The sequence below is a fragment of the Pongo abelii genome, chromosome 19, assembly GCF_028885655.2.
Source record: "Pongo abelii isolate AG06213 chromosome 19, NHGRI_mPonAbe1-v2.0_pri, whole genome shotgun sequence".
Taxonomy (NCBI): domain Eukaryota; kingdom Metazoa; phylum Chordata; class Mammalia; order Primates; family Hominidae; genus Pongo; species Pongo abelii.
The window spans coordinates 61,760,844-61,905,022 of NC_072004.2; positions in this window are offsets into that span (position 1 = coordinate 61,760,844).

Genomic DNA, 144,179 nt, shown 5'->3' on the forward strand with positions numbered 1-144,179 from the left:
TTTCTTTCATGTTCATTATACATACTCTATAGCAAAGGCTGGAAAATGGGTGGCTATATTTAGCACAGACTTCTGAACAACACAGTCTAGAAAAATACTATACTAATCAATTTTTAGCTAAAAACTTTAATTTATTATCCACTCAATATTAAAGGTAAAAGGTTGTAACAGAGATTAATTTTAAACAGCTTGGAAAAGAAAAAGAATCTTCATCACTTGATTCCAAATTAGACCTCCTGCGGTTTTAATGCAAGCAGGTTTTAAAAACATATTCATTTTAATATTAACAAAATATTATTATTTACATAAATTACTACTTAAGTATAATTTCTGGGTAAAATTGTTACAGTGAATATCTTTGACGAATGATACAGCAATCTTGAAGCAATAGGTAACTTTCTTTTGAAAACCTGACTAATGTCACTGGAATTTCTTGGCTATCTCTTGTATTTTCACATGTCAATTACATAATAATGTTCACTGAATATTTTTTCTTATTTCATGCTTCCTTTTTTAAAATATATATAATAATGCTCTTTACCATTACCAAGTGTAGTTTGAAAGTTTTTGTGAAACATATCTATTTAGGGCAAAAGGAACTCTAAATTTGATGACTATCTAATTGAATTAATATTAAGTGAATTTATATTTTGTGGAAACATGGCAGCAAAATTCAGCCAGTTATTCCAGCAGGTGGCTCCCTAGCACTGCCTGCTGATTTATGACTTTGTGTTTAAAGGATTGTCAGCATAAGCAATGAAAATTCAAATGTAGAATTTTAAATGTGGATGAGTTCTCCTGCCTTTCAGATTCTAATGAACTGCAGCCCAATGCCAGTTTGCCACATGGTTTCACTGTTGCTACAGTCTCTTCATTTAAGAAGCAAATGACACCAAGAAGTTTGCTAACAAATTCAACAAAATTGTAACTAAATAACTACCTTTGTGATTGTTTAACAGGACTTAATTGACGATATGTGTTGCAAAAATAGGGATAATAAATGGCCTGGGAATTGTATACCTCCTGGTTGTTTATTCGTGAAGCAAAAGATTCTCTCAGCAGTGTGCATTGTTATGAATCATTAAGAGGAAAAGAGAAGTGACGGAACCAAGATTAGAGACTGCATGTTACCACTGATGAATGCTTTTTTGTCTCTGCCCTAATCCCTTAATAAATAAATTTATAGCTGATATAATGCATTTGTACTTTGATAATTTCCTCATTATTTCATTAGCGACAATGTTGCAGAGTAGAAAGAATCAGAAGGGCAAAGATAAGAATTTCATTTCAGGTCTAGCAATTATTAACTATATAACCTGGGGCAACCTACTGAACTTGGTTTTTTATTTGCAAGTGGATTTCTCAAGATGGCAAATATCCATCTAGAGAATTGTTGGAAAAATTAGAGACAAGTTCTGTAAAATTCTTGGAATTCATTAGATTCTCAACACATTATACTTATTATTTTCCTAAGCAATCATATTTAATCCTTACCACAATTCCATTTTTTCTGCAATGTTTTGTTATTTCAACTAACTTTCAAATGTGCAGAGCCAAACATTAATTCCATTTACTGATGATAAAAAAAAAAATCACATGGTTTAAAAGAGTTTGTTCTAATAACACAACTAGTTTTTCTATGGTCCATTATTATGTTACTGTCAAGCAGAGATCAGCAAATCTGGAGATAAATACTGGGTTGACTACTGTGTTTTCAATCTAAGAAATTGTTTCTTTTTTCATCTCAATAGTTTCAAGCAATCACAGGGATATTTAAGAAAATAAATTTTAGCTTTGGGGGGACAAAGAAATTAACACAAACAATTGCTCAGATTGACAAGTTTTTAGAACTACCATTTTTTAAATTTGCTACCATTTTATTGAAGGCGGCAACAGTCATTGTTGAGACAATTCAGGCATGAACTACATAGGAAAGTTCAGCCTCAACATTATAACGGTTTAGGTAAAAGTTTTTATGTTCTGAATTTTCCCTTAAATAGTAACTTTTTGATAAATAAATATAATCAGATGTAAGTCAGCAACTACTTTTAAAAAATTTTTATATTCATGTGTATGAAAAGAATTTTCTTAATCACCTTTCTGGCAACTAAAGTATTTTAATTTCTATTTTTTCCTCTTTAACTTTTTCACTTTAGAAAATTATTTTTTAACTAGAAAGTTTAAAATTAGTAAATGTGGCCACGCATGGTGGCTCATGCCTGTAATGCCAGCACTTTGGGAGGCAGAGGTGGGCGGATCATGAAGTGAAGAGATCGAGACCATCCTGGTAAACATGGTGAAACCCCATCTCTATTAAAAATACACAAATTAGCTGGGCGTGGTGGCGTGCGCCTTTAGTCCCAGCTACTCTGGAGGCTGAGGTGGGAGAATCGCTTGAACCCTGGAGGTGGAGGTTGCAGTGAGCCGAGATTGCACCACTGCACTCCAGCTTGGTGACAAAGTGAGACTCTGTCTCAAAAATAAAATAAAATAAATAAAAATAAAAAGTAAAATTGGAAAATGAAAGAAAATAGACTTTGGGAAATCAAGAGAACATTTATTTTTCTTTTTAAAAACTTATTATGAAAAATTTCAAGCATGCAATACTAGAGAGAAGATAAAAATAAACCTGCATGTACTCTTTATGTCTTCAACACTTATCATTATTTTATTAATCTTCTTTATTGGTTATGGTTTAATTAAGTCTACTGTATATTTCTTATGTGATAGAGTATTTCAATGTGCAAGTCAACATATGATCAATGATTGTAACACAAATAGAAAGCTATCCTGTGTTCTCCGATTATTTGTACTAAATACCTTGAATTCATTGTGAATCTCCTTCATAGTACTTTGCCTCAAAGCTTAAATTCACCTGGAGGAGATAATCAGACACTGTATTTTTCAAAACAATAATCAATCTGTGCCTCATACAATTAATCCTAAGTATGTTTCTCCTTCTAGTATCACATGCTTCTTAGATAAAGTCCTTTTCTAAGTAGAAGGGTTGTATTGTTAATTCAGAATAATATTGTGTGTTTTCAGAAAGCAGTATATTTTTCTAGGAAAAATCTCAGAGCCAATAGTCCATACTAGATAAAAGCTGCTTCTTATTCATGAAGCTAATGGTAAATGTATGTGAATAATTTATCTTTTTGCTGCACTTAATTGCAACAAGTTTCTTTTATAACTGAACGCTATGTATGGAAACTTTTTTGTCCTGCTACTTAGTACATTAAGGAAAACAAAAAGGAGTTGTTATCCCTTTGTATTGCCAGTGGTGACAACAATATTTCTTATTTATGTTGAGGTGAAGTAGTACAATGAGTTACATTTGGGTTTAGTTATGCACGTTTGCATCTAAGCTCTATTACTTATTTACTATTGTGTTTAAGGTCTTCCATCTTCTGTGTCTCATTTTGACTCTCTGCATATAATAACATACTCATTATTGTATGTATATGTAATATACATTTATATACAGATAAATATTTGTATATACTATTTATATATTTTGTTTTTAGGCTAGCTATAAGATACATACAGTAATGGGTATATCATTATATACAGACAGTCAAAGGAGACACAGAAGACACAGAAGAAATATATATACGTGTATATATATATATTTGAAATGTGCAAATATATTCTATAGGCCAAACTAATTAATAGCACACCTATTGTAACACTATTTTCTCAATTTACTATACCATGCAAAGTTATCAATACATTCATCTTATTAATTTTTTATTCATGCAAGAAGTATTTATTTAGCAACTACTATGAGTCAAACACTATTTTAGGGGTTGGAATCAATAACTTCAATGCAGTGTCAGGGACTTGGGTTTGGATATCATACAGCTTAATGGTAAAATTAGTAGATGTGTAACTTGATGCCAGTGACAACTTTTCTGAGTCTGAGTTTCCTCATGCAAAATATTGATATAATAGTATCCCTTTCAATAGATTCTTGTAAGGATTAAATAAAATAATTCATGAAAAATATTATGATCATAAAAAGCACATAGTGAAGACTCAGTGATATTGGTTCCCTTTGCTACTTCCTGGCAGCGTAAGGTCTAACACAGACCACCTGCTTTTGAGATTGTGACATATTTTCCAGTGAAACAGTTATAGCGTTACAGATAATTAGGATACAATGTGAAAAAATACCAATAGAGGAATATATATGCAATGTGCTATGGAGAATATAAAGAGATGGATCTGCTCCTTCTTGGAAGAACCAGAAGAGATATACCAAACAAATATTTCAAGTAGAGGATATGAAAGGTTATCTGTTATTTTGAGTTGCCATTATTACACTTTGTACTTAAGTCTATTGTAGCACTTGCCCATACTATGTGGTGTTTTTCTTAATACACTTATCTCCCTTTTGTCTGTTCAATTCCTTAAGTTACTAAGTATGGCTATTTGTTTTAATATTTCTAGCATCTGGCATAGCACATGGCACATAGCATATACTGTCAAATATTTTGTTATAGGGATAACTATCCCAAAACACAAAGGTCAGAAGATATAGGTTATGTTCAGGAAACAGTGATAGTATTCTTAGCCAAATAGTAAGAGTAGAAGCCAAACTTGGAAAGGTCAGGAATGCCATACTAGGAATTTAAAATCAGTCTTGCAGGTATTGACTAGCCATTGACAATTCTTAACTGGGGAGGGCTAAAGCATTATTAAGCAAAGAAAGTAGAAAATACAATTCTCCATTTTATTAAATTATTACTTTATTAAATTTAAGAATGTATGGGATCAATTTACAAAGCTCTCCTTTTTTTTTCTTTTAACAACTCACTGTTAAAGTGCCTAAATTGTATTTAGTTGTTTTACTTTGCATCAAAATCTAGGGTGGCTGGCTTGGACAAAATTATTGTATACAAATATAATATTGATTTTTTTATACGGGACAAGCATAACTGATGCAGGAGCACAGATTCAAATTGGAATCTAATTAGAAAGCAAGGAGTAAAAACCAAAATGCACATTTGCAATTATATCCAAAGTGTACTTTAATTACAATCTTTGCTCACATCAGACTACAGTCATGATAATTTGGTCCCTGTACCCTAGAGTCATTGGATATTCTCACGGTGCAGGTAACTAATGAAACTAAAAAACACCTGTGAAAGATCTAGCAGTCTTTTGGAGTCCAGATGAGAATTTTAGGAACATGTATTTCTGCTTGTTTCTTAAAGAGCAAAAAGTTGGTAAAATTCCCCTTTTCTAGGAGAAATTGTATTTTTTATTCTATTGTGGCAGATTGAATGCTGATGTATATATAGTGATTGTTCTCATTTTGGTAGTATTAATACTATCTTTGGAACTGTTCAGTATCTCTGATATTTTTAAACATCTATGCATTCACAGTGAATAGGACAGTTTTATAGACATTAGTGTCCATAATGAGAAAAAGTCACATATTAAACTGAATATGGTTGTTTATTTATAACCAGATCAGTTACAGAGAACTTGGCCAGGCGCAATGGCTCATGTCTGTAATCTCAGTACTTTGGGAGGCTGAGGCGGGCAGATCATTTGAGGTCAGGAGTGCGAGGCCAGCCTGACCAACATGGTGAAACCCCGTCTCTACTAAAAAACCAAAAAATTAGCTGGGTGTCGTGGTGCATGCCCGTAATCTCAGCTACTCAGGAGGCTGAGGCAGGAGAATTGCTTGAACCCGGGAGGCGGAGGTTGCAGTGAGGCGAGATAGTGCTGCTACTGCACTCCAGCCTGGGTGACAGAGCAAGACTCCATCACTCACACACACACACACACACACACACACACACAGAGAGAGAGAGAGAGAGAGAGAACAACTTAGTGCCATTCAAAGCACTCAGAGAAAGGGGTTATTAGAAATGCTATAACATTATTTTTCTTCTATGGCTAGTCACTTGCAGGATTTTAAAAGAATGACTCTCAAGAATTAGTATAAGACAAGACTGAGAAATGGAAATTGATGCTTTAATGAGGATTTTTTAAAAATCACTTAAGTAAAATTTAAAGTTCTGAAAGATTGGTTTCTAAAGAGTTGGGCCAGTTTAAGAAAGTTACCATGGTCAAAGTATGCATATTTGTAGTTTTAGAAACACGCACTTACATAATGATAGACTCAGAATCAATACTTGTGACCAAGTTCAAATCCCTAACTAATACAAGCATTGCCTCTAGATTCTTTCTGACTCTACATTTGGACATCCTATCTTTGACAATGATGGAGGAACTCCCTTCCACACTGCATGGAGAAGCTTATTGCATTTTTGGAAAAGTCAAGCTGTGGAGAAAATTATTTTACAGTCTGGAGGACATATATCAAGCACACAACAGTGGTTACCTTTGTCCAAATGTAATATAAGGGTAGAGACTGGGCATAGTATTTAAAAGGGACTTTTGTTTTAACTAAAATGTTTAATCTTTTAGGTACATGTAATGTTTTGATAGAAGCATACAATGTGTAATGATCCAATCAGGGTAATTGGGGTATCCATCACCTCAAGCATTTATTATTTCTTTGTGTTAAGAACATTCAAATTCTACTCTTTTAGTTACTTTAAAATACACAATAAATTATTAACTATAGTTACTCTATTGTGTTACCGAATAGTAGGTAATATTTATTCCAACTGTATTTTTGTACCCATTAACCATTCCCACTTTATCCTTTGTCTCCCTGCTACCCTTCCCAGTCTCTGGTGACCATCGTTCTAATCTCTATCTGAGTCCAATTTTTAAAATGTTTAACTCCCACATGAGTGAGAATATGCAATATGTGTCTTTCTGCATGTTGCTTATTTCACCTAACACAATGTCTTCCAGCTCTGTTCATATTATTGCAAATGACAGGATCTCATTCTTTTTTATAGCTGAATAACACTTCATTGTATATATGTTTGACTTTTTATTTCTTTCTTTCTTTTCTTTCTTTCTTTTTTGAGACAGAGTCTCGCTATGTCGTGACTTTTCTTTATCCTTTCATCCACTGATGGACACTTAGGTTGATTTCATATGTTGGCTATTGTGAATAGTGCCACAGTAAACATGGGAGTCCACATATCTCTTTGCTTTACTCATTTCTTTTCTTGTGAATATATACCCAGCAGTGGGATTGCTAAATTATATGGTAGTTTTATTTTTGTTTTTTTGAGGAACCTCTAATACTATTCTCCACAGTGACTGTACTAATTTATATTCCCACCAACAGTCTACACATGTTCCCCTTTCTCCATATTCTGATCAAGATTTCTTATTGCATGTCTTTGTACAAAAGCCATTTTAACAGGGGTGATATGATATATCTTTCTAATTTTAATTTGCATTTCTCTGATGATTAGTGATGTTGACGATTTTTTCATATGCCTGTTTGCCATTTGTATGTCTTCTTTTGGGTAATGTCCATTTAGATCTTTTGCCCACTTTTAATTGGCTTATTTAATTTTTCCTGTGGAATTGTTTGAGTTTCTTATTAATCCCCAGTGTACGTCAATTTTAAAATGGTAGCTTTCTTTTTTTAATTTTTTTAAATTATACTTTACGTTTTAGGGTACATGTGCACAACGTGCAGGTTAGTTACATATGTATACACATGCCATGTTGATGTGCTGCACCCAGTAACTCGTCATTTAACATTAGGTATATCTCCAAATGCTATCCCTCCCCTCTTCCGCCATCCCACAACAGGCCCTGGTGTGTGATGTTCCCTTTCCTGTGTCCATGTGTTCTCATTGTTCAATTCCCACCTATGAGTGAGAACATGTGTTTGGTTTTTTGTCCTTGTGATAGTTTGCTGAGAATGATGGTTTCCAGCTTCATCCATGTCCCTACAAAGGACATGCACTCATCATTTTTTATGGCTGCATAGTATTCCATGGTGTATATGTGCCACATTTTCTTAATCCAATCTATCATTGTTGGACATTTGGGTTGGTTCCAAGTCTTTGCTATTGTGAATAGTGCCACAATAAACACACATGTGCATGCAGCTTTCTAGCAGCATGATGTATAGTCCTTTGGGTATATACCCAGTAATTGGATGGCTGGGTCAAATGGTATTTCTAGTTCTAGATCCCTGAGGAATCACCACACTGACTTCCACAATGGTTGAACTAGTTTACAGTCCCACCAACAGTGTAAAAGTGTTCCTATTTCTCCACATCCTCTCCAGCACCTGTTGTTTCCTGACTTTTAATGATCGCCATTCTAACTGGTGTGAGATGGTATCTCATTGTGGTTTTGATTTGCATTTCTCTGATGGCCAGTGATGATGAGCGTTTTTTCATGTGTCTTTTGGCTGCAGAAATGTCTTCTTTTGAGAATTGTCTGTTAATATCCTTCACCCACTTTTTGATGGGGTTCTTTTTTTCTTGTAAATTTGTTGGAGTTCATTGTAGATTCTGGATATTAGCCCTTTGTCAGATGAGTAGATTGCAAAAATTTTCTCCCATTCTGTAGGTTGCCTGTTCATTCTGATGGTAATTTCTTTTGCTGTGAAGAAGCTCTTTAGTTTAATTAGATCCCATTTGTCAATTTTGGCTTTTGTTGCCATTGCTTTTGGTATTTTAGACATGAAGTCCTTGCCCATGCCTATGTCCTGAATGGTATTGCCTAGGTTTTCTTCTAGGGTTTTTATGGTTTTCGGTCTAACATTTAAGTCTTTAATCCATCTCGAATTAATTTTTGTATAAGGTGTAAGGAAGGGATCCAGTTTCAGCTTTCTACATATGGCTAGCCAGTTTTCCCAGCACCATTTATTAAATAGGGAATCCTTTCGCCATTGCTTGTTTTTCTCAGGTTTGTCAAAGATCAGATGGTTGTAGCTGTGTGGTATTATTTCCGAGGCCTCTGTACTGTTCTACTGGTCTATATATCTGTTTTGGTACCAGTACCATGCTGTTTTGGTTACTGTAGCCTTGTAGTATAGTTTAAAGTCAGGTAGAGTGATGCCTCCAGCTTTGTTCTTTTGGCTTGGGATTGACTTAGCAATGCGGGCTCTTTTTTGTTCCATATGAACTTTAAAGTAGTTTTTTCCAATTCTGTGAAGAAAGTCATTAGTAGCTTGCTGGGGATGGCATTGAATCTATAAATTACTTTGGGCAGTATGACCATTTTCACGATATTGATTCTTCCTACCCATGAGCATGGAATGTTCTTCCGTTTGTTTGTATCATCTTTTATTTCCTTGAGCAGTGGTTTGTAGTTCTCCTTGAAAAGGTCCTTCACATCCCTTGTATGTTGGATTCCTAGGTATTTTATTCTCTTTGAAGCAATTGTGAATGGGAATTCACTCATGATTTGACTCTCTGTTTGTCTGTTATTGGTGTATAAGAATGCTTGTGATTTTTGCACGTTGATTTTGTATCCTGAGACTTTGCTGAAGTTGCCTATCAGCTTAAGGAGATTTTGGGCTGAGACAATGGAGATTTCTAGATATACAATCATGTCATCGGCAAACAGGGACAATTTGACTTCCTCTTTTCCTATATGAATACCCTTTATTTCCTTCTCCTGCCTGATTGCCTTGGCCAGAACTTCCAACACTATGTTGAATAGGAGTGGTGAGAGAGGGTATCCCTTTCTTGTGCCAGTTTTCAAAGGGAATGCTTCCAGTTTTTGCCCATTCAGTATGATATTGGCTGTGGGTTTGTCACAGATAGCTCTTATTATTTTGAGATACATCCCGTCAATACCTAATTTATTGAGAGTTTTTAGCATGAAGTGTTGTTGAATTTTTTGAAAGGCCTTTTCTGCATCTATTGAGATAATCATATGTTTTTTGTCATTGGTTCTGTTTATATGCTGGATTACGTTTATTGATTTGTGTATGTTGAACCAGCCTTGCATCCCAGGGATGAAGCCCACTTGATCAAGGAGGATAAGCTTTTTGATGTGCTGCTGGATTCGGTTTGCCAGTATTTTATTGAGGATTTTTGCATCGATGTTCATCAGGGATATTGGTCTAAAATTCTCTTTTTTTGTTGTGTCTCTGCCCGGCTTTGGTATCAGGATGATGCTGGCCTCATAAAATGAGTTAGGGAGGATTCCCTCTTTTTCTATTGATTGGAATACTTTCAGAAGGAGTGGTACCATTTCCTCCTTGTACCTCTGGTAGAATTTGGCTGTGAATCCATCTGGTCCTGGACTCTTTTTGGTTGGTAAGCTATTGATTATTGCCACAATTTCAGAGCCTGTTATTGGTCTATTCAGAGATTCAACTTCTTCCTGGTTTAGTCTTGTGTGGGTGTTTGTGTCGAGGAATTTATCCATTTCTTCTAGATTTTCTAGTTTATTTGTGTAGCGGTGTTTGTAGTATTCTCTGATGGTAGTTTGTATTTCTGTGGGATCGGTGGTGATATCCCCTTTATCATTTTTTATTGCGTCTATTTGATTCTTCTCTCTTTTCTTCTTTATTAGTCTTGCTAACAGTCTATCAATTTTGTTGATCTTTTCTAAAAACCAACTCCTGGATTCATTGATTTTTTGAAGGTTTTTTTTTGTGTGTGTGCCTGTCTCTATTTCCTTCAATTCTGCTCTGATCTTAGTTATTTCTTGCCTTCTGCTAGCTTTTGAATGTGTTTGCTCTTGCTTCTCTAGTTCTTTTAATTGTGATGTTAGGGTGTCAATTTTAGATCTTTCCTGCTTTCTCTTGTGGACATTTAGTGCTATAAATTTCTCTCTACACATTGCTTTGTATGTGTCCCAGAGATTCTGGTGTGTTGTGTCTTTGTTCTCATTGGTTTCAAAGAACATCTTTATTTCTGCCTTCATTTCGTTATGTTCCCAGTAGTCATTCAGGAGGAAGTTGTTCAGTTTCCATGTAGTTGAGCAGTTTTGAGTGAGCTTCTTAATCCTGAGTTCTAGTTTGATTGCACTGTGGTCTGAGAGACAGTTTGTTATAATTTCTGTTCTTTTACATTTGCTGAGGAGTGCTTTACTTCCAACTATGTGGTCAATTTTGAAATAAGTGCAGTGTGGTGCTGAGAAGAATGTATGTTCTGTTGATTTGGGGTGGAGAGTTCTGTAGATGTCTATTAGGTCCACTTGGTGCAGAGCTGAGTTCAATTCCTGGATATCCTTGTTAACTTTCTGTCTTGTTGATCTGTCTAATTTTGACAGTGGGGTGTTAAAGTCTCCCATTATTATTGTGTGGGAGTCTAAGTCTCTTTGTAGGTCACTCAGGACTTGCTTTATGAATCTGGGTGCTCCTGTATTGGGTGCATATATATTTAAGATAGTTAGCTCTTCTTGTTGAATTGATCCCTTTACCATTATATAATGGCCTTCTTTGTCTCTTTTGATCTTTGTTCGTTTAAAGTCTGTTTTATCAGAGACTAGGATTGCAACCCCTGCCTTTTTTTGTTTTCCATTTTCTTGGTAGATCTTCCTCCATCCCTTTATTTTGAGCCTATGTGTGTCTCTGCACGTGAGATGGGTTTCCTGAATACAGCACACTGATGGGTTTTGACTCTTTATCCAATTTGCCAGTCTGTGTCTTTTAATTGGAGCATTTAGCCCATTTACATTTAAGGTTAATATTGTTATGTGTGAATTTGATCCTGTCATTATGATGTTAGCTGGTTATTTTGCTTGTTAGTTGATGCAGTTTCTTCCTAGCCTCAATGGTCTTTACAATTTGGCATGTTTTTGCAGTGACTGGTACTGGTTGTTCCTTTCCATACTTAGTGCTTCCTTCAGGAGCTCTTTTAGGGCATGCCTGGTGGTGACAAAATCTCTCAGCATTTGCTTGTTTGTAAAGTATTTTATTTCTCCTTCACTTATGAAGCTTAGTTTGGCTGGATATGAAATTCTGGGTTGAAAATTATTTTCTTTAAGAATGTTGAATATTGGCCCCCACTCTCTTCTGGCTTGTAGAGTTTCTGTGGAGAGATCAGCTGTTAGTCTGATGGGCTTCCCTTTGTGGGTAACCTGACCTTTCTCTCTGGCTGCCCTTAACATTTTTTCCTTCATTTCAACTTTGGTGAATCTGACAATTATGTGTCTTGGAGTTGCTCTTCTCGAGGAGTATCTTTGTGGCGTTCTCTGTATTTCCTGAATTTGAATGTTGGCCTGCCTTGCTAGATTGGGGAAGTTCTCCTGTATAATATCCTGTAGAGTGTTTTCCAACTTGGTTCCATTCTCCCCGTCAATTTCAGGTACACCGATAAGATGTAGATTTGGTCTTTTTACATAGTGCCATATTTCTTGGAGGCTTTGTTCATTTCTTTCTGTTCTTTTTTTTCTAAACTTCCCTTCTCGCTTCATTTCATTCATTTGATCTTCCATCACTGATACCCTTTCTTCCAGTTGATCGAATTGGGCTACTGAGGCTTATGCATTCGTCACGTAGTTCTCGTGCCTTGGTTTTCAGCTCCATCAGGTCCTTTAAGGACTTCTCTGCATTGCTTATTCTAGTTAGCCATTCGTCTAATTTTTTTTCAAGGTTAGCTTTCAAATATATAAAAATAGCTGTAACTTCTTTGCAAATTATTCCAGGAGAAATATTTTCATTTAACTATTCTTTACATTTATCATAACATATATTTGTTAAATAGGAATAAGATATTGTTCTTAAAAAGACATTTTTGTCAAATCAAATGTGCATAAAAACAAAAAGTTAAAATAAATGTCATGGTCAATGACTGCCTGAGGCTGGCACATGAGTGGTAAAAGAATGGACCAAGAGAGGAATGAGTTTAGAAAGGCAGATTCATTAGAGAAAAGGGGGAGATATGTTGCAAGAGAGCAGCGAGTAATACAGCAGATGAAAAGCTGTCTGCAAAGAGGCAGGAGTGGAGGGAAGTTTTATAAGGTTGTGCTGCTTGGTCTGATTGCTTGCGAACAGGATGCTTGGGTGCAGGTGGGCCATGAGCTAAGTGATTATAACTGGATGTTTGGGTGCGAGTGAGCTGTTTTTGGTGGACTCCAGTTCTCGGAACATTTGCTCCCCTTTACCCCTGTTTCTCTTCCTACCAGCTAAGCCCATTTTTAAATTTTCTTCTTAGAGCTCCACAATAAATATTCCAAATTTTTTGCCACAGTAAAACTGTCAAAAGACATAGAGCAAAGACCAAGGCAATCATCTGCGTGGAAAGATCAAAGAAGACTTCACCAAGAAGGTGACATTTACCAAAGTCAATGAACTAGGACAAAAGCAGTGGTGAGAGGGGTGGAACAAATTCATATTAAGATTCTAAGGCACAATTGACAGAATTTTGTGATTGACTAAAGAAAGGTGAATAAAAAAAGAGAGAGAGACGTGAGTGTTGGATGATACCAAGGTCACTATCTCGTATTCAGGAGCTTGGACAGAAAATTTTGGTTAATTATGCTGTGAAGGGGAAAATCATTCACACAGTTCAAATATCAAAATTTTAAAGGGGGCAATTAAAAAATCTTCCTGTCTCCAAGCTCCTTAGATCTCATTTCCATAGGCCAAGGAAGATTTTATATTTGTTTCAAAGATAATTTTATTGAGTTAATTGACATATAATAAACTGCACAGTTTGACAAGTTTTGATATATTCATACACCTATAAGACTGCACTGCTATTAAGGTAACACATATGTAAATTACCCCCAAAAGTTTCCTTGAGCAGCTTTGTGTTTCCTCCCTGCTACCCCTTCCTGCATCCTCCCTGATCTGCTTCCTGTGACAATAGATTAGCATTTATTTTAAATAATTTTATACAAATAAAATTATATACAAACTCTTCTTTTACATCTGGCTTATTTCACTTAAAATAATTTTAAGATTCATTCATATTGTTGTGTGCATTAATACTTTCTACTGTTCTGTTGCTGAGTAATATCACATTATATGAATACACCGTGATTTCTTTACCCAATTACTTGTTGATAGGCATATGGATTGTTTATAAGTTTGGACATTAAAAATATAGATGACATAAACATCCCTGTATGCATTTTTAAATAAATGTTTGCTTTAATTTCTCATGAGTAAACACCTAAGAGTAGAATGGCTGGATTTGATAGGTGTATCTATAATTTTTTAAAAGTGTTACGTTTTTTCAAAGTAGTTGTACAATGTTACAACTCCGTCAGCAGTGGGTGCAGTTTTGGTTGCTTCATGTCTTTGCTAACAAGGGATATGGTCAATTTTTTTTTAATTTTAGACATTTTAATAGATGTTTAGTGGTAGCTCATGGTGGTTTGAGTTTTAATTTTTCTGATGAATAATGTCATTGTGCAACTTTTCATATATTTTTTTGCCAACAGCAAATCTTTGGTAAAGTTGCTATTCATGTCTTGTGACCAGCTCTCTCTTGAGTTTTGCACATTTATTACTGAGTTTTGAGTTTTCTTTCCTCTTTCAAATATATCCTTGATACAAAGCCTTTCTCAGATATGGAATTTTAAATATTTTCTCAAAGTCTGTGGCTTATCTTTTAATTCTCTTAAGTGTCTTTAGAGGAGCAGATGTTCTCAATTTTAATAAAGTACGATTTATTTATTTCAAATAGATCTTGCTTTTTATGTCATAGCTAAGAAATTACTGCCTAAGAACAATTTTGTCCTGTGTTTTCTTTTAGAAATTTGATAATTTTTGTTCTTGAATTTAGGCATATTGTACACTTTAAGTAAATTTTTTAAACCATGAAAGGTATGAATTGAAATTCACTTGTTTTGGAATATGGATTTATAATAGTTACAGTAGTAATTATAGAAAAGACTATTCCTTCTCTGTTGGCTTTCCCTTTGCACTGCCCAGGCAGGAGTGCAGGGGTGAGATCTCAGCTCACTACAACATTTGACACCTGGGTTCAAGCGATTCTCCTGCCTTGGCCTCCCGAGTAACTGGCATTACAGGTGCCTGCTATGACGCCCGGCTAATTTTTGTATTTTTAGTAGAGATGGGGTTTCACTATGCTGGCCAGGCTGGTCTCAAACTACTGACCTCAAGTGATCCACTTGCCTCGGCTACCCAAAGTGCTGGGATTACAGGTGTGAGCCACCGTACCTGGCCCTTTCGCACCTTTGCTGAAAAACAGTTTATCGTATATGTGTGGAATTATTTCCAGACTGCACATTCTGTTTTTTGAATCCTATTATCTCTTTCGATGTCAACACTGCATTGTTTTATCTATTTAAACTTTAAAATAACTCCTGAAGTCAGGCAATATAAGTCTTTCAACTTCTTCTATGTCAAATTTGTTTTGGCTGTTCTAGGTCCTTTGCATTTCTACATGCCTTTTAGAATTGGCTTTTCAATTTTTAACAACAACAACAAAAAAATGCCTGTTGGACTTTTAATTGGGAAGGCATGGATCAATGTGAGAAAAATCTTAAAAACACTGCATTTTCCAAAAGTTGAACAATTATCTCGCTCCGCTCTCTGCTTATTCGTGTGTCTTTTAATTTCTCTCAGTGAATTTTTTTGTTGTTTTCAGCGTGCAGGTCTTGCATATCTTTTGTGATTTGTGCCAAGGTAATCAATATTTCTGATATTTTAATATTATACTCACCACTTTTAGTTATTATTAGTGGAAAGTTGGTATGTATTATCTCACCCTCTATCACCAGAAGAGTCCTACAATTACTTGTTTTTCTTCATCTTGCTTAAGCGCTCAGTAATGTTTCACTTAGCTGAGCATTTTTTTGCTTCTTTGAACAATCTCTTCTCTTGATCCCTGCAGCATCATACTCTTTTGGCTTTATTCACTTATTCCTCCTTCTGAATCTGCTTTGTTTAACCTCAAAATATAGAAATATCACAGGCCTCAGTCCTATGTCCTTCATTTTTCTATTTCCACACTTCCTCATTAAGTTTTCTTAATGGCATTAGATATCATCAATTTGCCAACATCTCCAAAATATGCCCCTAAATTTGACCATTCCAATGGTCAAATCATTTGTGCTGAGTACATTACATGATTTGTCATGATTTGTGCTGAGTACATTAATGTTGAGTGATCTACTTAAAAAATACATTTGAATATCCAGTTGGTATCTTAAACTTAATATTTCCCTCTGTAAACTTCTTTCATTTCAGTAAATTCTACTACAATATACCATGTTCTTCAATTCCTATAACCATGGGTTACCCTTAACTCTTCTCTATACCCCCATGTTTAACTCCTCTTTCACTCTGTTTGATTCACCCCCAGATTCTATTCTAAATAGATATTTCCTGTTTTCTATGGACACCTTTCTAATCTAAGCCACAGTTGTTTTTCACCAGGATTACTCAATAAATTTCTCCAATTCAACCCTTGGGCTCTTACATTCCTTTCTCTGGACGGTAACTAGAATAATCTTTTAAAAATACAAAAGAGATCCCATCTATTCATATTACTTCCCTATTCAAAATGCTCCAAAATCTTCCTGTTGCCCTTGGGATGAAATCAAATTTCTTTATTAATACCTACAAAATCTTTACATTATCTGACTTTAGGAAACCATTGTAATTTCTATTCTTTGACTTGACCAAGCCATCTTTTCCTTTAGGGTTTTTGCAGCTGATATTTTCTCTGCTTTAAAACTTTAACCCCTGACTTTCCTATATCAGATCTGTCTTCTTTTAAATGCAGAGCAAAAATACCACCTCTTCAGTGCCTATTTTCTACCAGTTTAAATTAGTTCCCGTACACTACTCCATCTAATTCACATATTTTGAATCTTATTTCTAATTGAAATTATCTTGTTTATTCATTTACTTATTAATTTTCTGTCTCAAGCTACCAGAACATAAACTGTAGAAGATTCCTTGTCTATTTTACTACTATATTTCTAGTACCCAGAATTCAGGACCTAGTACATGGTATGTTTTTGATAGATATTTATTAAATGAATGAATGAATCAATCAAATTTGTGAATAAATAAAGCCACTAAATCTTTTTTATGTAAAACCTGCTACCAAAACAAGTTTTCTTAAACCTACTATGTAAGAATTCTTGGATTATTTTTATATACCTTTAACAGTTCCTTTGTTGATTCTGGTTGATTCTGTTGATTTTAGTCTTTCTAGAATATCAGTCTAACAAATATTCCCAGGCTTTGATATCAAACTTCATATTAAAAGTTGGTATATGATTTGAAAATTATTTTTCTCATCAAATCAATGATTAAGTGGTACTCAACAGAGGCAGAAAAAAATGCAGTGCTATAGTATAAGCTTTATTCAACAAGATAGGTACCTATTAATCTATGTTTAAGTAATCTTCTTAATGTTACTATTACTCAGTAAATATTTATTACTTTTATTCCAAAAGTATCATATCATACTTTGCTGAAATCAATATATCCCATTGGCTGTATTTTGCTGATAAGTAATGTTAAAAACTTATTAGAGAAAGAACATTATGTCACTTGAATCATTTCCTCCCAAGGAAATGTTGGTTCTCAGTAATCCTCCCTATTAATCCTACATGGTTATTGTCCATTGCATTAATAATCAATTCTCAAATTTATTAAAGATGTACATTTCCAGAATGTTCCATTTTGGAAACTAAAATATGGATCTGTCATTGGTTATAATGTGATTTTTATTTTCAGCATTTCCAGTGATAATGGAAGTGGCCATGAAATTAAACCTTTAAATTCCAACATCATTTTGAAAAGCAATTTGATAAGACTGAAATGTATGAAGTCACTTAAAGCAGGTAGGTGATTTCTCATGACTTCCCAATTTACTTTGAGCTAGAATACTCTCTTTCTGATGTTTACTTTTTTTCTTCCTGTTAAAAAAGCTAGGCTGTAGCGGGTCATAAAACTTCAAAGTGAAGCTACTGACAAGGATGGTGTACAGATCTTATTTAGAACTTTGTTTTAAATTAGATTTCAGATTTCATTGGAGGCAGAGAATTTGAGGAAATGGGACACATTTAAAGACAAACATATTTCATCTGTAAAAAATCTTCAACTTTAAATATCATAAGACAATTATGAAGGATGTTCAGAGCAATGAAACAGGATAAGCTGTTTGTTTTGATAAGTGGTTGTGAAATCAGGAAAGAGGCACTAAGAATGTAGATGTAGAGAATAATGTAAAAGGATTAACATTGATTCATTGATCAAAAAAATACATTGAATAAGTTGGCAAAAAAAATCAAGAATGAATTATCTAAACAGAATTTTTCCAAATTAAAACTTTCCTTTGAACTTTGAGAAATGTTTTTGTAAACAAGAGATTTAAACTATGCATGGGAATTTGTGTTAGCAGAAAAATAAACTACATATGAGCAAATCAGTTAACAGTGAATGTAATCCTGACCCCAAACAAACAAAAGCTCAATGACTGTGGATAATACCAGATTATGATCTGCTAAACACAATGAACAATTAAAAAGTGTTTTCTTTTTTTAAAAAATAACTTTATGCCTTTTATTCATTTTACTATTCTTTACATTAGAAATATCCACTCTGCTAAAATCATTTTCTTTGTTTATTTAGAGACTAACCATCCTGAAAACTCCTTTCTCTGTGATTATGAACAATATTCCTTCAATAAGAATAGAATTCACACTTGTATTCATCTTTGTGTAAATATGAAGCCTGGAAGGGTAGACCCAAACATGGTGAATATGAGAAGGATTTCCTAAAAAAAAATTCTAAGAAACATTTTTGTTAGAATATTATGGACTGTATTTTTTATTTTGTTTTGTATTAATAAACAATAAATTTTTAAGAAAAGTATGTCCCATGCAATATTTGGGATATCTTTTTTTTTAATTATACTTTAAGTTTTGGGATACATGTACAGAACATGCAGGTTTGTTATATAGGTATACACATGCCATGGTGGTTTGCTGCACCCATCAAACCGTCATCTACATTAGGTATATCTCCTAATGCTATCCCTCCCATAGCTCCCCACCCCCTGACAGGCCCCAGTGTGTGATGTTCCCCCTCCCTGTGTCCCTGTGTTCTCAGTGTTCAACTCCCACTTATGAGTGAGAACATGAGGTGTTTGGTTTTCTTTTCCTGCGTAAGTTTGCTGAGAATGATGGTTTCCAGCTTCATCCATGTCCCTGCAAAGGACATGATCTCATCCTTTTTTATGGCTGCATAGAATTCTATGGTGTATATGTGCCACGTTTTCTTTATCCAGTCTATTACTGGTGGGCATTTGGGTTGGTTCCAAGTCTTTGCTATTGTGAACAGTGCTGCAATAAACATACTTGTGCATGTGTCTTTATAGTAGCATGATTTATAATCCTTTGCGTATATACCCAGTAATGGGATTGCTGGGTCAAATGGCATTTCTGGTTCTAGATCCTTGAAGAATCACCACACTGTCTTCCACAATGGTTGAACTAATTTAAGTGCCCACCAACAGTGTAATAGCATTCCTATTTCTCCACATCCTCTCCAGCATCTGTTGTTTCCTGACTTTTTAATGATCATCATTCTAACTGGTTTTAGATGGTATCCATTATGGATTGCATTTTAAGACGTGTTTTTCCCTTACATCTGCTTTTCAGTATCAAGCACAAGAAATTTATGCAAGGTGTAAGAATTATATTTGTTTATACCATATTTCATGCTTATCTCTAAGTGAATCTGGCAAAGCTGAAGATACACATAATAAAACTGCCAAACCAATCTTAGATTATTAAAAATATGTGGAGGGAGGGAAATAAATGTGCTAAATGTGCTAAACTAAACAATAATTGAGGATTCAAATAACTTGCTGGTTTCCTGGGAGTCTTAACCCAAAGTTAGGAGATCTGTCTAACCCAAAGTCAGGTGTCATGCAATGTTAAAATATCAAGATGTTTTAAACATTTGGATATCTGCTGTTGAGACCGGGCTTATGTTGACCAAATAAAATAAATTGGCATTAGTATTTCTTGCAAAAATCCCTAATGTAAAGACAGAGAGGATATTTTGTCTAAATAATCTGCAATGATTATGTATACTGATTGACTTCATGAGATAATTACCTTCCTACTTTTGCCAATGTTGAAAGAGTCTTACTTTTTATAATCTTATTATTAATCCCTCCTGCTGAGAAGGCTCACTCTCTGATCTCTGACTCTTGAGTTGCCACTTAATGGAAAAGTTGACAAGGCTAAATCTCTTAACAAAAAGAGAAGGAGGACTTAATTTCCTGAATTCAATATACAGAATCCCAACCAAAGCTTGAGAGAATAACTTGACAATGTCCTTGAGAAGGATACCCTGTTAACATTTGAAAAAAGCAAAAACAAAAACAAATGCAGTCCTGAATTTTCCAATTCTATTCGTAACAGAGATTCAGAGAATGACATATAAGCTAGAATGAAAGCTTGCACTATGACCATCAGCATTCTAATATTTTTTTGAGCTGCCCTGTAGAGCCTGTCACATTGTGACAGATTTTTATTTTAAAGTGAACAATAAATGCTATCAATAGGGAAAGATAAGAAAAATAAGACACAAAGGATTTGGCTGGTTCTGCATGTTAATAGCTTCCACTTGTATAGAATTTTATTTAAAAAATGCTTCTACATAAAAATTGTCACTGTTGTTCATCTTGCATGGAACCTTATATGTTGCAATTTCTGCACCTAAACCACAACTGGGAACAAGCTGTAAAAATCACTGCTTTAGACAGCCACTTAAACATGATAGCCTTGTTTAAGTAAGATTTTATTTTTCAATTTATACTTTCCAGTCCTTACTTTGAATCATTTTGTCATAAACTAGACTATGGGTCAATGGGAAGACTTTGAGATTTTGGGTAATGGAGCAACAAGATCTGGCTCACAGTGCCCACAAGGTGCCAGATATTGTTCAAGGTGCTGAGGTATAGTAGTCAGATTTCAAAAAGAATCTCCAAGATTCCTTGAATAGTATTTTGTACATGATAAGTGGAATGAATAAATAGATGGATCAATGGATTGATACTCTTGATTTAATATAGTTTTCTTATTTCCATCACATGGTTTTGTGTCTAGATTATCTCTTTCTAGATTACCTTTCTAGATTACCTCTTTCTAGATTACCTCTTTATAGATTACCTCAGTTTCCACTGAAAACTTTTTTTTTTGTGGTCCTCTGCTTATTAGCATAGGATCCTTTGTTTCCAAGTCCAGTTCAGGATTTCCTACATTATCACCCAAAACACACACAGATCCCTTCTTCCACTTTTCTGGGAGGAGTATCTGGTAATCTTTCAATGCAATCAGCTTTGTAAAGAGAAGAATGAATATAGAACCAAGCTGGGGGAATGGCAAAAATGGATGCCTAAGCTGGATACAGTGGCTTACACCTGTAATCCCAGCACTTTCAGAGGCTGAGGCAGGAGGATTGCTTGGGCCCAAGAGTTCAAGGCTGCAGTGAGTTATAATCGCATCATTGCACTCCAGTCTGGGTGACAGAGTAAGACCCTTTCTCAAAATAAGAGAGAGAAAGAAGGAAGGAAGGAAGGAAGGAAGGAAGGAAGGAGGGAGGGAGGGAGGAAAGGAAAGAGAGAGAGGGAAGGAAGGAAAGAGAGAGAGGAAAGGAAGGAGAGATAGAGGAAAGGGAAGGAAGGAAGGCGAGAGAGAGGAAAGGAAAGGAAAAGAAGAAAGAAAGGAAAGAGAGAAAGAAAGAAAGAAAAGAAAAAGAAAAAGAAGAAAGAAAATCTAATGTTTCTCGAGAAGCTGTATAGGAAGATGCAGCTCAAGATGAGAGAACTGAACATGTAAATCATGAAAAATGGGCAATTTGAATAAATCCAGGGATATACAAGGCCACAGACAGAATCATGGAGCATGGGAATGGAGTTGTTAGCAAGAAATAGGTCATAAGTGGAAAAAGTGAGGTTGACATTCAAGTTGGCCAGAAACATGTAGTTACGTACGCAAGAAGAAATGTAGCCAATATACATAGAATCAATATCATTTATCTGAGCATACACTGCCTGCAGACTCTGGTTCTCCAGTTCCTAATTGAAATGTGTATAGCTTGTGTCATCTATGTAGGAAGCACATTCGAAAATTTAACATTTCTATTTCCAGGTGAAATTTAAAGTCTCTTTAAGAGTGAGTTCACCTCAATTTAACCTTGTACAGATCTTATTTTTCTTAGAGGCAATAAGAATAGCACACTCACACCTCCTCTTAGAAGAGCATACTGCAAACGTGTGTTAGATGACCCTGACACCTTTTATCTTAAAGAGTTCTCCTGTTACTTAGAAAAGTTTTAAGTGAAATTAGGTAGAGCTATATATAGGAGATTTTGTAATTCAAATAAAATGAAAACTTTTCTAAGGCAATTTTCTATTTCTTCAAGATCCACTGACTATTCTATCCAGAAACATTACCATAATACTTTAGATAGTTTCCTGCCTCTCCATTTTAGGACAGCTTCTCCAGTGCTCTCGAATGTAATATTAAAAATATTATCTAGAATGCACTTTCTTCTTTTTCTTTGTTCTTCTGTTTTGTGTCAAAACTGCCTTCCTACTGAAAGCATCCTCTGTTTAATCCCATTAAAATTGCATTTTTAATTAATTCGCCTTATTTTAGTGTTTTTGTCATCACTTGGTGCTGTATTAATCTATATGTTACAGAGTGTGCTGTAAATATAAAGTATGTGTAAGTGGTGCTGTAAGTGAAGTTATTTCATATATTTATTCTGTGCTATCTATGGAACTGCTTGCTATAGTGAAAAAAAACTGGTTTTGGATTCAAAATTATCTGGAATTGAGCCTTTGCTGTAACTGACTTAAGGTAAATGATGTATCTTCTCTGAGCCTTTGTACTCTCCTCTGCATGAAGTTTAAGTAGTGCATGGGCTTGTAAGAGCCAAAATGTCTTATTTAAATCTTAGCTCTCACTCTTACTAGCTGTGCCCCTTTGGCAAACTAACTTAATCTTTCTGAGCTACAACTTTCCGTCTGTAAATTGGGGATCACAATAATGCTTTACTCACACCAATTGTTGTGAAGCTTAAATAACATACTGCATGTGAAAGCATATCACATTTATTAAGACTGATATAAAATGTAAAGTAGAGAAATCTTGTAACTACCTTAAAGTGTTTCTAGAGTAAAAAGTATGGTAAGTTGTCTAAACCAAAAAGCTGAAATGCATCGTTAAAACTGATTCTTAATCTGTCTCTCCTAATTCCTAACAGACACATACACACACACATACACATAGTGTTATTGAACTACGATACAACCAAATGGACCCAGCAGTATATTCGTCCTCGGCAGTGGAATTCTACTATGGCAGCACCTTTTCTTTGTTTTCATAATAAAAACATGTCTTGTATTATAAGAAGACATCTGCTGAAATCTATGGCAGAAAGTTGTATTTTCATAATCCTTGCCCATTTTTTCCCTTTTAACCTCAAACCTTCATATAAAATAGTGTTATTCATGGAATGTATCTAATAGTTGCAGTCACACTAGCTTTATGATTCATTTTCATAGACTGGTACAAGTAATTTTTTCATAAGGAACGCTGGAGATAGGTGCAATAAGTGGCCGGCCACTGGGAACTTGTCCCTCAGTAGCAGGGAAGTCCTTGTGTGGTCCCGCATCTGGAGGGTGGAGAAAGACCCATGGTCAGACTTCTCATTGTCTTAGGAGTTGAAAATTTCACTTTTAAAGATATGACCATAACCAACCCTTTCTGATCTGTTGGAGGGGATCATACAATTTTTCCCAGAGGCTAATGGAAGGGGAAGAGTCAGATTCTCTGTTGTGGTCAGATGGGGCTGCCCATTTATCATTATGTTACAGGGGTACCAATAGCATCTATTCAGTTTAAATGCTTACTGTGATACCTTTAGGAGAGTACTCTGAACATTTATAATTTCTGCTGAAACACACTTCAAAATCGAATTGAAAGTGAACATTATTGTTTCTTCCCTAAAACTTTAAAACCAATGAAATCTGCTGTATTGCAGTATTCAAACAATTCCTGGAAATGCAAAATCCAAACTATACTTTTAATACAAAATGTAAAAATAAAATTTGTAAACTTGCTAATTGCCTTTAAAAGCACAGCCTGGGAGACTACTATGTTTCCTCTGAGGGACACGTCAGATGTCATATCAGATCAGGGGGATTTTTAGTATTGCTTAAAGAGCCTACAGTCAAACAATTGATGTGATCCCACAAATTAAATTTTACTGACTTTACTCAGGTCTAGCCTGCATGTTATATACACATGCATATATAATTAGATAGCATGTGTGAAATAATAGACCACAGGGTCTTAGCCATTTACGTACAATTTACTTTTTCTAACTGACACCAGGATTCTAGCTAATAAGCTTGGCTCAGTTGATAATTATAGCAGAAGGTGAGTGCTATTAATTAAACAGTTACCATAGCATGATCATTAATAATTGGCTAATTCTGTGGCTTTTGGAGTCAGACAAATCAGTGACCAAGATCCCCATTAAAAACTATGTTACCTTGTGTAAATTACTCAACCTTTCTGAGCTCTAATTTTTTTCACTTATAAATAATTGTTTTGCATAGGGTTGTTGTAAATTTTAAATAATATTACATGGTAAATGTTTATTCTTTATTTTTGTTCATTATAGTAGAATTTAAAGCCATGCCAATTCTGTTCCACTAAAATTGCAATAAGACACTATTGCATTGTATGCTATTCCTATTAAACTATCAATGATATTCATCATAGAATTAGAAAAAAAATTTAAAAATTCATATGGAAACAAAAAGAGCCAGACTACACAAAGCAATCTTAAGCAAAAAGAACAAAGCTGAAGACATCACCTGACTTCAAACTATTCTACTAGGCTACAGTAACCAAAAGAGCCTGATACTGACACAAAAACAGACAAATAGACCAATGGAACAGAATAGAGCTGAGAAATAAATCTGCATACATACAACCATCTGATCTTCAACAAAGTTGACAAAAACAAGCAATGGGGAAAGGACTCCCTGTTCAATGAATGTTAGTGGGATAACTAGCTATATGCAGAAAATTGAAACTGGATCCCTTTCTTATACCACAAACAAAAAATCAACTTAAGATGGATTAACAACTTAAACATAAAACCTAAAACTATAAACACCCTGGAAGATGACCTGGGAAATAACATTCTAGGAACAGGCCCTGACAAAGATTTCATGATGAAGATGCCCAAAGCAAATGCATCAAAAACAAAAATTGACAAATGGGGCCTATTTAAACTAAAGAGCTTCTGCACAGCAAAAGAAACTCTCAACAGAGTAAAAAAGACAATCTATAGAATGGGAGAAAATATGTGACAACTGTACATCCAACAAAGGTCTAATATCCAGAATCTATCTGGAACTTAAACAAACGAAGAAGCAAAAAACAAACAACCACATTAAAAGGTAGGCAAGAGACATGAACAGACATTTTTCAAAAGAAGGCATACAAGTGGCCAACAAGCATATGAAGAAATGCTCAACATCACAAATCATTAGAGAAATGTAAATCAAAGCCACAATGAGATACCATCTCATACCCATCTGAATGGCTATTATTAAAAAGTAAAAAATAACAGCTACTGGAAAGGTTGCAGAGAAAGAGAATGCTTATACACTACTTGTGGGAATGTAAATTAGTTCAGCCATTGAGGAAAGCAATTTGGTAATTTCTCAAAGAACTGAAAACAGAAATTCAACAGAGATCCTATTATTTAGTATATACTCAAAGGGATATAAATTGTTCTACCATAAAGATATATGCATTTGTATGTTTATTGCAGCAGTATTCACAATAGCCAAGACATGGCATCAACCTAAATGGCCATCAATAGTAGACTTGGTAAAGAATATGTGGTACATATACATCATGGAATACTATGCAGCCATAAAAAGAATGAATCATGTTCTTTGCAGCAACGTGGATGGAGCTGGAGGTCATTATCTTAAGCAAACTAATGCAGGAATAGAAAAGCAAATGCCACATGTTCTGACTTATAAGTCAGAGCTAACCATTGATTACACATGGACACAAAGAAGGGAACAACAGACACTATTGCCTACTTGAGGGTGGAGGGTGGCAGGAGGGCAAGAATAAAAAAAGAACTACCTGTTGGGTACTATGTTTATTACCTGGGTGATAAAATAATCTGTATACCAACCCCCTGTGACATGTAATTTACTTATATAAGAAACCTGCACACATACCCCTGAACCTAAAATAAAAGTTAAAAAAATAAACTATTGCATTGTAGAAAGTTGTTTACAAGAGTAAAATAAGTCTGGAGTTCTCCATTCTTAGGAATATCAAAAATTAGAATTTCTCAGAAGAAAAGGGAAATGTAAATCTGATAAATGAGGTTAAGTTCTGAATCTGATTTGAAAGGATCAGCATGAATATATAACCCTATAACCCTGGTATATTTTAAGATTATGAGGAAAAACAAATTTCTTTACTCTATGTGCTGAAATTATTTAGTAATACTTATCAACTAAGTAGAAACAAGCAACCCTAGTGCACATACTATGGTTTCTAAATATCATTTTCCACTAAAATGAACCAGAGCTCATTGGAGGCCTGGCACAACAAATGTACAAGGTTAGCCTGGATTATTTTGTAAGAGCCAGAATGCACAGGGGCTATCCTAGGCTGCTATTATTGTATTAAAAGGACTTAATGAGCCCTGGGGATACTTCCGCTGGCCAACAATGGGACAAAGTGACCATCAATGAATAAAATAAACCTAAAGGATAAAACACACCTGATGTATGAAACCCCATGAGACTATAAAGATAATAAAAAGAAGGTGAGGTGGAATTCATTAATATTTATTTCACTTATTATTTTAAAATAAGCAAGAAAATGAAACTGTCAAGAATTTTTTCTGGCTTTTTATGTGTATTATTCACTGGAAAACAAAATGGTACATCAGGAGATTTTCTCTTTATAGAAATATTCTAGCTAATAAAGGAAGAAAGAACGATAAAATTAAAATATCATCATTTCACAAAAGCCCTAATGAATGAACGGATCTAGGCATTTATCAACAACTGCGAGTATCACAAAAAGGGAAACAAGCAGGCATGTATAGCTTCTGAAAAAGGGACACAGCACTGCCTATGAAATCTCTTTGCCAAAAATGAATAAATAAGTAAACATGAATATGACCAATCTTCTAGATTTAATTTACAGGGAGTATTAAATACAGAGAATAGACAGTAAAGTTAAACACCAGCAAAGGGATGTAAAAAGAAAAATCCAGAATGTGGAAAACTATAAGAGACAAAACAACTTGGTTTCTTTAACAGATAAATGACAGAGAAGGAGACAGAGAGAAGAAGGGGGACATCTGTAGACTGAAGAGCTATCAACCACTCAAAACGTATGCATTTTACTTGGAATCTGATTACAAAAAACAAATTGTGAAAGAGAATGACAGTGAATAGCCAATGGATGAGGCCAAAAAAAAGTGTTAATATTATTAAATGTGACAATGGTATTGCAGTTATTTTATGAAAAAAGAGTAATTATCTTTTGAAATACACATTGACAAATTTATGGATAAAGTGATAGAAAATACAAGCTTTTTTTATAGAATTGTGTTTGGCATTTGTGTTGTCATTTACTCTTTTCACTTACATTTATATTTAAAATAATAAAATCTATTACTAAGCTTTTAAAAAAATGTGACACTAGCCTTTAGATCACATGGCTAGAATTGAAACAATGATTTGACATTTCTGTCTTAAGCTTTTGCTCACGTATACTTGGAGCTCCCCAAGGACAAGGACTATAGCGTGTCAGCTCTATATTCAAAGTGTCTAGAATATTGCTGGTTCATAGTAGGTGTTGAGGAAATATTTATTTAAGCTGGTGTTGAATTTAACTATATTTAATCATGTTAACTCAAACTTTAAAGATGTTCCCATATGAATGAAGCACACACTGACCTTTCCTATTCAGTTGATCACAAGAAAGGAGGATGTATAAAAGTACTGATCATCATCATTTATTTCTCTCTTGCTACTCCTTCAATGAATAACATTTCTGTGATATACTCTCCTTTTGGGATAATCACAACATAGCAACGTGGGACCCACTACCCACTCATCCACAAAAAATTTGCTTTACTTAGTTTGGATAGAGCATGGCTTCATCAGATATGTGATTCTTAAGCTAAAAAGATACAATAAATTTCATTTTCCAGCATTTTTTTCTGATTTTAAGTAATATTTTGGAAAGAAGGTATCTTAAACTATCATCATCATCAAGCCTTCCTGAGCAGCTTGGGAGATGTAGCCATGCACCAAATTTATAAACAAGTTCCTAAATTGCTGCAGACAAAATTTGAACATCACAGAACATCCTACTTTTTGTTACATATTTGGAAAATAAACTGTGACTTTTTTATTCTAGATGATACAAAATTTAAAGGTTATTGGTTGGTGTCTTCTTTACAAGTCAGTCATTTACTTGCTTTTTAATTTGCAGAGTTCTCAGGTTGAAAATAAAGCAGGCATACAAGATTTGCTGCAAGAAAATTTAATTCAACAGTGTGGCTAGATCATACTTCATTTCATGTTGTATGTTTTTAAGGACAAGAGAAGGAAAGGGAAAGAAAATTTACCAAATCCTTTCTATGTGCCAGGGCCTTTGTACATTATCTTTTAATTCTCAGGGCAGCCAGGAATGGGGGACGGCATTTTATTCATTTTGCAGTAGAGGAAATGGTGGTGGGAGTGTGTATCAGTGAGGGTAAGACACTGATTAAACTTAGCTCAAAAGTGGTGAGGTAGGATTCACACTGATTTGCCTGACTCCAGTACGTATATATGCTCCTTCCCATTGTAGTGAACTATATCCGCAGAATAACGAGTTTAGGTTACTACTGAGTGGCAATATGAAAGGATGTTTTAACAGAGTGCTTCATACCAAATTAGATATCTATGTGTGACATAGAACCCAGGAAGACTTTGGTTGCATTTCAAAGAAAACTTCCCCCAATAGATGATGAAGATGATTCCACGTTTGTGTAACTTATAGCCATAATAGACCATGATACCATATATTCTGAAGTATTTTTAAAAATTACAAATGCAAACAGAAAATGTACATAATGCTCTTCACGAATATAAGAAATTTGACATAAGGTCAATGGTGTCATGAATGAATGAGTTGGAAATATTATCTTATAGAGACTATATATATATATATATATATATATATATATATATATATATATATATAGTTTTTTGAGACAGGATCTTACTGCGTCAGCCAGGCTGGAGTGCGTTGACACAATCATGGCTCACTGCAGCCTCGACATCCTAGGCTCAGGTCGTCTTCAAGGGGCTTGTATTTAAAAGCTTATATTTTCTAACAAATCTGACCACCTATTATAACAAATCTGACCACCTATTCACTGTGTAGTCGGTATTATTTCTTGAACCCAATTTTCTGACTATATAATCACTTCTTCATTTAACGAACTTCTACTTTTTCTTGCTTGCAAATAATTCTGTATTGCATTTATTAACTTCTGCAGTACTCTCTTTATGGCAGATAAAACAGCTTGTGGTGTTATCCTCCTAAGGCAATGCTGATTGTTACAGAGATGTGTTATATTAAATTCTGTTTATGCTAGAGATAGCTCTATGGTTTATCTACAGGGTTTAGCTACACTTATTTTTGTTCTTTGTCCATTTTTCTGTGATACCATTAGGAAATGCAATGTGATTACATTGTAGTCTCCATTTTGGTGTCTGCACAAGGAAATACCATACCCTAGTTTTTTGTTAATATGTGCTTAAGAGTAATATTGGTAGCTGCTGAATGTCTCAGCTTGAGCAAGAAAATATAGTTCATAGTGCAATAAAAGTAATATTCTTAATTTGAATTTGGGGTCTCTGGGGCTGTGTGCTCTTGTTATCAGCTCTGAATACAGCTTTAAAAGCCATGGTTTTAAATTATTTTTATTTTAAGCATTGCTTTTTTTGGTATAATCCAAATATTTGATCTTCCTGAACAGAACAATCCCACCATGATTCAAATAAGATGATGCATGCTGTGAAAAATCTCATAATGAATAATTTGTAATTTCAAGTGTCTATTGTGTCTTCAGAAAAGCTTCTATATCTCAATCCTCAGATTGACCTGTGGCTCAGGTAGAATTGTAAAAAATACCATTATAAGTTGTCAAAGGAAACAAACTCTTAGAACTGGAGCAAAACAAGCCAGTCCTGATGTTTGCTTACTTAATTTTGATTAACAGTTAATTACTTTTTCGTGTAAAAGGGGTTAACTACTTTACAGCACAGATTTGTGTGACATCAATTTAAAAATGTGATTTTCTATATATGTTGACATCTTTTCTTAAAAGCAGGTATCTTTCTCCACAAAGATGAGTACCATAATTAATTATCAAGTTCCGTGCGATAAGGGCTACATTTGAGGGACACAATCTTCTAAGGAGGCGTTTATAGTAATTTGGACAGCTTGACTCACTTGGAAGATGAAGTTAGACATAGGTACCTATACACACCCTGTTGGTGCTCCCAAGAATATGGTATCAAAATCATTCCCAGAGTTCCTCGTACTACAATTTTTTACTTGTGTAGCAAAGCATGTCTCTTATTTTAAAGAGCTTGCACCAGAATTCCTTTTAGGGAGAGAACTATCTTTGATTAAGGACACACGTTGATCAGCCTTTGCAGTTGTGGAAACAATAGCACTGAAACCATAATCTGAAGGAAGATAGCACTAAAAGGGATAAAGTTCTCTGCCTAAGAAGCTAACAGAATTTTACACTGCACTCAGTTGTCATGTCTTCATCTTCCTCAGTCTGGAAAGTTTCTGAGTCTTCCCCTGTCTTTCATGACCTTAATACATTTGAAGAACTACCTGTTTATAAATGTCTTTCAACTTCAGTTTGTTCAGTTGTTCTTCAGGTTAAATTTCAGTTGTGTGTTTTTGGCAAGAATATAAGAGCAGTGATATTATATCCTCAGTGCATCCTATCAGGAGGTACATGATGTCAGTATTTTCAGTGCTGTTAAGTTTCTTTACTTGGTTAAGGTGATGTCTATGGAATTTCTCTTCTGTAAGGTAACTATTTTTCCATTTGCAATTAATAAGTATTTTGAGGGGAAAGAATTTGAGGTTACACAGATATCCAATTTTACATCATATGTTTCCCATTAATTTTAGCATCATTTGTGATTCTCAGCTACAACAATTCTGACTGCATTGTTTGTCTTAGATATACTGTACTTTGAAGTGATGTCATGAATGTGTTTCTGCTAAATTGAATGAAAGTGTGAGTAATTGAGGACTGAAAATTATCCTAAATGTATGTTCTGAAAAAGTAGAAGGCTTGAATTATCACTGCGTGATATGAAAAAATTAGACTATAGCAGATTTGAGGGAGCAGTTTATGAATAGAATCTTGGGTATGCTTCACTTTTGAGATAATTCTTAGGTATGTAAGTAGATATATCAACTGGACATTAAATAAATGAGCCCGGAGTTCAAGAAGAGGAATGAGATAGAGGTATAAATTTGGGAGCATTTAAAGCAACAGGATTGTATATAAGGCATTGGGATTGTATAAGATCCCAAGGGAGTGTATATAGAGAAAGAAGAAATCTAAAGACTGAGCCCTGAAGTAACTCTGAAGTTAAGGGATCAAAAATTTTGCAAAATTGGAAAGTCAGAATAAGAAATGTTCACAAGAATTTAAGACCCTAGAAAAGAAAGCTTCACAAGAGCATTGGAATTCAAGAAAAAGAGCATGGAAGGAAGCTTTGAGCCAAGTCTGACCAGAGAACCTTATTTAATTGCTTGGCCCTATGGAATAATATGTGAATTCATTGCTAGAGTTTCTTTCCAACTCAACCATTTCAATTCAACATCAGTGGGATGAATACAAATTGTTTATGTTAGTAAATCCTGCCTGAAAGGAAGGGTTATATGAATGTGTCAAAGTCAGCAGTAGTCAAATTCCCAAACACCAGAAAAATGCCAATTTCCTAGGATTTAGATCACATTTTATTTTTCATCAGAAGAGCCAAAAAGTAGTTTACTCAAGAAACAGGGAAAATAACTTGCTGTTGATCTGGGGTGAGAATAGATAGTTCTCATTGATTTGATATTATTTTAAATTCTCAGATTTAAATAGCAGGGAGAGAGAAGATCGAGGCATGTTATTTCATATAATATAAGAGCTTTGCTAGGTCTCAAATGCGTCAGAAATGATGAGGTGCTGCTGATTATAGTAAAATTTGTTGTCATTATTTCAGCATTAATTCAAAGGCTTTCAATTTATGATTCGTAGGAGGAAAAGGAATAACTGTGATTCATTTAACTTGGGTGAGTTAATCAATAATCAAACTATTATTCAAAGCTGGCAATTACTTCCTTTTAAACTAAATTTTGTTTTATTGTTTTAATTTATCTACAAGATCTTGTTATACTTCAGTTTAAGGAAGTATATGGAACAAAATATTTTGGGATAAGTCAAGTTTCTGTACTAAATATACAGTATAAAAAACACCTTTATTGTTTGGGGGATCAATATTTTCCTTTTAGGCAAAGGGATGAGTTAAACCTATCCTGGGGAGATCATAACTGAATCAAAAAGACAGATCAAATCATTGCTTTTTGTTCACCACACACCTCAACCTTAAATTGCTTAAATTTTCCCCTAATTGCCCAAAGGAAACCCAGGGACATTACCAATACTAGTTTACAACATTATGAAGCTGAAGATAATTTTTTACTGTTATATATTTCCTTAGTGTATATACCTATTTGATTTTACATCTTAAAATATACTATCTGTGTGAACTTTAGCATGAAATTGTTTTCTACTAATGTAGTTTGACTTATTTATACATACATGCTTTCTCTGATTATTGAAACTTATTAGAATAGCATGTCAAACACATTGGTGGGAAGATGGAAATTTCACTTAAAATATGCATCTAATCTTATTTTATCCAAATCTACTCTTTGCAGATTACTGGACTGATTCCACTGGATGTAGGTAAATGGGATGGAGTTGGGGTCTGCAGAGTTAATTAAGATAGAGCATCCTTCTAAAGATAGTTCAAACTGCAACAAGTCAGGAGAGGGAACTGCAAAGCCAATGTTTTTAGAAAAAACTAAGGTCAAATACACAGTATTAAAACAATATTCTAGTGTTTGGCACCTACTTTGTGGTTAACATTTGCTGGTGAATAAGTAAATTAATAAGTAAATACAATGACATTGAATCCAAGGCATAGTAAATGAAGCCACAGTGGAAGCTGAGGTTGTAAGCTAGTCATAGGATCAAATCAGAAAGGATATTAGAGACTGCCATGAAAACCATGGGAATATCAATGATTTATTTCATTGACCTATATGTACTGTGTCAGACATGCTTAAAGAGAGAAAGCAAAGGTAATTAAATTATACTACCTGTTTACTATGCTTTGCTTTTTCTACCCTTTTGGGATATTAAGTCATTTTGATACAGAGCGATTTGAAAATACACATTTGAAAGAGATTTTGAGAGACGTGATATAATTATGACATTACCAGATATATCCATCCTCTAAGTAGTTCAGCACTGAAAAGTTAAAAATAAACCTCTTTGGAGTTCAAGTACTGCTATGAATTTAAAAATATACTCCTTTAAAGGATTACAACTTTTGCGTGTATTTTTAAAGTTTTTATTATAAAACGATTTCAGGCTTATAGAAAAGTTGGAAAATTGATACAAATAACTCCCATATATGTTTCACCTAGATTATGCAAATATTTTATGGTAATTTCTTTATTCTTCACTTCAAAGTGCTCTAATATGTTTATTCCAAACACAGTATGGTTCTCAAATTCAAGAATTAACAATGACAGAATGCTATTATCACAGATTTCCTTTAGATTTTACCAATTGTCCCAAGAGTGTCCTAAATAAAAATTTCTTTTATTTTTTGTGGCCCAGAATCAAATCCAGATCACATTCAGTATTTAGTTGTCATGTGTGTAGTCACCTTTAACAGAATAGTTCAACATTTTTATAAACTTGACATTTTTAAATGTATGAAGTAGTTATTTGGTAGAATGTCCCTCAATTGGGTTGTCAAACTTTTCCTAATGATTAGATGTGGGTAATAATTTTTTTGACAGGAGCACCATAAAAGAAATGTTGTATCCTTCCTGTTGCATCAGATCAGGAGAGAAAAGAATCCACCCTGTCCATTACAAAATGCAAAATGAGGGGGTTGGTCCTCTACCTTGCTTTCTTCAGTGTAGTTATTCTTTTAAAGACAGGGTCATTTGTTTCTGTTTGTATTCTGTTGTGGGTGCCTCCCAATTCTTCCTCTTGTTTCCAGTATATAATGTATTAGAAGCCAGGAGCTGTGGCTCATGCCTATAATCCCAGCACTTTGGTAGTCCAAGGTGGGCAGATCACTTGAGGTCAGAAGTTTGAGACCAGCCTGGTCAAGATAGTGAAACCCCATCTCTACTAAAAATACAAAAAAAAAAAAATTAGCTGGGCATGGTGGTGGGTGCATGTAATCCCAGCCCAGGTGGCAAAGGTTGTATATTTTTTCATATATATATATGTGTGTGTGTGTGTGTGTGTGTGTGTATGTGTATTAGAAAAGTGGCTGGGTATCGTGGCTTATGCCTATAATCCCAGCAATTTAGGAGGCTGAGGCAAGAGGATCGTTTGAGAGCAGGAGTGTGAGATCAGCCTGGGCAACATAGAAAGAACCTGTCTCCACCAAAAAATTAAGATTAAAAAAAATTAGCCAGGCATGGTGGCATGTGCCTATAATCCCAGGTATTTGAGAGGCTGAGGCAGAGGATCACTTGTTCCCAGAACTTCATGGCTGCAGTGAGCTATGACTGCATCACTGCACTCCTGTCTGAGCAACAAAGCAGCAGCCTATCTCTGAAAAAAAATTACACACACACACTTTTAAAAACTATGCACAAGTCCAGAACTACACAAAAATCTACAAGTTAAGAAACAAATGTGAAAATTCTGCCAATAAGTCATGGCCAGGACTTTATTATCTGAACTGGTACCCCGAGATTCCTACTGCAACTGTAATAGCATCAGCATGAACCTCGTATTCAACAACACTCAAGGGATCTGGTATTCCCCTTTCTTCAGGGCATGGTAACTTGAGTAAAAGGTCATAGGTTGTTTGTGGGGAAGTCATTCCTATAAACTCTTGCCCTGGTTTTGTAGAGACCGTCATTTAGCGTTAGGTATATCTCCTAAAGCTATCCCTCCCCCTCCCCCCACCCCACAACAGACCCCAGAGTGTGATGTTCCCCTTCCTGTGTCCATGTGTTCTCATTGTTCAATTCCCACCTGTGAGTGAGAACATGCGGTGTTTGGTTTTTTGTCCTTGCGATAGTTTACTGAGAATGATGATTTCCAATTTCATCCATGTCCTTACAAAGGACATGAACTCATCATTTTTTATGGCTGCCTAGTATTCCGTGGTATATATGTGCCACATTTTCTTAATCCAGTCTATTATTGTTGGACATTTGGGTTGGTTCCAAGTCTTTGCTATTGTGAATAGTGCCACAATAAACATACGTGTGCATGTGTCTTTCTAGCAGCATGATTTATAGTCCTTTGGGTATATACCCAGTAATGGGATGGCTGGGTCAAATGGTATTTCTAGTTCTAGATCCCTGAGGAATCGCCACACTGACTTCCACAATGGTTCCACAGTCCCACCGACAGTGTAAAAGTGTTCCTATTTCTCCACATCCACTCCAGCACCTGTTGTTTCCTGACTTTTTAATGATTGTCATTCTAACTGGTGTGAGATGGTATCTCATTGTGGTTTTGATTTGCATTTCTATGATGGCCAGTGATGATGAGCATTTTTTCATCTGTCTTTTGGCTGCATAAATGTCTTCTTTTGAGAAGTGGCTGTTCATGTCCTTCGCCCACTTGTTGATGGGGTTGTTTGTTTTTTTCTTGTAAATTTGTTGGAGTTCATTGTAGATTCTGGATATTAGCCCTTTGTCAGATGAGTAGGTTGTGAAAATTTTCTCCCATTTTGTAGGTTGCCTGTTCACTCTGATGTTTAGTTTCTTTTGCTGTGCAGAAGCTCTTTAGTTTAATTAGATCCCATTTGTCAATTTTGGCTTTTGTTGCCATTGCTTTTGGTGTTTTAGACATGAAGTCCTTGCCCATGCTTATGTCCTGAATGGTAATGCCTAGGTTTTCTTCTAGGGTTTTTATGATTTTAGGTCTAACGTTTAAGTCTTTAATCCATCTTGAATTAATTTTTGTATAATGTGTAAGGAAGGGATCCAGTTTCAGCTTTCTACATATGGCTAGCCAGTTTTCCCAGCACCATTTATTAAATAGGGAATCCTTTCCCCATTTCTTGTTTTTGTCAGGTTTGTCAAAGATCAGATAGTTGTAGATACGTGGTGTCATTTCTGAGGGCTCTGTTCTGTTCCATTGATCTATATCTATGTTTTGGTACCACTACGATGCTGTTTTGGTTACTGTAGCCTTGTAGTATAGTTTGAAGTCAGGTAACATGATGCCTCCAGCTTTGTTCTTTTGGCTTGGGATTGACTTGGCTATGCGGGCTCTTTTTTGGTTCCATATGAACTTTAAAGTAGTTTTTTCCAATTCTGTGAAGAAAGTCATTGGTAGCTTGATGGGGATGACATTGAATCTATAGATTACGTTGAGCAGCATGGCCATTTTCACGATATTGATTCTTCCTACCCATGAGCATGGAATGTTCTTCCATTTCTTTGTATCCTCTTTTATTTCCTTGAGCAGTGGTTTGTAGTTCTCCTTGAAAAGGTCCTTCACATCCCTTGTAAGTTGGATTCCTAGGTATCTTATTCTCTTTGAAGCAATTGTGAATGGGAGTTCACTCATGATTTGGCTCTCTGTTTGTCTGTTATTGGTGTATAAGAATGCTCGTGATTTTTGCACATTGATTTTCTATCCTGAGAATTTGCTGAAGTTGCTTATCAGCTTAAGAAGATTTTGGGCTGAGACAATGGGGTTTTCTAGATACACAATCATGTCATCTGCAAACAGGGACAATTTGACTTCCTCTTTTCCTAATTGAATACATTTTATTTCCTTCTCCTGCCTAATTGCCCTGGCGAGAACTTCCAACACTATGTTGAATAGGAGCAGTGAGAGAGGACATCCCTGTCTTGTGCCAGTTTCCAAAGGGAATGCTTCCAGTTTTTGCCCATTCAGTATGATATTGGCTGTGGGTTTGTCATAGATAGCTCTTATGATTTTGAGATACGTCCCATCAATACCTAATTTATTGAGAGTTTTTAGCATGAAATGTTGTTGAATTTTGTCAAAGCCCTTTTCTGCATCTATTGAGATAATTATGTGGTTTTTGTCTTTGGTTCTGTTTATATGCTGGATTACATTTATTGATTTGCATATATTGAACCAGCCTTGCATCCCAGGGATGAAGCCCACTTGATCACAGTGGATAAGCTTTTTGAAGTGCAGCTGGATTTGGTTAGCCAGTATTTTATTGAGGATTTTTGCATCAATGTTCATCAAGGATATTGATCTAAAATTCTCTTTTTTTGTTGTGTCTCTGCCCGGCTTTGGTATCAGGATGATGCTAGCCTCATAAAATGAGTTAGGGAGGATTCCCTCTTTTTCTATTGATTGGAGTACTTTCAGAAGGAATCGTACCATTTCCTCCTTGTATCGCTGGTAGAATTTGGCTGTGAATCCATCTGGTCCTGGACTCTTTTTGGTTGGTAAGCTATTGATTATTGCCACAATTTCAGAGCCTGTTATTGGTCTATTCAGAGATTCAACTTCTTCCTGGTTTAGTCTTGTGTGGGTGTTTGTGTCGAGGAATTTATCCATTTCTTCTAGATTTTCTAGTTTGTTTGCGTAGAGGTGTTTGTAGTATTCTCTGATGGTACTTTGTATTTCTGTGGGATCGGTGGTGATATCCCCTTTATCATTTTTTATTGCGTCTATTTGATTCTTCTCTCTTTTTTTCTTTATTAGTCTTGCTAGCATTCTATCAATTTTGTTGATCCTTTCAAAAAACCAGCTCCTGGATTCATTAATTTTTTGAAGGGGTTTTTGTGTCTCTATTTCCTTCAGTTCTGTTCTGATTTTAGTTACTTCTTGCCTTCTGCTAGCTTTTGAATGTGTTTGCTCTTGCTTTTCTAGTTCTTTTAATTGTGATGTTAGGGTGTCAATTTTGGATCTTTCCTGCTTTCTCTTGTGGGCATTTAGTGCTATAAATTTCCCTCTACACACTGCTTTGAATGTGTCCCAGAGATTCTGGTATGTTGTGTCTTTGTTCTTGTTGGTTTCAAAGAACATCTTTATTTCTGCCTTCATTTCGTTATGTACCCAGTAGTCATTCAGGAGCAGTTTGTTCAGTTTCCAGGTAGTTGAGCGGTTTTGAGAGAGTTTCTTAATCCTGAGTTCTAGTTTGATTGCACTGTGATCTGAGAGACAGTTTGTTATAATTTCTGATCTTTTACATTTGCTGAGGAGAGCTTTACTTCCAAGTATGTGGTCAATTTTGGAATAGGTGTGGTGTGGTGCTGAAAAAAATGTATATTCTGTTGATTTGGGGTGGAGAGTTCTGTAGATGTCTGTTAGGTCCGCTTGGTGCAGAGCTGAGTTCAATTCCTGGGTATCCTTGTTAACTTTCTATCTTGTTGATCTGTCTAATGTTGACAGTGGGGTGTTAAAGTCTCCCATTATTATTGTGTGGGAGTCTAAGTCTCTTTGTAGGTCACTCAGGACTTGCTTTATGAATCTGGGTGCTCCTGTATTGGGTGCATATATATTTAGGATAGTTAGCTCTTCTTGTTGAATTGATCCCTTTACCATTATATAATGGCCTTCTTTGTCTCTTTTGATCTTTGTTGGTTTAAAGTCTGTTTTATCAGAGACTAGGATTGCAACCCCTGCCTTTTTTTTTTTTTCATTTGCTTGGTAGATCTTCCTCTATCCTTTTATTTTGAGCCTATGTGTGTCTCTGCATGTGAGATGGGTTTCCTGAATGCAGCACCCTGATGGGTCCTGACTCGACTCTTTATCCAATTTGCCAGTCTGTGTCTTTTAATTGGAGCATTTAGTCCATTTACATTTAAAGTTAATATTGTTATGTGTGAATTTGATCCTGTCATTATGATGTTAGCTGGTTACTTTGCTCGTTAGTTGATGCGGTTTCTTCCTAGTCTCAATGGTGTTTACATTTTATCATGATTTTGCAGCAGCTGGTACCGGTTGTGCCTTTCCATGTTTAGTGCTTCCTTCAGGAGCTCTTTTAGGACAGGCCTGGTCGTGACAAAATCTCTCAGCATTTGCTTGTCTGTAAACTATTTTATTTCTCCTTCACTTATGAAGCTTAGTTTGGCTGGATAAGAAATTCTGGGTTGAAAATTCTTTCTTTAAGAATGTTGAATATTGGCCCCCACTCTCTTCTGACTTGTAGAGTTTCTGCCGAGAGATCCGCTGTGAGTCTGATGGCCTTCCCTTTGTGGGTAACCCGACCTTTCTCTCTGGCTGCCCTTAACATTTTTTCCTTCATTTCAACTTTGGTGAATCTGACAATTATGTGTCTTGGAGTTGCTCTTTTTGAGGAGTATCTTTGTGGCATTCTCTGTATTTCCTGAAACTGAATGTTGGCCTGCCTTGCTAGATTGGGGAAGTTCTCCTGGATAATATCCTGCAGAGTTTATTCCAGCTTGGTTCCATTCTCCCCGTCACTTTCAGGTACACCAATCAGATGCAGATTTGGTCTTTTCACATAGTCCCATATTTCTTGGAGGCTTTGTTCATTTCTTTTTATTCTTTTTCCTCTAAACTTCCCTTCTTGCTTCATTTCATTCATTTCATCTTCCATCACTGATACCCTTTCTTCCAGTTGATTGCATCGGCTCCTGAGGCTTCTGCATTCTTCACGTAGTTCTCGAGCCTTGGCTTTCAGCTCCATCAGCTCCTTTAAGCACTTCTCTGTATTGGTTATTCTAGTTATACATTTGTCTAAGTTTTTTTCAAAGTTTTCAACTTCTTTGCCTTTGGTTTGAATTTCCTCCTGTAGCTCAGAGTAGTTTGATCATCTGAAGCCTTCTTCTCTCAACTCGTCAAAGTCATTCTCCCTCCAGCTTTGTTCCATTGCTGATGAGGAACTGCGTTCCTTTGGAGGAGGAGAGGCGCTTTGCTTTTTAGAGTTTCCAGTTTTTCTGCTCTGTTTTCTCCCCATCTTTGTGGTTTTATTTACTTTTGGTCTTTGATGATGGTGATGTACAGATGGGTTTTTGGTGTGGATGTCCTTTCTGTTTGTTAGTTTTCCTTCTAACAGACAGGACCCTCAGCTGCAGGTCTGTTGGAGTTTCCTAGAGGTCCAGTTCAGACCCTGTTTGCCTGGGTATCAGCAGTGGTGGCTGCAGAACAGTGGATTTTTGTGAACTGTGAATGCTGCTGTCTGATCGTTCCTCTGGAAGTTTTGTTTCAGAGGAGTACCCGGCCGTGTGAGGTGTCAGTCTGCCCCTACTGGGGGGTGCCTCCCAGTTAGGCTGCTCAGGTGTCAGGGGTCAGGGACCCACTTGAGGAGGCAGTCTGCCCGTTCTCAGATCTCCAGCTGCGTGCTGGGAGAACCACTGCTCTCTTCAAAGCTGTCAGACAGGGACATTTAAGTCTGCAGAGGTTACTGCTGTCTTTTTGTTTGTCTGTGCACTGCCCCCAGAGGTGGAGCCTACAGAGGCAGGCAGGTCTCCTTGAGCTGTGGTGGGCTCCACCCAGTTCGAGCTTCCTGGTTGCTTTGTTTACCTAAGCAAGCCTGGACAATGGTGGGCGCCCCTCCCCCAGCCTCGCTGCCACCTTGCAGTTTGATCTCAGACTGCTGTGCTAGCAATCAGCGAGACTCCGTGGGCGTGGACCCTCCGAGCCAGGTGCGGGATATAATCTCCTGGTACGCCATTTTTTAAGCCCTTTGGAAAAGCGCAGTATTAGGGTGGGAGTGACCTGATTTTCCAGGTGCCCTCTGTCACCCCTTTCTTTGACTAGGAAAGGGAACTCCCTGACCCCTTGCACTTCCCAAGTGAGGCAATGCCTCGCCCTGCTTTGGCTCACGCATGGTGCGCTGTGCCCACAGTCCTGCACCCACTGTCTGGCACTCCCTAGTGAGATGAACCCGGTACCTCAGATGGAAATGCGGAAATCACCCCTCTTCTGCGTCACTCATGCTTGGAGCTGTAGACCGGAGCTGTTCCTACTTTCTTAATTAAGATGCAGCCCCTTCATCAGCTGTTTGGGTCTGGGTATGAGGACTAATCATATCTAGGAAATGTGAGGGGCTTGTGTCTTTGTAGTGGGCAACTGACCTCCACTTTCTACCAAACTATTCTTGATTTCCTTTGATTCTATTAAACAATGTCCTGTTTAGTTGTTTATCTATCCTGCTCCTAAAAGGACATATTCTATTAACCATCTCCATAGATAGCTGTGGGTTGGGCCTTCCAGCTGCTATTCTGATCTTGCCAATTGTAGTTGTGCCTACTCCTGCCCATTGAAATAGCCCACCTTGCTTTTGTTGGTTAAGTGCTGCCACCTGGCCTTTTTTTCTCAGTTCCTGTCATACCCATTGTTATTAGAGAGTCCAGTTTGTAACAGCATCTCTTTCAGATAGCATTGCACACAAGGACCAGCTTCTCTGGGTCTCAATGACACTGTGATGCTGGCTTCCTTTTCCTTGATACATTCTTTATCACTTTTGTAAATAGAATAAAATTCTCTCTGGACCCTCTTGAGAAATATCACTAGAAGATGTTTTGTGGTTTGGCTTTGGCTTATTTATTTATTTGTTTATTATTTTTGGTCTACCATATAAGTAGATTTATTTCAATAGGTCCATTTTCTGGGCCTTTGATCTTTATCTTCATGATTTACTATGGCAATTATGGCACCTGTGCTTCTATTTTTTTTCCAGGCTCCCAGGAGCCATTCCAGAAGCATATGAGAATCTTCATCTGAGTGTTAAATCCTGAATCACAATAGTGCTTCCATATTAACAAACTCTTTATTCAGTTATATATTTATATATATATATATAAAATGGAATAATATATATTTATATATAATTTGGTATATATAATTATATATATAATATATATACATATATAGACTCTTTTGATCCAACATTGTCAGTATCTACTATTCAATATAATTTCTTAGTTCCTCACAATATATTAGCCAGGCTCTGAAGTTTGTATGGTTACGTTCATTGTTATTCCTTAGCAGATGACACTAATGCTGAGATTTGACCCTAGTTATGATGGTGGCAGCCAGGAGGGGAGCTAGGGGTACCCTGAGGAGGGAAAGCATTATGGTATAAGGCACCTGTCTCATTTGAGGCTTCTGCACAGTCTTTTAGGAAGAATGGGGCTTTATACTCCAAGGGAGTAGGCCACTTCTGCAAACACAGAAATATTAGGGTAATCAGCAGATTCAAGTTTAAGTGCATCTACCCATATATCTCCATTCCAATATCAACATCCCTTCCCTTCCTTATCATGGCCCTAACATTGGCATAGGAAACTTACCTAGGCTGAGAAGTCAGCCTTCTCTAAGGTTCTGCCACTCTTAAATGATCTCTTGTACCTTCACTGTGCCTTCAGTCTTCAGTTCTGTCTGTCCTCCAACTGCAGAAGACTGGGTGTCTGTATAATGAAGTCACGGATGCCTTCTGCCCCTCACACTGTTTTACATGGCTGATTACTAAATCTGAGCTTGTCATCTGCACTTTTCATGAATCAATAGTACTTAATAATAGACACACAGTGCCACAGTTTCTATACTCTTTTTTTTATTCCTCTTAAATGTAAGAGACACTCTCCAGATAGTAAATTCCCTTCCACTTTTATCTAGTTCCTTTTCAATAGAGAAGTCTTAAAAATCACACTGCTATAACATGCAATGACCCATCAATACTTTACGTACAACCAGTGATGGAGTTCTCATTACAAGAGATTCAACTCATCTTTTGAGCCTGCTCCCTAAAATCAGTCCTGGTATCCACTGTACTAGGTCAAATTCTTAGAAGCAGAGCCTGAAACAGGAATTATTTGCAGTTGATTTATTGAGAGAGTGCTATTAGGAGAAGGTGAGTAAGAAAAGCAGGATAGAATGCAGGAGGAAAAAGGTAAGCAACTGTGTGACTCCAACTGCACAGAGTCTTTAGTCTGATCCCTTGGGGAGCTCTGCAGTATTAATTGCTCCACAGAGTTGATTCCACTTTGAGGAAGAAGGGTAGGGGAGTTTTGTATCCCAGTGTAAGCCAGTAGTTGTCTTACCCCTGGGAACATCAGCATAAGTTACTTGGCAAGGTAATTCCCATTTGGCTGAGGACAATTCTGTAGATAAGGGGCAACTGTTAGCAATCAATAATTAAAGCAACTTGGAGACGAATGCACTATTTCAGTAAAGGGATCTAGGAGCTACATCTATGAGCACCACTACTTAGAGAAATACATCCAACACATGATAAGCAAGAGAAAGGGGATTGGGGAAAAACTGGCTTAATAGTACTCCCACCACTCCATCTTCAAAAGGAGCCTCTCATTAACTAATTACAGCTGCAAAGCTGAACGCAGATGAAGAGGGATCATGTTGATGCATTCCATATACATCAGCATCACAGGGCAACAGAGCAGACAGGTAAAGGTGATGAAGAACGATTCTAGATGGGTAAATGAAAAACATCTATTATCCAAAATAACATTGCAACCAGTAATCATTTGGATATATGTTTTATCTTTGGAATCAAATACTTTAAAAAAAACCCTCCAAAATCTAAGTACCACTTTTCAGCCTTCAAATTGCCAACAGTATTAGCAAAAGGAGAATTAAGCCTTCCTATGTATTGTTATTGGGAGAGTAAATTAAAAATATTTCTTTTTTCTGGAAGAAAATAGGACATACATTCCAAATGGTTAAAAATTGCATAAACAGATTAACTCAGAAATTATAGCGTAAATTTAACCTATGAAAATATTACAGAATTTAAAAAATATTCATAGAAATTTAACCTAAGAAAAATACCGTAAATGTTGACAAAGATTTAACTCTAAGAGGGATTATCGTATTATTATTATTTATAATAGGAAAATAATTCACAGTGTATATTTAAGGGAACAAAGAAGGTTTTAGTCTTCAAGGAATTGTAGAATTTTATTAATTTTTGAAGAATTATTTTCTTAAAAAGCTAATATTTAGCTTACCTTTACAAATGAGGAAGATAAATTGGGTTTCAGAGTCCAAACTTCAAAATTCAGATTTTAGAAAATAAAAAATAAACAATACCAACATAAAATAAATTGAGGGCTGAGCATGATGGGCTCACACCTTTAATCCTAGCATTTTGGGAGGCTGAAGTGGGCTGATCACTTGAATTCTGGGGTTTGAGACCAACCTGGGCAAAATGGTGAAACTCCATCTCTTCTATTAACAGTAAAAAAAAAATACAAAAATTAGCCAGGCACGGTGGTGCACATCTGTAGTCCAGCTACTTCAGAGGCTGAGGCAGGAGAATTGCTTGAGCCTTGGAGGCAGAGTTTGCGGTGAGCCAAGATCATGCCACTACACTCCAGCCTGGGTGACAGAGTGAGAGTCTGTCTCAAAAATAAATAAATAAATAAATAATAAAAATAAATACATAGAAACACGATTTTTGAGGCCATCCATACTCAAATTTGAACTTTTAATCAATTATCTCTCACAACATGCAACTTAAAAAGAAGCGCCAATCTGTAGGAGGCTTCATATATAGCAGTATACGCATCAAGATATGTGCAAAATGTACATTCTAATTGCAGAAATGTGCAAAATGCCTTTATCTCTTTCAAGCTTTTAAGATATCATGGATCAATAATATTTATATTTTCCCAGTACCATTTATCCAGCTTTGCTCAGAAAGCAGTTACACATCTCTTCTGAGTCCCCTGAACTTCTTGATCCTGTTATTTGTCTAGTGGAGCCTGCTTGACAACAATTGTATGGCCTTTATTTATTTAAGTATTTTTTAATGTTTTTAGAGATGGGGCCTCACTCTTGCACAGGCTGGAGTGCAGTGGCACAGTTATAGCTCACTCCAGCCTCATTCTCTTGGGCTCAAGTGATTCTCCCACCTCAGCTTCGTGAGGTATGTGCCACCACACCCAGCTTCATATGGCCTTTAAGCAGAAGTTTTTAACTAGTGATATCCCAAAACCATGGTATAAAGGACTTCAGATCCACTCAGTCTCTACTTCTCCAATTCCACATATATTTCATAAATGTCCGTTATTTTCAAGGCACTGTCAAAATATTATGAAAACATGGAAATGACAAAGGAGATTATTGGGTGTTCTCTCAAAGCAGTTCTGAGTTTGCCCTCTTGATTGTCTTTTTATTGACTGGGTTCTTTAACAGCTTGGAAGGGGCAGAAATTCACTTGTAGATTTATGTCTGATAGAGATGCAAATCATTTCTTTCCAGAAGAATAGATAACCACAAAGGTTATGGTTTATTAACCTATTGGATGTTAACTACTGTTGTATCTTATCCAGAAATCTTATTCTAGCATTGTTTTATTAAATTTTCTATAAATAGCTAACCACCTTAAATTCTCATGTGAGCCAGTTTTAACACTGCTTCATTAATTAACAAGTTAAATAATATCACTGACATATGTTCATTTGATATTTTTATGAGAAGTATGTTATTACATTTTAGAAAATTATATATTAGGAGCACTCTCTTAGGTGCCACACATAAAATGAGAACAAGTTAGAGGGTGTGAGTGAAAATGAAGAACAACCATCATTATGCTTAAGATGATGATGGAAGTGCTCAACAAGGCCTACTGCCTCTAGATTCCACTTCTGTGTTTCCACCTAAGGGGAAGAAAGAGATAAACTAAAATGGTAATTGTTATAGATTTAGAGCAAATGTTCCAGGTTGGGAAAAAAAGTAGTGTGTGTCTCTCACTAAAAAATTTAGGGGGTGCATTCCAAGGTGGCCGAATAGAGACAGCTCCAGTCTGCAGCTCCCAGCGTGATCAACACAGAAGACCGGTGATTTCTGCATTTCCAACTAAGGTATCTGGTTTACTTCATTAGGACTGGTTGGATAGTGGGTGCAGCCCACGGAGGGCAAGCTGAAGCAGGGCGGGTCATCACCTCAACTGGGAAGCACAAGTGGTCAAGGGATTTCCCTTTCCTAGCCAAGAGAAGCCATGACAGACTACCTGGAAAAATGAGACACTCCCACCCAAATACAGTGCTTTTCCCAAGGTCTTAGCAACCGGCAGACAAGGTGATTCTCTCCCGTGCCTAGCTCAGTGGCTCCCACATCCACAGAGCCTTGCTCACTGCCTGCACAGCAGTCTGAGATCGATCTGTGGGACAGCAGCCTGGCTGGGGGAGGGGTTCCACCATTGCTGAGACTTGAGTTGGTAAACAAAGCCTCTGAGAAGCTTGAACGGGGCAGAGCCCACCACAGCTCAACAAGGCCTACTGCCTCTAGATTCCATCTCTGTGGGCAGGGCATAGCTGAACAAAAGGCAGCAGACAACTTCTGCATACTTAAACATCCCTGTCTGACAGCTCTGAAGAGAGCAGTGGTTCTCCCAGCATAGCGTCTGAACTCTGAGAATGGTGAGACTGCCTCCTTAAGTGGGCCCCTGATCCCCATGCAGCCTAACTGGGAGACACCTTCCAGTAGGTGCCGACTGATACCTCAAATAGGTGGCTGACCCTCTGGGGCAAAGCTTCCAGAGGAAGGATCAGGCAGCAATATTTGCTGTTCTGCAGCCTCCGCTGGTGATAGCCAGGAAATCAGGGTCTGGAGTGGAACTCCAGCAAACTCCAACAGACCTGAAGCTGAGGGACCTATTAGAAGGAAAACTAACAAACAGAAAGGAATAGCATCAACATCAACAAAAAGGTCATCTACACTGAAACCCCATCTGTAGGTCACCAACATCAAAGACCAAAGGTAGATAAAACCACAAAGATGGGGAGAAACCAGAATAGAAAAGCTGAAAATTCTAAAAATCAGAACACCTCTTCTCCTCCAAAGGATTGCAGATCCTGACGAGCAACGGAACAAAGCTGGATGGAGAATGACTTTGACAAGTTGACAGAAGTAGGCATCAGAAGGTCAGTAATAACAAACTTATTTGAACTAAAGGAGGATGTTCGAACCCATTACAAGGAAGCTAGAAACCTTGAAAAAAGATTAGACAAAGGGCTAACTAGAATAAACAGTGTAGAGAAGAGTTTAAGTGACCTGATAGAGCTGAAAACCCTCGCGCAAGAACTTCATGACACATGCACAAGCTTCAATAGCCGATTCGATCAAGTGGAAGAAAGGGTATCAGTGATTGAAGATCAAATTAATGAAATAAAGCAAGAAACCAAGGATAGAGAAAAAAGAGTGAAAAAAAATGAACAAACCTCCAAGAAATATGGGACTATGGCCGGGCGCAGTGGCTCACGCCTGTAATCCCAGCACTTTGGGAGGGCAAGGTGGGCGGATCACGAGGTCAGGAGATCGAGACCATCCTGGCTAACACAGTGAAACCCCATCTCTACTAAAAATATAAAAAATTAGCTGGGCGCAGTGGCAGGTGCCTGTAGTCCCAGCTACTTAGGAGGCTGAGGCAGGAGAATGGCATGAACCCGGGAAGTGGAGCTTGCAGTGAGCCGATATAGCATCACTGCACTCCAGACTGGGTGAAACAGTGAGACTCCATCTCAAAAAAAAAAAAAAAAAGAAATATGGGACTATGTGAAAAGACCAAATCTACGTTTGATTGGTACACCTGAAAGTGATGGGGAGAATGGAACCAAGTTGGAAAACACTCTTCAGGGTATTATCCAGGAGAACTTCCCCAACATAGCAAGGCAGGCCAACATCCAAATTCAGGAAATACAGAGAACACCACAAAGATACTCCCTGAGAAGAGCAAACCCAAGACATATAATTGTCAGATTCACCAAGGTTGAAATGAAGGAAAAAGTGTAAAGGGCAGCCAGAGAGAAAGGTCGAGTTACCCACAGAGGGAAGCGCATCAGACTAGCAGTGGATCTCTCAGCAGAAACCCTACAAGCCAGAAGAGAGTGGGGGCCAATATTCAACATTCTTAAAGAAAATAATTTTCAACCTAGAATTTCACATCCAGCCAAACTAAGCTTCATAAGTGAAGGAGAAATAAAATCCTTTACAAACAAGCAAATGCTGAGAGATTTTGTCACCACCAGTCCTCCCTTACAAGAGCTCCTGAAGGAAGCACTAAACACGGAAAGGAAAAAAGCGGTACCAGTCCCTGCAAAAACAGGCCAAATTGTAAGGACCATCAATGCTATGAAGATACTGCATCAATTAATGGCCAAAATAACCAGCTAACATCATAATGACAGGATCAAATTCACACATAACAATATTAACCTTAAATGTAAATGGGCTAAATGCCCCAATTAAAAAACACAGACTGGCAAATTGGATAAAAGGTCAAGACCCATCAGTGTGCTGTATTCAGGAGGCCAATCTCACATTCAAAGATGCACATAGGCTCAAAATAAAGGGATGGAGGAGTATCTACCAAGCAAATGGAAAGCAAAAAAAAGCAGGGATTGCAATCGTAGTCTCTGATAAAACAGACTTTAAACCAACAAAGATTAAAAGAGACAAAGAAGGCCATTACATAATTGTAAATGTATCAATTCAACAAGAAGAGCTAACTATCCTAAATATACATGCACCCAATACAGGACCACCCAGATTCATAAAGCAAGTCCTTAGAGACCTACAAACAGACTTAGACTTCCACACAATAATAATAGGAGACTTTAACACCCCACTGTGAATATTAGACAGATTAATGAGACAGAAGGTTAACAAGGATATCCAGGACCTGAACTCAGGTCTGCAAAAAGCAGACCTAACAGACATCTACAGAACTCTCCACCCCAAATCAACAGAATATACATTATTCTCAGCATCACATCACACTTATTCTAAAATTGACCGCATAATTGGAAGTAAAGAACTCCTCAGCAAATGTAAAAGAACAGAAATCACAACAAACTGTCTCTCAGACCACAGTGCAATCAAAGTAGAACTCAGGATTAAGAAACTCACTCAAAAACACACAACTACATGGAAACTGAACAACTTGCTCCTGAATGACTACTGGGTACGTAACAAAATGAAAGCACAAATAAAGATATTCTTTGAAACAAATGAGAACAAAAACACAACATACCAGAATCTCTGGGACACATTTAATGCAGTGTGTAGAGGGAAATTTGTAGCACTAAATGCCCACAAGAGAAAGCAAGGAAGATCTAAAATCGACACCCTAACATCACAATTAAAAGAACTAGAGAAGCAAGAGCAAACAAATTCAAAAGCTAGCAGAAGGCAAGAAATAACTAAGATCAGAACAGAACTGAGAGTTAGAGACACAAAAAACCCTTCAAAAAATCAATGAATCTATGAGCTGGGTTTTTTTTTTAAAGAACAACAAAATTGATAGACCACTAGCAAAACTAATAAAGAAGAAAAGACAGAAGAATAGATGCAATAAAAAATGATACAGGGGATATCACCACTGATCCAACAGAAATACAAACTACCATCAGAAAATACTATAAACACCTCTATGCAAATAAACCAGAAAATCTAGAAGAAATGGATGAATTCCTGGACACATATACCCTCCCAAGACTAACCCATGAAGAATTTGAATCTCTGAATAGAACAATAACAGGCTCTGAATAGGCAACAACTAAAAAAAGTCCAGGACCAGACAGATTCACAACTGAATTCTACCAGAGGTACAAAGAGCAGCTGGTACCATTCCTTCTGAAACTATTCCAATCAATAGAAAAAAAGGGAATTTTCTCTAACTCATTTTATGAGGCCAACATCATCCTGATACCAAAGCCTGGCAGAGATACAACCAAAAAAGAGAATTTTAGGCCAATATCCCTGATGAACATCAATGCGAAAATCCTCAGTAAAACACTGGCAAATCGAATCTAGCAGCACATCAAAAAGCTTATCCACCATGATCAAGTCTGCTTCATCCCTAGGATGCAAGGCTGGTTCAACATACGCAAGTCAATAAACGTAATCCATCACGTAAACAGAACCAATGAAAAAAACCACATGATTATCTCAATAGATGCAAAAAAGTCCTTTGACAAAATTCAACAGCTTTTCATGCTAAAAACTCTCAATAAACTAGGTATTGATGGAACATATCTCAAAATAATGACAGCTATTTATGAAAAACCCACAGCCAATATCATACTGAATGGTCAAAAAGTGGAAGCATTCCTCTTGAAAACTGGCACAAGACAGGGATGCCCTCTCTCACCACTCCTATTCAACATAGTGTTGGAAGTTCTGGCCCAGGCAATCAGGCAAGAGAAAGAAATAAAGGGTATTCAATTAGGAAAAGACGAAGTCAAATTGTCGCTATTTGCAGATGACATGATTATATATTTAGAAAACCCCATCGTCTCAGCCCAAAATCTCCTTAAGCTGATAAGCAACTTCAGCAGAGTCTCAGGATACAAAATCAATGTGCAAAAATCACAAACATTCCTATACACCAATAATAGGCAAACAAAGAGCCAAATCATGAGTGAGCTTCCATTCACAATTGCTACAAAGAGAATAAAATACCTAGGAATCCAACTTACAAGGGATGTGAAGGATGTCTTCAAGGAGAACTACAAACCACTGACAAGGAAATAAAAGAGGACACAAACAAATGGAAGAATATTCCATGCTCATGGATAGGAAGAATTAATATCATGAAAATGGCCATTACTGCCCAAAGTAATTTATAGATTCAATGCTATCCCTATCAAGCTACAATTGACTTTCTTCACATAATTGCAAAAAACTAAAATTCATATGGAACCATAAAAGAGCCTGTATAGCCAAGACAATCCTAAGCAAAAAGAAGAAACCTGGAGGCATCACTCTACCTGACTTCAAACTATACTGCAAGCTACAGTAACCAAAACAGCATGGTACTGGTACCAAAACAGAGATATAGACAAATGGAACAGAACAGAGGCCTCAGAAATAACACCACACATCTACAACCATCTGATCTTTGACAAACCAGATAAAAACAAGCAATTGGGAAAGGATTCTCTATTTAATTAATGGTGTTGGGAAAACTGGCTAGCCATATTTAGAAAGCTGAAATTGGATCCCTTCCTTACACCGTATACAAAAATTAACTCAAGGTGGAATAAAGACTTAAATGTAAGACCTAACACCATTAAAAACCCTAGAAGAAAACCTAGCCATTACCATTCAGGACACAGGCGTGGGCAAAGACTTCATGACTAAAACACCAAAAGCAATGGCAACAAAAGCCAAAATAGACAAATGGGATCTAATTAAATAAAAGTGCTTCTGTGCAGCAAAAGAAACTACCATCACAGTGAACAGGCAACCTACAGAATGGGAGAAAATTTTTGCAATCTACTCATCTGACAAAGGGCTAATATCCAGAATCTACAAAGAACTTAAACAAATTTACAAGAAAAAAACAAACGACCCCATCAAAAAGTGGGCAAAGTATATGAACAAACAGTTCTCAAAAGAAGACATTTATGCAGCCAAAAGACACATGAAAAAATGCTCATCATCACTGGTCATCAGAGAAATGCAAATCAAAACCACAATGAGATACCTTCTCACACCAGTTAGAACGGTATTCATTAAAAAGTCAGGAAAAAACAGATGCTGGAGAGGATGTGTATTGGGGGAACCATCCCCCAATATTTCAACATAGGTTCTTCCTATTTTCCCTAAGTGATGGCCAGTCTAAGAAATAAAGAGAAAGAGTACAAAGAGAGAAATTTTACAGCTGGGCCTCCGGGGGTGACATCACATATCAGTAGGACCATGATGCCTTGAGCCCCAAAACCAGCAGGTTTTTATTAAGGACTTTAAAAAGGGAGGGGTTGTACGAACAGGGAGTAGTTCACAAAGATCACATGTTGCAATAAAGATCACAAGGCAAAGTGCAAAGCAAAGATCACAAGGCAAATTACAAAATTAGAATTACTGATGAGGGTCTATGTTCAGCTGTGCACATATTGTCTTGATAAACATCTTAAACAACAGAAAACAGTTCAAGAGCAGAGAACAGGTCTGACCAAAATTTATCAGGCTGGAATTTCCCAATCCGAGTAAGCCTGACGGTACTGCAGGAGACCAGGGCATATTTCAGTCCTTATCTCAACTGCATAAGACAAACACTCCCAGAGTGGCCGCTTATAGACCTCCCCCCAGGAATGCAATTCTTTTCCTAGGGTCTTAATATTTAATATTCCTTAGTAGGAGAAGAATTTAGTGTTATCTCTCCTACTTGTACATCCCTTTATAGGCTCTCTGCAAGAAGAAAAATATGGCCCTTTTTGCCCAACCCCGCAGGCAGTCAGACCTTATGGTTATCTTCCCTTGTTCCCTAAAATCACTGTTATTCTGTTCTTTTTCAAGGTGCACTGATTTCATATTGTTCAAACACACACGTTTTTCAATCAATTTGTACAACAGTGGTCCTGAGGTGACGTACATCCTCAGTTTACGAAAATAACAGGATTAAGAGATTAAAGTAAGACAGGTGTAAGAAATTATAAGAGTATTATTACGGAAGTGATAAATGTCCATATTAAAATGAAATCTTCACAATTTATGTTCAGAGATTGCAGTAAAGACAGGCATAAGAAAATATAAAAGTATTAATTTTGGGAACTGATAAATGTTCATGAAATCTTCGCAGTTTATGTTTCTCTGCCACAGCTCCAGCTGGTCCCTCCATTCAGGGTCCCTGACTTCCTGCAACAGATGTGGAGAAATAGGAATGCTTTAACACTGTTGGTGGGAGTGTAAATTAGTTCAACCATTGTGCAAGACACTGTGGCGATTCCTCAAGAATCTAGAACTAGAATTACCATTTGACCCAGCAATCCCATTACTGGGTATATACCCAAAGGATTATAAATCATGCTACTATGAAGACACATGCATCTGTATGTTTTTGTGGCACTATTTACAATAGCAAAGACTTGGAACCAATCCAATTGTCCATCAATGATAGACTGGATTAAGAAAATGTGGCACAGATACACCATGGAATACTATGCCAAAAAAAAAAAAAAAGGATGAGTTCATGTCCTTTGCAGGGACATGGATGAAGCTGGAAACCATCATTCTCAGCAAACTATCACAAGGACAAAAAACCAAACACCACATGTTCTCACTCATAGGTGGGAATTGAACAATAAGATGACTTGGACACAGGGCAGGGAATATCACACACCAGGGCCTGTCAGGGGGTGGGGGCCTGGGGGAGGGATAGCATTAGGAGAAATACTAATGTAAATGATGAGTTGATGGGTGCAGCAAACCAACATGGCACATGTATACCTATGTATCAAAACTGCATGTTGTGCACTTGTACCCTAGAACTTAAAGTATAATTTTAAAAAAAATTAAATGGGGCTGGGTGCAGTGGCTCATGTCTGTAATCCCAGCACTTTGGGAGGCAGAGGCGAGTGGATCACCTGAGGTCAGGAGTTCGAGACTAGCCAGGCCAACATGGTGAAACCCCATTTCTCCTAAAACTTCAGAAAATTAGTGGGGCGTGGTGGCAGGTGCCTGTAGTGCCAGCTACTGGGGAGGCTGAGGCAGGAGAATGGCATGAACTGGGAGGCAGAGCTTGCAGTGAGCTGAGATTGCACCACTGCACTCCAGCCTGGGCAACAGAGCCAGACTCCATCGTCTCAAAAAAAAAAAAAAAAAAAGAAGAAAAGAAAGATATTTTTATCGTGTACATCGTTGCAACATTTCATAGCTATCACTGAACTTTTACAAATCTTATTTTACATTTAATCTTAAAATGTTTGTGGTGCAGCTTGTCTCAAAAATCTTTTCATAAATGTAGGAAGAATAATGACAACTGCATATGGGTGAGCAAACTAATGCATTGATAGAAGAGGATTCTCCCACCCACACAAAGGAAAATCCTGGTTTTTTTTTTTTTAAAAAAAAGATAATGCTATCTTTAAGTCAACAAGTTCATGATGAAAACAAAAGTCTTTACAATTACTTTGCTCAATGGAAAGTTATTAAATTACTAGGTAATTTTTTAAAGCAACAACCGGAGTTAATATTGTAACCACTGAAATCAATTCTGTGAAATAAATTCATAGCTCTCTCTTTAATGCAAGATAACAGAAATATGCACCAAAATCTAATGATGCCTAATCTCCATCAGGGGTAACAGACTGAATTTAATGCAAAGGATTTTACTACATCGTTAGGTTGTCCACTTTGCGAAGTGTTTAATAGCAGAGATTTTTCCATAGAGTGATTACAGCTGTGTTTCAGATTTATATTTCTGTTTCTGCATAGTTAACTATCAAAATTGCTTTTAATGTAATGACCTGCCAATGCTTAGATATTACATTTGTTCTTCTTCTAGAAGTAGGGTACATCTATATAGACTCTTTTTTTATTTAGTGGTTCATTCTTTATAAAAAGATTTTTGCAAACATTTGCCTGAAGATGCGCTTGATTAGACTACTTTGAAATTCTTATTCTGCAAAGGCTTTGTGTGTGTGTGTGTGTGTGGCAATTTTCCCACTTCTTCCTATTGCACAACTCTTTAAGTATCAGCTTTACATTTTAAAAGAGCCAAATGTGATATGATCAACCAGGACATTTTGATATAAATGTCTAATAATTTTCTTCTGTTTATCTAGTTTAGACCAGAGTCTAAAGATTTCATTTTATGACTAATCTCACAGATAATATTATGCATTTAGGAAGATACTGTCCTGTTTTGTGAGACCCTTTTCCCTTATCTACTATTTCAGACATTTGGCAAAGGTAGACGTTGACTGACTGACAATTAAAACTGTGAAAAGAAAATGTCATTAATGAAAGCATGATTCCTTCTAAAGAACCAAGTGTGAATAAGAGACATCTAGGAGACAATTGTTATCAGATGCATTTCTGGAAAGTTTTCCAGTTACAAGAAAAGCTGTCAGGAGGAAAACATATTTAGTTCTTCACATTTAAATTTCAGAACAATCCTGAGACAATTTTTGCATTTTGCAAAACATCAAGCATTAATTCATCCTGCCCTCTCATCATTCTGAATAATTAACATTGATAATAAAGAAAGGAATGATATATTATTGGAATTCCTTGTCCTTTTTTTATTTTCATTTTTTATTTTTAGCATTCATACTACAATACCAGCATTTTTGCTTGTATAAAAGTTGAATAATATTGCAACTATTTAGGATGATTCTAATATAATCTGAAATGCATAAAAATCAGAATTTCAAGGTTAAACCTAAAGGTCTCACCCTATAACATATTTGAATTTTAAAAACATTTGAATTTTAAAAACATATTAAACAGTGCTTTTTTTCCAAAATCTATCTCCTTGTAAATTCTGTCCATTGTTTCTGATTCTGGCCTCTAATTTCTCATCTATGTAAGTATCAGACTTGTGAAAGTCAGTGTTTGCTCAGTTTACAGCATCTTTTAAAGAAAGTTGCATTGACCTATATATTTACTAAGGTTATCTATATGACTATATCCTGAAGCTTTAAATATTTGCACACCTCATCACTAGACAATGGATTCATAAGCTGAATTGTTAACTTTGGTGCGGTCTTGTACCAAAAGATGAGTTGTAGATGGAATTCCCAATTTTGGATACTTGAATTGAGAATTATAAAGTAACTCAAGTAGTTGGTAATAGGAATAAACATGAAAATGTCTACAGCAAGGGTGGAACTTGGCTCGGATATCATAACAGATCTGCCTGAGTAGTCAGGAACTTGAATTTAGAGAAACATGTACAGAATAGAGGCCAGTAAAGCTGGTAGATGGTGAAAGAGGCAGCAACAAGACATCTAAAGGAAACAACAATAAAAAAGCAGAGGGAATAGTGATCATAACAGTACTAAAGCATAGATTGAAGTGCAATGAAATCATGTTTCAGTTTCTGGATTTAGTTTGAATTTCAATGATGCTCAATGGTATATTAATATATTTTCTTGGATTATTTCCATGTGATTCCATACTGATTGTTGTAACAACCACCATCCCTATTTTCATCTACCTATGAAAGGCTCTCTTTTTTTGTTTTTGTTTTTTTATTTTTATTTATTTATTTATTTATGTATTTATTGAGACAGAGTTTTACTCTTGTTGCCCAGGCTGGAGTGCAGTGGCACAATCTCGGCTCACTGCAACCTCCATCTCCCAGGTTCAAGTGATTTACCTGCCTCAGCCTCCCGAGTAAATGGAGTAACAGGGCCCACACCAGGCCCAGCTGATTTTTGTATTTTTAATATATATGGGGTTTCACCATTTTGGCCATGCTGGCCTCAAACTCCTGACCTCAGGTGATCCACCCGTCTTGGACTCCCAAAATGCTGGGATTATAGGTGTGAGCCACTGTGCCCGGCCGGAAGGCTCTCTTTTTAATCACAAAGACCTAACTGAAACAACCTGAGTGACCATAATATTGGACACCAGCTTTTATACCTCTGTGGATTTTCTCTGTATATACTATTTCTACTACTCTAATCATTAAAAACAGTTTGATATTCATTGAAATGATCTCTCATGGAGACTGTTTGAAAGTATCATTGAAAGCATTGTAACGAACTCATTAAGACATGGCATTTCATATAACACACCACAGACCTTTTTGTTCCCTGAAGACTAAATTTTTGCTTGCAGTTGTGATACAAAAATAAAGAACATTTTCAAAAGCAAAAGAAAAGTAAAATTACTTTGAAGATATGGGGAAGAGAATGATAAAGTGAATTACAAACTAGACCAAAAAAGTCCAGTTGTTGTACAAATTAATAATCAAGTGTCTTCATTATTATTTCTGGACAAGATGGAGTAGTGGAGACCCAATTTTTCCTCCCACCTCAAATAATAAAAATATTGGACAAACGTATTAACCAATGGATTTCTGACATGAGATATCGGGCACCAGAGGACAGTAATACTGACAAAGGCGATATAAATGAGTCATATAATTGACCCCGGTAGCAGCACAGGCAGCATGTGGGGTCTCCTTGAGATGAGGAAATAGAGTTTGGACCAAGTTTGGAGAGTCCAAGGCAGCTCAAAATCCCAGTGTAGTCATTGAAGAGGGAGTTTCAGAAATCTACAATATGTCCTATTAGAGTTGCTCACTGCTATGTGTGATGAAACTACCCACGACAAGGGAAATAACCATCCACATAAGAAAAAAGGAACCAATTTTCAGTTCACAGAGTACCAGTATTTCTACCAGCCAGACTGAGAATCTTGTTTATCCACGAACATTAGGTAGAGTACTTTGAGGGTCATTGCCTCAATTGTGGAGCAAAACTAGCCCTAATGTTTTCTTCTCTAATGTCACCTAAGAAAGCTTAAAAGCAAGCCTTGAAATAATCAAATTGATTCCATGTAACTTAACAATATCCCAGAACAAAACTAAAAATATTTATAGAAACACAAAAGACCCAGGACAAATATTCACCATGATAAGGTGAAAATCAAGATGTTTCTCATCTAGTCACGTATGCTAGGCATGCAAAAAAGCAAGAAAATATGACACAGAAGGTGGAAATCCAATTGGTAGAAACAGATTCAAAAATGACAAATGATGGAATCAATAGATATTAAAATAGTTATTATTATTTTATCTCATATACTCAAAAAGTTTAAAAAATTGAATTTATTAAATAGAGGCATGGAAGATATAAAAAGACCTAAATCAAACTTTTAGAAATGAAAACTATAATGGTTGAAGACAAAAAAATGCACTGGAGGTTAATAATATATTAAATTTTGTAGATGAAAGATAAATAAACTTGAAGAGAAATCAATAGAAATTGTCCAAAATGAAACACAAAAAGAATAAGAGACCACAATATGAGCACTGCACCCCCAAAAAGAATAAAACATATTATTTTCAAATACACATGGAACAGTTACCAAAACAAGCAATATTTTTAAATAGGCCATAAGTCACAATCAATTTAAGACGATTTAAATTAGACAAAGCATGTTCTCTGACCACATAAATCAAAAGAAATCAAAAAGAGGGGAAACAAATGAGTCGTATAATTGACCCCTCTCTAAATCAAAGAGAATTTAGAGTATCTTGACGTGAGTAAAAATAAAAACAAAGCATATAAAAATGTGTAGAATGAAGGTAAAACAGTATCTATAACAAAGTATATAGAACCAAATGTCTCTGTTAGAAACAACAACAACAACAAAACAGGAAGTTCTTAAATGACCTGAGCTTCCATCTGAAGAAGAAACTGTAGGGCAAATTAAACTCAAAGTAAGCAGTAGAAAGAAAATTTAAGAAGAAATAAATAGAGTCAATAATAGAGAAATAATAGAGAAAAAAACTAATGAAATTTAAAAAGGATGTCTTTCAGAAAGTCAGTAAAAATGTATAAACTCCTAATAAGATAGATGGGGGAAAATAAAAATAAACACAAGTTACCAAATATGAAAAATAAGAGGAATTATATCACTATAGATTCTGTATATATTAGAAAACTGCTAGGAAAATATTACAATTTTAGGTCAATAAGTTTGACAACTTAAATGAAATGAAAAAAACTTCTTGAAAAGGGTAAACTCTCAAAGCTCAATCGAAAAGAAATAGATAACTTGAAATGTATATATATTTATATATATTTGAAATTAAGTCTGTAGTTAAAAATATTCACAACATGAAAATTCCAGACTGAGAGGCATCACTGGAGAATTCTACCAAGCATTTAAGAAATAATACCAATTCCATACAAAATCTTCCAAAAAATTGAAGAAAAGTTAATTTTTTTGCTCATTTTATGAGGCAAGATTTACAGTGATACCAACACTAGACAAACGGAATGAACGCTAATACAGAATTTTCTTTTTTTTTCTTTTCTTTTTTTTTTTTTTGACTAATTTTTTGTATTTTTGGTACAGATGGAGTTTCACCATGTTGGCCAGGCTGGTCTTGAACTCCTGACCTCAGGTGATCCACCCACTTCAACCTCCCAAAGTGCTGGGATTACAGATATGAGCCACCGCTCCAGCCAAAAATTTTAAATGCGATTTTAGAACATTAAATTCAACAATATATTAAAAGGGTAATATTTTAGGATCAAGTGGTGTTTATTCCAGGAATGCAGGGTTGGTTTAATATTTGACAATAGAACAATGTAATTTATTTTCATGAATCAGAAGGCTTAATAATTTTAAGTTTTTGTTCTCTCTCAAATTGGTCTCTATATTCAACACAATTCCAATCAAAATTGCAACTGGTTTTTTTTTTAAGAAATTGATAAGCTGATTTCAAAATTTATAAGGAAATGCCAAGGAGCTAGCATAGATAATCAACTTAAAAGAACAAAGTTGAAAAACTTTTTTTTATAAAGCCACAATAACAAAGATAGTATTGGTACTGGAACCAATAAAGACAAAATGATTAATAAAACAGAACAAAATAGAGATTACAGAAATAAACAAACACTTACATAATAAACTAATTTTTGACAAAGATGGCAAGGCAATTCATTGAGAATAAATAATATTTTCAATAAATAGTCCTGAAACCACTGAACGTCCATATGTAAAAAAAAGTGAGCTTTGGCATATACTTCCCACCATATACAGTAATTAGTGCAAGATAAATCATTCATCTAAACACAACAGCTTATCTTACATCAGAAAACATAGAAGAAAACTTGGATTTGTCAAAGATTTCTTAAATTTTAACTGTAAAAGGAAAAGACCTTAAGTTAGACTTTAGAAAAAATTTAAAAATACGTTGTCAAGAAAATGTAAAGGCTCAAGTTAAAGTGAAGGCATAAAAAAGAAAAAAGAATTGTAAAGGCAACACATAGGCTAAAAGAAAATATTTGTAAAATGTATCTGACAAATAATTTATATTGTTAAATATATAAAGAACACTTGGAACTTAATAATAAGCAGACTAACAACTCAATATAAGTGCAAAATATTTGAACAGACACCTCATCATGGGCATTTACATATACAGATTGTTAAATTAATAGTAATAAAGATGATCAATATCACTAATCATTAGGAAAGTGTAATTTAAAGCCGCAATGAGATATTACTACACCCACTGGGATGGCTAAAATTATAGGCTGAGCAAACTAAGGGTTAGCCAGGATGGAGCAGCTGAAACTCTCATACACTGATAGTTGGGATGCAAAATGGTACAGTCACTTTCAGAATCACTTTGTAACTTTCTTTAAAAATTAAATATTTATGACCATCAGATCCAGCCATTCTTCTCCAGGTAACAATGAAAAGAAATGAAAGCCCATGTTCACACCAAAAGCTATACATGAATGTTTGTAGAATCTGTATTTTTAATATCCCAAACTTGGAAACAACAAGAATGTCAACGTCAACATTGACATTCAGTGTCAACAACACAAGTGTCAACAGGTCAATGGATACACGAATTGTGATATACCTATACCATAAAGTCCTACTCAGCAATATAATAGAGTGGTTATTGATAAATGTAAGATATGGAACAACCTTATAATAATACTGAGTGAAAAATTGCAGACAGAAATAGTGCATATACTTTATTTCTATTTATATACAACTATTTAAAATGCAAACTAATCTAGAGTGATAGAATACAAATCAATAGTTGCCTGAGGAGAAGGCCCGAGAGGCATAGTGGGAAGAAAGTGTATTAGGTTGGTGCAAAAGTTGTTGCAGTTTTTGCCATTACTTCCAATGGCAAATATCATAATTACTTTTGTAACCATCCTAATAAAAGGATGCAAGGAAATTTTGGGGGGATGGTTATGTTCATTACCTTGATTGTGGTGTTGGTTTTAGGAAAGTAGGCATATGTCAAATTTCTTACATTATACATTTTAAATATGTGCAGTTTTTGCATGCCAATTATAATTTCCTTTAATAAAGCTATAAAAAAGACCACATTTAAAAACAATGTTAAAGATTATACTCAGTTTCAGGCAATTATTTTTACTTTAGGTCCTTCTTAGAGTATCCTTTCATTCCAGGGTTTCTGTATATAACTTTTCCTCTAGGTCATATTCTTACATTTAGCAATGTATTTAAATATTCAATACCTACCAAATTTTCTGTAGCAGGACTTGATAAATATTAGTTGAATGAATTAATGAAAATGAATAATGATTTAACTAGGTGGAAAAAATTATTTATTATATATCTTTATTTCTGGTACATATATGCTGGCTTTTTTAAACGGGGTCTGCTATTTTCCCCAACTGGTTAAATTCTTAGAATAAAAATTGCCTTTTTTTCCCCAGTATTTACTCAACAGAAATTTGGATTTTCACTCTGTAACGTATTTTCTTATTTGTTGAGTCTCTGGCACATCTCCATGGCTTTTGTTTAACATGAAAAGAGTTCTGTTCCACTGGTTTCAGGTTTCTGGGTGATCTTGCGTAACTGATACAGGTTTGTGTCTCAGCTGCTATAGAAAATCAAATATCCACTTGGGTTTCTCCTGAATACTTTGTGTCATCCTCACGCAACCCTTGGAGAACCAAAGAAATTTTAAAAATTATTTTCCTTGCTTTCCAACTTATTTCCCTTGTGGTTCTGGCATAGGGAGTTTGACTTTTAAAAGTTTCAGTCTGCCTAGAAATGGTACAAGTGGTTTTTGAGGAAAATGTGAAATATATTTAAGTGGCAATGGAATAGCAAGAAATAGTTTCAATTGCAGAGACAGTACTGTCATTAAAAGCCTGTAGTGAGTATTTCATTAAAAAAAGGCAAACCACAAATCTGCTTTCTGTCTCTATAGATTTGCCAATGCTGGACATTTCATATAAACAAAATTATACCTACCAAAAAAAAAAAAAAAAAAAAAAAAGTCATTGCACATCTGTATGTACAGGACACTGAGCTGTTTGCCATGGAGATACAAAGATAAATGGAGATACTTTTACTGCTCTTAAAGATTGACAATCCATAAGGGTTGAGTGAGTGGCAAAAAGAGAAGCATGGTAGACGAGATCCAGCTCAGGTTTTGGAATGAGAAGATCTGGGTCTGAGTCTCAGCTCAAGGATCCAGACATATTTTCTTTTGGGGTAGAAGTGCATTACAGGGAAATTGAGACTCAGATTTCCCACTTCCTGTTACTGGCTCTCACCTGAACTAGGTGTTTTCTGGGCCCTGTTTTACAGCCATTATCCTGAAAGTTCTCTTCATTATTCTGTTGTTGAGCCCTAGCTCTCTGAATTTTGTGTCTTTCTATTTGGTAACTAGAAACTTCAGGAGAGTAAGTAGCTTTTAAAAAGTCAGATCAGAGCTCTTGGGTGACCTGGTAAAAAAAATAAAAATAAAATTAACGGTCAAGTTTGTACAAAAGATATGAGAGATGGAAGATATTTCAGAAACAATCGAATCCTATTCTTTCATTCTACTGATGGGAAAACTGAAACTTAGGAACACAAAATCACTTGCTCAAGATGTCCACGTTGGTAGCAGCAGAGTAGAAATTCTGACTTGATGCTAGGTGTGGAACTTTTTGAACACTTTTATCACACTGATAATCCATTATGCATGTGAAGAAAAAACAAATACTCTCCTTCCAGTTTAGAGCATGGAGGTTCTCATCTTTTTCATGAAACTTGTGGCTTATTTTCTGTGTCATATATCACATTCAGTTCTTCAGGGATATTCTGGTAGATACTATTTTTTTATAGAAGGTTAACAACATTTTATCCCATATTTCTACAGAGAGTCTCCAGCAACACAATGATGGGCCCTCATTTTGAGTGGGTTGGTTGTACATTTCAGGAAACAATCTGTTAATGTTTCTGAAATCAAACACACTTACAGATGGATGAATTGGAACTTTTTATTTCATTTATTCTTTTTTATGTGCTTTTTATATGATGCTAAGTAAGGAAATACACAATGTGACTTTCTGAATCAACAACTGTTGATACTCATGAATTGGCCCCTCTAGTGCTGCTTCCCGATAAGCATCATTGCAGTCGTGATTAACATAGCTAGAACTGTTACAAACAGCTATACAACAATTACAACCACCAATTAAAGTGTAACTCCAGATGTTCTATACTCAAAACTACAGCCCTACAAGGTGGCTGCTGCATGTAGTTGATTACATTAAACCTGTCAGTTTTAGCATATCTTATGAGTGTTTATACCAGGCAACCATTAGCTGTCACATATTTACAATGTTGATGTCCAAGCTAATTGCAATCATAGATCACATAGCCCAAAGAAGAGAAAAAAGGGGAAATCTGAAGTAGATTTACCCTTCATTGAGGCTCATGAGGATTTCCAATAAGGACAGTGAGCAGTTGGAAGCAGCCTTTCAACTTCCTCGATGTGTTTCCTGCACACTGTATGCTCCTTCTTGGCCAATTAATGTCATCATTTCAGAAAATAAACAAACAACTCCTCAGGAGAAGTTTGTCAGCATACTGTTTCCATCTGAATGAATACTTCACCCACAGAGTTTGAGAGATATACCCTCCTCTAAAGTCAGGTGAGAATGTAGTTGTTGACTATGAGTTTACATCGCCCAAGAAGTGAAAAATATAAATTTGAAAATTTTTGTCCAATATCTATCTAAACATTAGTGGACATACATTCTCACACTGGTAAGTCCCAGAGCCCAGCTTTAAATTCAGAAGACTGACAGAGGGTCAGGGGGAAAAGGTGTGTGTTTTTGGCATTGGAAGGGCCCTGGAAGATTTTCGGATATTACAAGGTAACTTCAAAAAGTTCATGAAGGCTGGGTGCATTGGCTCATGCCTGTAATCCTAGCCCTTTGGGAGGCTAAGGCAAGTGGATCATTTGAGGTCCAGAGTTCGAGACCAACCTGGCCAACAAGATGAAACCCCGTCTCTACTAAAAATACAAAAAAATTAGCTGGGTGTGGTGGCAGGCACCTGTAATCCCAGCTAGTCAGGAGGCTGAGGCAGGAGAATTGCTTGAATCTAGGAGACAGTGGTTGTAGTGAGCTGAGATCGTGCCACTATACTCCAGCCTGGGTGATAGAGTGAAACTTAGCCTCAGGAAAAAAAAAAAAAGAAAAAGAATAAAAGTTCATGGAAAATAGAATTAAAAAATAAAAATAATAAATATAAATTTTATTTTTTATTTCTCAATATAAGCTCCATCAAATTTAAGACACTTTTAAAAGCGGTAATACCAGCCATTTTGTTCATCCCTAAAGAACTAAGGGTCCTGATAATTTAACCATGTCAACACAGTCTTTTTTACATTATTAACTGAAGAAAAGTGTCTGTCTTTTAAAAATTTTTTTGACAGTAGGAAACAAAAAGAAGTCAGAAAGAAACAAATCAGGACTATAGGTGGATGCCTAATAATGCCCCATAAAACACTTGCAAAATTGCCCTTGTTTGACAGGCGGAATGAGCAGAAACATTGTCATGGTGGAGAAGGACTTTCTAATGAAGCTTTCCCAGGTGTTTTTCCGCTAAAGTTTTGGCTAACTCTCTCAGAACACTCTCATAATAAGCAGATGTTATGATTCTTTTATTCTCCAGGATGTCAATGAAGAAAATGCTTTGAGCATTCCAAAAAACTGTGCTATGACCTTTACACTTGATGAGTCTGTTTTTGCTTTGATTTGACCACTTCCACGTCTTGGTAGCCATTGCTTTGATTGTGATTTATCTTCAGGATCATACTTGTAAAGCCGTGTTTCATCTCCTGTTACAACTCCAAAGAAATGCTTTGGGATCTTGATCCTACTTGTTTAAATTTCCATTGAAAGCTCTGTTTTTATCTACAGCTGAGCTGGGTGCAAGCGTTTTGGCACCCATTGAGTAGAAAGTGTGCTCAAATGTTTCAGTCAGAATTGTGTAAGCTAAATCAGTTGAGATGTTTATGGTGTTGGCTAATGTTTCTGCTGTTAACTGTTGGTCCTTTTTAATTAGGACATGAATAAGATTAACTTTTTCCTTGAAAATTGATACAGGTGGTATGCCACTGAGGGTTTTATTTTCAACATTGTCTTGTTCCTTTAAAAAACAAGTTATCCATTTGTAAATTGCTGATTTCTTTGGGCAGTGTCCCCATAAACTTTTTGTAAAGCATCAATGACTTCATCATTCTTCCACCCAAGCTTCACCATAAATTTGTTGTTTGTTTTTGCTTCAATTTTAGTAAAATTCATGTTGCTTTGATAAGGGCTCTTTCCAAACTAATGTCTTATCCTTTTTAGTACCTCAAATTAGACCCCATTCAGACATGTCACAACAAGTTAGTATGAGTTTATTTTGGTGCAAAATTCTTAAAATCTATGCATGGTTTTTTTCATAATTACATTTTCCATTAACTTTTGAAGCTCTCTCATAATATAAATAAACTATGATTCCTACTGTGGAAAAGAGTAAGTATATCAATGGCATATATGCCAAATATTATTTTTTCTGGAACTAGTTGCATAGTCACCAAGAATTAATACTTGTCATGTGAAAGCTATTTTTATTTGTTTTATGTTTAGTTCAGTATTTACCCATTGCAGAAGCAAAAAGAATCCTCATTCTTCACTTCAAAGGTGGCAGAACTTGGTTTGCTAAAGTCTACTCTTGACTATTCTGCTGAAGCTTTGGATTTCCCTCCCTCTCTTACCACATTTCCTGGCATAAGTATTGGCTAAATTTGGTTCCACCCATGCTCTCGAGTGGAGCTGGAGATTGGAGATGGCATGAGTGGGAGAGTAACTAAAGTGGGATAGAAATTTATTCTGTGTTGGTTTGAAAAGGAGAAATGTGCTGTTTTTCTAGAATGAAGGAAAATAAGGCTAAAAACTGGGATTTGCTAATAAAGTGACTTTCATAAGTTAATTAATGGTATTGTGCTTTTTCTTATAACCTTGGGAAGGGTGTAGTTAAGTATTTTGAAATATATTTTCTCTTACTACCTCTTAAAGAAATCTGATATCCTGACACAGCTTTATGTGCTGGTGCTGTAGGAAATAAAATATCTGGGCTGTAAAAAAGAGGAATGCCTGCTCCACATATCATAGTCCTTTCCCACTGATGCCCATCTGGAGTTAGTTAACAGTATTCTACTGAGGGGAAAGTTTTATAGGAGATCTAGGTAGTGACCAGCAATAATGTGAGAAGTGCCCCTTAATGGGGCTAGGTCAACAGGGAGGTACCATTTGCTGAGATGCTTCATGCATCTAATGAAAACACTGTTAAGTCAAGTTTAGCCTAAAGCTGCCTCCTTACATATTTTAAGTTCAGCCTAAAGGTTTCTCTGTACATTGTGAACTATAAATAACCTAAATGGAATTTTAAACAGATTGTAGCCTGCTCTTGGGCCACTCACTGAGTTTTGGCCAATCAAATGTGGTCAATTGTTCAAACTGTGTGCCAGTAAGGCAAATGTAGAGCTATAACCAATCCAGCTGTTTCTGTACCTCACCTCCATTATCTGTATGTCACTTCCCTTTTTCTCTCCAAAAATATTCTTCCTTCATGGGTCTTCGCTGGAGTCTCTGAGCCTACTCTGGCTCAGGAAGCTGCCTGATTCATCAATTGTTCTTTGCTCAATTAAACTATTTAAAATTTAATTTTAATTTGGCTTTAGTGGTTTTTTTGTTTTTTTTTTTTTTGAGACAGAGTCTCGCTTTCTTGCCAGGCTGGAGTGCAGTGGTGCAATCTCAACTCACCACAACCTCCAACTCCCTGGTTCAAGTGATTCTCCTGCCTCAGCCTCCTGAGTAGCTGGGATTACAGGCACGCACCACCACACCCAGCTAATTTTTGTATTTTTAGTAGAGACGGGGTTTCACCTTGTTGGCCATGATGGTCTCTATCTCCTGGCCTTGTGATCCACCCGCCTTGGCCTTCCAAAGTGCTGAGATTACAGGCGTGAGCCACCGTGCCTGGCCGGCTATAGTTTTTATTTTTAAATCAACACAAACAATTCCACATCTCCTCTGCAACCAAGACTGACACTCTAGGACACAAAATAAGTTATGCAGCCCATGTTGAATGCTGTGAGATATTAGCTGGATCTTTCCAGAAAATAGAATGCAAGTTTCTGGAAAGGAGAAGCTTGAAATTTTCTAAATTTTCTATTTCCATTCTTTCAGTGGTGGCTTAAGTTGTCTAAGTCTGATCAATTTATTGCTCTCCTCAAGACAAGAAACTTTAACAACAACAATCCCCCTCCCCCCTCCACCTTCCCCTCTCTCTTCTTCCCCTTCCCCTTCCCCTTCTCCTTCTTCTTCTTCTTTTTTTGAGACAGGATCTTGCTCTGTCACCCAGGCTGGATCTCTGCTTACTGTCTCCCCTCACCTCAGCCTTCTGAGTAGCTGGGACTACAGGTGCACACCACCACACCTGGCTAATTTTTTGTATTTTTTGTAGAGACAAAGTTTCACCATATTACCCAGGCTGGTGTTAAATCCTTCGACGCAAGCAATCTGCCCACCTTGGACTCCCAAAATGCTGGGATTACAGACATGAGTCAATATCCCTGACCAGAAATTCTTTATCTCACAGTGCTGAAATGAATCATGCATGATGATAGTGGAGATAAAAATGAGCCCTGGAATAAATTCAGATAATTCTTGCTGACTTCGTTTTTGCAAGATTAAGATTCTATATGGCAAGTGAACTGATTGGTATACTCCCAAGGTTCTGAATAACTTGGTACGGGAACAAGATATCTCTACACTTATTCTAAGGACTTACAACTTACAACTCCTGCTTTCTCAAAAAGCTGCAGTTTTGTTTCACAGGCCACTTTCAGGAAGTGTTTGGAATCACAATGTTCCTGATTATTATCTTCATCCCGAATATTCCAAAAACCGCTATATATTAGTTCATGTTTGCTGCTGTAACACATTAGCACAGATTTAGTGGCTTAAACAACACACATTTATTATCTTAAAGTTTTGTAGTTTAGAGGTCTGCCTGAGTTTCACTGGGCTAAAAATCAAGCTGTTGGCATTTGCATTTCCTCCTGAGAGGGTCTAGTAAGTAATCTCTTTCTTTGCCATTTCTGAGTTCTAGAAAAGCCACGTTCCTTGTCTTTTGACCCCTTTTCTCATCCTCAAAGCCTGAAAGGGCTTGTTAAATCCTTTTCACATCACATCACCGCAAATTCCTCTTTATCTTTCTCCTTTTTTATTAAGAATTTTTGTTATGATACTGAGCCCAGCTAGATTATCCAGGATAATATCCCTATTTTAAGGTCAACTGATTATTCACCTTAATTATATCTCCAACTTTAATTCCCTTTTGCTCTGTAATCTATTTGTTGGTCTGATATTAGGATGTGATATCATTAAAAGTTCATTATTCTCTTTACCATACCCTCTATCTTGCCACTTCCTCTGTCCTGTGCTCCCAGTGCACATAACTAACTGATTGCAGGACAGTTCAACCAGGGTGTCTTATCAATTCCTTAAAATCAATATATACAGATCAAAATCATAATACAATTTATCCTTTCCCCAAAAAGGGCTTTTCTTCCTCAAAATTTTGTTTTGTTGATGGTGGCGTGATTATTCTCCAAGTCACTCAGGCTTGAGGTCTCAGAATCACTGATGGTTTTTTTCCCTCCATTTTAAATCCAAAATAATTGTGAAATTATTTTTATCTGCTTCTGTAGTGTTTCTGAAATGTCTGTGTTTATTTCAAGCCCAAATGCCAGAACTAGAATATGGGTCTTTACTATATTTCAACCAGTTTTAATATTTCCCAGTCTTCTCCTCATCCCTGCCCTATCACACTCCCGTATATCCTATACCTGCTTCTATACTGAGCACTGGATTGAACTTTAGACAATTCTGACCATGCTACTCTTTTATTTACCTTCTCAGAGGTCTTCAATGGCGTCTCCTCAGCCTGAAATTCACATCTCTCCATGATAACATCATAGCCTACTTTTCACTCAGGCCTAGCTTTAGTTAATAGTAATTTGAACACTTATGCTCTCACTTAATCTTTCAGATAACAATATTAGGTGGACTTTTCATTCCCATTTGAGACCCAGAGAGATTAAAGACCTTGACAAAGTTCATCTAGTGCATAAGTAGCAGCACTGAGACTTGGATTTTTTGATCCCACAGTCATTGCTGTGTGCGTGATTGCCTGGATAGCTGTATCTCCTACTATTCCCTTAACATGCAGAACAAGGTGGACCCTCAATTTTACCTGACATTCCGAAGTTCTCAATGTTATGCCATTGATCATGATGTTTATTCTTCCTAGGTCCCTGTATCTTTAAACAATTCTTGCCTAGTAAAATTAAATTCATCTTTAAGGCTCATTTCATAAATTGTAATCTCCATGTAGTCTTTTGTTATTGCTCCTTAATTAAAGTTTTCATTGATATTTGTTGTATTATTTTGCCAAAACATATTGAGACTTGTTTGAAAGTTATCTGGTGCTTGGCTTAAACCACTGCTATGGTTTTAGTGTGTACCCCAAAATTCATGGGTTGGAAATGAAATCCCTAATGCAACAGTGTTTTGGGAGGTAGGGCCTAATAAAAAGTGATTAGGTCATGTTTGCCCTTATGAATAGATTAGTGTCATTATTGGTGGAGTATGTTAGTTATTGCAAGAGTGGGCTTCTTATAAAAGTGAGTTATACCCTCTCTTGCTCTCTCTCACACTCTTTTTCCCTCACGCATTTGGCCGTGGGATGATGCAGCATGAAGACCCTTGCCCAATGTGGGCTCCTCGATCACAGACTTTCCAGCATCCAGAAATGTAAGAAATAAATTTCTTTTAAAAAAATAAATTATCCAGTTTGTGGTGTTCTATTATAGCAATACAAAACAGAATAAGAAAACCACCACCTCCGTGTTGACATTTAGTGTAGAGGTTAGCACATAGACTCAAACTAGACTTGCTGGGGTTAAATTCTAATTTTGCCTCTTATGGGTTGTGTGACCTTTGGAAAATTAACCAGTATTTCTGTGCCCCATCTGTGAAATGAGATGGGTGAGCAATAGCCACCCATCCCTTTTGTGGATTATTGTGAGGATCAAGTTAGTTAATATACTTTTTAAATTTTTAGTTTTTATTTTAGATATACCAAGTACATTTGTAGGGTTGTTATACGGGTATGTTGGACCCAAGTAGTAAGCATAGTATCCAATAGGTAGTATTTCAACCCATTTCCCCCTTCCTCCTTCACCCCCTAGTAGACCATAGTATCTTTTGTTCCCATACTTATGCCCATGTGTGCTCAATGTTTACCTCCCACACAATATTTGATTTTCTGTTTCCACAGTAATTCACTTAGGATTATGGCCTCCAGCTCCATCCATATTGCTGCAAGTGACATGATTTTATTCTTTTTTATGGTTGCATATTATTCCATGATATATGTATACCATGTTTTCTTTATCCAATCCTCCTATGATGGGAACCTAGATTAATTCCATGTCTCTGCTATTGTGAATAGCATGGTGATAAACATATTAATGCAGGTGTCTTTTTGGTATAATGATCTGTATTACTTTGGGTATATACCCAACAAGGCAGTTGCTAGGTCAAATGGTAGCTCTGTTTTAAGTTCCTTGAGAAATCTTCAGACCGCTTTCCACAGTGGCTGAACTAATTTACATTTCCACCAATAGTATACGAGTGTTCCTTTTTCTCTTCAGCTTGCCAGCATCTGTTGTTTTTTGACTTTTTAATAATAGCCATTCTGACAGGTTTGAGGTGCTACCTCACTGTAGTTTTGACTTGCATTTCTCTGATGATTAGTCATGATGAGCATTTTTTTATATGTTTGTTTGGCTACTTGTATGTCTTCTTTTGGGAAATGTCTGTTTATGTCCTCTACCCATTTTTAATGGGGTTATTTGTTCTTTGTTTAAGTTCCTTATGGATTCTGAATATTAGACCTTTGTCAGATGCATAGTTTGTGAATATTTCCTCCCATTTTGTAGGTCTGTTTACTCTGTTGATAGTTTCTTTTGTATGATACTTTCTTTAGTTTAATTAGGTCATAGCTGTCAATTTTTGTTTTTGTTAAAATTGCTTTTGGGGACTTAGCCAAAATTTATCTGCTATGTCTGATGTTGAGAAGTATATTTCCTAAATTTTCTTCTAGGATTTTTATAGTTTGAGGCCTTGCATCTAAATCTTTAGTCCACCCTGAATTAATTTCTGTATATAACAAAAAGGGTCCAGTTTCATTCTTCTACATATGACTAGCCAGTTATCCCAGCACCATTTATTAAATAGAGAGGACTTCCCCCATAGCTTGTTTTTGTCATCTTTGTTGAAGACTTGATGGTTGTACATGTGTGGCTTTATTTCTAAATTTTCTACTGCATTCTATTGGTCTGTGTGTCGGTTTTTGCACCAGTACCATGCTGTTTTGGTTACTTTAGCCATATAATATGGTTTGATGTCAGGTAATGTGATGCCTCTGGCTTTGTTCTTTTTGCTTAAGGATTGCTTTGGCTATTTGGGCTCTTCTTTGGTTTAATATACATTTTAGCATAGATTTTCTAATTCTGTGAAGAATGACATTGGTATTTTGATAGAAATGGCATGAACCTGTAAATTGCTTTGCGTATTATGACCATTTTAATGATGTGGAGTCTTCCAATCCATAAGCATGGGATTTTTTAAGAAATGTATTTGTGTCATCTCTGATTCCTTTGAGCAGTGTTTTGTAGTTCTCCTTGTACAGATCTTTCACCTCCTTGGTTAGATGTATTCCTAGGTATTAATTTATGTATGGCTGTTGTAAATGAGACTGTGTTCTTTATTTGACTCTCAGACTGGACGTTATTGGTGTATAAAAATACTACTAATTTTTGTACATTGATGTGTAATCTGAAACCTTGCTATAATCGTTTATCGGTTCCAGTAGCATTTTGATAGAGTCTTTAGGGTTTTTTAAGTATAAAATTATATAGTCAGTAAAGAGATAGTTTGACTTCCTTACCCATTTAGATGCCTGTTATTTCTTTCTCTTGCCTGATTGCTCTGGCTAGGAATACCAGTACTATGTTGAATAAGACTGGTGAGAGTGGGTGTCCTTGCCTTGTTCTAGTTCCCCAAGGGAATGGTTCCAGCTTTTGCCTGTTCAATATGATGTTTGCTGTGGGTTGGTCATAGATGGTCTTATTATATTGAGGTATGTTCTTTCGACAGCTAGTCTATTGAGGGTTTTAATCCTGAAGGGATGTAGAATTTTTTCAAAAGCTTTTTCTGTGTCTATTGAGATGATCATATGGTTTTTGCTTTTAATTCTGTTTATGTGGTGAGTCACACTTATTGATATGCATATGTTGAACCAACATTGCATCCGAGGAATAAGGCTTACTTGATTATGGTGAATTAACTTTTTGATGTGCTGCTAGATTCAGTTTGCTAGTATTTTGTTGAGGACTCTGTGTCTATGTTCATTAGGGATATTGATCTGAAGTTTTCTTTCTTTGTCGTGTATCTGCCAGGTTTTGGTACTAGCTGATGCTGGCTTCATGGAATGATTTAGGAAGGAGTCCCTCCTCCTTGATTTTTTGAACTTGTTTCTGTAGAATTGGTACCAGTTCTTTTTACATCTGGTAGAATTTGGCTATGAATTCATTTGGTCCAGGGCTTTTTCTGGTTGGCTTGTTTTCTATGTTTTCTATTACTTACTCAATTTCAGAGCTTGATATTTCTCTATTCAAGGTTTTAATCTCTTTCTGATTCAATCTTGGGAGATTGTGTGCTTCCAGCAATTTATTTCTTCTAGATTTTCTAATATGTGTGCACAGTGTTGTTCACAGTATTCTCTGAAGATCTTTTGCATTTCTGTGGGATCAATTGTAATGTGATCTTTGTCATTTCTGATTGTACTTATTTAGATCTTCTCTTTTTTTTCTTTCTTAAGCTGGCTAGTGGTCTAACTCTTGTTTATTTATTTATTTTTTTCAGAAAAGCAACTCTGGGTTTCATTAATCTTTTCTATGGATTTTTGCACCTTTTATTCATTCTGTTCAGCTATGACTCTGGTTATTTCTTTTCTTCTGATAGCTTTGGGGTTGTTTTGTTCTTTTTTTTCTCCTACTTCCTTTAAGTGGAAAGTTAGACCGTTAATCTGAGATCTTTCTAACTTCTTGATGAAAGTGTTTAGGGCTATAAACTTTTGTCTTGACACTGTTTTGGCTGCATCCCAGAGATTATGATAAGTTGTGTCTCTTTTTTCATTAATTTCAAAGACTGTTGGTTTCTGCCTTAATTTTGATGTTTACCCAGGAGTTATAGGGGAGCAAGTTATTTAATTTCCATGTATTTGTGTAATGTTGAGAGATCTTTTTGATATCGATTTATATTTTTATTCAACCATAGTCTGATAGTGTGCTTGGTATGATTTCAATTTTTTTGAATTTATTGAGGCTTGATTTAAAACTGCACATGTAGTCAATCTTAGAATATGTTCCATGTGCAGGTTAGAAGAATGGATATTCTATGGTTGTTGAATGGAGTGTTCTGTAGATGTCTATTAGTTCCAGCTTGCCAATTGTTGGACTTAGTCTGGAGTTTCTTTGTCAGTTTTCTGTCTTGATGACCTGTCTAAAGCTGTGAATGGGATGTTAAAGTCTCCCACTATTATTGTGTGGTTTCCTAAATCTTTTCATGGGCCAAGAGGAACTTGTTTTGTAAATCTGGGTGCTCCTATGTTGGGTGCATATATATTTAGCATAGTTAAGGCTTCTTGTTGGATTGTACCCCTATTAACATGTATTGTCTTTCATTGTCTTCCTTAATTCTTATTGGTTTCAAGTCGATTTTATCTGATATAAGAATAATAGCTACTGCTCTTTTTTTTTTTCTGTTTGTACAGTAGGTCTTTCTTCATCATTTAAATTTGGGCCCATGTGTGTCATTACATGTGAGATGGGTGTGTTGAAGACAAAAGATGGTTGAATTTTGTCTTTTTATCCAGACTGCCACTCTTTGTCTTTTAAGTGAGGGCATTTAGCCCATTTATATTCAATGTTAGCATTGATATGTGTCATTTTAATCCTGTCATTGTGTTGTTAGCTGGTTTTATGTAGACTTGACTGTGTAGTTGCACCTCTGGGCTGTGGGCTTAAGTATATTTTTGTGATAGCAGATATCATTCTTTTGATCCCATCTTTAGCATTCTCCAAGGACTTCCTGTAAGGCTGGTCTAATTGATATATATTCCCTCAGCATTTGCTTATCTGAGAAAGACCTCATTTCTCCTTCACTTATGAAGCTTAGTTTGGAGGAATATGAATTCTTGGTTGGAATTTATTTTCTTTGAAGATGTTGGAAATGGAACCCCAGTCTCTCTGGCTTGTAATATTTCTGATGAGACGTCTGTTGCTAGCCTGATGAAGTTCCCTCTGTATGTCACATAACCCTTCTGTCTAGCTAACTGTAAGATTTTTCCTTTTGCACTGACCTTGGAGAATCTGATGACTATGTGCCCTGGGGACGGTCGTCTTGTGCAGCATGAAGTGAGGGCTTTCTTTATTTCTTGGATTTGGCATGTCAAGCTCTTCAGTGAGATTAGAGAAATTTTTATGAATTGTATCCTCAAAAACATTTTTCAAGTTACTTATTCTCTCTCCTTCTCTTTCATGGATACCAATGAGATGTATATGTCCTCTCTTATTATAGTCCTATATTTCTTGAATTTTTTTTTCATTTATTAAAATTCTTTTTTTTCTTTTAATTTTTGTCTAACTGAGTTGATTCAAAGAACCAGTCTTGGAGTGCTGAGATTCTTTCCTCAGCTTGGTCTATTCTGCTGTTAATACTTTCCATTGTATATAAAATTCTTTTAGTGAGTTTTTCAGCTCTAGAACTTCAGTTTGGTTTTTTCTTAGGATGGCTATTTTGCCTTTCAGCTCTTGAACTGTTTTACTAAATTTCTTGGATTGAGTTTCAGCTTTCTCCTGAATCTTGATGAGTTCCTTTGCCACCCAGATTCTGAATTCAATGCCTATTATTTTAATTATTTCCAACTGTTTAAGAACCATTGCTGGGGAGCTAATGTACTCATTTGGAGGTAAGAGGACAACTGGCTTTTTGGATTGCCAGAATACTTGCACTGATTATTTCTCATCTGGGATAGTTGGTGTTCCTTTAACTGTGGTTTAAGTTGAGTATAGTCCATTGGCTTCATTTCCGATTGCTTTCAGAGGACCAGGGCTCTGTACAGGATCTTTATGTTTCAGTGAAATCTTGCACTTTATCTCACAGGTGTATACATTAGCAGGACAAAGTTTTGATGTTATAGTTAGGGATGTGATCCAGTAGATGGTGCATAAGAATAATGGCCTGTAGCTAGGTTAATATCCAGCCCATTACTCTTTTGCACTTCCTTGGGTTCACAGATATGTTCTGTGGTTGGTGAGGCAGAGAGATGGTCCACTTGCCAGGTTCACTCCTGGGCCTTGGGGTAAACCCCTCCAATTGCTGGCTCTGTACCTTCATTTCTTTTGTTAGGTGTTCCCAGCCATGGGGCTCCCTTGGGCAGAAGCTGTGGTTGGAAAGAATACCACACTCTAAATTGGCCCTACGGAGGGAGGTACACTTGGCTCCCACCCCAACCCAGTAACTCATGCATCTTGCCTCTCTCAGTACTATGGGGATGGAGGCTCCTCTCTGGCTTGAGTGTCAGCCACGGATCTCATCTCAGTACTCCAGAGCTGCACACTACAACCTTGGGGCATGGACACATCCTGAGGCTCCTGTTGTGATTCTGGTTATGCTGATGAAACCAATGTGTCCCTGGGTCACTGATAAGGTACTCAGATGCAGCCCTCAGGATGAGCTTCAGGGGCTGCACTGTGCACCTGCTCCTGCAGACTGCTAAGCATAGACCCTAGGAGAGGCCAGTTGGCAGGATGGCTTGCAGAGCAGACATGCCCCAGTCTTGTGGGGATACAGTCCCGACTCTCTCCTGGCTTCTAGGTCAGATGTGGCCTATGCCTCCCAGAAGGGCATAGGGGCCACTTGGGGATGGCAGCTCTCTCCTGGAGCTGCACAGGACACAAAATCTCCTGGGCTGTCTGCTGGCTGAAGGCCTGTCTCTTCCTGCTTCCCAAGGAGATACCCCTTCCAGCTCACAGGTCCATGAGCATGGTCCCTTATAGCTAGGATCCCAGAGGTCCATGGTGAGAGTAAGCTGGCCCTCAGTTCCCTTATTCAACCCTTACCCAGGAGCCACTGGGGGCCGGGAACTAGACCTGGATTTCAGGTACCACGTGCAGGATCCCCAGATTCCTCCCTCTTCAGCCTCAGGTTCAGTGTTATCTGTCCATCTGCTCAGCATTTTCTCTTGAAGATCTACCTGAGTTTTGGTGGTTTACTGTATAATGTAGTCTCTCTCAGCGATAGTGGCATTTCCTGACTGTCTAGTTGACCAACTTGTCTGAAACCTCTTAGTTAATACTTTATACTTTTTTTCTTTTTTTTTGAGACAGTCTCACTCTGTCACCCAGGTTGGAGTGCAGTGGTGCGATCTCAGCTCGCTCAATCTCTGCCTCTCAGGTTCAAGCAATTCTCCTGCCTCAGTCTCCCAAGTAGCTGGGATTACAGGCGTGCACCATTCCACCTGGCTAATTTTTGTATTTTTTGTAGAGACAAGGTTTCACCGTGTTGGCCAGGCTGGCCTTGACCTCCTGACCTCAAGTGATCCACCCGACTCAGCCTCCCAAAGTGCTAGGATTACAGGCATGAGCCATCGCGCATGGCCAATATTTTTAAGGCACTTAGAACTATGAACCTGGTTAAAAATAAGCATTAAAAAGTTTCAGCTTGGCTGGGCGCAGTGGCTCATGTCTGTAATCCAAGCACTTTGGGAGGCCGAGGCGGGCTGATCACCTGAGGTCGGAAATTCAAGACCAGCCTGGCCAACATGGTGAAACCCCATCTCTACTAAAAATACAAAAATTAGCCAGGCCTGGTGGTAGGTGCCTGTAATCCCAGCTACTTGGGAGGCTGAGGGAGAAGAATTGTTTGAACCCTGGAGGCCGAGGTTGTAGTGAGTTGAGATTGCACCACTGCACCCCAGCCTGGGGGAAAGAGCAAGATTTCATCTCAAAAAAGAAAAAGTTTCAGCTTATAGTTACAATTATTACCATCTTAGTTTTTGCACCACCGTCCTCTCTAACACACAGAACAACATCTATATAGCAACCAAAAGGTGAAAACACATTTATGTTCACCTTTCATATGAAGTATGAATGTGTTTTTTTGTAATCTTTTTTCAATCTAATTTGAAGTGGATGGAGGATAATTGTGTACATAATAAAAAGAGATAACATTGTATACATTACATTCTTTTCTTTATTTTGATTTCTCTACAACTGTGCTACTGTTGTACTCCAATATTCCTTACTCAATCCTTGTCTGCTATTCCAGTTTCCTTTTTACTAGCACATGACTATGATCCTACCAGAGTTTTAAGATGTTGATAGACATACAAAAGCACTTATTATTTTTGCATGTGATATTAATGGAAAGATAGAAAGGATCTCACTATGGGAGAAAAATCAATCAAGGCTCAAACTGATCATTAAATGAGAACTCTGGCCAGAATCCAATACTTTTTTTTTAAGGAAAGAATTCAAAGCCTTACCATTTAAATTTCATCATCAAGCTATACATAGAGAAGATGGGAGGCCTTGGCTCAGCAGAAGTTCATGTAAAAATTTCATATCTAGAATATTAAAATGACGACTGAAGCAGGTATTCTGGTTGATAAGCTCGACACCCATTCCCAATCCTTCTTCCTTGGCCATGTTTTGTCAGCCACCCTCCCTGCTATAGTAGATACACAACCCATTTCTGGTTCATGAAATGTGAATAGAAGTTTATGAGGAAGGAGGTTCTTGGTAAAGCTTTTGTTTTCTTAATTAATAAGACAGCTATTGATGGTGGCAACCATTTCTCTCTTCCTTTCTGTTTATGTCTCAATGGTTATAATGTCTGGAATTGCAGCAGTAATCCTGTGAGCAAGAGGGGAAAAAAGTTAAGAGAATTAGAGAGATGGAGCTAATATTTTGGAGATGCTGAATCAAAGCTAGCTGCATCTATTTCTAGCCTTCTCATTATATAAGGAGGTGAAATCTTTCTTTTTATTGCCACATTTATTTGGATTTTTCTGTTACTTGCTACTGGAAATATCCATAGTCAATACAACTATTAGACTCAAGAAAAGCTTACAGTAATCAGCTGCCAAACATCGAATATAACCTTAGATTGTATTGCTGAAAGTATAATATATGGATCCTTGAAATTAATGCTATAATATTCTCCACCTCTTAACATATGCAATGTTAAAAAATTAGAACGTGGGTTTACATATCAAGAGAGGCAATGGTAGGAAGTCAGTTACTTCTGTCTGAACTTACAGTATTTCTCTAGCATTTTTTTTTAGAATGAAATGTTCATTAAATGACTTTAATAACTAAATGTGATGTGAGTATATTCTATCATGTACAAGAAAGAGAGATAATTTATATATTTTTTAATTATTCTGAGACCCTTGTATGCCCAAGGGAACATGTAGAAGCAGTGCAATGTAATTAAAAGCATCATGTTTGAAGTCATATAGGGTGAAATTGAATATTAATGTCATTGTTTTTTAACTATGTGACTTGGGACAGTTGTCTATTTTCTCTGAGACTCAGTATTCTCATCTGTGAAATAGGAATAATAGTAATTATCTCACACTACTGCTATAGAGGTTAACCAAGATATGACAGCTTGACATTTAGTATAGTAAAATTTTATTGAGGGTTAGTCATGAAGGTGATAATCTCTTCCCTTTCCCATCTCTTAGACAGTAATTCATAGCTCTTCCTCTCTGCTTATACTTCCACAAACCCTCTACCTCACTTTTAGCTGAAGACCTTGCTTCCTACTTCACTGAAATGTTGAATTAATCTGAAGAGAACTTTTTTAGACTCTCATCAGCACAGCTACCCACCTTCCAGCATCTGTTTCCACCTACTCTGTCATCCTGCCTGTTCACATAAATGAACTATTCATGCTCCTATGTAAAGTTAACTGCCCACTCCTTTTATATTTGATGCTATTTCTTTTTGCATCCTCCAGGACATTGCAGTAACAATGTTCCCTTCTCTTCTATTTCCTCAAATTTTCACTCTTTACTGGACCATTCCCCAAAACATACAAGCATATCACTTTTTCTACCATATTATAAAAACAAAACAAAATTAACTTGATGCCTCCTCAAGTGCCAGCACACTTATTCCAATTATTTGCTTCTTTTGACAGCTTTTAGCAATACTGCTTATCTTTAAATCCTTTTTCCCATTCTCTCCTAAATCTACTCCAATCAGGTATTTATCCAACTCCACCAAGACAAATGTGGTAACAGCCATCAATGATCTCTGCACTGCCAAATCCAATGATCAATTATTAATTATCATTCTACTCACCTATCAGCAATATCTGAGCCAAAGGCTCACTGTACCTTTTTTGATATATTTTCTTCATTTGACTTGCAGGTTGTCACACTTTCCTAGTGTTTCTCCTAACTTTCCTCTTTCCTCTCCCCTCTTCCTCCTCATTCCTGAAACTTGGAATGACCAAGGACCATTCCTCAGTCATTCTTCATCTTTTCTTCTCTCACTCCCTTGGTGTTACCTTGTGGTTTTAAAATAGCGTTTATATGCCAGTGACTCTCAAATTTCTCTCTCTTACCCAGTTCTTCCTAACTCCAAGATCATATATCCAACTTCCAAGTCAATGGCTACTCTTGAAATACATTCAAATTGTAAAAATCTGCACATCCCAAACTTAACTCATAGTCTTTTTCTCAAATGCTATACCAAATGTAACCCTCTCCATCTCAATTGATAGCAACTCCATATTACTTGCTTCAAGCGAAAAAGCTTTTAATTATTCTTTCTCCCTTTCTCCCACAGCTCACATCCTCTCTTTTAGGAAACTTTGTTGTCTTGATTATTAATATATCCAGAACATATTACTACATACAGCCTTACCTATTATTAGCATTTGTGCTAAAGTCTTTCCTGGATAAACTGCAGTAACTTTTATCTGATCTCCTACTTTTAACCTTTTCCACCTACAGCTTATTTTCTACCCAGCATCCAGAGTTATCTATTTTATTTAAAACTTTGGGTAAAATCATGTCACATCCGTATTAAAAATCCTATAAAGCTTTCCTATCCTACTCCAAGTAAAATTTATTAAAACATCCCTTAACCTGGCTTTAATTTCCTTTTTCTTTCATAGAACTTTTCACTGTAAAACATAATCTATAATTTATTTTTATGTCACATTTGTGTTCTGTCTGCTTTTCTCTTCTAAAATGTAAGATCCTTGAGGGCAAGGATCTTTATCTGTTTAATTAACTGATACATCCCAAATGTTAAAAACAATACTTACACACAGTAAGGGGTTCAACAAATGTTTGAAAATGAATAAGTATAAAGGCTGCTGCTACTACTGATTGACCCAGGTAGGTTGCAGAGTTTTAAGAATCTTGCTTTTTTCATTATTTAGTATTAGACGTTGCATCTACCTGCAAGTTTTTAAAGCAAGCTTTTCTGATGTGTGATTTTTTTGATAATTAACTATAGGGAAAAACTAAGTTATATTACTTTTAAAGATATAGTATTTATATCATAGCCATTGCAATAGAGGAGAGAGATTGAACAGTTCTGCTGAGGATATTTAAATGCTATCGTGAGCTAACGGAAAACTACAAGAGGACATTGGGATGGGGGAGGTTGGTTAAAATGATTAGGCTATTTGTGTTAGCCAATTGTCACTTATCTAAATTAGGCTTCTATGATCCCTCAGAAACTGGGAGAAAGGAGCCCACTCTTTCTTGATGATTTGATGAGAAAGATATTTCTAGGTTGTAGAAAATTTATATCTCTAATGGGCAGAGGAGGAATTTACAATCGCAAGTTTTCCAAAGTTAATGTTTTAAGCAAAGAGAGGGCAGGGACTGAAGTCAGAAAGAAGCTTACTTAAATTTAGTCAAGCTGAGGGAAATGTTAAAGCTGTCTTGGCCAGTAGTAGGACAAAGCTGGAGACCGTTGCACAACATCTACTTAGTTTGGTTTATATTCTATTATTCATGAACATTAACATTCTCCATGAACTATTTGCATACTCTATTATTTTTTAAATGGTTTGTGCCTAATCTTGTTTTATTGAAAACAACAAAAAAAGCTGATTTCACAAACATATTGAGGTGATCAACTCAGTAAAGATAGGAACTCTTATGATTAGGAATTCAATTGGTCTTAGGTAAATCATTTGAAAGACTTCATGAAATGAAGATATAAATGCAAGAGATACAGCATACTCAGGGCTTGGGGATGATCTGTGGCTGTCTCATACTGCAGCTTGGCATGTATTGTAATGCAAATTACAGAGATTCGTTGCAAATTACTGTGATATCAGGAAACATTTCAATCATTTCTCAATCTTCTTTAGCCCTGATGTCCTAAGACTCATATTAAATTGGGCTATATGGAGTACCCTTTGAAATTTGCATTAATACTACAAAAACTAAATTCAAAGATAGAGGAATAATTGTCCATTTAGTGGTTTGACTGATCTTTCTAAAGCACATTGAAAATACTTTTTAAATTATTATACTACTTATCGTTTCCTTCTCCCTATACAACCAGATTCTAACTCTTAGCACAGGCTATGTCATCTTTCATAATACCGACCTTAAACTTCGAAATAAGCTTCATTCTTCACTACTTCTCTCAATGCCATCTCCAATTCACCCATAAACAATTTATCTCTATGTCATATCTCACCCTCTGCTTTTATGTCTGTACCTTACAAGGGGTTCCTTCTACCCAGGAAACCACCCCATCCAACTCTTTTCTCCCTTAGAAATTCTGCTCATTCCCTATATGTCATAGAGTCTGGAAAGCCTTTCAGATCATCAGACAGAATGAATTGCTTTCCTCTGTGCTCTGCAGTCACTTGTGTTTAATCATTACAGCTATTATGTCAGGTTATAATCATGTGTTCACTTGTCTGTATTTGACATTAGGCTTAGAGCTCCTGGAGGACAAGGATTATACCTGGTAGTGTGCACTATGGTACCTGATACACTTATTTAATCAATCCAAATTTATTAATTCAGCGCATAGTTGGGTGCCTACTATGTGGCAAATACCATGCTAGGGATATGGAGGTGAACACATACCCTCTACGAATTGCACATTTCCTGGGCAAAGGCAAAAACAAATGTAATTATATGAGTATGTACAAAAAAATAATAAACTGGAAGAACCTTTTCAGAGAAGAGTAACTTCATCTGCAGTCTGAAGAAAAAGGTATGTTACTGGCAGGGAAAAGATCAAGTTCAAAGGAGGGCAGGCCATGCTTGACCAGAGATCTTGATGCATAATATTTAAGCTGTGTGATGTTATACAAGCTATTTAATTTCTGTGCCACAGTTTCCTCCTCTATAAATTGGCTTTAATGGTACCCACCCTAAAGGTGGTTGTTATAATTAAAATAGCAAATATTTGTAAACTATTATGAATAGCACCCAGCACTTAAAAAGCACTATGGAGTGTATGCTATGAAAGAGTTCAGGAATGTCACCCAAGATATATTGTTTTGGTATGCAAATTACTTCAAACTAAGCACACTTGGGGAATGGTAAATGCAGGAAGAGGCTTTCTCTGAACTTCCTCTGTCTGCCTAAAGATAGGTCCTTCAAAAGGAACTCAACTGTATAAATGCTCTTCCCAGGAATCTCATCAACCAGGGAAGATCAGCTTGTATCACAGGAGAGGAAGCTAGAGGTCCACACTATGCCCAGACAGACTTTGTCACAGGCTTTCATGTGTTTTTCTGAGGGCCTATTCATCTTGACAAAATAATTTACTCTGTTCTAAGTGGTCTACTTCTCCCCTTCATACTCCCCTAGGAAGATTTGTACCTAAGCTTCTAGATCTCAAAAAGTAAGTTTTTGAGTACTTACTTTTCTTTCATGTGATGTTTCCTTGCATATAATAAATTTGTATACCTTTTCTCATGTTACTCTGCCTGTTGTCAGTTTATTTCATCGACTTAATTATTGATCCCTCAGAGGGCAGATGGAAAGTTATTCTTCCCCTACATCTGCAATATAGAATTTAATAATTCTGAGAATTGCAAGAAGGTCATTGTGGCTAGGATGCTTGGGACAATTTCTAATGCTGCATAAGTTTAGGCTGGAGAGGTAGGAAGGAACCCATCATATTAGAAATTTTGGTTCTAAACACAAGAAAAATGGGAAATTATTAAAACATTCTAAAGCAGATTTACCCTTTGAGGTACCATATTGAGTATATGACAGGTATTTAATACATTTTTGTTGAAGGAATCAACAACAGTATAGAAAAAGCTGTGAGGTTATAAGCAAATGAACTACTTCCTACAACTATATGAAGGATTCAGCAAGAAAATGTATGTTAAGGCCTGATATATCAAAGCTTGCCATTGGAAGATTTCAAGTTAAGCTTAGTATTTTATTATCTAAGTCTAGATTTTTGCCAAAGCAAAATATATATGTTTTTAGATAGGTTCAAGTCAAAACTTGACAACATAGCAGACGGCATGAGTAATTTCTGAGAGAGTCACTTAAATCCCTTCTGTAAAACTGGAATAATAAGGATAAATTTTAGGATCAAATGAGGTAGTGTATGTACAAATATTCAATATTCTCTAATAGTTTATTGTTCATATCTTTTGTTTATTTGTTTGTTTGTTTACTTGTTTTTTGAGACAGAGTCTCACTCTGTTGCCCAAGCTAGAATGCTGTGGTGGTGTGATCTCAGCTCACTGTAACCTCCGCCTCCTGGGTTCAAGCAACTCTCGTGACTCAGCCTCCCAAGTACCTGTGATTACAGGTGTGCACCACCATACCCAGCTAATTTTTTGGACTTTTAGTGGAGATGGGATTTTGCCATGTTGCCCAGGCTTCTCAAGCTCCTGAGCTCAGGCGATCCGCCTGCCTTGGCCTCCCAAAGTGCTAGGATTACAAGTGTGAGCCACTGCACCCAGCCTCACATTTTTATTTTTATTTATGTCATCACAGTACAAGGCAATACTCATTAGTCAAGTGTGGTAAGTTCTATTGAAGTGCAGAGGAAGATCAGAGAAGTTGTATTGGAGCTGTAGCTTGGAGAATAGGTAGAGTTTTGACTGGGGAAGAATGAAGGAGGTAGTTTTCCAGATAAAGAGGCTATATTGTAGAGTGGAAAAAGAATAGAACATGAATTCAGATACATATGGTTTGAATCAGGACTCCGCCACTTAGTGTCTGTGTCACTTTATGCAAAGTTCTTAATGTTGTAGTGCCTTAGTTTTCTCATCTGTAAAATGCTTATAATAGAGACTCCGCAATATTACAGTGAGATGCTTTTTGTTAATGCCTGAAATGAAGTTGTCCTTCAGAGGAATCTTGGAGGAGTAGGAGGGCGTAAAGGGTAAAGGGTCTGGCTTTGAGTTCGACTTGGAATCACATCATAGTTTTATCTCTACAGGCTTTCCATACCTTATTCAATCTAACTCTGTTGTCAACGTAAATAATTATCTTCCTTGCCCTCAGGGGTAAATACAATATTTTGTGTGAAATACCAAGTACAGTGATTGGCATTCTAAAATAAACTGGACCCTCACAAATACTATTTACATATTACCAGCAGAATATTGAAGATGAGAAATGGCAACAACAAAAACTAGGGCACCAGTGCTCTTCAGGATTGAGATGATTGACTTTTTCCTTGAGGCAATGAGGAACAATGAAATGTTTGGGGCAGCAAAAGTAAGTGATGACTTTTCTTGCCAAAAAATGGAATCTGTGAAGAAAAAGAGAAGAACTAAACTCTGGGGTTCATAAATCAGGAAGCAACACATAATGTTTTAGCTCTGCAACATCTGACACAAAAGCCATTCATTCAGCTCGAAATGTCTGATTATTTCACCCAGAGATCACTGTTACACTATGTCATTCCAATTAGTTATCTCTGGAGAGGAAATCTCATCAGACAATATGATTAGATCCAATCAGCATAGGTGCCAAGCACTTGTAACATATTATAAATGACACTTTCATTTATTTTATAGGATAAATGTTTGTCTTTTGGAATTTCTCAAATGTGAACATTCAAAGAAAGTATTTGAAACAGTATTTCAGGATAGAGGGTTAATGATTAAGATCACAGGGTACTTCATGTAAGAAAACAATATTTTAACAATTACTATTTGATATCTCAAACAGTGACTTATACTTTCCTTTAAAATCTTTTCCAAATACCAATTTTTCTGCCTAAATGAGGCAGAGAGCAGTGAATAAAAGTCTGAAACACCTGGAAAAACCTTGAAAGGGATGTAATTATTGCTACCAAATGTAAAATATACTGTAAAACAAAAAAAAAGAGTTTAGTCAAAAGGTATAGGGAGTACCGACTATGGGCCAAGTTTTAGGGAAGCAATGTTGAACTGGAAATATGGTTTATTGCAGTTTGTTGTTTAATTGTAATTTCTCCCACTAAAACTTGATAAATGACATAATTCAAAAGGGTCCCAGAAAAGGAATATTAAAAGAGTTTTCAGCTATCAGATTTGGCTTCCCATATATGTTCTCAGCATATGTTGATGTTCCACTTTCAGCCCCTGCCATACTCTGACTGAGGGATTTCTCTAGCTGTGAAACCTGTCCAATGATCAGGCTGAATAACTGACTCTGCAGGAAATGCTCTCAATCAAGGACAACAGGGGAAAGAAGATGGGTAGCCCAGCTTCCTTGCTTCTTGTATGCGGTTATTCTGAGATGTGTTCTGTATTGTATCCCAAATATTCCTAGGAGAATTGAGTATCCATTGCCCATAGTGGTAACATGATCATTAATATACTCTGCATTGTCTCCCTTTCCTTCTATCTCACTCATTTTCTTAACATTTCTCCTGGGATCATCTCCTAAGTAAACCGGTTATACTCAAATAGTTGCCTAGAATACTATGGATGCCCAAGTTAAGCCTTCTTGGTAAAGAGGAGAAACACACACACACACACACACACACACACACAAATATTTGAGTTGAGGAAAAAGCATGACTAAAATCACAAAGGTAAGAGAAAGCGTAGAACAACTGAGAAACTTTCAGTATGACTGGATTGTAGAAGATTAAGGGAAAGTAGCTAGAGTGGAAGCCAGAGTGACAAGTGGGAACAGTACATGAATATTCTGAAAATAGTATGAAGAGGTTTGGATTTTATATTAAAAGAACCAGGACGATGATGATGTCTAAACCAGGGGAGTTGCATTAGACATTGAGAGGAGAATGGATTTGTGAGGGATTCAGGAACTGGAGTTGACAGCAATTAGATATGAAGGAAAGATATCAAGGATAACACATGAGGTTTTGACTCAGGTAACTAGGTAGATGGTCATGTTGTCTAAGTCAAGGGGGGCACTTTTAAAATTGTATTTCATGTAAATTGTTCTCCTTTGCCTATTGCAAGATGAATGGTGGCCCCTGGAGTTCTTCACTGCAGGGCTCCATTGGCAGTTCTATTTAATGTTGAGATAAGGGACATAGGAGGATGAGCACTTTAGGATGCAAGAGGACATGGGTTATGTTTTTTTTAATTATACTTTAAATTCTAGGGTACATGTGCACAATGTGCAGGTTTGTTACATAGGTAAATGTGTGCCATGTTTGTTTGCTGCAACTCATCATTTACATTAGGTATTTCTCCTAATGCTATCCCTCCCCCAACCCTCCACCCCCTGACAGGCCCCAGTGTGTGATGTTCCCCACCCTGTGTCCCTGTGTTGTAATTGTTCAACTCCCACCTGTGAGTGAAAATATGACGTGTTTGGTTTTCTGTCCTTGTGATAGTTTGCTTAGAATGATGGTTTCCAGCTTCATCCATGTCCCTGCAAAGGACATGAACTCATCCATTTTTATGGTTGCATAGTATTCCATGGTGTATATGTGCCACATTTTCTTAATCCAGTCTATCACTGATGGACATTTGGGTTGGTTACAAGACTTTGCTATTGTGAACAGTGCCTCAATAAACATACGTGTGCATGTGCCTTTATCACAGAATGATTTATAATCCTTTGGGTATATGACCAGTAATGGGATTGCTGGGTCAAATGCTATTTCTAGTTCTAGCCACACTGTCTTCCACAATGGTTGACCTAATTTACACTCCCACCAACAGTGTAAAAGCATTCCTACTTTTCCACATCCTCTCCAGCATCTGTTGTTTCCTGACCTTTTAATGATCATGTTCTAACTGGCGTGAGATGGTCTCTCACTGTGGTTTTGATTTGCATTTCTCTAATGACCAGTGATGATAAGCATTTTTTCATATATCTGTTGGCTGCATAAATGTCTTCTTTTGAGAAGTGTCTGTTCATATACTTTGCCTACTTTTTGATGGGGTCATTTGATTTTTTCTTGTAAATTTGTTTAAGTTCTTTGTAGATTCTGGATATTAGCCCTTTGTCAGAGGGGTAAATTGCAAAAATTTTCTCCCATTCTGTAGGTTGCCTGTTCACTCTGATGATAGTTTCTTTTGCTGTGCAGAAGCTCTTTAGTTTGAGTAGATCCCATTTGTCTATTTTGGCTTTTGTTGCCATTGCTTTCGGTGTTTGAGTCATGAAGCCTTTGCCCATGCCTTTGTCTTGAATGGTATTGCCTAGGTTTTCTTCTAGGATTTTTATGGTTTTAGGTTTTACATTTAAGTCTTTAATCCATCTTGAGTTAATTTTTGTATAAGGTGTAAAGAAGGGATCCAGTTTCAGCTTTCTATATATGGCTAGCCAGTTTTCCCAAAACCATTTATTAAATAGGGAATCCTTTCCCCATTGCTTGTTTTTGTCAGGTTTGTCAAAGATCAGATGGTTGTAGATGTGTGGTGTTATTTCTGAGGCCTATTTTCTGTTCCATTGGTCTATATAACTGTTTTGCTAACAGTACCGTGCTATTTTGCTTACTGTAGCCTTGTAGTGTAGTTTGAAGTCAGGTAGTGTGATGCCTCCAGCTTTGTTCTTTTGGCTTAGAATTGTCTTGGGTATACAGGCTCTTTTATGGTTCCATATGAATTTTAGTTTTTTCCAATTCTGTGAAGAAAGTCAGTGGTAGCTTGATAGGGATAGCATTGAATCTATAAATTACTTTGGGCAATATGGCCATTTTCACAATATTGATTCTTCCTATCCATGAGCATGGAATGTTCTTTCATTTGTTTGTGTCTGCTTTTATTTTGTTGAGCAGTGGTTTGTACTTCTCCTTGAAGAGGTCCTTTACATCCCTTGTAAGTTGGATTCCTAGGTATTTTATTCTCTTTGTAGCAATTGTGAATGGGAGTTCACCTGTGATTTGGCTCTCTGTTTGTCTATTATTGGTGTATAGGAATGCTTGTGATTTTCGCACATTGATTTTGTATCCTGAGACTCTGCTGAAGTTGCTTATCAGCTTAAGGAGATTTTGGGCTGAGATGATGGGGTTTTCTAGATGTACAGTCATGTCATCTGCAAACAGAGAAAATTTGACTTCCTCTCTTCCTAATTGAATACTCTTTATTTCTTTCTCTTGCTTGATTGCCCTAGCCTGAAATTCCAACACTATGTTGAACAGGAGTGGTGAGAGAGGGCATCCTTGTCTTGTGCTGGTTTTCAAAGGGAATGCTTCCTGTTTTTGTCCATTCAGTATGATATTGGCTGTGGGTTTGTCATAAATAGCTCTTACTATTTTGAGATACATCCATCAATACCTAGTTTATTGAGTGTTTTTAGCATGAAGGGCTGTTGAATTTTGTCAAATGCTTTTTCTGCATCTATTGAGATAATCGTGCGGTTTTTGTCATTGGTTCTGTTTATATGACGGATTACATTTATTGATTTGTGTATGTTGAACCAGCCTTGCATCCCAGGGATGAAGCTGAATTGATCGTGGTGGATAAGCTTTTTGATGTGCTGCTGGATTCGGTTTGCCAGTATTTTATTGAGGATTTTTGCATCGATGGTCATCAGGGATATAGGCCTAAAATGATATTTTTTTGTTTTATCTCTACCAGGCTTTGGTATCAGGATTATGCTAGTCTCATAAAATGAGTTATGGAGAATTCCCTCTTTTTCTATTGACTGAAATAGTTTCAGAAGGAATGGTACCAGCTTCTCGTTGTTCCTCTGATAGAATTCAGCTGTGAATCTGTCTGGTCCTGGACTTTTTTTGGTTGGTAGGCTATTAATTATTGCCTCAATTTCAGAACCTGTTATTGGTCCATTCAGGGATTCAACTTCTTCCTGGTTTAGTCTTGGAAGGGTGTATGTGTCCATTAATTTATCCATTTCTTCTAGATTTTCTAGTTTACTTGCATAGGTGTGTTTATAGTATTCTCTGATGGTAGTTTGTGTTTCTGTGGTGATATCCCCTTTATCATTTTTTATTGTGTCTATTTGATTCTTCTCTCTTTTCTTCTTTATCAGTCTTGCCAGCAGTCTATCTATTTTGTTGATCTTTTCTAAAAACCAACTCCTGGATTCATTGATTCTTTGAAGGGTTTTTTTTGTGTGTGTCTCTATTTCCTTCAGTTCTGCTCTGATCTTAGTTATTTCTTGCCTTCTGCTAGCTTTTGAATTTGTTTGCTCTGGCTTCTCTAATTCTTTTAATTGTGATGTTAGGGTGTCAATTTTAGATCTTTCCTGCTTTCTCTTGTGGGCATTTAGTGCTACAAATTTCCCTCTACACACTGCATTAAATGTGTCCCAGAGATTCTGGTACATTTTGTCTTTGTTCTCATTGGTTTCAAAGAACATCTTGATTTCTGCCTTCGTTTTGTTATCCACCCAGGAGTCATTCAGAGCAGGTTGTTCAGTTTCCATGTAGTTGTGCAGTTTTGAGTGAGTTTCTTGATCTTGAGTTATAATTTGCACTGTAGTCTGAGAGAAAGTTTGTTGTGATTTCTGCTCTTTCACATTTGCTGAGGAGCGTTTTACTACTGATTATGTGGTCAATTTTAGAATAAGTGCAATGTGGTGCCAAGAAGAATGTATATTCTGTTGCTTTGGGGTGTAGAGTTCTGTAGATGTCTGTTAGGTCTGCTTGGTCCACAGCTGAGTTCAAGTCCTGGATATTCTTGTTAACCTCCTGTCTCATTGATCTGTCTAATATTGACAGAGGGGTGTTAAAAGTCTCCCATTATTATTGTATGGGAGTCTGAGTCTCTTTGTAGGTCTTTAAGGATTTGCTTTATGAATCTGGGTGCTCCGTTGTTGAGTGCATATATATTTAGGGTAGTTAGCTCTTCTTGTTGAATTGATCCCTTTACCATTATGTAGTGGCCTTCTTTATCTCCTCTGATCTTTGTTGGTTTAAAGTGTGTTTTATCAGAGACTAGAATTGGAACCCCTGCTTTTTTTGCTTTCCATTTGCTTGGTAGATCTTCCTCCATCCCTTTATTTTGAGCCTATGTGCATCTCTGCATGTGAGATAGGTCTCCTGAATACAGCACACCGATGAGTCTTGACTCTTTATCCAATTTGCCATTCTGTGTCTTTTAATTGGGGCATTTAGCCCATTTACATTTAAGGTTAATATTGTTATGTGTGAATTTGATCCTGTCATTATGATGTTAGCTGGTTATTTTGCCTGTTAATTGATGCAGGTTCTTCAGAGCATCTATGATCTTTACCATTTGGCCTGTTTTTGCACTGGCTGGTACTGGTTGTTCCTTTCCATGTCTAGTGCTTCCTTCAGGAGCTCTAATAAGGCAGGTGTGGTGGTGACAAAATCGCTCAACATTTGCTTGTCTGTAAAGGTTTTTATTTCTCCTTCACTTATGAAGCTTAGTTTAGCTGGATATGAGATTCTGGTTTGAAAATTATTTTCTTTGAGAATGTTGAATATTGGTCCCCATTCTCTTCTGGCTTGTAGGGTTTCTGCCAAGAGATCTGCTGTTAGTCTGATGGGCTTCCCTTTGTGGGTAACCCAACCTTTCTCTCTGGCTGCCCTTAACATTTTTTCCTCATTTCAACCTTGGTGAATCTGACAATTATGTGTCTTGGGGTTGCTCTTCTCAAGGAGTATCTCTGTGGTGTTCTCTGTATTTCCTGAATTTGAATATTGGCCAGCCTTGCTAGGTTAGGGAAGTTCTCCTGGATAGTATCCTGAAGAGTGTTTTCCAACTTGCTTCCATTCTCCCCATCACTTTCTGGTACACCAATCAAATGTAGATTTGGTCTTTTCACATAGTCCAATATTTCTTGGAGGCTTTGTTTGTTTCTGTTCACTCTTTTTTCCCTAATCTTGTCTTCTCACTTTATTTCATTAATTTGATCTTCAATCACTGATATCCTTTTTTCCACTTGATCAAATCGGCTATTGAAGCTTGTGCATGTTTCATGAAGTTCTCATGACATGGTTTTCACCTCCATGAGGTCATTTAAGGTCTTCTCTACACTATTTATTCTAGTTAGTCATTCGTCTAACCTTTTTTCAAGGTTTTTGGCTTCCTTGTGATGGGTTAGAGCTCAGAGGTGTTTGTTATTACCGACCTTCTGAAGCCTACTTCTGTCAACTGATCAAACTCATTCTCCATCTAGTTTTGTTCCCTTGCTGGTAAGGAGCTGCAATCCTTTGGAGGAGAAGAGGTGCTCTGATTTTTGGAATTTTCTGCTCTTTTGCTCTGTTTTCTCCCCACCTTTGTGGTTTTATCTACTTTTGGTCTTTCTTTTTTTTTTCTATTATTATTATTATTATTATTATTATACTTTAGGCTCTATGGTACGTGTGCGCAACTTGCAGGTAAGTTATATATGTATACATGTGCCATGCTGGTGCACTGCACCCACCAACTCGTCATCTAGCATTAGGTATATCTCCCAATGCTATCCCTCCCCTCTCCCCCCACCCCACAACTGTCCCCAGAGTGTGATGTTCCCCTTCCTGTGTCCATGTGTTCTCATTGTTCAATTCCCACCTATGAGTGAGAATATGCGGTGTTTGGTTTTTTGTTCTTGCGATAGTTTACTGAGAATGATGATTTCCAATTTCATCCATGTCCCCACAAAGGATGTGAACTCATCATTTTTATGGCTGCATAGTATTCCATGGTGTATATGTGCCACATTTTCTTAATCCAGTCTATCATTGTTGGACATTTGGGTTGGTTCCAAGTCTTTGCTATTGTGAATAATACCGCAATAAACATACGTGTGCATGTGTCTTTATAGCAGCATGATTTATAGTCCTTTGGGTATATACCCAGTAATGGGATGGCTGGGTCAAATGGAATTTCTAGTTCTAGATCCCTGAGGAATCGCCACACTGACTTCCACAATGGTTGAACTAGTTTACAGTCCCACCAACAGTGTAAAAGTGTTCCTATTTCTCCACATCCTCTCCAGCACCTGTTGTTTCCTGACTTTTTAACGATTGTCATTCTAACTGGTGTGAGATGGTATCTCATTGTGGTTTTGATTTGCATTTCTCTGATGGCCAGTGATGGTGAGCATTTTTTCATGTGTTTTTTGGCTGCATAAATGTCTTCTTTTGAGAAGTGTCTGTTCATGTCCTTCGCCCACTTTTTGATGGGGTTGTTTGTTTTTTTCTTGTAAATTTGTTTGAGTTCATTGTAGATTCTGGATATTAGCCCTTTGTCAGATGAGTAGGTTGCGAAAATTTTCTCCCATTTTGTAGGTTGCCTGTTCACTCTGATGGTAGTTTCCTTTGCTGTGCAGAAGCTCTTTAGTTTAATTAGATCCCATTTGTCAATTTTGGCTTTTGTTGCCATTGCTTTTGGTATTTTAGACATGAAGTCCTTGCCCATGCCTATGTTCTGAATGGTATTGCCTAGGTTTTCTTCTAGGGTTTTTATGGTTTTAGGTCTAACATTTAAGTCTTTAATCCATCTTGAATTGATTTTTGTATGAGATGTAAGGAAGGGATCCAGTTTCAGCTTTCTACATATGGCTAGCCAGTTTTCCCAGCACCATTTATTAAATAGGGAATCCTTTCCCCATTTCTTGTTTTTGTCAGGTTTGTCAAAGATCAGATAGTTGTAGATATGTGGCATTATTTCTGATGGCTCTGTTCTGTTCCATTGATGTATATCTCTGTAAATCACAAGCCTAGCCAAATCATGAGTGAACTCCCATTCACAATTGCTTCAAAGAGAATAAAATACCTAGGAATCCAACTTACAAGGGATGTGAAGGACCTCTTCAAGGAGAACTACAAACCACTGCTCAAGGAAATAAAAGAAGATACAAACAAATGGAAGAACATTCCATGCTCATGAGTAGGAAGAATCAATATCATGAAAATGGCCATCCTTCCCAAGGTAATTTACAGATTCAATGCCATCCCCATCAAGTTACCAATGACTTTCTTCACAGAATTGGAAAAAACTACTTTAAAGTTCATATGGAACCAAAAAAGAGCCCGCATCGCCAAGTCAATCCTAAGCCAAAAGAACAAAGCTGGAGGCATCACGCTACCTGACTTCAAACTATACTACAAGGCTACAGTAACCAAAACAGCATGGTACTGCTACTTCTGGTCTTTCATGCTGCTGACGTACAGATGGGGTTTTGGTGTGGGTGTCCTTTTTGTTGATGTTGATGCTATTCCTTTCTGTTTGTTAGTTTTCCTTCTAACAGTCAGACCCCTCAGTTGCAGGTATGTTGGAGTTTGCTGGAGTTCCACTCCAGACCCTGTTTGCCAGGATATCACCAGCAGAGGCTGCAGAAGAGCAAATATTGCTGCCTTATCCTTCCTCTGGAAGCTTCATCCCAGAGGAGCACCCACCTGTTTGAGGTGTCTGTCAGCTCCGGCTGGGAGGTTTTTACCAGTCACCCTACATGGGGATCAGGGTCTTGCTTGAGGAGGTAGTCTGTCCATTATTGGAGGTCGAACACCATGCTGAGAGAACCACTGCTCTCTTCAGAGCTGTCAGACAGGGACATTTAAGTCTGCAGAAGGTGTCTGCTGCCTCTTCTTCTCCTATGCCCTGCTCCTAGAGGTGGAATCTATAAAGGCACTAGGCCTTGTTGAGCTGCAGGGGGCTCCACCCACTTCATGCTTGCAGGCCTCTTTGTTTACACTGTGAGCTACTCAAGCCTCAGCAATGGTGGACACCCCTCCTCTATCCAGCCGCAGCATTGCGGGTCAATGTCAGACTGCCATGCTAGCAGTAAGCAAGGCTCTGTGGGCATGGGACCCACTGAGCCAGGAATGGGAAGGTATCTCCTGGTCTGCCAGTTGCTAAGACTGTGGGAATAGTGCAGTATTTGGTCAGGAGTGTACCATTTCTCCAGATACAGTCTGTCACAACTTCTCTTAGCTAGAAAAGGGAAATCCCCCCAACCCCTTGTGCCTTCTGGGTGAGGCAACACCCCACCCTGCTTCAGCTCACCTTCCATGGGCTGCACCCACTGTCCAACCAGTCTCAATGAGATGAACCAGGTACCTCAGTTGGAAATGTAGAAATCACCCATGTTCTGCGTTGATCTCACTGTGAGCTGCGGACCGGAGCTGTTCCTATTTGACCATCTTGGATGCAACTTAGATGGGTTACATTTTATATGTGTTGAATCTAAGATCCCTATGGAGATTTTAGTAGCTAAATTGATTGGGTGCTCAGGAGATAGGTTTTAGCTGAAGACAGAGATTTTTAAAAAAATAATCAGCAAGTATATTGAAAACACCAGGAGAAATAAGATCAGGAACAATGTGTAGAGTGAGAAGAGAATCTAAAAGAGAACTCTGGAAAATCCTGACATTTAAGACAGTTAACACTTAAAATGAAGCAAAAAAAGAAAAAGAAGAAAAAAATTGCAAAATATAGTAAGCAGGTACACCCAAAATGTAGAAGAAATCCCAGAGAGAATAATTCCACAGAGATCAAGAAAATGGGATGTTATAGCAACTAGGAAATGATCAGCAATGTGAAATGCTGGCAAAAGTCAGATAAGAAAAACTAAGAAATATCTCCTGGATTTGGCAATGTCTTGGCAAGAACATTTCACTGAACATTTGACACGGCTGCCAGATATCTGAGTGCTGAGTAATAATCAGAAAATAAGAAAGGCTATATAACTTGTGTTAATACTTGTTCCAGAAAATTTCACTTAAACAATAATAATATGTATCATTATATCCAATACTTATTTAGCATTTGATTTTCCAAGCATTTACAAATGCTTCACATATATTACAATTTAATCTAAGCTATGAGATAGGTATTAATATTACAGAGGAGGAAATCACATTTAGGCTAGATGAGTTGTTAAAGGTTACATTAATAGTAATCAGCTAGTAAGTGGTAAATCTGGAATATGAACTTGGTCAGTCTGGCTGTAGAGCTTCTCTATGAGAGAGAAAAGAGAAATACTGTTAGAGGGGACCTGATGTCAAGAGAGACTTATGGAAAAATAGACTTGAATATATGTGTTATACATGCTAATGGAAAGAAGCCAGTAGAAGGGGAATCTTTGAAGAGACTGAGAGATCAAGAAAACAGTTCACAGGCCAGACGCGGTGGCTCACACCTGTAATCCCAGCACTTCGGGAGGCCGAGGTGGACAGATCACGAGGTCAGGAGTTTGAAACCAGCCTGGCCAACATGGTGAAACCCCATCTCTACTAAAAATACAAAAAAGAGCTGGCCATGGTGGCGCACGTCTGTAATCCCAGCTACTCAGGAGGCTGAGGCAGAAGAATTGCTTAAACTTGGGAGGCAGAGGTTGCAGTGAGCCAAGATTGTGCCACTGCACTCCGGCCTGGATGACAAAGTGAGGCGCCATCTCAAAGAAAAAAGAAAAGAGTTCACAGTCCAGATGATGGGTGGGGTGATGAAACTTTGGCAGGAGAAGGGACACATTACCCATTCCATTGTTGCAGAAGAGATGGATAAGATGGGTACTGATGTTGATCTGTTTGATTCAAGGAAATAGAAATATTTTTCAAGTAATGACTTCTATTCAAAGAAAGGAGATTGGCTGAGTATTAGACAGTGAGTGAAGGTGTCAGGCATTAGAAATAAGTAGGTGTATTTGATATATTTAGGTTGGTGCAAACGTAATTGTGTTTTTTGCCATTACTTTTGACTTCTCATGAGATCTAGTTAATGGCAAAAACCGCAACTACATTCACACCAATGTAATAGTTTCTGTGGTAAACAAAAGGGAAACATGGCTAAAGAAACATGGAAGTTTTATGAAAGTTTAAGTCTCATGGGATGTTGAGAATCACAAATTTTAGTGGCACCAATCTGAGTAGGGTGCTATTTCTGTACTATGTTTAGCGTCTTGGTGCAGAGAAGGCAGATAGATGAAAACTGAGTGTCATGTTTTGTTTTGGTGGGTTAGGGGAGGGGAGGGTAAGGTAGAGTATGACAAGTCAAATAAATGAGATTTCTGGGAATATTAGCAAGAACGTTATTGAAGTGTATACACAGCATAGGAGATTTAGTCAAAAGGAGAAGGTAGAAAGGACATGGATATGTACATGTGTGCTGGAGGTCCTAAGGAAGTTAAATGACTGAAGACCTGGGGATAGGTTAGTAAATAAATAGGAGGTTGTGGTTGAAGTAGTAGGTGCCTGAATTTATGACATAAGAGATAAAATATGTTTCAAGTGATGGCAAACCTGGAGAGAAGTTGTAAAAGTGAGTCATAGACCTGAAGACAAATAGAAAGCAACTGTACAAAAACAAATCAGAGAACTGAAGATCAGAATGTTGTATATGTCACCATATGGATCTTGAAGTTTCTTAAGATTTTGATAACACAGAGGGCAAAGAAGAGCCTGCAAACCAGGGGCATTTCTTTTAATTTTTTAAAAAATAAATGACAGTGAAAGATCAGTAAACGAAGAGGTTTGTATGTGTATCAACAAAACGGCCTTCACATAAATGAAACAAGTATTTGCTGTTGTTGTTGTTTAAACTTTACAAAGGTCCTGAGCTAAGTAAAGTGATAAGAAAGAGCAACTTTAGGACGTTCTTTTACAGGCATGATGAAGTTCCTGGCTCCACATTGATTGTCCCACAATAAACAACTCCAAATCATGACAAAATGTATAAAGGCTACTGGTTTCAGACATCGGACAGTTAGCATAGGAATGTGATTCCAGAGACAAGGGAAACACATGAGGTGAGCTCTACAGTTGCACTAGTTTTCTTCCTGGAGGCTCTTGGAAGCTCAGTGAAGTAGAATATATGTTGAGTAGAGGATATGGCTAAGCTAAGAAGACAGATATCAGAATTTGGAGTTACTGAGGAAACCGATATTCAGGCTACCAGAAAAAATAAGCTACACAGAGAAGGGGCCTCAGAAATCTGCATAGGAATGGTCTTGATGCTTCTATAAAATATTGAGCATTTAATGCTCAGGGTGATTGATATAGTTTGGCTGTGTCCCTACCCAAATCTCATCTTGAATTGTAATTCCCATAATCCTCACATGTCATGGGAGGGACCTGGCCAGAGGTAATTTAACCATGGGGGTGGTTACCCTCATGCTGTTCTTGTGATAGCGAGTGAGTTCTCACGAGACCTGATGGTTTTATAAGGGGGTTTTCTTTCTTTTGCTTGGTGCTTCTCCTTCCTGCTGCTATGTGAAGAAGGATGTGTTTTCTTCCCCTTCTGCCTTGATTGTAAATTTCCTGAGGCCTCCCCAGATATGATGAACTGTGAGTCAATTAAACTTCTTTATTTTAAAAATTGCCCAGTCTTGGGTATGTCATTGTTAGCAGTGTGAGAACAGACTAATACAGTAAATTGATACAACAGAGCATGAGGTGCTGCCACACAAATACCTGAAAATGTGGAAGTGACTTTGGAACCACGTAACAGGCAGAGGTTGGAACAGTTTGGAGGGCTCAGAAGAAGACATGAAGATGTGGGAAAGTTTGGGACTTCTTAGAGATTTGTTGAATGGTTTTGACCAAAATCCTTATAGTGATATGGACAATGAAGTCCAGGCTGAAGTGGCCTCAGATGGAGATGAGGAACTTGTTGGGAACTGGAGGAAAGGTCACACTTCTTATGCTTTAGCAAAGAGACTGGCAGCATTTTGTCTCTTCCCTAGAGATCTGTGGAAATTTGAACTTGAAAGAGATGATTTAGGGTATCTGGCAGAAGAAATTTCTAAGTGGCAAACCACGGTGGAAATAAATTTGGAAATTTCTCAAAGAACTTAAAACAGAGCTACCATTCGATCCAGCATTATATAGCATTACTGGGTATATATCTGATATGGTTTGGATCTGTGGTCCTGCCCAAATCTCATGTTGAATTGTAATTGCAATTATTGGAAGTGGTGCCTGGTGGGAGGTGATTGGTTAAGGGGGATGGGATTTCCCATGAATGATTTTGCACCAATCCCTTGGTGCTGTTCTCATGATAGTCAGTGACTTCTTATGAGATCTAGTTGTATAAAAGTGCATAGCACCTCCCCCACTTCTCTCTGTCTTGCTCCTGCTTCTGCCATGTAAGATGTCTGCTCCCCCTTCACCTTACTCCATGTTTGGAGGCTTCCTCAGGCCTCCCAGAAGCAGAAACCACTATGCTTTCTATACAGCCTGCAGAACTGTGAGCCAATTAATCTTCCTTTCTTATACATTACCCAGTCTCAGGTATTTCTTTATAGCAATGTGAAAACAGACTAATTTAATATGCAAATGGAAACAAACTGTTCTACCAAAAAGACATGTGCTGTCATGGTCATCAGAGCACTATTCACAATAGCAAAAACATAGAATCAACATAAGTGCCTAAGAATGGTGAAGTGGATGAAGAAAATATAGTACATATGCACAATGAAATACTACACGGCCATTAAAAAGAATAAAGTTATGTTCTTTGCAGCCACATGAATGAAACTGGAGGCCATTTTCCTAAGCAAATTAATGCAGAAACAGAAAATCAAATAATTCATGTTCTCACTTCTAAATAGGGTCTAAATATTGAATGCTCACGGACATAAAGATGGCAACAATAGACACTGGCAACTACTAAAAAGGGAGGGATGGAGTAGGAAAAGGGTCAAAAAGCTAACTATTGGGTACTAGGCTCAGTCAGTACCTGGGTGATGGGATCATTTGTACTCCAAACCTCAGCATGATGCAATTTATCCTGGTAACATACCTGCACAAGTACCCACAGAATTTAAGACAAAAGTTGAAAATAAAATAAAATAAAACACATCAAAAATACATTTACAAATTTTACAGAAAGCATGAACATAATAAATAATTCGATAGGAAATATTAGTAGAGAAATAAAATCTCTAGACCTGAAAAATGTAAAATCTAAAATGAACAGTTTACCAGCTGGCCTTAACAATAGATAGGAGACCAGAGAATAAAAGATTATTAAACTTAAAGAACTTGAATTTGAAAATAAGATAATATAGACTATCCAAACCAGTGTTTTAGAAATAGAAAAGGCTGAAAAAACCTTAATAGTCTTCAGGAACATATCAAATATTATACATATAATTGATTGGAGTTAGAAGAAAACTAAAAGAAATTGGGACACAAAATATTTAAAAAATAATTGAAAACAAATTTTCAAATTATGATGAAAAGTATTAGCTCATGAAACTGAGAAGTCAAGCAAAATCAAGCAGAATAAGCAAACACACACAATACTTAGACACATCATAGTTTTTTTGGAGAACTAAAAATAAAGCAATACATTTTAAAGCATAAGAGGAAAAAGAACACTAAGATTCCAACTAAGACATTGGCATTCGAACTAATACATTTAAACAATAAGATTAAGAAATGAAGCTAATAAATTATAACTAAAAACCAGAATAAAAATCAATATAAACATTCACATTATATTCTGGGGAAAGTGATAAGAATGTCCAATGGTTTCTCATCAGAATGCAATCTATTATTCAATAAATCAATATTTTTTAATATTTTGAAAGAAAAAAATTACAATTTTTAATCTAGAATTCTATATACATTATTGATATCGTTCAAAAATAAAAGTGAAATGAAGACATTTGCAGGTGAATGCTATGAGCCTTTATTACCAACATATCTGGGCCATACGGAATGTTTAAGAAAATCTTTGAGAAAGATTATTTACACATAGGAATGAAGAGATCCAGAACTGGAGAATTTGTAGCTAAATAGAAAAGATGTATATTTTTCTCTTCTTCATTTATTTTAGATAATTATTTAAACTAAAAAAGTATACTTTTGGGTTTAAAACATGTGTACAAGGTAAATATACTCCAAAATGGCAAAAAAAATGGAATTGAATTCATATTTAATTAAATTATACCATTATAATATTCACAAATTATTGATAGTATACATTGATACGCTACAGATTAATATATCTAGTGATATCTGGAATTTGTATATTACAGAAAGCAAAGCATAATTAAAATAACCTATTCCTAGAATGTTAGCTCATTCACGTTGCCTTCTTCTATAAGGTGACAAGTTTGTCACTCATACCAAAACTCTTTAATTTATAGCATATGATGATAAGTTACAGAAACATATTGCCATCTCCAGAGCAAATACTAACAAAAAAGTCAATTGGAGAGCTAAAATGGAATCCTAATCAAATGCACATTTAATCCAAAAGATGGCAAGAAAGGAAGAAAACTTGAACCAAGAAAAGGTGTTTCAAATAGAAAATGATTAGCAATAAGGTAGTCTTATATCCAACCAGAACACTATTTATATCAAGTATAAATAGATAAAACACTTTAATTAAAAGGACGAGATTATCAGCCTGTATAACAAAGCAAGACCCAACTATATGCTCTTTACAAAAAAATGATCATTATGTATAACACTACAGATAGGTTAAAAATATAGAAAAATATTGTCATGAAAAAACTAATGATGACTTTGAAGTATTACATCACCTTGTCTTTCAAGATTTAAGCAGGAGTGTTTTGAACCAGAATATCATCTATGACAGAGCATGAGCCTCACTCCAAAGAAGTCCAGGGACAAATAGAGGACTTGTCACCTCACTAACTCATGTTCGGATTTTTATTGATTGATTGATTTTTGTTCTGCTAAATTCTTTGCTCTCTCTCAAGTCTCTCGTCTTATGGATCTTCTGTTCTCTGTTCCAGCTTTAACCTCACCCCAACCTGCTCTAGAAATAAAAAATGTCATCCCTCCTGCATGTTTCTGAGCTTCTCTCTCCCAGTGCACTCCTCTCTTCTCTTCCTATCAGTTGTCCTCAATCCTCTCACATCATATCTGAAAGCTCAACCATCGTAAACCATCAATATATGTCTTTGAACATTGCTCTATCCACTCAGGAGAAAATTTATATGATTTTTCTTATGGACAGAAGTGGCTGACATGAGTTTTAAATGGCAATTGTTTTTGTTTTCCCCTATATTAATAAAATAATTCTGTAAGACTTTATTTCCTCTGTTTTTTGCCCATCGTTTTCCATTTTGATCCCTCTGCCTTTGAAAGTGCTTACCACCTGTGGAATACTTAATTTGCAATACGAATCAGGGTCTTAATTTAAAAGATAAAACCAGATGAATGGACATAGATGGGGGTGGTGGTAGAGCTGTTTAAAGGTCTGGAATACTCTATGGTTCAAAGTTCGTAATATGTATGTAATATGTATATTCGTTATAATATATTATTCCTAAACGACAACTTCTCAATCTTAGTAATCTATCCACTTTATCAGAAATGACTCTGATAGAAGATCAAGTGTTGTCTATCGTCAGATTAATAAAAAATATAAAGTTGAATTTCTTATTGGAATTAAATCTTGTAAGAGTAAATTTGCATCTAAAGTTGTAAATATGCTAGATAATTTAAAAATATTCTTCAGCTTCAGTGATTTTCTAGATTTATTCCATTGTAATGTAACAAGTCCTCATCTATAACCCTGTGGCTATGACAAATTCTACCTACAATTCGAATGTGTCATTGCTGCGTGATCTTAGGCAACGCACTTAACATATTAAGACAAAGATTTCCTCATTTGTAAAATTAAAGATTGCATGAAATTACTTCTTACACCAGTTATAGCTGTTTACATTTCATGACTATAAATGATTTGTGATTTTTGAAGGAGTTACACTGTTAATAATGATAACTTTAAGGTTTGTACTTGTAAATCTATTGAAAACTTTTTATATGTTCAGCATTTTACAGTTGATAAAAATCTGCGGACACTAATATTTGCAGTAATTATGTGAAACAGAGAATACTTTAAATTTTTAAAATAAAAAATAGAGTTCTGAAGCATTGGTTGACTTGCAAGAGCTCGTGGGACAAGCTAGTAAGTGGCAAAGCTGGAACTCCAAGGCTTGTCTGTTGATGCATCCAGTGTAACTTACAAAATCTCATGATTTGCTTTCCAATCTAAGCAGACTATCGTGAACATACAAGGTGCCGCCACAATCCAGGGAGGGACAGAGACAGAAGAAGAAATTTCTACAGTGTACTGCGGTGGATACTATCATGGACATAAGCTACTAGAGCTCTAAGGATGTAGAGGAGACAGGTTATTTTGGGAGTTGACCAAGATATCAGTGGGAGAAGGGTGTTTGAATAGGAATTCGAGAGGCTGACAAGATGAAGAAGGGCTTTCTTGGCCCAGAGATCAGCAAATTCCATAGGCATAAGATCTATAACTGGGAAGATAGGTGTTTTACTAAGTCTGAAGGGCAGAGGGTATGTACAGCATGATGGCATAGTGTAACTTCGGAGAGATCCTCTGGAATGTGATGATTAAAAAGCTGTAAACAGGCATACCCAAGAGATATTGTTAGTTCAGTTCCATGCCACTGCAATAAAGTAAATACTGTAATAAAGAAAGTTACATGTATTATTTGTTTCACAGTACATATAGAAATTACATGTATTATTTGTTTCACAGTACATATAGAAATTATGTTTAGTTTATCGTAGTCTACTAAATGTGTAATGAGATTATGTAAAAAATGTACATACCTTAGTTTAGTTAAAAATACTTTATTGCTAAAAAAAAAATGTTAATGATCCTCTGAGCCTTTAGTGAGGTGAAATCCTTTTGCTGGTTAAAGGTCTTGTCTCAAGGTTGATGGCTGCTGATTGATCAGAGGGGTGATTGCTGAATGTCGAGGCAACTATGAGTAGCAATTTCTTCTTCCTTCCTTCCTTCCTACCCTCCTTCCTTTCACTCTCTCTCTCTTTCTCTCCCTCCCCTTCCTTCTCCTCCCCTTCCCTCCCCTCCCTTCCCTTCTCCTCTCCTTTCCTTTTTTTTTTTTTTTTGGATTCTCACTTTGTCCCCCAGGCTGGAGTGCAGTGGTGCAATCTTGACTCCCTGCAATCTCTGCCTCCAAAGTTCAAGCAATTCTCCTGCCTCAGCCTCCTGAGTAGCTGGGATTATAGGCATGCACCACCACACCCAGCTAATTTTTGTATTTTTAGTAGAGACGGGGTTTCACCATGTTGGCCAGGCTGGTCTCATACTCCTGACCTCAGGTGATCCACCTACCTTGGCCTCCCAAAGTGCTGGTATTACAGGCATAAGCCACCATGTCCGGCCTGGCATTTTCTTAAAATAAGATAACAATGAAGTTTGCTGCATCGATAGTAACTCTCCCTTTTACTAAAAGTTTCTTCATAGTATGCAAACTTCTTTCAAAATTGGAGCCAATCTCCTCAAACCCTACTGCTGCTTCATCAACTAAATTATATAATATTTCAATTTTTGTGGTTGTCATTTAAACAATGTTCACAGCATCTTCACCAGCAGATTTCATCTCAAGAAATCACATTCTTTGCTCATTCATAAGACGTAAGTTCTCATCCTTTCAAGGTTTATTATAAGATTGTAGTGATTCAGTCATATCTTCAGGCTCCATTTTTTATTCTAGTAATCTTTTTTTTTGAAATTTATAAAGGAATAATCCTTATTGGTTGCTGTCAAGAGTCATAGTAGAGCATATAAGTATAGTAGCATTCTCTTTTGGAAAACAGAGAAATTCTTCCTGAAAGCAGGTTACATGTTTTTACACTTCTATACTCTTAATATTTCTACCATGTCTGCAGTTACTTCCTCCAATAAAGTCTTGAACGCCTCACAAAATCATTCACCATAATGGTTGAAATCAACTTCTAAACTCTATTTAATGTTGATATTTTGACCTCCTGTCATGAATCATGAATGTTCATAATGTCATTTAGAAGGATGAATCATTTCTAGAAGATTTTCAGTTTACTTTGCCCAGATCCATCTGTGGAATCATTATCTATGACACCTATAGTTTTACAAAATATATTTCTTAAATTAAAAAACTTGAAAGTTAAAATTACTGCTTGATTCATGGACTTCAGAATGAATGCTGTGTTACTAGGCATGAAAACAACGTTAATCTCCTTGTACATCTTCATCAGAGCACCTTGGGTGACTAGGTGTATTGACAATGAGCTGTAATATTTTGAAATGAATCTTCTTTTCATAGTAGCAGGTATCAACTACTTTTAAGCCAGTGGGCTTAAAATGTTCAGTAAATCATGCTGTAAACATGCACTATCATCTAGGCTTTGTTGTTCCATTTATGGAGCACAAGAAGAGTAGGCTTCTGAATAATTCTTAAGGACATAGGATTTTTAGAATAGTAGGTGAGCATGGGCTTCAACTTAGAGTCACCAGCTGTGTTAGCCCCAAACAAGGAAGTTAGCCTATCCTTTGGGGGAAGCCAGGCATCGACTTCTTCTATCTAGCTACAAAAGCCCTAGATGTTTTGTCTACACTGAAAATCTGTTGTTTAGTGTAGCCACCTTCATCAATTACAGAAGATCTTAGTAGATCTTAGCAGATCTTCTGTATAACTTTCTACAACTTCTATATTAGTACTTGCTGTTTCACCTTGCACTTTCACGTTATGGAGATAGCTTGTTTCCTTAAACCTCATGAAACAACTTCTGCTAGCTTCAAACTTTTCTTCGGCAGCTTCCTCATCTCTCTCAGCCTTCACAGAATTAAAGAGAGTTAGGGTCTTGCTGTGGATTAGACTTTCTCTTAAGGAAATGTGGCTGGTTTTTCTTTTATCCAGACTACTAAAACTTTCTCCACATCAACAATAAGGCTGTTTTTAATTTTTTATCATTTGTGTATCCACTGGAACACACTTAGAAGCCATAGCAGGGTTATTAATTGGCATAATTTCAATATTATTGTATCTCAAGGAATAGAGAGGCCCAAGAAGAAGAAAAGAGATGGGGAACAGCCTGTTGGTGGAACAGTTAGGATACACACAACACTTATTGATTAATTTTGCTGCTTATATGGGCAAGGGTCATGGTGCCCCAAAACAATTACAGTAGTAACGTCAAAGACCATTGATCACAGATCACTGTAATAGATATAATAATAATGAAAAAGTTTGAAATATTGTGACAATTACCAAAATGTGACACTGAAACAAAGTGAGCACATGCTGTTACAAAAAATGGGACCACAAACCTCCTGGACACAGCACTGTCACAAACCTTCAATTTATAAAAAATAGAGTGAACCACAATAAAATGAGGAATTCCTGTATGTCATGTTAATATTTGAACTTAACTGACTACATCCTTAAGGCTTTCAGCAGAATGGTGACAGCAACAGGTTTGTATCTCTGAGACATCACCTTGGAACAAATGAATAATTGTAATTGTTCAAACAGTGGACACAGGAAGCCTAACTAGAAAACAATAACTTATAATAAACATATACGAAACACAAACCTGCACACAAATGTTTAGAGGAGATTTATCCATAAATTCTAAAAGCTGAAAACAAACAAGATGTCCTTCAAGGAATCAATAAACTCAAGTAATTAATAAACTCAGGGAACATCTATGCAATGGAACATTATCCAGAAGTAAAAAGAAGTGAGCTATCAAGCCACCAAAAGACATAGAGGAAACTTAATTGCTAAATGAAATAAACTAGTTTGAAAAGGCTACATATTATATGATTCCAACTAAATAAAATTATGAAAAAGGCATAGCTATCAAGACAATAAAAAGATTGGTGGTTGCCAGGTTCTTGGAAGGGATCTGGGAAGGAATGAACAGGTGAAGCACAGAGGGGTTTTAGGGTGACTAAACTAATCTGAATGCCACTATAAAGGTGGATACATGACATTACGTATTGGTCAAAACTCCATAGAATTTAAAACACACACAGTATGAATCTTAATGTAAACTGTGAACTTTAGTTAATAATATGGATTAATATTGGTTCATTAATTTTAACAAATGTACAACACAAATACAGAATATTAATAATAGGATAAACTATATTTGGGGGTGAGTTTATACAGAAACTCTCTGTACTGTGTGATCAATTATATATACACATATACACTCACACATATATGTGCCAAATACAGGGGAGTAGCAATAAAGCTTAGAATATTATACTGAATTTGAGAGGAATATAAAAGTAAGAACTAGATTTAAGTAAAAAGAGAAAGAGAATTGTTGAAATAAAGAGAAGAATCATTTTTTAATTAATAGAATCAATTATAACTGTGCAGGAAAATTAATATAAAAGCATAGATGAATCAGTAGTGACACTAGAAGAGACACAGTGAAATTTTCTTTATTAGTTATATTTTCCTGTGATAATTTATCCTAATTCAATAAAAATAGGTATTACTAATTCTATCAGGAGTTCATTATATAGCATTTTCTAGATTGCAATATATTGTCTCATACTATTGTTTTATAAGAAAATGGTCATATATATAAAGAAAGTACTGTCACAATGTCCACAGTACACTTGCTTTTGGATAACCTAGGTTAAATGTTAGAAATTCAAAGTACAGGTCACTTCCAAAATGGCTGAATAAGAACAGCTCCAGTCTACAGCTCCCAGCAAGATCGATGCAGAAGATGGGCGATTTCTGCATTTCCAACTGAGGCACCTGGTTCATCTCATTGGGATGGGTTGGACAGTGGGTGCAGCCCACAGAGGGTAAGCCAAAGCAGGGTGGGACATCACCTCATGCAGGAAGCACAAAAATTCAAGGGATTTCCCTTTCCTAGCCTAAGGAAGCCATGAGTGACTGTACCTGGAGGAACAGTACACTTCTGCCCAAATACTGCACTTTTCCCATGGTCTTCGCAACCAGCAGACCAGGAGATTCCCTCCCGTGCCTGGCTCAGCAGGTCCCACGCCCAAGGAGACTTGCTCACTGCTAGCACAGCAGTCGGAGATCAACCTGGGATGCTGGAGCTTGGTGTGGGGAGGGGCGTCCATCATTGCTGAGGCTTGAGTAGGCAGTTCTATGCTCACAGTGTAAACAAAGCAGCAGGAAAGCTCAAATTTGGTGGACCCCACTGCAGCTCAGCAAGGCCTATTTCCCCTCTAGATTCCACCTCTGAGGGCAGGTCATATCTGAACAAAAGGCAGCAGACAGCTTCTGCAGACTTAAACGTCCCTGTCTGACATCTCTGGAGAAAGCAGTGGTTCTCTCAGCATGGCATTCGAGCTCCAATAATGGACAGACTGCCTCCTCAAGTGGGTCCCTGACCCCCATGTAGCCTGACTGGGAGACACCTCCCAGTAGGGGCTGACAGACACATCATACAGGCAGGTGCCCCTCTGGGATGAAGCTTCCAGAGGAAGGATCAGGCAACAATATTTTCTGTTCTACAGCCTCCATTGCTGATACCCAGGCAAACAAGATCTGAAGTGGACCTCCAGCAAACTCCAACAGACCTGCAGATGAGGGGCTTGTCTGTTAGAACAAAAACTAACAAACAGAAAAGAATAGCATCAACATCAACAAAAAGGACATCCATACCAAAACCCCATCTGTAGGTCACCAACATCAAAGACCAAAGGTAGATAAAACCACAAAGATGGGGAAAAACCAGAGCAGAAAGGCTGAAAATTCCAAAAACCAGAGCACCTTTTCTCCTCCAAAGGAACACAACTCCTCGCCAGCAAGGGAATAAAACTGCATGGATAATGAGTTTGATGAGCTGACAGAAGTAGGCTTCAGAAGGTCGGTAATAGCAAACTTCTCCAAGCTAAAGGAACATGTTCTAACTCATCACGAGGAAGCTAAAAACCTTGAAAAAGGGTTAGACAAATGGCTAACTAGAATAATTAGCGTAGAAAAGAGCTTAAATGACCTGATGGATCTGATAACCTTAGTACAAGAACATTGGGAAGCATATACAAATTTCAATAGCTGACTTGATAAAGCAGAAGAAAGGATGTCAGTGATTGAAGATCAAATTAATGAAATAAAGTGAGAAGACAAGATTAGAGAAAAAAGATGAAAAGAAACGAACAAAGCCTCCAAGAAATATGGGACTATGTGAAAAGACCAAATATACATTTGATTGGTGTACCGGAAAGTGTTGGGGAGAATGGAACCAAGATAAAAAATACTCTTCAGAGTATTATCCAGGAGAACTTCCCTAACCTAGCAAGGCAGGCCAATATTCAAATTCAGGAAATACAGAGGACACCACAGAGATACTCCTCAAGAAGAACAACCCCAAGACACATAACTGTCAGATTCACCCAGGCTGAAATGAAGGAAAAAATGTTAAGGCCAGCCAGAGAGAAAGGTCAGGTTACCCACAAAGGGAAGCCCATCAGACTAACAGCAGATATATCAGCAGAAACCCTACAAGCCAGAAGAGAGTAGTGGTCAATATTCAACATTCTTAAAGAAAAGAATTTTCAACCCAGAATTTCATATTCAGCCAAATTAGCTTCATAAGTGAAGGAGAAACAATATGCAAATGCTGAGAGATTTTGTCACCACCAGGCCTCCTTTACAAGAGCTCTTGAAGGAAGCACTAAACATGGAAAGGAACAACTGGTACCAGCCCCTGCAAAAGCATGCCAAATGGTAAAGACCATCAATGCTATGAAGAAACTGAATCAATTAATGGGTGAAATAAACAGCTAGCACCATAATGACAGGTTTAAATTCACACATAACAATATTAACCTTAAATGTAAATGGGTTAAATGCCCCAATTAAATGACACAGACTAGCAAATTAGATAAAGAGTTAAGACCCATCAGTGTGCTGTATTCAAGAGACCCATCTCATGTGCAAAGACACACATAGGCTCAAAATAAAGGGATGGAGGAAGATCTACCAAGCAAATGGAAAGCTAAAAAAAGCAGGGGTTGCAATCCTTGTCTCTAATAAAACAGACATTAAACCAACAAAGATCAAAAGAGACAAAGAAGGCCATTACATAATGGTAAAGGGATCAATTCAACAAGAAGAGCTAACTATCCTACATATATATGCACCCAATATGGGAGCACCCAGATTCATAAAGCAAGTTCTTAGAGACATACAAAGAGACTTAGACTCCCACACAATAATAATTAGAGACTTTAACACCCCACTGTCAATATTAGACAGATTAATGAGATAGAAAATTAACAAGGATATGCAGGATTTGAATTCGGCTCTGTACCAAGCAGACCTAACAGACATCTACAGAACTCTACACCCCAAATCAACAGAATAGGCATTCTTCTCAGCACCACATAACACTTATTCTATAATTGACCATATGATTAGAAGTAAAACACTCCTCAGAAAAAGTAAAAGAACAGAAATTACAACAAACTGTCTCTCAGACTACAGTGCGATCAAATTACAACTCAGGATTAAGAAACTCATTCAAAACCACACAACTACAGGGAAACTGTATAATCTGCTCCTGAATGGCTACTGGGTAAATAAAGAAATGAAGGCAGAAATAAAGATGTATTTGAAGCCACTGAGAACGAAGACATAATGTACCAGAATTTCTGGGACACATTTAAAGCAGTGTGTAGAGGGAAATTTACAGCACCAAATGCCCACAAAAGAAAGCAGGAAAGATCTAAAGTTGACACCCTGACATCACAATTAAAAGAACTAGAGAAGCAAGAGCAAACAAATTCAAAAGCTAGCAGAAGGCAAAAAATAACTAAGATGAGAGCAAAACTGAAGGAGATAGAGACACAAAAAACCCTTCAAAAAATCAATGAATCCAGGAGCTGGTTTTCTGAAAAGATCAACAAAATAGATTGCTGGCAAGACTAATAAAGAAGAAAAGAGGGAAGAATCCAATAGATGCAGTAAAAAATGATAAAGAGGATATCATCACTGATCCCACAGAAATACAAACTACCCTCAGAGAATACTATGAACACCTCTATGCAAAGAAACTAGAAAATCTGGAAGATATGGATAAATTCCTAGACATATACACCCTCCCAAGACTAAACCAGGAAGAAGTTGAATCTCTGAATAGACCGATAACAGATTCTGAAATTGAGGCAATAATTAATAGCCTACCAACCAAAAAAAGTTCAGGACCAGATGGATTCACAGCCGAATTTTACCAGAGGTACAAAGAGGAGCTGGTACCATTCCTTCTGAAACTATTCCAGTCATTAGAAATAGAGGGAATTCTCCCTAACTGATTTTATGAGGCCAGTATCGCCCTAATATCAAAGCCTGGCAGAGACACAACAAAAAAGAGAATTTTAGGCCAGTATCCCTGATGACCATCGATGCGAAAATCCTCAATAAAATACTGGCAACCTGAATCCAGCAACACATCAAAAAACTTATCCACCATAATCATGTCGGCTTCATCCCTGGGATGCAAGGCTTGGTCAACATACACAAATCAATAAGCGTAATCCATCACATAAACAGAACCAATGACAAAAACCACATGATTATCTCAATAGATGCAGAAAAGGCCTTAGACAAAATTCAACAGCCTTTCATGCTAAAATCTCTCAATAAAGTAGGTATTGATGGAACATAACTCAAAATAATCAGAGCTATTTGTGATAAACCCACAGCTAATATCATACTGAATGGGCAAAAACTGGAAGCATTCCCTTTGAAAACCAGAAAAAGACAGGGATGCCCTCTCTCACCACTCCTATTCAACATAGTATTGGAAGTTCTGGCCAGGGCAATCAGGCAAGAGAAAGAAATAAAGGGTATTCGGTTAGGAAAACAGGAAGTCAAATTGTCTTTGTTTGCAGAGGACATGATTGTATATTTAGAAAACCCCTTTGTCTCAGCCCAAAATCTCCTTAAGCTGATAAGCAACTTCAGCAAAGTCTCAGGATATAAAATTAATGTGCAAAAATCACAAGCATTCCTATACGCCAAGAACAGACAGAGCCAAATCATGAGTGAACTGCCATTCACAATTGCTACAAAGAGAATAAAGTACCTAGGAATCCAATTTACAAGGGATGTGAAGGACCTCTTCAAGGAGAACTACAAACCACTGCTCAACGAAATAAAAGAGGACACAAACAAATGAAAGAACATTCTATGCTCATGGATAGGAAGAACCAATATCTTGAAAATGGCCTACCTGCCCAAGGTAATTTATAGATTCAACGCTATCCCTATCAAGCTGCCACTGACTTTCTTCATAGAATTGTGAATACTACTTTAAAGTTCATATGGAACCAAAAAGAGCCCACAGAGCCAAGACAATCCTAAGCAAAAAGAACAAAGCTAGGGGCATCACGCTACCTGACTTCAAACTATACTACAAGGCTACAGTAACCAAAACAGCATGGTACTGGTACCAAAACAGATATATAGACCAGTAGAACAGTACAGAGGCCTCGGAAATAATACCACACAGCTACAACCATCTGATCTTTGACAAACCTGACAAAAACAAGCAATGGGGAAATGATCCCCTATTTAATAAATGGTGTTGGGAAAACTGGCTAGCCATATGTAGAAAGCTGAAACTGGATCCCTTCCTTACACCATATACAAAAATTAACTCAAGATGGATTAAAGACTTAAATGTAAGACCTAACACCATAAAAACCTCAGAAGAAAACCTAGGCAATACCATTCAAGACACAGGTGTGGGCAAAGACTTGATGACTAAAACACCAAAAGCAATGGCAACAAAAGCCAAAATAGACAAATGGGATCTACGTAAACTAAAGAGCTTCTGCACAGCAAAAGAAACTATCATCAGAGTGAACAGGCAACCTACAGAATCGAAGATAATTTTTGCAATCTATCCATCTGACAAAGGGCTAATACCCAGAATCGACAAAGAACTTACCACAAATTTACAAGGAAAAAACAAACAACCCCATCAAAAAGTGGGCAAAGGATCTGGACAGACAGTTTTCAACAGAAGTTCATTTATGCAGCAAACAGACATATGAAAAAATGCTCATCATCACTGCTCATTAGAGAAATGCAAATCAAAACTACAATGAGATACCATCTCACACCAGTTGGAATGGCAATGATTAAAAAGTCAGGACACAACAGATGCTGGAGAGGATGTGGAGAAATAGGAATGCTTTTACACTGTTGGTGGGAGTGTAAATTAGGTCAACCATTGTGGAAGACAGTGTGGCAATTCCTCAAGGATCTAGAACTAGAAATACCATTCGACCTAGCAATCCCATTACCAATATACCCAAAGGATTATAAATCATGCTACTATAAAGACACTTGCACATATGTTTATCGCAGCACTATTCACAATAGCAAAGACTTGGAACCAATACAAATGTCCATTAATACTAGACTGGATAAAGCAAATGTGGCACATATACATTATGGAACACTATGCAGCCATAAAAAATGATGAGTTGATGTTCTTTGCAGGGACATGGGTGAAACTGGAAATCATCATTCTCAGCAAAATATCACAAGGACAGAAAACCAAACACCACATGTTCTCACTCATAAGTGGGAATTGAGCAATTACAACACATGGACACAGGGAGGGGAACATCACACTCTGGAGCCTGTTGGTGGGTGGGGGGCTAGGGGAAGGATAGCTTTAGGAGAAATACCTAATGTAAATGATGAGTTGATGGGTGCAGCAAACCAACATGGGACATGTATACCTATGCAACAAACCTGTACATTGTGCACATGTACCCTAGAACTTAAAGTATAATAAAAATAAAATAAAATAAAAGCTTGCCTTTTTTGCAACAGCAACAACAACAAAGAAAATCAAAGTACAGGTCTCATTAAAGACTTTTAAAATTGAATTTCAGTTTTGGGCCTAAGAATATACATTTTAAGCCTCTATCAAACATATGCTTATGTTCATTATGTTTTATTATTCTCTAAGTGTCTTTCAGGTACTGTGTATGTAACTGTGAATAAGATAGAAGAAAGTGCCTGCTCACATGGCAAATACTATAGAAGCAAGATGTAATAAACACACAGACAGATACCAAAGATAATTTTAGGCTGCTAAAAACATTTTTGATGGTGTGTAGGGAGGTTACTTTGGGCAAGGTGGTTAGAAAATGAATTTCTCTTACAAGGAGCTATTTAGCTAAACCATCAAAGATTACAAGTAGACAACCACACATTAATGGAAGGAAAAAGTGCTTGGTAAAGGGCACAGTAAGCACAAAGGTGTCCAGATAGGAGAATCCTTTCATAGACAAGAGACTAAGAGAATCCAGCATATCTAGAACAGATGAACGAGGGAGAGGGTGAGAGAGGTGTGTTGATCTGGTAACTTGTAGGTATATAACCAAGCCCCCCCAAAGTTACTGGTGTAAAACAACAAGTATTTTGTTATGCTCACAGGTCATTGGGTCAAGATTTCGGCCAGAGAATAGCAAGGATGACTTGTCTCTGCTCCACTATGTCTGGAACCTCTTGGAATCATTTGGAGTCTTCTTCACTCTCTTGCCTGGCACCTGGACTGGGAAGACTTGGAACCCACTGGGACTGTTGACCAAAGCACAAACACGTGACCTCTTCATGTGGCTTGGGCTTTCCACAGCATGGAGGTTGATTTCTGAGGAGAGGCCCAAAAATAATATCCACAAAGTAAGTATTTAACAAGATCTAAGCATAAGCAACATGATCTTTGATAACCTAGCCTATGAGGTCCCATAGGATCACTTCACCCATATTTTATTGGTTAAAGAAGTCGTTCAGATTCATAGGGTAGAGACATAGAACACTGTCTCTCAGTGGGACAAATACCAAGAAATTTGGGATCACTTTTTAAAAACCTACACATAGACAGAAGCAAAGTAATAAAGGGTCTTTTAAACCATCATACAGAGTTTAATTTTAATCTAATTGCAATAAGAAGCCATTGCAAACTTTCAAGTAGGATATTGTGATGTACAAACAACTGACTTAAGGGACTTTAACTTTATTCCATTGCATAATAAACACTTAAAAAAATACCAAGAAGGAATTTCATAAAATCTTGCTAATGACCATCAATTAAAGGAGAGGAGGCTCATGTTACTTCCTATTTTTTTTTTCAAACAACATGCCATAACCGATATTTTGAAAAAATATATTGTGTTAGGCTGGGCATGGTAGCTCATGGCTATAATTCCAGCACTTTGAGAAGCCAAGGTGGGAGGATATTTTGAGTTCAGGAGTTCAAGACCACCTGGGCAACATAGTGAGAACTCGTCTTTACTTAAAATGGAAAAAAAATTACCCAGATGTGGTGGCACATGCTTGTAGTCTCGGCTACTCAGGAGGTTGAGGCAAGAGGATCACTACAGCCTGCAGGATCAAGGCTGCAATAAGCTATGATTATGATACTTCACTCCAGCCTGGGTGACAGAGTGAGACCATATGTCAACAAATTAAAATAAATAAATAAAATAGATGATCTTAGAATTTTAAAATATGGAAAAGCCCTCCTTGATATTATCTAGTAAATCTTCCCCATTTTTGTGATGAGAAAAATGTGATCCAGAGAGGTGAATGACTTGACAAAGATTTCAGAGCTAATCTGTGGAATATTGTGTGGTCTAGGTAATAAATGAGAAATTTGAGTAGAGAGAAAAAAACATACTTAGATATTATGCTATGATCATACACTAGTGCAATTACCCCTTCCATTTTCCAAGTTATAAAACATTGTCATGTGCATTATTTGATTTGGTCCTCATTACTCTATAAAGTAGCAAGGGTAGGCATTAATGTCCCCATTTTATAGACTGGGGAACAAAGGCTTAGATGAGTCACATAGCTAATTATGTATAAAAGCCTGAATTAGAAATGCATATCACCTGCTTTCCATTTCAGGATTCTTAGTCAAATGAAGAAAAATAGGATATATTTATCAAAATAAAGAAAAGTATATATCAAAGCTATAACTGTTCAATACTAAACACACCACCATGTAAAGCAAAGCAATTTTCCAAGACTTCAAATGTTTCCAAACATCCAAACGATGGATATTTATATATAAAGTATGAAGAAAATTAGCTAATGTTCCCTTTTCAAACAGGCTTTCTGTTTTTCTGGTATTTTTTAAGATCTTTATGCCAGGATGCAATCAAAAATTCGAAAACACTGATAGCCACATGGAGAAAGTTCACACTTCTTTGCAGAGGGTTTCTGCTTGACCTTTTGTTTTGCTTCGGACATTCTGTATTTGTTTTGGTGGAGATACAGCAGCTGCTCAGTTCTAGATACTCAGTAGATGTCAGAAGCGAGTGAAGCAAAAATTTTGCTAAAAAAAAAGACACATCCGATACAAATGTTTATTGAAAGTATATTTTGGTTACTAATTCCATATCTGTCAACATCTGGCCAACTTCCACGTCTTGCAAATTTTCCATTCTCTACTCTTTCAAGCTACTTAATCTATTATCTTTATTCTCTTGGGCTCCTTGGTTGTAAATTGAAACAGGGAAAATGGTCAATTATTTTGGGATAAACAAAAAGTTAATATGTATCTCATTTTACATATTTCTCATAACTAAAACCATAAACAACATATAGTTTATAAAATGAAATAATACCTTAATTTTACATGTATTTAAGGAGTTAAAGATAGTCTACTGAGGGGTAAAACATAAAAGAAATAGCTTTGGTCCTCAAGAGGTTTGCTTTCTGGTGAGGGAGACAAAATAGACATTTAAGAAGTGGTTATAAAATCCAAATAAGTTTAACAGTAAGAGAAAACATATGTGCTGCAGGGAATTAGGCACTGTTCTGAGTTTAGGAAACTATAGTAAGCAACTCCCTCAAAGGCATGGGTGCAGCACACCAGCATGACACATGTATACATATGTAACTAAACTGCACATTGTGCACATGTACCCTAAAACTTAAAGTATAATAATAATAAAATTTAAAAAAACTCTAGAAAAAAAAAGATATTTTAAAAAAAGAGAAAAAAAAGGCAATTTGAATATAAGCACTTTCGTCTGGAGCCATAAAGTCATTCTTATTCAGAGTAATGAGAAAAATCAGAACATAAATACAGAGTTTTGCTAAATCTTAAAGGATGAGCAAATCTCCTTGGCAGAAGAGGATTTAAAGGTCAATTTGTAGAACTTTCTGGCTGAAGTTTTAATAGTAGGCAGTGGTGGAGAACAAGATAAAAATGGAAAAGAACAGGGGAAGAACTTTAATAGTCAATGTTAATAATTTAAAATTGGTTCTAAGTCAGGAAGAAGTTGAAAACTTTCATCACGAAAGCAGTTCTGTGACAGCAAGGTTGCCCACACCATCTTCAATAAAGTGCAGTGGCGAATATTTTTGTACCTCCACCTAGCAATAGAAGAAATCTATTTCTCTACGCTTTGAATCTGGGCGTGGCCATATTGCTTGCTTTGGCCAATGGGGTGTTGGAAAATTTGATATAAGCAGAGGCTTAAATAGTTCTTGCAAATTTGGTCCTGCCCTCTCTTGCTGTTGAAAAGCCTTAGGCCAGCATAAGAACAAGCCCAAGCTTGCCTATTGGAAGAAAGAGACTAGTCATTCTGGATATTCCAACAATCCTAACAGATTGTCCAGACATGTGAATAAGGCCATCTGAGAATTTTTAGCCCCAGACAAAATGACAGTTGACAGCAGAGATGAGCCAAGTTGCTCAAGACCAATAGAACCACCTATTGACCCATAGAATTGTGAGCAAATAAATAGTTATTTTAAGTCCCTGTATCTTAGTGTAGTATGTTACATGGCACAAGTTAACTGACATAAAAAAACTATAGAAATGGCAAACATATGAAAACTTCATGTATACTCTGGCAAAGTCAAGTTTAAACAAGCATCAGCAGAATTATTAACCAAAGCTTCTTCATTCCTAAGACTAGATAAAGTCTCAATCCTCTGTACTTTCACTGCACAAATCATACTATAATGCTGTTTCCTTTGGATAATGTCACCCACTTAGCCATTAACTCTGAAGGTCAGAGATCATGTATACTTTGATTGCTGTTGTATCCCCATTATTTTTTGTAGTGCCTAGTATATAGCATGCATTCAATAAATGTTGGATAAAATGGCTACTAAGATAAGCCACCATATATGATAGCAAAAAACATACATGTATGTTTCTCAAGACATACATGAATTCCTCAAAGTTAGCCCAGAATCTTACCTATATAGAAGACTTTTCCAGGGCCATTGAGTGGGACTGGTATCCTGCCATATAATAATCTATTTGATGCTTGTTATTGTCTTTCCAGCTATATATAATTTTGACTCCTCAACCAAGATGAATCCAGTGCTCTATCCTGGTTAAGATATCTCAGGCGTTCCCAGGTAACTGCTTCAGGTTTGACCTACCCTGGCACTACTAGTGTGCCATGACCTCATAGATGAAAACTGGATATTACTTTTTATGCCATTTAATCACATTAACATGAATATCAGTATTTTTATTTAAGTATTTCCTAAATTTATGCCTTTGCTCCATAATCAAAGAGGAGAGTTTCTATTATTTTTGATAAATCATGTGAATGGCAATATGTTGGGCTTAATTTTCTTGTCAATTATAATTAATACCTTTTCAAAACAAACAGGAAAGTATCTCATCTCACTCAATAATAACATAACACCAAAAATAAATCTATCATATTTAATTTGACTGAAAATTAATTTCTAGCACTTTGCTTTTTTCCATGGTAGATTAATTTCTGGCTCTCGATTATGTATCCTTCCTAAGGAAATATCTGTAATTAAACTTAAGACCGTGTTTCTACTTGAAGACACGCATAGCATAAAGTGTATGTTAAAACTATAGACCAGGGCGTGAAGGCATTGGAGTCATTTCCTTATCTCACATCACCCCACTTCCCAACCTATTTCTAAAGAAGGACTTGCATATTATGTGACTGGAATCTAGGTTATACCTGTTTTTTTTGTTGTTGTTGTTGTTTGTTTGTTTGTGAAAGAAGAATCTTTAGCTAGTCAAAGGTAAGAAACATGGAAGTGGAAAATACATTTTCTCATTTTTGTGGAATGTAATTTCATTTGTTCTCTGTGATCTCCAGTTTCTCATAACAATGAACTGATTTTGATTGTATCCATGATGTAATTGTCCTGCTTTGGCTTCTACTAGATGAAGCTGAACTTCAGCAATGTTCCAGAAAAAAATCTACAACATCTTTCTTTTCAGGGGCAAACCTTAACCTGAAGACAACATGGATGCTTGGATGCTTCCTTTTCATTTGTATGCAGAGCTTCTGTTAGGTGGCAGAAGTAAAGGATCCTATCCATATAACTTATGGGCTTTAAAAAAAAAAAAAGCTACAGAACATTTGATTTACAGCTACTTCAACAAACTGTTGTACTCATTATTGTTGTAAGTTGAGGCGTTTAGATTGTTTTGCTTTTCAAATGCTCTGTGCAATCGCAACTGTTAAGGAACTGTAGTGATACATCATAGACAAAATCAGAACAGTATTAAAATTTTTAGTTCACAATTATTCCAAACTGTATATAGAAGATGTTGTGTCTTAATGCTGCCAAGGTACTCAGACTGCACTGATAACATTCTTATGAATTAATTTAAACAAAAGTTAAAGAACTCTTATTCTAACAAATTGAATGCAAAGGCCTCATTGTCTACAATATTTCATGTACTAACACTAGGAATAAAAAGTGCTGCCTAAAACTTTAAATATTCTGAATGCTTTCTACAAAAACTTTGATCTATGATTTAGAAGTATATCAATATTCAGGACAGAAATGGCTTTATTAATTATATGACATGCATTTCATTAACTAAAAGGGTGAAAGTTAAGCAACTAGCATACCCAGAGATGAGTTAATTCACATACCAAATGATCTGTGAGTAAAGCTTAGAAAAATCCGATTGACTACTTTTAATTATCTCACCTGTCCTACTCAATTTATAAACAAAATCACAAATCCACTGAATAAACGTATTGATTCTTCCATTGTGTGTTCAGACAAAAGAGCATCCATTCCAACAAGTCTGTGTGTGTCTGAATTGAAAATGTTTCTAAAAGTTGCACTGGTAAAGATTCTAACTTCAGCATCTAAATCTCATTAATTTAATTTGACAGCATGTTATCGATTTTTTACTGTGTTATTGCGTGGTACTATATTTTGTAGTGAACACTAAAGAGAGAGCTCTTGTTATCTGGGGAGCAAACTGTAGAATTCTTTTGTGGAATAGGGTTCTTTAGAAGTGGTACATCTTAGCATGGTTGTTTGGTTGTATGCACCCTGGGGTATCCATAATGAGCTTGGGACTTGACATGCTCATATGGTGATCTATATAAAAAATACCTGCACTGGGAGAATGAGAACAGCCAGAGAAGAAGGAGTAAGGAGGACCTCGTGGGACTGGGTTTCAGTAGAAGGCCAGCAGAATTTAGAAGAAAATCTGCCAATGACGTTTGGCTTGGGAGATTTTTACGAGAATCTCTCGTATTGTGCTGCAATGAAATCTCCCCTTCTCTACTCCAGTGCTGTTGTCCTCAAATTATATTTAAAAGTTATATATGCCTAAATGGCTTGTACATGTCATTAAAAGCAGGGGAAGAGGAATAAAGGAAGACAGTCTGGGGCACACTATTTAGTTATGTTAGGGGAGACAGGAAGAAAGACCAGCTACAAGTGATTCTTTTTAAAAATAGTTAGAAAAAAATCGTAACCTTTTAGAAATGTAAATATAATACCAGGAACTTTATTTTTGGAATGATTTAAAGATAAGTTACCATGTTCTCTCAACACTCTGGAATATTTAGTGCATATTTCCTATAAACACAAATTCTCTCACATTTTTAAATTAATACACATTTGTATTAATATCAAAATAAAGAGACTAACTCAGATGTACTGTCACCATGTAGTTCTCAGACCTTATCTAAGTTTTGCCAGATTTCCTAATAAGAGCCCTTTATAGCAAAAAAGATCGGCTTTGGCAACACATTTTGTACTTAGTTACAAGGTCCCTTTTGTCTTCTTCAACTTCAATGGGAACAGTTCTTCAATCTTTCCTTGACTTTTATATCATTAAAATTCTTGAAGTGTAAAAGCTGTTATTTTGTATCTTGTCCCTCACTTTGGTTTGTCTGTCTGCTTTTTTAAAATAGTTATATTCATATTCTACCATGGCAGAAATATCACTGAAGTGATGCTGTTTATTTGTTTTGTTTTGTTTTAGATCCTATCGTGTGTTACAGAATTTAATTTTGTCCTGTTCCATTACTGGTGATATTAACTTTGTTTATTTGACAATCTTCCCTAGAGTCTGCTAAGCTTTTACACTATAAAGACACTCATTTTTTCCTTAAAATTAATTACTTTCCAGGAGGTACTTTGAGGCTGTATAAACATGCTGTTTCTTACCAAAATTGTGATATATTAATATGTTTATTTATATCAGCATGAAGTCATGGGATTCCTATTTTAATCACTGGATTACAATCTTATTTATGTTATTTGTTTATTTATATTTTATTTTTGATAATGCCACAGCCATTATACTAATTATTTATTTTGATGTCAAGACGCCTTACATTTGCTCAATAGGAGCCTTTTCGTTCTGGCCCCTGGTTTCTTGGACATGTAAAAAACAATATTTTAGAACCTTGTGCTTTAGCAAACTAAGATGTTTCAAGATCATTTAATATTGTCTCCATCCCTGACCTGAGATCAGCCATTATCTGCAAGGAGCTCTGGTTCCTTGTAGGTAGGTAATGATATTTAGAAAACAATATCTAGTGCTGGATGTGCTTATCTACCTGGGGATATCACTGTACCTAGGCCCTGTCAGTGTACAGATACATATATTTATCCATTTGTCTATCATATATCTACCTTCCTTCATCTACTTATCTACCTATTTAATCTTTCTTTCATCTATGTATCTATTTATCCATCTATTATCTATCTATTAAAACCATGAATTCACACTCTTATCTTTGATTTAAACACAACACCACATTTATAGTAGTGTATTCTAGTTTTTTAGCTTTTGATGTTCACAACTTCCTTCAACAGTAAGACAGTTAGCTCCCATTATCCCTAATTTATTTACTTATTTGTTCAATTTATCTGAATACAATCACTCTCTTATTCTTTCTATCCCATGTCTCTGTAACCACCCCCAGTATGGACCCCCTCTCACCCCCTCTAGCTCTAATTCCTTATTCTAAGCTACTGTAGCTCCATCTTTCTCCTTTGCTGTGGTCTTACCTAATAGCTTTAAGACTTAATTGAAAAAAAAAGAGGGGGAGGAGATAAGGAAGAGAAGGAAGAGAAAGTGGAAGAGAGAAAAAAAATTAAAATAATGAGATGGAAAGTTAACTGGAATAGTAAATCACCATGAGAGAAGATCAGTTAAACAGAAGCTTTTTGGAAATTCCTCTCAAGATATGAGGTAGGTGGAAATAAAAAAACATAGTATTTAGCCATCAAAGTAGAGGCAATCCCAGTTAATATATAAATGAAAATTAGAACTAAAAAGAATTCTATAAATAAGCACTCTCTAGAGCAACAGAACAATTAGATATTATTCCTAGGAGATTTCTAGACACAAGTATGAATGAGACAATGGTTATCTTGGGCAAGTATAAATTATGTATACATGCATTCATTTAATCACTTATATTCATATGAATATTTGAGTTCTTATGATTTGCCAGACATATCACAAGACATGAGGAATACAAAGATAATGATTGGTTTTCTGACCTTTTTTCCCTCTCTAATTATTTTCCCTTCAGTCTATTCCCATCCCAATAATTAATTGTTGGTATATCTTTCTCGTCAAAAAGAAAAGAAGATTTAATGAATTGCTTATATCATAGTGAACATAATTTTAGTGATTTATCTATCCCAGTTACATTTGAATTTTGTACTATAATGGCAGAAGCAGGATCCAGAGAAATTGTGAAATTTCAGCTACTGTTACATTATACGTATGTGGTTGTTATTGAAAATATTTGATAATCAGTACAGCAGAGGACCAATAAAAAGAGATAATGGGCCGGGCGCGGTGGCTCATGCTTGTAATCCCAGCACTCTGGGAGGCCAAGGCGGGCGGATCACGAGGTCAGGATACGAGACCATCCTGGTTAACATGGTGAAACCCAGTCGCTACTAAAAATACAAAAAATTAGCCAGGCGTGGTGGTGGGCACCTGTAGTCCCAGCTACTCGGGAGGCTGAGGCAGGAGAATGGCGTGAACCCGGGAGGCGGAGCTTGCAGTGAGCCGAGATCGCGCCACCGCACTCCAGCCCAGGAGACAGCGCGAGACTCCGTCTCAAAAAAAAAAAAAAAAAAAGAAAAAAAAAAAAGATTGGTCAATGTTGTTGGGTCACTTGGGTGTGTTAATCGGCCCTTATAGAAGTTAAGCTTCTACCTTCCCACAGATACTGGGAGATAGGGGCACTAGCTTTCTCAATGATTACATTTCAAAGAGATGGCTTCCAGGTCCTTAGGAAAGACCATTCCTCGGTTGTAAAACTAGCAAGTGACTGGGAGAATATCTACATCTCAAAGTGACAGAAATGCTCAACAAAACAAAACAAAACAAAACACAGGAGGTCAGAAGCCTATGGTCAAGAAGAAACTAAAGTTTAGTGAAGCAGTGGGGGAATAATATGGACCTCTTACTCATTATGATCTACGCTATGATTAAGAATATTCACATTTAGTGATGTTAAATAATAACAATAGGGAGGTTATGAAACATCACAAACATAAGTGGTCTTGGAGTCTCTTCCTTTTCTTTCTAGGCCCTACTTAATTCATTCCCTCCAGGCAGCCTTCCTAGTTTTACATTGTAAAATCCTCTAGGAATAGGCTCACTACTTTCAAAATGCTTATCACATTTGCAATTAGTTGTTTAATGACTGTCATCTTGTTAGGTTACCAGCTCTCAAAGTATGCACCTGGGAAGATCTTGCACACTGCCGTATCCCTGTTACTTAGAACAATGCTTGGCACCTATTAACTGAGTCAATAAATGTTTTAGTGAACAGAGGAGCAATGGAGTCAGAGAGGGATAAATATGAGAAGAACCAGGGAGGAAATTCTTAAGGATCAAGTTGTCTTTTAAATCCATTAAAGATTTATTTTAGCCCAAACTTAATTCTTTCCGTAAACCCGTGCTCTTGGTGTGAGCCCTATTGTCACTAGCTGATTGAGAGTTCCACAGAGGTAGGAACAACTCCTTTTCTATTAGATTATAGTTTTGTGAAGGAAAGGGGCCTTCTGTCCCTTTATCAGACTCTAGGTAGGTAGCCTGTAAATATGGAAAAGGCTTATTAACTAATACCCCTGAATGGATTTTTTTTTAAGAATGATGAGTGAATGATATAGCTATTGGCATAATGTATAAGATTGCCCATGCACCCATTTTGGAAAATTTAGTTCTTTATGAAAATTGTTTTCAGTGAGAATGTAATAAACATTAGGATGTTTGTGTTGAGATCATTCTATTTTATTTATGTATTTATTTATTTATTTATTTGACACTGAGTCTCACTCTGTCACCCAGGCTGGAGGTGCAGTAGCACAACCTCTGCTCACTGCAACCCCTGCCTCCCAGGTTCAAGCAATTCTCCTTGCCTCAGCCTCCTGAGTAGCAGGGATTACAAACACGCACCACCACACCTGGCTTATTTTTGTATTTTTAGTAGTGACAGGGTTTCGCCATGTTGGCCAGGCTGGTCTCAAACTCCTGACCTCAGGTAATCCACCCGCCTTGGCATCCCAAAGTGCTGGGATTACAGGTGTGAGCCACTGCTCCCTGCTGAGATCATTCTATACATAAAACTTCTGAAGAGCCAAACTCTTACAGAGTAGAAATCAAGATGTCTCTGTTGTGTGTCTTATTTGATACAGGTTAATGCAGTGACATGATTATTAGTGATAGACAAAGCCATATAAAAATTCAGGATTCTTAACCACAACAACAAATATTGCTTTACCTTACAGAATGTTCAAAGTGGTTCACTGTTGTTGAAAGGGTGTATAGAGTAATAAGATTGGGTCTCATTTAAAAGTCTGATTTTTAAAACGTTCCACTGAATCTGTATGGCATTTAAGAACTTCTTCAGATATTTTTCCTGTGAGCCTGGCACTGGAATGGTGCCTTGGTTCAAGCAGTTCACAGCTGGGAGTACTTCACTTTTTTCATTCTCCCCTTCTGTTCCCCACCCACAACACTCAACAGTTCATAGAGTCAGCGGAACATATCAACAGCTCTTCATAGCCACAGAACTTTCTCAGGATGTAGACATAATAGAAAGTTTAATAAAATAAACACAGCTAATTAAGTAAAAACTATGACAAAAACCACCACACAGCAACTGACATCTAGCATTTTAATAGTTGTCAGGTGTCAGCTAAGGTAAAAGAGTTTTGTATTCCAGTTTTAAAAATAGCTATAGTAAAGGTATCTCTTATCAGTTCTGAAAAAATATTTTTCACAAATTCACTTAATATCTTCTTCTCTTTATTTTAACATTAAATTAACCCAGTATTGCTCTTTATCAAGAAATATCAGGTAACCATAGATAAGAAACATAAGGGTGGCTCCTATGTACTGTATTTTCAATCTAGGATATTTAAATCAAGTTGAATACCCCCAGATTCAAATTGAGATGACTGAAAGTAATATATCTTAAATTAATATTGTATCTCCTTAAGTATTATGAGGGTTCTCAGTATATAGTAAAAGATTTTGGAGTAAATACCCAACTGACTTTAGCATTAGGACTATGGATACTTATTATCTCCTATAACAGTCAGTCTGGTAGCAAATATGTCCAGGATTCATGGATTTAGTAGTGTCAATGTTGAGGCTACTAGTCAGCTTCCTTCTAATATCACTGGTTTTCTATCCATGATCTCAAGATAGCAGTTACAGCATCCACCATCACTGGCTCTGTGCAAGGGCCAAAGGCAAGAATATTTGTGTCATCTTTTCCAATTTTATTTACTAGGGACAATAACATGCTTATTCTATAGTAGTCTCCAGGATGTTTCCTCTCCTTTCATTTATCAGGTTTGTGGAACATACCCATGGATAACACATTTGCTGTAGAGAGGGAGAAGGACTATGATTGGCTTAGATTAGCCATCATCATTCACCTGTTGGGACTGTGGAAGGACTACCTTCCTTAATCATATAGAACTAAATTGAGATTTTCTTACAAAGAACGAGGAATGATGTATAAAAGCTGTTAGGCAAGCAAAACAGGTGTTGGGAGTATCAAGTGTAATGATACATGTGGAGATATATGTTAAAATGTAAATCCACTTACAAAGTTATAGTCATATTATCAGTATTTGAACCAACTAACAGATAGTCAGAATCAGTGTTTACTAGGAATGTGTATACAAATAACTAAGTTACATAGAACTAAAGTGTCCCAATCTCACATGAAAGGAAAAAAAAGTGTTTTTAATGAGAATCCTTTGCTGAAAACCATTGATTCAGATAACAGTGATAGAAAAAGAAACAGAGAGGCTTGAGCGGGCATGGATTCTAGCAATATACAGTAAATTAAATTATATGTTTTCTTTGTTCCCTTCTAAAGCTCCCAAGAAAACAAACATGTATAAACAGACAAGTAAAAAAGAGAAGCATTTAGTTGATTAGTAATGTCCACAGCATTTGGTACAATGAAAAGCAGATTTTTAAAAAAGTGCAGGAAGCATTGAAAGTACAATGCCTACTGGTTAGCTATGTAAAACCACAAAGATAAAAGTGGATTTACAGTACAGGAGCATGAAAATCAAAAATTAGAAATACCATGCAGTGCTGAAGTAAGTGGGGAGAAATGGGTCCAAAAAGTGAGAAATTAGATGCAAGTTAATATAAAAAATAATTAGGTGCCTAAATTGTTTCCCATTGAAGCCAAATAATTCCTCCTCCCTCAACCTGATAAAAGAATGGATGAGTTAACTCTGGTTAACCACAAAGGCTCTGGGCAAAGATTAACAAGTAAAACAATATATTACCGGAAACAATCAAGTCAATTGAAAATCGAAATAATGAACAATGATATCCCCAGTTCTCCTTATCCAGTCAGCCACCAAAATGTTACTTTCCATGTTAATTCCTTCCACAAACACCTCACCTCAGGCAGGAGATGGCAGATTGGTCTTTGGGGAGACAGGCCAGCATAGGAGATAATAACCAGAGACACTGACAGTATGAGTTCAGTGCCCACTCTATAGTGCAGTGGACCTGTTGACCAAGTTCACTCCGAAACATACAAAACTGCAAAGCAGCGTTTTTGTGTCTTACTCTTTAAAGTTCATTCTTAGTTTTGATCTGGAACCAATGATCATCACATATTTAAAGATAGATTTTTACATGAAAGAGAGCAAAGCAAACACACAATGAAACAGAAAAAAATGAACTCAGAAGGAACAGAGTCATTGTAATATAATAATGCAACTAAAAAATGTAATAGTGGAAAGATTAAAGAGAATGTTGAGAACATATAACAGAAAGTTGAAAAATAAATGTTAACTGGACAAGAAACAGGGGGAAAACAAAGCCTCCTCCAGAAGGTCCAATATCCAAATAAGTAAAATTTCCCAAAATAAAAGAATGTCCAAAATTGAAGAATGAGGGGAGAAGAATGTTCAAAATATAATACAGGAAAATTTCACTGGCCTGAAAACCAACAGTTACCAGATTGAATGACTGAATGTTTCTACCAAATGCCTAGCATATTGAGTGCAAACTGCTCTACACAAATTTACATCAAAATAAATGCAAAACATCAGGGATAAAGAGAATATCCTAAAAGTGTCCTAAGAGATCATCACTATCACTACCACCACAATAAGAACAAATGACATGTAAAGGATCTCAAGACAAATGAGTATCAGCTTTTTAAATTACATAGTATTGGAAGTTAGAATGAAACATTGCATTTAAAAATCTAATGGGGCCAGGCATAGTGACTCATGCCTGTAATCCCAGCACTTTGAGATGCTGAGCCAGGCAGATCAGTTGAGGCCTGGAGTTTGAGACCAGCCTGGCCAACATGGTGAAACCCCATCTCTACCAAAAATAGAAAAATTAGTTGGCAGTGGTGGAGTATGCCTGTAGTCCCAGCTACTCTGGAGGCTGAGGCACGAGAATCACTTGAGCCCACGAGGTCGAGGATACAGTGAGACACTGCACTCCAGCCTGGATGACAGAGTGAGACTCCATCTCAAAAAAAAAAAAAAAATCTAGTAGAAGATAATATTTAACCTATACATTCCATAAGCAAATTATCCAGCAATTATGATGGATAAAGTGAAGATTCAGCCAGCTATAATAAAATAGCCAGCTTAACTATAGCTAGCTTAAATAAAGGTACCTCTAATAGATATTTTACCTGAAAGTTTTTGGTGGATTTTCTTCATTAAAATGAGGTAATAAATCAATAGAGAAGAGATAGGCTCCAGAAAACAGGGGTTCCAAAAGGTAGGGTTTGGAACAGTGTTCCAAAAATCATTCCACAATGATTGTGAACTAATATCCAGAATTGCAGACATGTATTAGGCTAAAGAAAACAGATCATATTGGAACAGTATGATACAGAGATTCAATAGAGTCATCTCAAGTAAAAAAATATATTGTGTAAGACACCTGATTTATTTGATTCTACTAATATTTAGAGTTATTTTAAAGTTCTATTGGAGAGCTTAGGGAAAGAAGTAATGATAGGTACCAAGTAAAGTAAAAAAAAAAAAAAAACTTTTTTAAAGTAGTGTATTTAAAAATCCATATGATACTTCTGTAAGGAATATGGAAGAAGTAACTAAATATAAAAGGGTAAAACCCAATGATTTCATTTGAGGTTAATTTTACCTTTAGCCAATTAACTGTAAGTGCAGTTAGCTGTCAATCTCTCCTACTCTACTTATAATTTATGACTTTGCTTAATTTTCTAAAGCATATTTTAGTAACTTGGCCTCCATATGAACTTAGATGTTTACATTTCAGGAAGGTAATAATAGGCTGTAAAGTAAAACAATTTGACAACAATCCTTTTTCAAAATTATACATATAAATATAATATATATATCTCTAAAGTGAGAAAATTGTCACTTATTCCAGAGAAAAGAGAAGAGTCAAATTTAACTTTATTTGATAATTGTAACTTATTTATTGCCTTTTCTATTACTTTAAATAGGTGTTTTCTTAGCTCACAGGCCATAAATTTAGTTTTCTTATTAATGCTAAATAGAATATATATAGCTTAGTACTAAAGCTGATGTGCTCTTTTTAAAAAAACAAAAATCACCTCTCTGATTTTGTCATATCATTTTGTAAGAATGTCATATATTGTTCAATACATAGTATTCATTATATAACAATGTCTAAAATTAAAAATAATGAAACAAAGTATTAGCATGTTATTTGGAAATATGCAGGTAAATATATACATAAAATAATATAATCCTAGAATACAGAGATAGTATCTTTATGTATTTTACCATTTTGTATTTGTATATATTTTTTACAAAAATGAGAGCATAATACATAGTTAATTTTGGTTTTTAGGTTGTTATATTTTGAATATTTTCCTTGACATTATTGATAAAACATGAAAATGCACAGAAATTAGCTCCTTGCAACTTATAAAAGCATAGCTTACTTCTCCATATATTCATTCAACAAATATTTTTTGAGCACTGATATAGTTTGGCTGTGTCCCCACCCAAATCTCTTCTTGAATTGTAGCTCCCATAATTCCCATGTTTCATGAGAGGGACCCAGTGGGAGGTAACTGAATCAGGGGACCGGTCTTCCTCATGTTATTCTCATGATAGTGAATAAGTGTCATGAGATATTATGATTTTATTAAGGAGAATTTCCCTGCACACATTTTCTCTTGCCTGCCATCATGTAAGATGTGGTTTTGCTCCTCCTTTGCCTTCTGCTGTGATTGTGAGGCCTCCCCAGCCATGGGGAACTGTGAGTCAATTAAACCTTTTTCCTTTATAAATTACCCTGTCTTGGGTATGTCTTTATTAGCAGTGTGAGAACAGACTAATACAGTAAATTGGTACCAGTAGAGTGGGGTGCTACTGTAAAGATAACCAAAAATGTGGAACTGCTTTGGAACTGGGTAATAATCAGAAGTTGGAACAGTTTGGAGGGTCAGAAGAAGACAGAAAGATGTGGGAAAGTTTGGAACTTCCTAGAGACTTGTTGAATGGCTTTGACCAAAATGCTGATAATAATATGGACAATAAAGTCCAGGCTGAGATGGTCTCAGATGGAGATGAGGAACTTGTTGGGAACTGGAACCCAGGTGACTCTTGCTATATTTTAGCAGAGACTGCTGGCATTTTGCCCAGCCCTGGAGATCTCTGAAACTTTAAACTTGAGATAGATGATATAAGGCATCTGGCAAAAAAATTTCTAAGCAACAGAGCATTCAAGAGGTGACTTGGGTACTGTTAAAAGCATTGTTTTATGTATTTACAAAGATAGAGCTTGGAATCAAAACTTATGTTTAAAAGGGAAGCAGAGGTTAAAGTTTGGAAAATTTGCAGCCTGATGATGCGATAGAAAGGGAAAGCCCATTTTCTGAGGAGAAATTCAAGCCTGCTGCAGGAATTTGCATAAGTAATGAGGAGCCAAATGTTAATCACCAAGACAATGGGGAAAATGTCTTCAGGGCATATTGGAGGTCTTCACGGCTGCCCCTCCCGTCACAGGCCCAGAAGCCTAGGAGGAAAAATTGGTTTTGTGGGCTAGGCCCAGGGCCTTGCTTCTTTGTGCAGAGCTTTGGATGCCCTGCATCCCAGCTGTGGCTAAAAGGGGACAACTTAGAGCTCAGGTCATTGCTTCAGAGGGTACAAGCCCTAAGCCTTGGAGGCTTACATGTGGTATTGGGCTTGCAGGTACACAGAAGTCAAAAATTGAGGTTTGCAAACCTCCATCTAGATTTCAGAGGATGTATGGAAATGTCTAGATGTCCAGGCAGAAGTCTGCTTCAGGGATGGAGCCCTCATGGAGAACCTCTGCTAGGGCAGTGCAGAAGAAAATTGTGGGGTGGAAGTTTCCACATAGAGTCGCAAATGGGGCATTGCCTAGTGGAGCTTTGAGATGAGGGCCACCATCCTCCAGACCCCAGAATGGTAGATCCACTGACAGCTTGCACTGTGCACCTGGAAAAGCCACAGACACTCAACAGCATCTTGTGAAAGCAGTCAGGAGGTGGGCTGTAATCTGCAAAGCCACAGGGGCAGAGCTGCCCAAGACCATGGGAACCCACCTCTTGCATCAGCTTAACTTGGATGTGAGACATGGAGTCAAAGGATATCTTGTTGGAGCTTTAAGATTTGACTGCTTTCCTGGATTTTGGACTTGCCTGGGGCCTGCAGATGCTTCTTTATGGCCTATTTCTCCCATTTGGAATGGGTGTATTTATCCAATGCTTGTACCCCATTTTATCTAGGAAGTAACTCAATCATTGCTTTTGATTTTGCAGGCTCATAAATTGAAGGGAATTTCCTTGTCTCAAATGAAACTTTGAACTGTGGACTTTTTAGTTAATGCTGAAATGAATTAAGACTTTGGGGGACTGGTAGGAAGGTATGATTGATTCTAAAATGGGGGGATATGAGACTTGAGAGGGGCCAGGTGAGAAATGATATGGTTTGGTTGTGTCCCCACTCAAATCACATTTTGAATTATAGCTCCCATAATTCCCATGTGTCATGGGAGAGACCTGGTAGGAGGTAATTAAGTCATAGGGTAGGTGTTTCCCATGTTGTTCTCATAATAGTGACTAAGTCTCATGAGATCTGATGGTTTTATAAAGGAGCATTCCCCTGAACATGCTGCTCTCTCTTGCCTGCCACCATGTAAGATGTGACTTTGCTCCTCCTTTGCCTTTGCCATGATTGTGAGGCCTCCCCAGCCATGTGGGACTGTGAGTCCATCAAACCTTTTTCCTTTATAAATGACCCGGTCTTGGGTATGTCTTTATTAGCAGTGTGAGAACAGACGAATACAAGCACTGAGGATAGATCAATAAACAAGAAAAATGTGGTCTTTGCTCCGGAATGCTTACATTCTAATGAAGAAAGCATATTACATAAATAATTACTCAAGTGCAATTGACATTTGTGTTTATTCAAAGTAAGTATATGATACTGATAAGATTTAATCTAGTTAGAGAGATCAGAGAAGGTTTCCTAAGGAAATGACATTTCACCAGAGGTTTGAAAGAAGAATCTGGATCAAGGAAACTGCATAATCTATTCTTTATGATCCAAATATTTTCAGCAAAGCAAGTGTTCTGAAAAAGCAGAGATTCAAAAACTGTAATAAATTATATATATTTGATTTTAAATATGTCTGAGTTGCACTTGCAATTTAATTGATATGTTATTTGCTACTACAGTCTTGCCTCAGATTCTTATGGAGTAATTAGTAATCTAAATTGTTATCAGACTAAGTAATTTCATAAATACCTAATTATAGATTCAATTAAACTCATAAAAACATATTACTTTACATTGCAAGCCATTGGATTAAGCAAGGTGGGGGATTAAGATTTAAATAGGCTATGTTCCCTGACTTTGAAGAGCTTGAAATGTTTTCTAACCAAATACAGATAGTCCACAATTTACAGTGGTTCAGCTTATGATTTTTTTACTTTACAATGGTGCAAAAGTCATAAGCATTCCATAGAAAACATACTTCAAAATCTGAATTTTAATCTTTTTGCAGGCTATTGATAGGTATATTAAATGCATTTTTGACTTATGATCTTTTTGATTAACAAAATTTATTGAGATGTAACCCCATCATAAGTTGGGGCGCATATGTAATCTAATAGAGTCATACCAGTGTTTAAATCAGATATAATAATTTATGAATTTTTATTTTACTCTTATTATGGTATTGACTATTATAAAAAGGCAACATATTTTCCCATGTTGAGAACATTTTGTCACAATCATATTTCTCCTACTTTCTTACATATTCAGATGAATTTTTACTGTTTTAAAGAATAATTAATAACTGAGATTTATAAATAATATTCAGATATGTATTTGTTATGATCAAGTAAATTAGTCCACTACAGCAGAAAACATAATAATGAAACTAATCTTGCTTATTGAAGTTTCAGTGCTAAATATTAAAGGAAGAAATATAAAGTATTAATTTAACTGATTTGCTGCTGTTTGGATCTTTTGAAATATTTTCCCATAAATAAGAAACTTTAATTAGCATTCTGACAATATCTGTAAACTAAGATTTTAAAAATGTATAATTTCACTTAGTTCAGGCTGATGGATGGCCCAATTACTTTACAAATATACACTGTATGGGCTGTTAGAAACAAACTATTATTTGCTATATTGAAGAGAAATGTTTGTAAGTTTCCAGAATGCAGGGACCAAGTCTTCTGCCTCCTTCTTATACAGCTTAGTAACTTGGACAGTGGAATTGTTCGAATGGAAAACTCAAGACAATGCAGTCCTGGTAGAATATTTAATAATGGGCACATAATATAAACATTAGGTAACCAAGAATGCATCTGCTTCCTCTTCCTCCTTTTCTCTTTCTTTTCTTCCTACTTTTCTGTTATTCTCCTTCTTCTTCTAATAACAATGATAATAATAATATAGTAGTGGTGGAACTTTTGGAAAATATTTTGAGGTAGACCTCAGCCTAAATTTGTCCCCTTCCTCCTAAAAGCCATGTCTGCTTCTGTCATTGAAGGAATTGGAGGCAAGGGTGAGAGAACAGACAGAAAAGTCATTCTTGAGTATTAGATGTCATTGCAACAAGGCATTTTGTGTTGTACAATTTTAAAGAAAGTAAAACATAATAGCTTCTAGCAATACATGTATCTGAAATAGAACGAAGTAAATATAGCAGGCAAAGTGCTCAATTTAGACAAACTCAAGTTGGCTGTAAAATAAATTGTTATTATTTTCCGGAGATATACCGCATGTATAGTGACACTTTTCTTCTGCTTCAGAAAGACTGACTCAAAATGACTGAAATGATGATTAACTTACTATCTACCATATCAAGAAGTACAGAGGTAGATGGTTTCAGAGTTGATGAATTCAGAAGATGTATAATTTCTTTGAGTTGTTTTTGTTTTTATTCTTTTTGTTCTATTGTGTTTAGAGTTGGCTTTTGTCCTCCGGCATGCTCATGATCATAGTTCTAAGCAGAAAATCCTTCAATAAAAAGCGAAGTTTCTTCATACATGTTGTTTCTCAGCAGGGTGGTTAATGGTTCCCAGATATTATAAACATTTGTGTGCATTTTTGGTACATAAATTAGTGTTAGGTTGGTGCAAAAACAATTGTGGTTTCTGCCTCTAAAAGTAATAGTGAAACCACAATTACTTTTCCACCAATCCTAATATATTATTATAATCTTAAGGAAGGAGTCTTAAATGGGTGCCTACTTTGTGCACTTAGACTCTCTTTGCCTTTTCTTTAATTTATGACCTTTTCAATAAAGAGTAGCATCAAACTCACTTTACATGGAAGGATCAGTGTGCTGTGTCTTCCCTTAACCAGTTACATCCTGCCTAGTTAAATACTACTGACTCATCACATTCTCAATAATAAATTGGAGGAGTGATCATCTATATTGCATTTCTGTTAGTTACAATAATTACAATGGTCCAAATGCCCAGAGGAGTACAAATGCAATGATCTATAAATTAGATTCTTCCTATATATCATCTTGCTTTGATGTGTAACATCAAGCTGGGAATAAAGAAAATATAAGGCAACCAGATAAGAAGAGAGCATAATTTGTTGATATTTGAAGAAATAAGTTTAATAATTTTCTCTGTAAAATATATTGAAAACTAAAAAGAACCTGGTAGAAACACCTTCCTATAATAGTTTAAATGTGACTTCAGATATTATTTCCCATTAACACTGGTTTTGTTTTCCAACCATTAAGACATTAAAATGTTATCTATAGTTTCAATATTTCTATGAGCTGTAAATTACTATACAAGTATGTTATTAGTATATTAAATATTAAATAATATACTAAAATCACTCACTTTTTAAAGCTTCCTCTTCTTGTAGCATGAAATGATGAGGTCTTTTTTCCATCCATCTCAATAAGATTTAAGCCTTTTCTTATGGAATAAATTATCTCTTCAGTATTTGTAAACCTTTATTATTGAGAGTTTCTATCTGCTGTATACCTGGAGAGTAGCTGAGGTCTAATGAAAATTACCCAACCATGTTCACTTTCCTGATTAGCGCTGTTAACTTGACTAGATCCAGATACAAATTGCATTTCTGATGAGAATTTAGAGACAACTACTTTTCACATCTAAGGAATAGTGTTGGGGACTTGGTAAATGTTGTGAAAAAGAGAATAAAAAAATTATGAGCAAAGAAAAGTATATTGTATAAATTTGGGGACTGGGTATGAAGAGTAGCAATGTAGTCCTTCCTTGTATCAACAGGGAATTGATTCCAGAAACCTGCAGATACCAAAATCTGCGAGTGCTCAAGACCCTCCTATAAAATTGTGAAGTGTTCACATATAACTTATGCACATCCTCCTGTATACTTTAAATCATCTTTATATTTCTTATAATATTAAATATAATATAAATGCTATATAAAGTTGTTATACTGTATTTTAAAAATTTGTATTATTTGAATTTTTAATATTTTCACTGTGGTTGGTTGAATCTGCAGATATGAAGGGCTGACTGTACACTGGAACAAAAGGGCAGGAGAGGTGGAAGATGTGGCAGTATACCAATGCTGATTATTCCCTTTACTACCTGAATGATATTGGGGAAATTAGCAAACTACTTGAGCTTCCTTTTAAAAAAATTGATAAAATAAATGTAATCTCAACTGCTTTGCAAAGTTGTCATTAAGATTAGATATAATATTGCAAGGAGTACAATAGGCTTTTAATACATGGGGACTATTATTATTCAAAATTCATCAGTCTTCTATTATTTCAGTTTGGATTACTGAATTTTATTCCATCAAATGGATATCAGAGACAGATGGAGTTGTGGATTAGAATCAAAGATTGGTAGTACCAGAAGGGATCTGAAAGCACCCAGTCTATTAAGTCTAAGATCTTTAAGCAGATAAAAAAACTGAAGCTCAAGCTCATTGTGTCTTATCCTAGATACTATGTAGAAAAATATAACTTACACATGATATTTCATAAAAGACATACATTGTAGTAAAATAAAATGAAATAATTATTATAATGTTAACAATATATAACATTTTTAAAGTGATAATTGTATTTTTATTATCATAGTGATGATCAGTGGGAGACCTAGGAATGGAAATTAGTCCTTAAGTCTTCCATTTCAAATTTCTTTCCATATGAGCAAAAGTTCTTAAATGGGAATAATGACGTAACATTCCAAAATCAAATCAATCAAATCAAAATGGACAGGGGTAGTATTCACCTACTCTTTTTCATACAGCTTTTTGTGAATTTAAATACATGGGAAGTAAATTTGGTTAAAGTTGCTTAAATTTCATATCTACCTAAAGAATATATCTTTCCCTAGGAATGTGTTCTACAAAAAAAGGAAAACTAGTGTTAACTCTATGATTTTAGCAAATTTGGGAAGAAAATATGTGCCCGCAATTTTTATAGCATACATTTGTTGTATTACAAATGTATTTGGTAGGCTTGAAATCACAATTTCATGTTTTTGGGTCCCTAACAAGACTTTGCTATAATAAAGTGAAAATGATTAGATTAAGCATCTTGTTTGCATGATCTTTTATTTGAATTCAGTGTTCTCTTAATTCTGCATTACAAGTCAAGGATGAGTGTTTGGAGATGAAAATAAATCACACACATAACTGAGGTCCACATTTTTTTATAATCATGTCTTTAGGCAACTGACATTGTTTCATCTTAGGTGCATCTTGAGTGCAGTCAACAGTTTTGAATGTAAGTGAGAAGGGACTGGGACTTTTCCCTTTGTCAACTGGTAGAAATTTTCCATAGGATGTCATTTGCTAATATATTTAGCACTACCTAAATAACGAGAAAGAAGAGAAGGCCCCTTCCAATATAGCCTGGTTGCTCTTGATGTATTGCAGCTTTTTTTTTTTTAAATAAACCTGTTAATAGAAAAGTCTAATGAATAAAAATGAGGAGAAAGAATGTTAATTTGTATGTAAGTTCTCATGCTCTACAAAAATTGGAGATGCTTAAAGAGAGTTCACTTATCAGACAAACACATATGTAAGAGTGGCTTGAATTAGAAAATTGTCAAAGAAGGGGAAGTTGGGAAAGATATGTTATTCTTTTATTTAATAGGATATTCATTTTGTGTGTGAGGAAAAGAAATATTTAAAAAGAATGAAGAATAATATTTTTAAAACTACTTATGAAGCATTAACTAACGAATATTATATATTTCCATGGATGCATATAAATGGAGTAAAAGTATAAGTAAGATATATAGTAAATTCATGATAGTGATTACATCTAGAGAAAGAGAAGGGACTAGAAAAGAGAGTAAAGAAGAATTCAACTTAATGTGTATTTTACAATTTATTTAATGTTAACAAATGAGGCAAATGTATTTATATCAGCTAGTTTCTAGAAAAGTTGGCAAAGTTTATCTTATTACTTTTGTGGTCCTTTAAACATTTTGGGGAGTTCAAAGTTACTTTTTGTTTTTGGAGAATGGCGTGAACCCGGGAGGCAGAGCTTGCAGTGAGCTGAGATCACGCCACTGCACTCCAGCCTGGGCGACAGAGCAAGACTCTGTCTCAAAAACAAACAAACAAACAAACAAAACAAACAAACAAAAAAAGTTACTTTTTGTTTTTAGTTCTTAGCAGGAAACTTTTGCAGTGCTTTCTCTTTTGCTTTTAATTCTTGACAGTATCCAACTAGATATAGACAAAAGCAGATATGTCTTGTCTGTCTATCTGTCTATCTGTCATTTATTTTTATCTATTTTCTTATTTACTTTAGTACAGTTTTTACATGCATTCTTTTATTCTTTTAAATCTTTAGCTGCCTTTCCTCTTTTGGAGCACAGAGAAGCTCTTCACTCACTACAGAAGCAAAACTAATTCAGCTTTGTAGAGGGAGAAAACAGGCCCAAAGGGATGTTGAAGTGGGTATCACCTTTATTTTAGCCTCATACCAATGGATGAGCTGAGGAGTAAGGTCTAATGTATTATTGGTTTTTACTGGGTTATCTGTATCAATAGTAAGTGGAAAGTGTTTGTATTTTCCCCTCCCACCCAAAAAAGAGCTTCTCCAGACAAACTTGAGAGAATAAAGAGATCAGTTGGATTTCAGAAAGGCTTCCTGCTCTTAATAATCTAGTTGGCTAAAACTTATGATTGAAGGATCAATCCATTTAATTTAACAAGCTGCTCTTTAACAAGTGAATGTGCTTAATGCACTTCATACAGCTCCAAGTCAGCCATTTACATTGTAGTGTGAATTTTCTTTTAGATTACATATCCTTAATAGGCTAGAATTGGCTGTCTTGGAGGTGGAGAAGAGGGAGGACAAAAAAAAAGAAAAAAGAATGAGAAAGAAAAAAGAAAGTAACTTTGTTCATTTTTATGTCTTATCCTTATTTTATGAACCTCCACCATCCCAACACTTCAGCATCTAATAAGAAACAATAATCTTACAGGGTAATTTGATGAGAATATTCGAGATAAGGACTACCTCCTCAAACTCAGGATAGTTAAGTACAGGGCAGTGGTTCTCAAAGTGTGGCCCCTGGACCGGCAGCATCAGCATTGCTGGAAACCTGTTAAAAATGCAAATTATTGATCCAAAACTCTAAAGTGATGGCAGACATTTGTGTTTTAATGAAGTGATTAAGGTGTAAGCTCAAATTTGAAAGCCATTGGTAGAGGGTGCTTTTCTTTGGGTAGGAAGACCTGAGTTTGGACACTTAGTGCACCATAAATAATAAAAGCAACTCAGTGTTGAGTTTAGGAGAGAGAGAACATATTGGAATATACGTGGTTGGCAGTAAGGGAGGTGGGTATGTAAAGGTTTTGTTTTTAACTGCAAATGGACCAAAATAAGTAGTACTTGTGCATATTTTAGATCTGCTGTTTCTGTTGCATTATCAAGCAATCTATCCCAATTCTTCACTTTGTTTACATGAGCATCATATATTTTGCTTACAAGTGTAATAATTAAATCATCATTTTTAAGTTCTTGAATTATTTCAATTTTTTGTAATTTGAGATAAATATTAGAATGCCGTTGATGTCTTTTGAGGGCTTTCCTTTTCTTTTCTTCATTTTTAAGCCCTACAAACACACATTAATGCATTTTTCCTGAGGAAACCAACATTTTGAAAGTTACCAGGTATGAATAGCTGTGAATGTTAAGTTAGATGTGCAATTTGACATTATGAAGTAAAGTGAAGGAAACTGACACATCACAATCAGTAATATGAGCTCATTAGTAACATGCTTTAATCAACAAAGATGGCTTAGAAATCTACTTATGGGCTACAAGTAGATTGCTATACTTTTGGAAAGTGCCTGTAGAAGGAATAGGAATCCTACCAGACTCATTTCTTTTGCTACACGTCTATCTAATGAAAATAACAGATTTGGATTTTTGCCATCTAAATCCCTACCTTTCTTGCCAATACCAAAAGCAAAACTCAGAACAAATATGAAAAAAAGAGGATATTTCATAAATTAATGTCCTATAATATCTTTTTTGCCAAGTCGGTTGTGTTTTTGAAGATTGTAAAGATTCATTTTCAAAATTTTCTGAGTAAGTCTATTGCAACCAGGGATGTATAGCTGTGAAGGCTCAGTTAGGAGTGCCATTTGACATTACTGAGCAAAGAAAACTGTCAACAGTTGATGTAGTTTGGATATTTGTCCTTGCTCAAATTTCATGTTGAAATGTAATCCCCAGGAATGGAGGTGGGGCCTGGTAGGAGGTGTTTGAATCATGGGGGTGGTTTCTTCAGGAATGGCTGGTGATAAGTGAATTCTCTTGGTGATAAGTGAGCTCTCACTATGAGCTCATACAAAAGCTGGCAGTTTAAAAAGGTGTGGCACCTCCCTCTCTCTTTCTTGCTTTTGTCATGTGACATACCTGCAGCTCCTTTGCCTTCCACCATAATTATAAGCTTCCTGAGGCCTCCTAGAAGCTGAGCTGATGCCAGCACCATGCTTCCTGTAAAGGCTGAAGAACTGTGAGCCAATTACATCTCTTTTCTTTATAACTTACACAGTCTCGGGTATTTCTTTATAGCAATGCAAGAACAGCCTAATATAAACAGTTGAACACAACCCATATCCCTGTATACACGGGCTGTTTATGCTAATGTAGGAATTACATTTTATGTATTTGCAAAGTTTTTGAGATTTCCTCATGACTGAGTCCTGCTCTGAGTTCTCTGTGTGACTAGGACAGCTGTGTTAATAGGTTAGATGATTGAAAATGCAAAGAGCTTAATTTACAAAGGTAAACATATTTCCCACATTAATTCTAATATATTTTAGACTTCAAGTTGATTTGTTTTTTGTAAATAAATATTTTACTTTCATTTATTTTAACTGCTAATGAAATGTAAAAGCTAAATTGTTTTAAAATGTCTGCTATGGAACCATTTACAATTTTTTTCAGATTAAAAGGAGCTATTTCATTACATTATTCAATGGAATAAGTAATATTATGACCAAGAATAACTGCATTTGACCATCTTCTCCATTAGCAAAATACAATGTGTCAAGGCAAATAAGACTGTTTGATATACTGAGATACAATTGGTGTAGTATTTTATATTATAATAACTCAAGTTCTGTTTATTAGCATTTAAGAATATTAGTCTTTATGCAAAAATATAAAGCTGCTTTTTTTCCCCAGGGGTAATGATAAGGAAGAAACAGGGTTAGTCCGGTGAATTATGAGAATGGTTGATGAAAAGTCATATAGAAAATACTCATGTTTGGTAAATAGCAGGAAGCAAGAAGGATGAATCCAAGCGTCAGTAATGACTTTCAATATTTCTTGGCTAGCAATATTACCTGTATCATTCTCTATTTGGTTTTGAAATGGGTGATATTATGGAAACGTATTTGCCCACTGATAGGTATTTTTTAATCTACATGCAAGGTCAATCCAAGTATTTCACAGGTATCCAGGAGTTTTCAGATTCTTGGATTCAGGTACAACATGAAAAAGCAATATATTTCCTTTTAAGATTTTAGCATTTAATCTTCCCATTCTCATCAAAATCAGATAGAATAAAAAAGTTATAGGGTAAAAACTTGAACATTTAAAGTTCTATAAAACTGATTCAAAAACCATGGGTAGAAATTAGAGCCAACTCCAACTTCCTGTTATGTAATTAATCTGTCTTCAGAGTAATTTTTTTGAGACAAAACACTTTTTTTTCTTCCTAACTTCAGCACCTTAAAATGTATCATGATCTGTCACTGCCTTGGTTTTTACAATATTGACTAGAGTGTCAAACTATTAACTAGTGGGCAAACTGTCAAATACTTAGTAAAAAAGTCATAATGTATAAGAATTTATTAGGTTGATTATGTGCAAATTTCACTCTAGTGTCATAGAAAACCATTTATGTTTTTGCTAAAGTCCTGTTTTTAAATGATTAAAAAAAACCCTGAGTACCATGTGGGACTTGATTATAATTTCAATCTGATTCCTTGGGCCATGAAGCTTTAGGATAGTCAGAAGTATCTGGAATAGCCCCAGGCCTCCAAAAGCAGCAACTCTTGAGAAGAAATAGTCTCTTCTAGATTCACCACTGTTAAAATATTTAGCTAAATTGCTGACAGTTTCTTTAGCAAAGGTCAGTATAATAAAAGCATGGTTGAAAATTACCATATAAGAGGAGTGAAAGCATATCCAACAACAAGCCCAAATAACTTTACTTTATCAACTTCTCAGAGTGATTTATTCAAAGAGCAAAGCCAGAAAAGCGTTTTGTTTGCTTGAGGACAGTGAAAGGTCAGGCTCAGAGAAGAAATGGTTAAATTAGACAAGCTCCCTCATCACAGGAAGATTAAGAGAGTAATTTGTGTTTGTCTGGAAACAAATAATTTGCAATAGTGATATTTCTGGTATGAGAGTTGAAGAAGTGTCAAATGAAAAAGAAGTTATAGAAATAGCCGAAATAGCCATGGGGTCTTTGAGCCTCATTGCTTTGTTAGTGGTACCGTACTTGTTATGAAGTTCTGTGAACTACTAAAATCTGGTTTGGGATTTGGAGTCATGCGCAGCAATACACATGAGTACAGAAAATGTTCCCAAATAAATGTGGGCTTCTGATCAGGAGAAACCAAGGCTGCTCACTAGACACAATTATTGCTTTCCAGTCCTGCTTCCATATCAGTCCCTTGTTAGTTGCTGTTGGCTTTAACCCAGAACCCACCTGCATATTTCCTTTATCCCACTTTTGTCCTTTTTGGAACAGGCATTTCCTGTTTTGTTGTCCTGTCTAAATCCATAGTTCTGCTTTTGTCATGGGAATTAAGCTTTGGATTCCTGTCTGCAGTCTCTTAGCACCCTAACCCTTAGCCACCAAGTTTTTACCTTTGTCTTCCTTTTCCCATTTCCATCCTTATTGTTCCATGAAAGCCTTTTCTCACTAGGTAGGTGAGGATAAGCATGAAGGAGATTCCTTTAATGCCATATAATGCAACCTTAAATTAAAGAGATTGATTGATGAGAAAAGCTTTATGGAACTGGGTCTCATTACCTAATAGAATTGTTCTAATCCTCTCTTCTCAGCTTGTTAAAATGACTGCAGCTTTGTAGAGAAATAAAAATGAGATGTTGGGGAGACAAATGGCTTTAAGTGTTCTATTAGTCTCTGAATTGACAGTGTTTCTCATGGGGACAGGGTCAGTCGTTCTAAGACAAGTCTTGTGACAAGACAGTTCTAATGTACTGAACTAGAAATAGATATATATGATGGTGTTTTTCTTTGGAACCCATATCTAAAGAAAACATTTTATCTTCCCTAAAACACAAATCGGGTACATCGTAAAATTATTCTGAATGCTAATTGTATGTTTTCAGGGTATTGGGGTCTGTAAATTGTGATTTTCAGCAGTAATTACTTCAAATTCCTGCTATTTTGTTTAATTGTTTTATTCCCTTTGAATCTATCACATTAAATTATTGGGCCTAATAATACACTGAGATAATTCACAGGCAAAAAGTAAAGGGGCAGAAAATGTCAATGGAAATAATGCTATCCATTATATATGGAAATACATTGGGTGGGAGCACTGTCTGTAGCTCTGGTTTCCTCTTTACATCACTTCTCAATACAAGCATCAAGAGGAAATAATGCTATCCATTATATATGGAAATACATGGAGTGGGAGCACTGTCTCTAGCTCTGGTTTCCTCTCTACATCACTTCTCAATACAAGCATCAAGAGGGAAACTCTTCCATATAATTTAAGGGAAACAGCCCAGGATATTTACAACCACAAAATCAATAAATTCCTCAGTAATTTCTATGAGTGCGTGTTTGCTAAGAAAGAGAAATCAACATCACATGTGATTTGAGAATGGCTGGCAATCAATACGTCTCAGCCAGAAAGAAGAAAAACCAATAAATAGAGCAACAGAAAAAGACAAGATCATCTCTAATGCCACGTACATCCTAGAAGAAAGACACTTTTATCTTGAAGAGCAAAAAGGTGAGAGATTCTATAATGCTGTTCTCACACTGGCCATACTTTTCTCAAGACTCTAGATGCCTTGCTAACCCTAACTTAGATGCAATTCAGCTTAGTTCAACACACACTCACTAAAAAACAGTTAATGCAGTAGGCGAGAGGTGAGATGCTAATTAAATAAGTATAAAGAAGGTATAATTTTTACCCCACAGAAGCTTGCAATGGAAACATAGTTACTTAATATCCATCAAATGCAGAGATCATCACAGATTTCATGGGGATGTAGGAACAAGGAAGGGGCACTCAACATGAAAGGTTATTCTAGGCAGCTTTAATTAATATATTGCCTATTGCAGTATTCAGGGTCCATTCAGGCTTCCAAGAAGCCAGTGGTCAAAGGAAGCTGTTGTGCCTTTTGTCCAGCATCATCTTCCATAAGCCATGAAATTCTCACCACTGTATGGGGTTAGAGGCCAATGCCCCGAAGTGAACATACAATGTGCTCCAAAGGAAACAACCATCGTCAACACAACTTCTTTCACTCTAGCAATCAATCCAAGTGTAGTGGGTCAAATGGTGCCCTCACGCAACAAAAATATATTTAAGTCTTAATCCTCAGAGCATGTAACTATTACCTTATAGGGCAAAATAGTGAGGATTACCTTGTATGTCAAAAGATGAGATGAAGTGAAGGATCTTGAGCTCCTTCTGGAATTTACTCTGAATTATCTGAGTGAGCCCTAAATGCAATCACATGTATCCTTCTAAGAGAGAAGCAGATGGAATTTTGAGAGAGAAAAGGAGGAGGTAAAATGAAGACAGGCAGAGATGGGAGTGGTGCAGCCAAGAGCCAAGCAACACCTGGTGCCACCAGTAGCTGGAAGAGGAAAAGAAGAGATTTATCTCTAGAGTCTTAGGAGGAAGCACAGCTGTGCTTTCATTTTGGACTTCTGGCTTCCACAATAAGAAGAGAATAAATTGATGTTGCCTTAGTCCATCCGGTTTATGGTAATTTGTTACAGCACTCTAGGAAACTAATACAACAAACAAGACCTGATTGAGCAGAGTGGAAAGTTAGCAGAGAGGAAAAAGAGGTGAGACCCTTCTCTTGGCCTAGTGAGATCTGTTCCCTTATTGTAGAAGAAACGTGGGACTCTCTTATTTTGTGACATATGACAAAGTTTTGGCAGGTGGGAAGGAGTGAGGGCTTTTCAACCTT